General features: G+C 45.4%; 1 protein-coding gene across 3 annotated transcripts; it reads left to right on the top strand.

The window, feature by feature from the left end:
• The first annotated feature begins 35,272 nt into the window (after nucleotides 1-35,272).
• Nucleotides 35,273-132,639, top strand: bean1 (brain expressed, associated with NEDD4, 1). 3 transcript variants are annotated; one of them, XM_059992417.1, is made up of 6 exons: nucleotides 35,273-35,599; nucleotides 44,043-44,117; nucleotides 59,864-59,998; nucleotides 99,574-99,780; nucleotides 104,788-104,929; nucleotides 131,615-132,639. In XM_059992417.1, the coding sequence occupies exons 1-6, from the start codon at nucleotides 35,572-35,574 to the stop codon at nucleotides 131,967-131,969; spliced, it is 942 nt and encodes a 313-aa protein (XP_059848400.1). In that variant the 5' UTR covers nucleotides 35,273-35,571; the 3' UTR covers nucleotides 131,970-132,639. The 3 variants fall into 3 exon arrangements, with proteins under 3 accessions (XP_059848400.1, XP_059848401.1, XP_059848402.1); XM_059992418.1 differs by lacking the exon at nucleotides 44,043-44,117; XM_059992419.1 differs by lacking the exons at nucleotides 35,273-35,599; nucleotides 44,043-44,117 and having other exon boundaries at nucleotides 59,867-60,349.
• Nucleotides 132,640-142,643: the final 10,004 nt, after the last annotated feature.

The following is a 142,643-nucleotide window of genomic DNA, read 5'->3' as shown; positions in this document are numbered from 1 at the left end:
CTCATTCTAGTTTCTTTATCATACCAGGTTTTCATTTTCTCCTGAGCAGATTTTAAACTTCCCCTGGCTAAGCTACAAGCTTTATGTAATCTATCCTTAAATTTTAAAACATAATCCAGCAAATTAGTGTGTACCTCTTGATTAATCGATTGTTCTTTTAATAAGGTCAAAGGTCCTCTAACTCTATGCCCAAATACAAGTTCAAATGGACTAAAACCTAATGATTCCTGTACTGACTCTTGTACTGTAAATAGAAGTAAGTATATGCCCTCAACCCAATCATTTAATTTTTCTACACAATACATCCTAATCATAGTTTTGAGGGTAGAATGAAACCTCTCCAAGGCTCCTTGTGATTCTGGATAGTATGCGGACAAGGTAATCTGCTTAGCTCCCAGTTTATAAGCTATCTGTTGAAACAATCCAGACATAAAATGACTATGATCAGATTGTATTTCTTTAGGCAACCCAAAATAAGTAAAGAGTTTTATAAGTGCCTTTATTACAGTTTTAGCTGTTATATTCTTAAGTGGTACTGTCTCTGGAAACCTAGACTCAGTTCTCATGATGGTCAATAAATATTGATGGCCTGCTTTAGTTTTTGGCAATGGGCCTACACAATCTACAATAAGTTTAGAAAAATGTTCACCAAATGTAGGAATAGGTTGCAGTGGGGCCACTGGAGTAACTTGATTAGGTTTACCCACAATTTGGCAAGTATGACATGTTATACAAAATGTCGCCACATCTTTTCTCAAACAAGACCAGTAAAAATGTTTAAAAACCTTGGTCACAGTTTTCTTCACCTCTTGACATCCACCCAAGGGCACACTTTGAGCTAAAGTTAAATTTTCATTTTGATAAACTTTAGGAACTACTACCTGGTGAACAACTTTCCATTCATCACTTTCAGGAATTGTAGGTGATCTCCACTTCCTCATTAATACTCCTTTCTCAGAATAATATCCTACTGACACCTTATCGATTTCACTATCTGGGAGAGCTTGTTCCTTTAATTTGATAACCTCAGGGTCTCTATTCTGCTCTGCTATCATCTCTTCCCGAGACAGAGACAAATCATGATCAGACTTACTCCAAGAATCTTGATCAAACATGAAGATAAGAACATTTCTGACACATCCTCAAAATTTGAATCCTGAGTTAAACAGTCATGGGTAACAACCTCATCCTGCACATCAAGCCTTTTAGCCATAGCTCGAGTTACAACACAGGAGGAATCTGTGTTAGAATCCATCTGTGGTTCCTCTGACTTTATTGTCAAATGCACTTCAGGAAAAACTTGTCCATCTGCTAAGTCATTCCCTAACAACAGAGAAACGTCATTCACAAGTAAGCTGGGTTGTAGTCCTACTTTAACAAGTCCTGTAACTAACCCTGACCTTAAATTTACTCTAAACAAATGTACAAGCATAAGGGCACTCCCAAAACTTCGTATATAGTTTACCTCACCATTGTCAGACTCATCACTAAAGTTTAATACACTGTCTAGCATTAGTGATTGAGAAGCTCCAGGATCCCTGAGGATTTTTAATGGCACTGGAGTGGATCCCTCTTTCAAGGATACAAATCCTTCGGTTATAAAATGATCGTATCCCCTCTTAACTTGGTCAGACTCTGACAAAGCTTCATTTGTATTTATCAAACCCTGTGGATTTACAGGTGTTTCAATACCTGTAATCTGGGACTGCTTCCTTCGCCTTCTTCTTCAGTCAGAAACAGTTAGTTATTATGTGACCAGATTTCTTACAATAATTACAAATGGGACCAAACTGTCTTTCCTTCACAGGTTTTCCTTCCTCCTTAACTTTCTCACTAACTTCTGATTTAATTTCTAGTTTACCTTGACTCCCTGTGCTACTTTTCCTTTTAAAGGTTCTACCCTGAGGAAATTTACTCTTATGGATTAAAGCATACTCATCAGGTAATTTAGCAGAGTCCCTCTCATTTAAGTATGTCCTTACTTCAATAGGGATGCTCTTTATAAATTTTCCATTAAAATCAACTCTTTTAATTTATTATACTCCCCATTCACATTTTTAGAGGAAACCCATCTCTCAAAACACACAGCTTTATCATAGGCAAATACCGTGTATGTTTTTTCCACGGATTTCTTCAAATTTCTGAATCTTTCTGTATACGCTTCTGGAACCAGTTCATACATTTTCAGTATCTGCTGCTTCACAATATCATAATCAAGTGCTTGCTCAGCAGCTAAAGCTGTATAAACTTGTTGTGCCTTGCCTTTAATTACACTCTGTAACATCACTGGCCATTTCTCTTTTGGCCACTGTGAAATCAGAGCAACAGTTTCAAAATGTTGGAACTATTTATCCACTTGTTTCATTAAATGGAGGAGCTAATATAACTTCTCAACTATCAACAAGCTGTTTCCTAGAACCAGAGGACTGATTCTCAGATCTTAATTTCTCCATCGCTAGCTCGAATTCCCTCTTTCTATTCGCTTCTCTTCCTTCAAATTCCCTTTGTTTATTTGCAGCTTCCAACCGACTTCGTTCCAAGTCCGATTTGCATTGTTCTAACTTCATTTGTTCGATTTGTAACTGCATCTCTAGATTACTTATTGGAAACATAACTAAAACTGCTCCATTAAAATCACCCGACTCTACATAGTGTGTCACGATTTTCCTTTGAATTACAGGCTTTGTTGTAGCCTTCGAAATACCTTTGAGTTCCAACCTGCTGGCAATCTCAGATACATCACTCTTTTTCACCTTCACTAATAACTTCAGGTCTGGCGATGACAGGAAGTCGTCAATATCATTGTTGCCGAATAACACCCAAAAACGAAACAAACAAAAGAATCGGGAATTACCCTTTTCCAAATCAGATCGATAATTAAACAAGCACTTAAGCTCAAAAATGGAACATATCCCATAAAAGCCCCCAATTGTCACGGTACGACTCCAGCAACAATGAATATAGAATTGAGACAGGTTTTTTAATAAACAAATAAACAGTTTATTAAACTCTGCTCAACAAACATGAAAAGTAAACTAACGACCAACTTAACCGAAGGTTAACTGCTAGATGGCAACTCAAACAGTTCTTAAAGCGATAAATGCGAACACAGTTCTTAAATTGGTAAATGTGAAAGTTCAAATGATCTATACAGCCAATTGGGAGAGACTTTCCTGAAGTAATGAATTTCTTGATGTCGTGATGTTACTGCTGATCCCAGCTGAAGTATACCATGCCCGAAGAACTCCCGATGAAGGAAATAAAAACGGCTTAAAGAAAATGACCTTTTCCTTGGCGAATAACACTGCGCCAACCCTTTCTGCTCTTATTGGCAGGGGTTATCTCAGATGCAGGTCACTATTTCCCAAGCGAAGATCCAATAAGGTCGATCCTGTATTAAACCACTGATGACACCAACTTTACTTGATCCTTCGGGTTTCTATACTTCCGATAAATTCTTCACTCTCCAACTGAATTGCAAAGGTAGATCAAACCAAAACTGGCAGCATTTGGCGAAACTGCTGGCAATAACTTTTGAGAATTAAGATAGAAAGTAAAACTCCACTTTAAAACGAAACTGCGTCATGAAACCGAATATGCAGCGTAATGGAGTAACTGACGACTTAAATGATGTCTCAACACAAAAACTCACAGCAGGCTTTCCCCGTTTTATACCTGTTGGAACAGGCCATCACATGACCTCACACTGGCAGGAAAATTTCATCATGTGACCTCACACTGGCGGGAAAATGCATCACCCCACCATCACAAGACCATTACATCATGCTCACCAGATATTCAATTACATCATGGTCATAAGACTGTCACAAGATACCCACGGGGGATGTAACAACACTAACAGCTTCGACATCACTGTGCTGAACTCCCTGCGGACCAAGGGGGGGCAGCCGTTGGAGGTGAGGGACTGTGCGCCGGTGTACGCCCAGCTCAGGAAGAACCGCGACGACATGGGCTCAGTGGTCCAGATGAAGAAGGATGAGGCAGATGGTGACAGGGACGGTTTACCCTACGACACCCTCCACATCTATGGCTACGAGGGCTCAGACTCAGTCGCTGAGTCGCTAAGCTCCCTGGACATCTCCTCCATTGACTCCGAGCAAGACTATGACTTCCTCAATGACTGGGGTCCCAGGTTCCAAATGCTGGCTGAACTCTATGGATGTGACCCAGATGGGGAAAGCCTGGGTTACTGAGGTGGGAGGGGCATGTTGGAAAGGAGAGGGGAAGAGGGATTGTGGAGAAATCGATACAAGAAGCAACTGGATCTTCTGGAGATACACACATTTGGGAGTTCACTCAACCTCAGCCAATCCGATTATTTCAGACTCAATTAGTTTATTGTCATTCAATCATATGCACGTATACTGCCAAATGAAACAACATTCCTCTGGACCAAGGTGCACAACAAGATAAATATAACTCACACAATCAACGCATAAAATATTACCACAACTAGATTAACAGATTCAGTTACAACAAGGGTTAAACAGTGTATCGCTACTGGCACTTCATACGTGATGAGACCCGGGTGGTGGCAGGGAGTTCAGTAGTCTCACGACCTGGGGGAAGAAGCTGTTTCCATCCTAACAGTTCTTATCCCGATGCTACGTTACCTCCTGTCCGACGGTAGAGGGTCAAAGAGATTGTTGGACGGATGGGAAGGATCACTGGCAATGCCAAGGACCCTTGTCAATCCAATGGTGCCACTGTACTATAGTGGCTACCGTGATACTATCACAGGAGTTTGGGTTCAATTCCAGTGTTTTGTTCTTCCTGCGAACGCGTGGGTTTCCTCCTGGTGCTTCGGTTTCTTCCACTGTCCATCGATGTTCCAGTTATTAGGTTCATTGGTCGTTGTAAAATTCTCTGATTAGGCTGGGGTTGCTGGGCAGTGCAACAAGTTGGGCCGAAAAGGGTATCTTCCGGCTTAACAAGCAACACCACCCAGATACTCACTGCGGTGCATCTCTAAATAAATAAAAATTAAAGTTGTTAATTCCCATCCTATCCACCCTCCTTGGCCCCCAACACCCTTAATACACCCCCCAACAATAATATCTTGAAACAAAGTCAGAGGAGGGGTCACCGTCTTTCAAACTTGGATCACAGCTGACCTGAGTCTTATCTCCATCTATCCCTTGCATGGGAGATTTCAACAGCTAGTTTTCAGTCAAAGGCTACCACCTGATCCCTACATGGGAGCCTTAGGAGATTTCAGCACCTGGATCTCGGAACTTATCTCCAACCACAGATGGTGGAAATATCATTGTTATTGTCAGAAAAGTCTCAAATCTCTCATGGAATCATAGCTGGGATTGGAACTAGAATGGGATCAGGTCAAGAGAATTATAAAATCATGCCTTGTACAAGAGCTGAGGAGCAGAATTAGCTTGAAGGTGAAAGATACTGGGGTGGCAAAGAACTGGAAGAACTCATTGGGTCAGCCAGCACCTGTGGAAGGAAAGTTACAATTATATATATATATATATATATAAATATAATTGTAATTTTATATATAATCCTCCGTTGGTTAGGGTCGACCAGGGATGTTGCCTCTCAGTTGTCTACATGTTACCCAAGCCTGGGCAGTACGATATGGAGAACTAGCTGTTGCCCATGCAGCAGGCTCCTTCTTTCCCCACAGCTGATGAATCCAAAGGAACGGCAGAGAACAATGCAGTTCGGCACCAGCATCTTTGCAGGAGTTGCCAATCAGCGTTGAACCTTAGGGTTACAATCAGGATTGTAGAGACCTTAGGGACTCTAGCTCTGGATTATTCCTTGGGATTTACTCCTGAAGCCTTCTCCATGCAATGCAGCGGAGGTTTGAGATCAGAGTTTTCCTCCCACATTCCAAAGATGTCCAGGTTATGTTGGCGCCAGGAACTTGGCGACACTTGCAGGCTGCCCAGCACAATTCTCACCGATGTGATTTCATGTAAACAATACATTTCACTGTATGCTTCGATGTTTTGATCTACATGTGACAAATAAAGCTGATCTTTTAGAAATTATCTTTAATTAACATTCCTACAGGTGTGCACTCTACATGGCCTTTTAAAATTCTGTAACAATGAAACCCCTCAGGTTTAATCATTCCTCGTTGGATTTCAATGTATTTTAATTTTTTAAAAAGTCTTGTGTTTTAGTATTCAAAACAATGTGTTGGAGTAGTAGTGAAAGTTTGGTGTCTTTGTGCAGTACTCTTATCTAACTTTTTTTGATCTGTGGGAGCAAACTCATTGTAATTTCAGTAAAGTCCTGAAGCTTTACACAACAGGATTTTCTCTCTTTCTTTTTCAATCCTTTTATTAAGTTTCCAATTAACAAACATATCAATATTGATACTGATACATAGAGATAAGGAATACATTAATAACAGTTAACATGTAGAAACACATACTCCAAGTAGCAAATGGAGTCTAACCTGCCAATCTCTTAGTAATTAACCATGAAAAAGGTAATTATAAAAAGAAAAAAAAGAGGAAAAAAACCCTAAACTAAAAAAAAACTAAGATTGGGCTGCCATATTTTGTCAGTTAAAATTATAATTTGTCGTTAACTCTGCTCCTCAATACATTAAAAAAATTACTGAAAAAAGGATTCAGAAAGGGTCAACTGACATCATATGAAAATATTGACTAAATGGCTTCCAAGATTCTTCAAATTTAACCGAGGGATCCATAGCACTGCTCCTAATTTTTTCCAAATTTAGACATGCAATCGTTTGGGAAAATGATTGAAATGTGGCAGGTGGGTTGGAATCTTTCCATTTAAATAAATGTTTTTTTTGGTATATTTTATTAACATTTTATATTGAATGGGCTTGATTGCTACCCGGCCAGTGTAGATGTAGAAAAGGGTTTGTTTATAACTGGTAATCCTCAATAAAAAAAGTTGTTGATAACTATTTGTAAATTGCAATAAAATGAATTAAATGTGAAAAAGGATGAACTGAATTTAAATTCAAGAGAGATTCATGATTTTTTAAATATAATTTCCTGTGCACAAGTGTAAAGGAGAATGAAATAATTTTTACTCCGGATCAGATGCAGCACAAAGAACACACATTCAGATAAAGAGCACAGATAATAATAACAACAAATAAGTGTAAATAAATAAGATAGCTTATATACATGGTGATTGTCTGTTGTATCCAGGAGACCTGTGCAGCAGAGTTTTTAAAGTGGAAAAGCCATTGCACTGGGGCAGTTCCTCTCTCTTGACCTCAGAAGCCGGAATGCAGTGGTATGAACAAGCATCACAAACTGGGGTCTGTCTTGGTTACACTGGATGACCATGATGTTCCTGTGCCTTCGCTCTCCATAGAGTGTTACAAACTCGCCTTCCTGGTGGACTTCACTGTTGATCTCATCCACTGGAGATGGACATGTACTAGGACATGTTATCTCACTGGTATATGAGGCCACCAGCTACCCTCACCTGGTTTAGCCCACGTGTCGAAGCTGTGTACTGGGGTGTGGCCACGGTCGCATACAAACAGCTACTTGGAGCCACAGGTGAGAGGTAAGAGTCTGGTGGGGGCCAAAGGTGAGAGAGCTGCCCTGGAATGGCCACGACAAGAACACAATAATAATATATTTTTTAAAAATCAATATTAATACATAGACAGATTACATACGTAGACTGACTGAATGTCCATAAAGTGATGCTAGGCACAGTAGGAGACTCTGACAGAAAAAGGTAAAGTAGTGGAGATTGGGGGTGTGGAGGGGTGGGTTGGTGGGTGGAGGTGTTGATCAGCCTTATTGTTCATACAGATCAGATCATTACCCAGTGCATTGAGGTAGGACAAGGTAAAACAATAACAGAATGCAGAATGAAGTGCGACCGCTACAGAGAGTGCAGTGCAGGTAAACAGTATGGTGCAAGATGATAACAAGGTAGATTATGAGGTGAAGAGTCCATGTTGTCGTGCTAGGGAACCATTTAATACTCTTGTAACAGCAAGGTGGAAGCTGTTACCGTGATGAGATTGAGAAATAGCAGAGATCCTGTCAGTTCTGTGACCAGTATTGATCTCATATTTAATATCAGCACCAGTTCGAAGGTATTGTTGCCATGGTCATACACAGACAGGGTATAAATACCACGGAAATCAGCACAGTATTCTACTAACATAGGACAAACATAAGCTAATATAAAATTAAATTACCACACAACCTGTACATTGTCATATTTCTGTCTGTGGGAACTTGATCTGTGTCAATATCCTACCTTACAACAGATTAAACTTTCCCCCATAACAAAAGTGTCAAGAACTAGAGGACAAACAGGAGAAAACTGCAGATGCTGGAAATCCAAGCAGCACACACAAAATGCTGGAGGAGCTCAGCAGACCGGGCAGCACCTATGGAAAAGAGTACAGTCAACGTGTCAGGCTGAGACCCTTCCTCAGGACTGGAGAGAGAAAGATGAGGAGCTCGGGTTAGAAGGTGGGGGAGGGAGGGAAGGAGGGAGGAACTAGGTGATGGGTGAAACCGGGAAGGGCAGGGGTGAAGTAAGGAGTTGGGAAGTTGATTGGTGAAAGACATACAGGGATGGGGAGAAGGGAGAGTCTGGGAGGAGAGGACGGAAGAAAGAAAAGGGGGAGAGCAGCAGAGGGAGATGATGGGCAAATAAGGAGATAAGGTGAGAGAGGGAAAGGGGAATGGCAAAGGAGGGGGAGGGCATTACTGGAGGTTTGCGAAATCGACATTCATGCCATCAAGATGGAGGCAACCCAGACGGAACATAAATTGTTGTTCCTCCAACCGGTGTGTGGCCTCATCACGACAGAGAGGCGGCCACGGACCGACATGTCGGAATTGGAATGGGAAATGGAATTAAAATGTGTGGCCACTGGGAGATCCCGCTTCTTCTGGCAGACGGAACGTAGGTGCTCAGCGAAACGGTCTCCCAACCCCATGTCGGATCTCACGGATATACAGGAGGCCACACTGGGAGCACCAGATACAGTAGATGACCCCAACAGACTCACAGGTGAAGTGTCACCTCACCTGGAAGGACTGTTTATGGCCCTGAATGGTAGTGAGGGAGGAGGTGCAGCACTTGTACAATATTCCAAGTGTGGTCTAGCCAGAGTTTTATAGAGCTGCAACATTACATCACTCAATCCCCCGACTAATGGGAGCATCCAGGAAAATATGTAAAGCTCTATCCTCATTTTAAATAAATTCCACATCAACAGCCATTCAACGACTTTCACATTCACACCCCAGAACACCACACAAAGTGATAAAGTGTTGGAGGTGAATTAAAAGTTTGTGGCATGGTCCCTGTGTCTGAACTTTCCCACAAAGACAAACAGTTCCTTTCTCTTCAATGAATCCTTTAATCATTAAAAGTTGGAACATGGTCAGCAGGTTGAATTATCACCTTTTATCTTGCAATGTATTAAACTAACTCAGTTCTGACTTGGCATTGGGTTAGGATGAGACTAGATGGATAAATTGATGACTCTTCAGATGGAAAGTACCACAAATTATTTATTGTTTTTTATTCTCAGACTGACTCACGGTAAATTTTATCCCTACAAAACAGGAAATCAGAGGAAGAATGCAACCCTGAATTATCTCAAACAATTAATATTTTAAACATTGCCAACACTTTGATGCCTTAATAGTTTCCGCATCTCTAAGTATACAGGCAATGTGTAACCACTTCAACATCCAAGTAAAACAACGACAATGTTCTGTGGTTTTGTTTCAGCATTAGAGATAAGCAGGGCCTTTCCACTTTCTGTATTACCCAGCTCTCTGAATAACGACAACAACCTTGATTTATGCAGAACCTTAAGCAGAGTAAAAAATATGCCAAGGCAGGTGTTTGGACAGGAAAGGTTTAGAATCAGAATCAGATTTATTATAATCGGCTTAATGACACAAATAATGTTGTTCTGCAGCAGAGTACAGTGCAAGAATATAAAATCACTAGAAGTTACAAAAATAAATAAATATCACAAAAGAAAGGAATTATGAGAAGTGTTTGTGGGTTCATGGACCATTCAGAAATCTGATGGTGGAAGGGAAGAAGCTGTTCACGGATCATTCCCAGGGACATGGGCCAAAGGTGGTGAAACGGGTAAATACAAGAGACTACAAATGCTGAAAGTCCACAGCAACACACACTAAATGCTGGAGGAACTCAGCAGGTCGGGCAGCATCCATGGAGAGGAATTAAGAGTTGACTTTTCAGGCGGAGACCCTTCATCAGGACTGGAAAGGAAGGGGCGGAAGCCAGAATAAGGAGATGAGCAGTGGAAGGAAGACAAGCTGGTGGGTGATAGGTGAGACCAAGTGAGGGGGAAGATGTGATGGTGAGTGAGTTACACAGCAGGAAAACAGGCCCTTCAGTCCAACTTATCCATGCTGACCCAGATGTCTCCCTAGCTGGTCCCATTTGCCTGCATTTTGCCTAAATCCCACTAAAGCCTTCCTAGTTATATACCTATCCAAAGGTATTTGGGGATACAGCATGGTAACAGGCCTACCGGCCCAATGAGCATATGCTGCCCAATTACCCTACCAACCCATATGTCTTGGACTGTGGGAGGAAACTGGTACGGTCTTGGGAAGAGCATACCAACTCCTTACACATAGCGGCAGGAACTGAGCCCTGATATGCGATCTCTGGCGCTGTGAAGTGTTACACAAACAACTACGTTTCTGTGGTGACCCAGGCGGGCGCTCGGCCAAGGAGTCAATGTCTGGCAGCAGCAATCCCCATCATTCAGGCCACGCAGTCACCCTGCAGCTGCCATCAGGCAGAAGATGCAGAAACCTGAAGTGCCACACCACCAGGTTCTGGAACAGCTACTACCCTTCAACCGTTCAGTCCTTGAACCAACCAACTCACTGCTAACCACTGCCACACTTGGACCATGGAGAGCATTCTAACTGGTTACATCACCGTCTGTTATGGGGGGGTGGGGGAGGGTGGTGGCTACTGCACAGAGTCCAAATACACTGCAGAGAGTTGTAAACTTAGTCAGTTCCATCCTGGGCACTAGCCTCTGTATCATCCAAGACACTTTCAAGGAGCCAGCATTCATCATTAAAGACCCATCACCCAGGTCGTGCCCTCTTCTCACTGTTACCATCAGGGAGGAAGTACAGGAGCCTGGAGACACACACTCAATGATTCAGTAACAGCTTCTTCCCCTCTGCCATCTGATTTCTGAACGGACATTGATCCCGTGAACAATACCTCACTACTTTTTTATTTCTATTTTTGCAGTGAATTTCTTATTTAACATAACTATTTAACATATATACTTACTGTGATTCACAGTTGTTTTCTATTATTATGTATCGCATTGTACTGCTGCTGCAAAGACAACAGATTTCATGACAATGCCGGTGATATTAAACCTAATTCTGACTTCAATGGATGTACTTTTTGTCCCAATTGTGTACTTCCTCGCCCAGTTTTGTTCATGCTATGTGCCTGAGATCTTGCGATGTTTCTCATCGTCCCTCTGAAGATGTGTACTTGTTTAAATAAACTCAACTTTGGCTTTGTTAGATGTGATTATTATTGTCACGTTCAGTGACAAGCTTTGTTTTCCATATTACTCATACAGTCCATTTCATCACACCGAAGTATAGATCAGGGTGGCGAGGTGGAGATATGACTCTAACAAAGAAAGGGTAACGTGCTCCTTCCCTGGCTATCCTGCAGGTCACTCTGGGGCAAGGTGTAGCACCTGCTTAGCCCCTCCACCCCGATCAGGGTCACGTGAAGCCATGGTGGCAGGTGGTGGATGGTCGTACGAGCAGCCGGTGCAGATCACAAGTCCTGGTTATGTGGCCACTGACACCAGGCAGACAATCTCTGGAGAGTATTGATAATGGCTGCGATCACCCATCTTGTAAAGACACTGCCCAGAAGATGGTAATGGCAAACCACCTCTGTAGAAAACTTTGCCAAGAACATGGAGAATACATGGAAAGACCAGATCACCCACGTCCTACCACAGGGCACATAATGGATGAACGAAGTGAATAGCGTTAATTCAAGGGAAAAGTAACCGCAGTGTTCTAAATGAAGTGTTACAGGTCCAGAGAAAGTGCAATGCAGGCAGACAATAAGATGCAAGGCCCATGACGAGGTAGATTGGGAGATCAAAAGTTCATCTTTCAGTGTACAAAACGTCTGTTCAATTGTACTGACAGTGGGGTAGAAGCTGACCTTCGGCCCTGTGGGACGTGCTTTCAAGCTTTTGCATCTTCTGTGTGATGGGAGGGACGAGGAGAGAAAATGTCCAGTGTGGGTGGGGTCTTTGAGTATGTTGGCTTATTATGATTGCTTTGACTGTGTAACAAGTTGTTTTGTCACTACGAGAACGTTTGCTGTCTTTACAATATAGCCTGTTCATTCGGAGCCATGGCTCAGGATTGGAAAAAGTTGCAGCAAGGTGCCCAGTCCCATCATGGGCTCTGGCCTCCCAGCAGCGAGGACATTGTCAAAAGGCGATGCCTCAAAAAGACGGCATCCATCATCAAGCAGCTCTATCACCCAGGACATGCCCTCTTCTCGTTGTAACCATCAAGGAGTGCAGGAGCCTGAAGACACACACTCTGTGTTCAGGTACAGCTTCTTCCCCTCCGCCATCAGATTGCTGAAAGGACAATGGACCATAAACACTATCTCACTATTTTTTTCTTTTTTTGCTCTCTTTCTGAACAACTTAATTAATTTTATATTTATATTCTTATTGTAATTGTATTTTTCTATTATTATGTATTGTGATGTACGGCGGCTGCAGAACACAAATTACATGAGGTGTATTGAGATATTAAACTTGATTCTGATTCTGATTAAACCTTTAAGAGCCCAGGCCGTGGAGCATCCAGACTCTGAAGAGTCAGGAAACAGGTGAGGTGTAAGATTGCTCGACAGATTGCCGTGTCTGTTCTTTGTTCCCTCCACCAGGATCAGTCCCTCAACAATGGAGCAAGACAAGAAAATAACAAATCCCTTTTGTTTCACTGATGTCCTTCAGGGAAGGAAGACTGTCATCCTCCCCTCCCCGCCCACCACCACCCCTGCTATGGCCACCAGCTGACTCCACACTCCCCAATCTGGTCAGTTCTGAGCTGTCGCCTTAGCTCAGGGGAAAACTGGAATGGACAATACGTACCGTTCACTTCGCGAAAAACAAACATGCAGTGAAGGGAAACAGCTGAGAAACTGGCAGCATGGTTAACCAGGCACCGTGGTTAGCGCGATACAGCTCGAGGGGTTCAGAGTGCAATTCCAGCACTGTTCTGTAAGGAGTCTCTGTACGTCCTCCCCGTGGACTGAGTGGGTGTCCTCCGGATTCTCTGATTTACTCCCACAATCCAAAGATGTACCTGGTCGGTTAACTGGTCGTTGTAAATTGGCCCATGATGAGGTTAGTGTTAAATTGGCGATTTCAGGGTTTTCTGGGGCAGCACAGCTCAAAGGACCGGAAGGGCCTATTTCATGCTGTATCGCTGAATAAATAAAGGTTCAAAGGTCGAACTTAATGTCAGAGAAATGTATACAATACACATCGTGAGATGCTTTTTCTTCACAAACATCTATGAAAACAGAGAAGTGCCCCAAAGACTGAACGACAGTTAAACGTGAGGACCCCGAAGTCCCCCCCCAGCTCCCCCCCACGCATAACGACAGCAAGCAACGATCCCCCTCCCCCCACCAACAAAAGAAAGCGCATCAGGACCGTCACCAGGCCCAAAGAAATACAAACAGCCGATGAACTCTATCTTGTTATTCTTCGTTTTATACTGATTTACAGAAATTTCAATACTGTTTGCACTCTGCTGATGCTGTAAAACAACCAGTTTTATGTTAGTCCTGACAAAGGGTCTCGGTCCGAAACGTCGACATCACTTCTCCCTATAGATGCTGCCTGGCCTGCTGTGTTCCACCAGCATTTTGTGTGTGTTGTTGTTTGAATTTCCAGCATCTGCAGATTTCCTTATGTTATTTTGTTTGTTTTATTTAGAGATACAGAACAGTAACAGAATACATTCTGCAGAAAGGTCCCATAACATATTCTACACAATCAGCAAAGCTCACTCGGAGGAAACACACAAAGTCACGGGGAGAACTTTACCTCTTCAACCTATCACAGCCCAGCTTCATCTTTCCTCAAACACCCACCTCCCCACTCACCCAGTTTCACCCATCATCTACCTCCCAACACCCACCTCCCCACTCCCCCAGTTTCACCCATCATCTACCTCCCAACACCCACCTCCCCACTCACCCAGTTTCACCTATCATCTACCTCCCAACACCCACCTCCCCACTCACCCAGTTTCACCCATCATCTACCTCCCAACACCCACCTCCCCACTCACCCAGTTTCACCCATCATCTACCTCCCAACACCCACCTCCCCACTCACCCAGCTTCACCCATCATCTACCTCCCAACACCCACCTCCCCACTCCCCCAGTTTCACCCATCATCTACCTCCCAACACCCACCTCCCCACTCACCCAGTTTCACCCATCATCAACCTCCCAACACCCACCTCCCCACTCACCCAGTTTCACCCATCATCTACCTCCCAACACCCACCTCCCCACTCACCCAGTTTCACCTATCATCTACCTCCCAACACCCACCTCCCCACTCACCCATTCACCCATCATCTACCTCCCAACACCCACCTCCCCACTCACCCAGTTTCACCCATCATCTACCTCCCAACACCCACCTCCCCACTCACCCAGTTTCACCTATCATCTACCTCCCAACACCCACCTTCCCACTCACCCAGTTTCACCCATCATCTACCTCCCAACACCCACCTCCCCACTCACCCATTCACCCATCATCTACCTCCCAACACCCACCTCCCCACTCACCCAGTTTCACCTATCATCTACCTCCCAACACCCACCTTCCCACTCACCCAGTTTCACCCATCATCTACCTCCCAACACCCACCTCCCCACTCACCCATTCACCCATCATCTACCTCCCAACACCCACCTCCCCACTCACCCAGTTTCACCCACCATCTACCTCCCAACACCCACCTCCCCACTCACCCAGTTTCACCCATCATCTACCTCCCAACTCCCACCTCCCCACTCACCCAGTTTCACCCATCATCTACCTCCCAACACCCACCTCCCCACTCACCCAGTTTCACCCATCATCTACCTCCCAATACCCACCTCCCCACTCACCCAGTTTCACCCATCAACTACCTCCCAACACCCACCTCCCCACTCACCCAGTTTCACCCATCATCTACCTCCCAACACTCACCTCCCCACTCACCCAGTTTCACCCATCATCTACCTCCCAACACCCACCTCCCCACTCACCCAGCTTCACCCATCATCTACCTCCCAACACCCACCTCCCCACTCCCCCAGTTTCACCCATCATCTACCTCCCAACACCCACCTCCCCACTCACACAGTTTCACCCATCATCAACCTCCCAACACCCACCTCCCCACTCACCCAGTTTCACCCATCATCTACCTCCCAACACCCACCTCCCCACTCCCCCATTCACCCATCATCTACCTCCCAACACCCACCTCCCCACTCACCCAGTTTCACCCATCATCTACCTCCCAACACCCACCTCCCCACTCCCCCAGTTTCACCCATCATCTACCTCCCAACACCCACCTCCGCACTCACCCATTCACCCATCATCTACCTCCCAACACCCACCTCCCCACACACCCAGTTTCACCCATCATCTACCTCCCAACATCCACCTCCGCACTCACCCATTCACCCATCATCTACCTCCCAACACCCACCTCCCCACACACCCAGTTCCACCCATCATCTACCTCCCAACACCCACCTCCCCACTCACCCAGTTTCACCCATCATCTACCTCCCAACACCCACCTCCCCACACACCCAGTTCCACCCATCATCTACCTCCCAACACCCAACTCCCCACTCACCCAGTTTCACCCATCATCTACCTCCCAACACCCACCTCCCCACTCACCCAGTTTCACCTATCATCTACCTCCCAACACCCACCTCCCCACTCACCCAGTTTCACCTATCATCTACCTCCCAATACCCACCTCCCCACTCACCCAGTTTCACCCATCATCTACCTCCCAACACCCACCTCCCCACTCACCCAGTTTCACCCATCATCTACCACCCAACACCCACCTCCCCACTCACCCATTCACCTATCATCTACCTCCCAACACCCACCTCCCCACTCACCCAGTTTCACCTATCATCTACCTCCCAACACCCACCTCCCCACTCACCCAGTTTCACCCATCATCTACCTCCCAACACCCACCTCCCCACTCACCCAGTTTCACCCATCATCTACCTTCCAACACCCACCTCCCCACTCACCCGGTTTCACCTATCATCTACCTCCCAACACCCACCTCCCCACTCCCCCAGTTTCACCCATCATCTACCTCCCAACACCCACCTCCCCACTCATCCAGTTTCACCCATCATCTACCTCCCAACACCCACCTCCCCACTCACCCAGTTTCACCCATCATCTACCTCCCAACACCCACCTCCCCACTCACCCAGTTTCACCCATCATCTACCTCCCAACACCCACCTCCCCACTCACCCAGTTCCACCCATCATCTACCTCCCAACACCCACCTCCCCACTCACCCAGTTTCACCCATCATCTACCTCCCAACACCCACCTCCCCACTCACCCAGTTCCACCCATCATCTACCTCCCAACACCCAGCTCCCCACTCACCCATTCACCCATCATCTACCTCCCAACACCCACCTCCCCACTCACCCAGTTTCACCCATCATCTACCACCCAACACCCACCTCCCCACTCCCCCAGTTTCACCCATCATCTACCTCCCAACACCCACCTCCCCACTCACCCAGTTTCACCCATCATCTACCTCCCAACATCCACCTCCCCACTCACCCATTCACCCATCATCTACCTCCCAACACCCACCTCCCCACTCACCCATTCACCCATCATCTACCTCCCAACACCCACCTCCCCACTCCCCCAGTTTCACCCATCATCTACCTCCCAACACCCACCTCCCCACTCACCCAGTTTCACCCATCATCTAACTCCCAACACCCACCTCCCCACTCCCCCAGTTTCACCCATCATCTACCTCCCAACACCCACCTCCCCACTCACCCATTCACCCATCATCTACCTCCCAACACCCACCTCCCCACTCACCCAGTTTCACCCACCATCTACCTCCCAACACCCACCTCCCCACTCACCCGGTTTCACCCATCATCTACCTCCCAACACCCACCTCCTCACTCACCCAGTTTCACCCATCATCTACCTCCCAACACCCACCTCCCCACTCACCCAGTTTCACCTATCATCTAGCTCCCAATACCCACCTCCCCACTCACCCAGTTTCACCTATCATCTACCTCCCAACACCCACCTCCTCACTCACCCAGTTTCACCCATCATCTACCTCCCAACACCCACCCCACTCACCCAGTTTCACCCATCATCTACCTCCCAACACCCACCTCCCCACTCACCCATTCACCCATCATCTACCTCCCAACACCCACCTCCCCACTCACCCAGTTTCACCCATCATCTACCTCCCAACACCCACCTCCCCACTCACCCATTCACCCATCATCTACCTCCCAACACCCACCTCCCCACTCACCCAGTTTCACCCATCATCTACCTCCCTACACCCACCTCCCCACTCACCCAGTTTCACCCATCATCTACCTCCCAACACCCACCTCCCCACTCACCCATTCACCCATCATCTACCTCCCAATACCCACCTCCCCACTCCCCCAGTTTCACCCATCATCTACCTCCCAACACCCACCTCCCCACTCACCCATTCACCCATCTACCTCCCAACAACCACCTCCCCACTCCCCCAGTTTCACCCATCATCTACCTCCCAACACCCACCTCCCCACTCCCCCAGTTTCACCCATCATCTACCTCCCAACACCCACCTCCCCACTCACCCATTCACCCATCATCTACCTCCCAACACCCACCTCCCCACTCCCCCAGTTTCACCCATCATCTACCTCCCAACACCCACCTTCCCACTCACCCATCACCCATCATCTACCTCCCAACACCCACCTCCCCACTCACCCAGTTTCACCCATCATCTACCTCCCAACATCCACCTCCCCACTCCCCCAGTTTCACCCATAATCTACCTCCCAACACCCACCTCCCCACTCACCCAGTTTCACCCATCATCTACCTCCCAACACCCACCTCCCCACTCACCCAGTTTCACCCATCATCTACCTCCCAACACCCACCTCCCCACTCACCCATTCACCCATCATCTACCTCCCAACACCCACCTCCCCACTCACCCGGTTTCACCCATCATCTACCTCCCAACACCCACCTCCCCACTCCCCCAGTTTCACCCATCATCTACCTCCCAACACCCACCTCCCCACTCACCCAGTTTCACCCACCATCTACCTCCCAACACCCACCTCCCCACTCACCCAGTTTCACCCATCATCTACCTCCCAACACCCACCTCCCCACTCACCCAGTTTCACCTATCATCTACCTCCCAACACCCACCTCCCCACTCACCCAGTTTCACCCATCATCTACCTCCCAACACCCACCTCCCCACTCACCCATTCACCCATCATCTACCTCCCAACACCCACCTCCCCACTCACCCGGTTTCACCCATCATCTACCTCCCAACACCCACCTCCCCACTCACCCATTCACCCATCATCTACCTCCCAACACCCACCTCCCCACTCACCCAGTTTCACCCATCATCTACCTCCCAACACCCACCTCCCCACTCACCCATTCACCCATCATCTACCTCCCAACACCCACCTCCTCACTCACCCAGTTTCACCCATCATCTACCTCCCAACACCCACCTCCCCACTCACCCAGTTTCACCCATCATCTACCTCCCAACACCCACCTCCCCACTCACCCATTCACCCATCATCTACCTCCCAACACCCACCTCCCCACTCACCCATTCACCCATCATCTACCTCCCAACACCCACCTCCCCACTCCCCCAGTTTCACCCATCATCTACCTCCCAACACCCACCTCCCCACTCACCCAGTTTCACCCATCATCTACCTCCCAACACCCACCTCCCCACTCACCCAGTTTCACCTATCATCTACCTCCCAACACCCACCTCCCCACTCACCCAGTTTCACCCATCATCTACCTCCCAACACCCACCTCCCCACTCCCCCAGTTTCACCCACCATCTACCTCCCAACACCCACCTCCCCACTCCCCCAGTTTCACCCATCATCTACCTCCCAACACCCACCTCCCCACTCACCCAGTTTCACCCATCATCTACCTCCCAACACCCACCTCCCCACTCACCCATTCACCCATCATCTACCTCCCAACACCCACCTCCCCACTCACCCATTCACCCATCATCTACCTCCCAACACCCACCTCCCCACTCACCCATTCACCCATCATCTACCTCCCAACACCCACCTCCCCACTCACCCATTCACCCATCATCTACCTCCCAACACCCACCTCCCCACACCCAGTTTCACCCATCATCTACCTCCCAACACCCACCTCCCCACTCACCCAGTTTCACCCACCATCTACCTCCCAACACCCACCTCCCCACTCACCCAGTTTCACCCATCATCTACCTCCCAACACCCACCTCCCCACTCACCCAGTTTCACCCATCATCTACCTCCCAACACCCACCTCCCCACTCACCCAGTTTCACCCATCATCTACCTCCCAACACCCACCCCACTCACCCATTCACCCATCATCTACCTCCCAACACCCACCTCCCCACTCCCCCAGTTTCACCCATCATCTGTTTCCCCCACCTTCTTATTCTGGCTTCTATTCCAGTTCCAGTCTGGGCCAAAACCTTCATTCCCCTCCACTGATGCTGACTGACCTGCTGAGTTCCTCCAGCGTTTTGTGTGTTTTGTTTGGAGCTCTTTCAAGAACTCTTCATCTTATGTTCTCAATAATTATTGCTTATTTGTTTATTATTATTATTATTCTTTCTTTTTGTGCTTACACAGTTTGTTGCCTTTTGCACACGGGTGAAAGCCCAGGATGGGTGGTCTTTCATTGATTCTGTGATGGTTATTATTCTATAGTTTTATTGGGCATGCCCACAAAAGCTGAAATCTCAGGTTATATCTGGTGACATATATGTACTTTCATAATAAATTTACTTAGAACTTTGAATTTGGAGTGCCCTGTTATAATGTAATGCTGCAATCAGTACAGCAGATGGCAGCAGAAACCGTAAGACCATGAGAAATAGGACTAGAGTTAGACCATTCGGCCCATTGAGCCTGTCTGTAATTCCACAATGGCTGACTTACTATCGCATTCAACCCCATTCTCTTACTTTCTCCCCGTAATCTTTGACACTGTTATTAATCAAGAACCAGTCAACTTCCTCTTTAAATATACTTAGTCTCTCGGCCATTTGTGACACTGAATTTCACCAGCTTCTGGCTAAAGAAATTCCTCCATATCTCTGTTCTAAAGGAGACTTCATTTTAATCTGGGGTAATAGTGTTATAGTAACCTCTATGCTATTATGTCATCAATGCCCAGATTTAGCTCCAAGACACACAAGATTGCCACAGATGGCTGTGAAGGTCAAGCCATTGAGTATATTTAAAGTACAGGTTGATAGGTTTCTGATTAGTCAGTGCACCAAAGGTTAGAGGGAGAAAGCAGGGGAATGGGATTGAGAGGGATAAGAAATCAGCCATGAAGGAATAGTAGAGCAGACGATGGGCTGAATGGCCTAATTCTGGTCCTATATCTGATGGTCTTAAATTTACTTACGGTCCGTTATGCCACTGGTTTAGGGCAGCACTGAAGGTTCTCCATATCTGGTGGTGTTCAGGGCTTCCTTCATCGTGCTGTCACTTCCTCTTGGTTTTCACTACTGACGGTCACGCAAATCCCGGGTGGAGACCCAGGAATATCTTTGCATTCAGACGTAGAAGGGCTCTTCATTGCTATTTTGGTAACAATTTTGTTTTAGCATCAGGGTTGTTAGCCCTGAACTGAACCCCCAAACCTGGAGATCTGGTGGACCACTCTTAGTCTGGCCTCTACCCTTTGACCTGTTTGGCATGGGTGACCCTACCAGGAACCAAAGAACAAAGCCCTGACACTGGCCAACATGGCTCTCCGGGTCATTGAGGCACACAAACCTCCAAACCATGGCAAGGTTGTGGTCTTCTTGGAGGTAATGCTCTTATGATATACTGAGTAAAGGAACCAGATCTGAAGGGTCTCCCAGCGCATTGTAGCAGAGTAATCTGAGCCGACATTGGACTCGAACAGAAGCCATAGGAAGACTCGTTACTGTTACTGAAGGCCAAGACTTGCTGTTCAATTGACAGTTGTGGCTCATCTGCCAACCGATGCAAGAGCTGTCACAATGAACTAAAAGCTGCTTGCGGTATCTTTATCTGGATGCGGGCAGGCTAAGGACCCCAGCACCGCACCTGCCAGGAAATGAGAAAGGACCGTGGAAACTCTCCTCTTACAACTCATGTTCTCTGTGTTATTTCTTATTTAACCGTCAGGCTCGCCACAGGTCGTAGCGGATTAGTGTGACGCTATTACAGCTTGGGGCATCAGAGTTTGGAGTTCAATCCCGATGTACTCAATAAGGAAGGATTTCAATCCTTCCCAAGCTCATGTGGATTTCCTCCCACAGTCCAAAGGCGTACCGTTAGTGGGGCAATTGGCCATTGTGAATTGTCCTGTGATTAGACTAGGCGGATTGCTGGGCAAAGCAGCGTGTGATTAAACGAGGGTTAAATAGACGGGTTGTTGGGCAACACAGCTTGGTGGGCTGGCAGGGCCTGTTCCACATCGAAATAAAATTAAAACTCAGGCTTCTGAGTCAGCGTGGATAACTTCACTCACCTCAACTCTGAACTGATTCTACAAACTACAGACTTGCATCTTTGAAGTGCTTTGAAGGAGATGTTATTTCCAATCTGCACTGATTGTGGTCTCCGGCAAGGAAGTCAAACGTCCAGACATCATGACTAAAGGCTGTAAAATCACAATGTAACGAACCCAAGTTTGCTGATGAAACTTGGTGCAAAGTCATCAGGAGGATACAACTGAATTCGCAACAGGAACAGCAACTCAAAGTCAAAGTGATTTTATCATCAGACACAAGTATGTCTTCATGACTCCAATGAAAAACTAACATTTTATTTTTTTTACTGAGAGAATGCAGAATAGGCCCTTCCAGCCCTTCGAGTCGTGCTGGCCAGCAATTCCCAGCTTAATCCAAGCCTAATCACAGAACAATTTACAAAGACCAGTCAGCCTACCACCATATGTCTTTGGACAGTGGGAGGAAACCAGAGCACCCGGAGGAATGGGGAGAATACACAAACTCTTCACAGGCAGTGGCGGGAATTGAACCCAGGTCGCTGGTACTGTTAATCACTATGCTATGGTCCCACCCCAGCAGCAGAATCACAGGCACATAGCGTCAGATAAGCAGCCTTCACAATGAAAACATCAATTAATCATTAAATGCGCAGTTTTTACAAGAAAGATCTCAATTGGAACATTAAAAAATTCCATTTTAAAGAAAAGTGATCAAAGTTTTGCTGAACACCAGTGCTTAGAGCCTTACGTTTTGGTTCAAGTGCCGTATGGTTGTAGGGAAGCAGCTGTTCCTGAACCAGGTGGTGTGGGACTTCAGGCTTTGTACTGCGAGAAGGTGGCATGGTCCAGATGGTGGGAATTTTGGATAATGCCTTCTTGAGGTAGCATTTCGTGCTGATACTGAGAACGGGAGGGAGGAATCTGTGATGTATTGAGCAGAATCCAATACTCCCTGCAGCTTCTCACATTCCTGAACATTCAAATTACTGTAAAGACCGTGTTGCAACCAGTCAGAATACTTCCAACAATAAACCGAATGGGTAGAAAGCTGTAAAACTGTTCAGTGACAAACTGAACCTCCTTAACCTCTGATGGAAGTAGAGAGGCTGGTGTACCTTCTCTACGTGTTGGGCCCAGGACACATCGTCTGATATGTTAACATGGCTCTCTCCACCGCCACTCCCCTAACGAAGACTTTGAGCATGTTCAACCCCTTCCCATTCCTCAAGTCAACAATCAGCTCTTTCATTTTGACTGAGAGGCTGTTCAATCTTAAGTGAAGGATGGGGAACAACATGGGAAAATGTGAGGTTATGCTCTTTGGTAAGAGGACTAGAAAAGCAGATTTATTTTAATCCAGGGCTCAGTACAGTGTGATCTGGATGCCCTGGTTCCTGACACGTAGATTGAACAAAGAACAGAGAACGGACACACTGGATCTCCTGGGGTTTCACACAATAGCCTCTAAAGTTTACAGAGAATGGTGTGAAAAACAAAAAAATCATCAATTGAGCGGCAGTTCTGGGGACAAAATGTTCTTGTTAATGTGAGAGGTCAGAGGAGAACGGCCAGACTGGTCCAAGTTGACTGGAAGATGACAGTAACTCAAATAACCACCCATTACAACAGTGGTGTGCAGAAGAGCATCTCTAAAGGCACAACATCTCAAACCTTAAGTGCAAGGACTACAGCAGCAGAAGACAACAAACATACACTCAGTGATGACTATTAGGTACGGGAGATACCAAATAAAGTGGGCACGGAGTGTATAAATATTGAAAACACTGGTGAGGCTGCACATTATACTTGGTGAATGTTTGTCTCCTCAGGAAAGATTTCTTTGCAAAGTTTCACAACATGAAGCTCAGCCTTGAGAACAGCAAAATCAAAATACTGGGGAATGCCAAGTCTTGGTCACCCTATTATTGGAAAAATGCGGTTAAGCTGGAAAGAGGGCAGAAAAGATTTATGAGGATTTGCCAGGCCGAGAGATCCTGAGTTATAGGGAGTGGTTGGCAGGGCTAGGTTTTGAACGCAGGGGAAAATTACGAGAGGTGTAGATAAAGTGGATGAGTAACAGTCTCTTCCCCAGGGTAAAGGAGCTCAAATCTGGGAGACTCGGGTTTAAGGTGAGAGGCCTGTGACTAGTGGAGTGCTGCAGGGGTCGGCACAGAGCACATTGTTGTTTAATATTTGTATCAACAATCTGGATGATGGTGTGGCAAACTGGATCAGCAAATTTGTAGATGACACCAAGATGAAGATTGTCAAGTCAAGTCACTTTTATTGTCATTTCGACCCTAACTGCTGGTACAGTACACAGTAAAAATGAGACATTTTTCAGGACCATGGTGTTACATGACACAGTACAAAAAACTAGACTGAACTACGTAATAAAAAAAAAACACAGAGAAAGCTACACTAGACGACAGACCTACATAGGACTGCATAAAGTGCACAAAAACAAAAGATAGGATGAGCAAGCCAGGGCTTTTCTTTCTGGAGTGATGAAGAATGAAAGGTGACTTGATAGAGGTGTACAAGATGATGAGAGGCATAAACTGAGTGGACAGCCAAAGACCTTTTCCGAGAGCGGAAATGCAATGGAGAATCGTTTAAAAATCACAACAAGAGAGAATATGCAGTTGGTGGAAATCCGAGTGACACACACAAAATGCTGGAGGAACCAAAACATTTCAACCCGAAACATCAACTGTACTTTTTTCCATAGATGCTTCATGGCCTGTTGAGTTCCTCCAGCATTTTGTGTGTGTTGCTATCACTTCAAGGTGATTGGAGGAGAGGATAGGGAGGGAGGTGTAAAAGGTAAACTTTATACACAGAGAGTGGTATATGCACGGGGTGAGCTACCAGAGGTGGTGGCAGAGGCCAATACATTAAGGATATTTAAGAGACTCTTAGGCACAAGAATGAAAGAAAAACAGAGCGCTATGAGGAGGTGAGGGTCTTCGAGTTGGTTATGTGATTGTCACAGCATCATGGGCCAAAGAGCCTGTGGTCTGCTTGGTGGCCTATGTTTTTTGTTCGCTCCTTATAATCCAGGCAGCACCCTGGTGAAGCTTTTCTGCACCCTCTCCAAAGCCTCCACATCCTTTCTCTAATGGGGCAATCAGAACTGTACACAATATTCCAAATGTGGTCAGACTGAAGCTTTATCCGGACACAACTTGCTAACCGACACCCGAGAAATGTATGTAGAGCAGGTACAAGTTACAGTGTCCTCTCCACTGGAGAGATACTTCATTCTGTGCCAGCACTTCAGGGACACTATGCAAAGGAGATAAGCAGACAGAGGAGATGTGCAATGTGAGATAGATCAGCTGGTCAAGTGGTGTCACAACAACCTTGCATTCAGGATCAGGAAGGCCAAGGAATTGATTGTGGACTTTAGGAAGGGGAAGTTAGGAGGGCACACTCCAGCCCTCATCTCGATTGAGGGATCAGCTGTGAAAAGCGTGAGCAGCTTTCAGTTCTTGGGTGTCAACATCTCTGAAGATCTTTCCTGGGCCCAACACATCGATGCAATCACGATATGAGCATGCAGTTTTATTTCATTAGGAATTGGAGGAGTCACCAAAGACTCTAGTAAATTTCTAAGATGTAATTTGGAGATCATTCTAACTGGTTGCATCACCATTCAGAATGGAGGAGCATGGCACAGGACTGCAAAGAGCTGCAGAGGTTTGTAGACTCAGGCATCTCCATCTGGTCTCCTAACCATTAAAGAGATCTTCAAAAGGCAATGCATCCATCATTAAAGACCCTCAACATCCAGGACAAGTCCTCTTCTCATTACTATTAACAATGAAGAGGTACAGAAGCCTGACGATACACACACTTAACATTTTAGCGACAGCTTCTTCCCCTCAGATTTCTGAATGGTTCATGAACACTCCCTCACTATTTTGATCTCTTTTTGCACTATTTATATTTTATATTTTTATTGTAATTTACAGTAATTTTGATGTATTACACCATACGGTTGCTGTAAAACAAATTTCATGACATACTCCAGTGCTGGCAAAGCTGACTCTGATTCAGACAGATCCTGGATTGTCTTTTCCATGCCCTGAACTCCCCTTCCCGCTGCGAGAAGTGTGGGGCTTTAGCCGCTCACTGGTGATGTGAGGTCCCTGAAGTCTTTCTGCTGCTTTTAGGTATTTCTTCACCAGACGTGAGTAAATCTCCCCATTCACTGTCGTATTAATTAGACGTGGCATACAGAATCTCAGAGGATCTGGTGTTTTGCTGGCTGTTACCAGATGGGACCCTTGCAGAGGGTAGGCAGATATCTCCCAAACTCTAGCCTGCAGATGGGCCCTACTCAGCACCTATTCCCTTAGCGGTGGGGTTGAATCAATGCCCTCAGGCAGCTCACAAGAATTAGAGGCTTAATGGTGGGCAGGCTGCCTGGGATTGGCAGTAGGAACCAGTCGCATTTTTATGGCAACTTTCACGTCCCTTTCAGGACATCCCAAAGAGCATTGCATCCAATGAAAAAGAACAGCAGAGGTGGCTTGATAACAGCTCCAACAGAATCAGAATCACGTTTACCATCACTGACTTACATGTCACAGTCGTGTAGCGATTAGTGTGACACCGATTCAGCGCTAGTGACTGGGTTCAATTCCCATCGCTGTCTGTAGGGAGTTTGTACGTTCCCAGCATCGGAATAGTCAGAATCAGGCTAATATCAGTGGTATATGACGTGAAATCTGTTGTTTTGCAACAGCAGTATATTCCAATGCATCATAATAAAAGCTGTAGGTTACAGTAAGAAGTATATACACTTAAATAAGTAATGCAAAATAAGAGAATAATACTAGTGAGGTAGTGTTCATGGGTTCACTGTTCATTTATTTATTGAACTACAGCACAGAATAGGCCCCTCCAGCCCATCGACCTGCACCGCCCAGCAATCCCCTGAGTTAATCCTAGCCTAATCATGGGATAATTTACAATGCCCAACTAGACTACCAACCGGTTACATCGTTCAGACTGTGGGAGGAACCCGGAGCATCAAGAGGAAACCCACGCAGTCATGGGGAGAACGTCCAAACTCCTTACAGGCACTGGTGGGAATTGAACCCCAGTCTCTGGTACCATAAAGCGTTGTGCTAACCACCAAGCTACCGTGCCACCCCATTTAGAAATCTGATGGCGGCGGAGAAGAAGCTGTTCCTGGCACTTTGAGTGTGTCCTCATAGCTTTCTAGGTGCCCTGACTTCCTCCCGTCTTCCAAGGGTGTACAGGTTAGTAAGTTGTGGGCATGCTACGTTGGCACTGGAAGCACAGCAACTCCTGTGAGCTGCCCCCAGCACCTTCTCGCACTGTGCTGATTGTTGAAGCAACTGATGCATTTCACTATGTGTTTCAATGTACATGTGACATAAAGCTAATATTTATCATCACAAAGCTATAAAATATGACAGCTAAGGCACACGTAGGCCCCGACAAGGTGCCAAAGTGTTTCCAGTGATTTTTTTAAACATGTATTACATGAATTGACTTTATTTCTTACAACCTTCACATACATGAGCAGTAAAAATCTTTATGTTACGTCTCCAGTTAAATGTGCAATGTGCAATCATAGTAATTTATAATAATCTGCGATAAATAGAACATTCAATTCAACATGGAGCTCCCTCAAATCAGTGTGAGTTCATCAGTCTGACGGCCTGGTGGAAGAAGCTGTCCCGGAGCCTGTTGGTCCTGGCTTTTATGCTGCGGTACCGTTTCCCGGCTGGTAGCAGCTGGAATAGATTGTGGCTGGGATGACTCAGGTCTCCAATGATCCTACGGGCCCTTTTTACACACCTGTCTTTGTAAATGTCCTGAATCATGGGAAGTTCACAACTACAGGTGTGCTGAGTTGTCCACACCACTCTCTGCAGAGTCCTGCGATTAAGAGAGGTACAGTTCCCATACCAGACAGTGATGTAGCCAGTCAGGATGCTCTCAATTGTGCCGCTGTAGAAAGTCCTTAGGATCTGGGGGCCCATACTTCAACTATCTGAGGTGAAAGAGGTGCTGTTGTGTTTTCTCACCACACAGCCGGTACGTACAAACCAGGTGAGATCCTCGGTGATCAAAATGCTGAGGAACTTAAAGCTGTACAACCTCTCACCCCCAGATCCATTGACGTCTCCTTTCCTCCTGTAATCCACAACCAGCTCCTTTGTTTTTGTGACATTGAGGGACAGGTTGTTTTCTTGACACCACTGTGTCAGGGTGGTGACTTCTCATTATTATTTGAGATAAGGCCAATCAATGTAGTATCTTCAGCAAATTTAATTAGCACTGAGTGGTGATACCGTCATGGGTGGACAGAGAGTAAAGGAGGGGGCTTAGGACACAGCCCTGAGGGGCTCCTGTGTTGAGAGACAGAGGGGTGGAGGTGAGGGATCCCACTCTTACCACCTGCCGGAGATCTGACAGGAAGTCCAGGATCCAGCTGCACAAGGCAGGGTGAAGGCCGAGGTCTCTGAGCTTCTTGTCGAGCCTGGAGGGAACTGTGGTGTTGAATGCTGAACTGTAGTCCAAGGACGGCCTCAGCAAAATAATGATAAGCATTTAAAGTGACTGGAGGAAAAGGTAGGTCTTTACACAGACAGTGGTGTGTGTGTAGAGGGCGCAGCCAGGGGTGATGGTAGAGACAGATACAGTACGGTCATTTAAGAGAATCTTAAACACATGGGTGACAGGAAAATGAAGGCTTATGGGGGAAGGGAAGGGTTAGATCGATCTTAGAGTAGGTTAAAGGGTCAGCACAATATTGTTGGCTGAAGGGTCTGTATTGTGCTGTACTGTTCTATGTTCTAAATTCTCTGATGTTCTTCACGTTTTTATGTCTACCTGAGAAAGATGATGGTGGCTTAGTTTAACATCTCACCCTGGTACCATCTCTGAGTTTAACACTCCACACTGGATTGTCAGCTCGACTTAACAACCCTTTACTGGCTCTACAAAATGTGCTGGAGGAACTCATTGGGTCAAGCAGCATCTATGGAAGGAAATGGGCAGTCAGTGTTTCAGGTTGACACCCTTTCTGCTGGACTGAAAGAGTAGCGGGGAGATATTCAGTGTAAAGAGCTGGCAGAAGATGTGTGGATCCAGGTGAGGAGGGTGGTGGGCAGATGGAGGAAGGGAGAGAGTGAGGGAATAGTGACAGAGGCTGGGAGATGATGCGTGGATCCAGGTGAGGAGGGTGATGGGCAGATGGAGGAGGAGGAATGGGAATTTGACAGGGGCTGGGAGGTGACGGGTGGATTGTTGATGAAGGTGAAAGGCAGATGGAAGAGGGGGGAATGGGAATTGCATCGGAGGCTGGGAAGTGATCGGACTTTCCCTCTTTTCATTACTACCATCAGGGAGGAGGCACAGGAGTCTGAAGGCACACACTCAACATTTCAGGAACAGTTTCTTCCCTCCATCATCAGATTTCTGAATGGTTCATGAAACTATTGCTCTTTACTTTAATTATTATTTATTTAGAGACACCATGTGGAACAGGTGATCCAGCCCAATGAGTCACCCGGCAACCCATCAAATTAACCCTCACCTAATGGTTTCCACAAGAGGACACAGGTTTAAGGTGCTGGGGAGTAGGTACAGAGGAGGTGTCAGGGGCAAGCTTTTTACTCAGAGAGTGGTGAGTGTGTGGAATGGGCTGCCGGCAATGGTGGTGGATGCGGATATGATAGGGTCTTTTAAGAGACTTTTAGATAGGTACACGGAACTTAGAAAAACAGAGGGCTATAGGTAAGCCTAGTAGTTTCTAAGGTAGGGACATGTTCGGCACAACTTTGTGGGCTGAAGGGCCTGTATTGTGCTGTAGGGTTTCTATGTTTCTATGTTTCTAATCAAGGAACAATTTTTAATGACCAATTAACTAGTATGCCTTTGGACTGTGGGAAGGAAACCTGAGCATCAGGCAGAGACCCGCATTCACACAGGAAGGAACGTACAAATTTTCTTACAAAAACACCGGCACTGAACTCCAAACTCTGGTATTCCAAACTGTAAGAATTCCATACAAACCACAACTGAACCGGAATTGAATTCCAAACCCTGGCATTCCAAGCTGTAAGAATGACGTACAAACTGCTATGCCATTGTGGTACCCCATCTTTTTATTATAACTCAGAGTGGTTTGTTATGCCTGCACTGTACTGCTGCCAAATTGCATGACTTAAGTCAGTGATAATAAACCCAATTCCGATTCGGAACCCTTGACACTGCTCTACCATTCAGTAAACGAGCACCTATGTGCCTGCAATCCCATTTCCACACTCCCACCTCACACAGCCACCTTTCGCCTATCAAAAATCAATCTGCCTCTGACTAAACAGTTTTCAAAGACTACTTCCAATGCCCCTTGAAGAAGAGATCGAAATCCCCTGAGAGAAAAAAAGCCCCCCCCCCCTTAAATGGGCATTGTCTTATTTTAAACAATGATTCCTGTTTGTAGAATCTCCCGCAGGAGGAATCATCCTCTCCACCTCTCAGCATTTAAATGTAAAATACTCTCCTCTCCAGTGATGACCACATGCTGAGAATGATCTTTCTTTTAAACAGACTGTCAGGCGAGTTTCTAAAAACCTTGGTTAAAAGACAGCAACATTTGGACTTGCATATTGGGTGTTTCTACACGTGAAAAATACATTCTGATTTCAGCAAATGTTCAAGGCTCCTGCTCAAGGCTCATTGTAAAATTTGTAATTTTCACATCGTAAGTTTTTATTGAACAGATTTATGGATTTTACAAGAACCAATAAGCAGTAATTTTTAACCAATTGATTGCAACCAGGTCAAAGCCTGCAATCGATGCTGTGGAACAGTGGATACTTCTGCCCAAATATCTCCCTCAGAAGATAACTGGCACCTCAGGTCTTTTGGGCGACACTCCTAAACTGTGCAATTCAATACCAAAGGGATGCAGACTCAGTTGACACTCTCAAACACCAGCTCAAAACCAATTTATTTAACCTTGCTTTTAATTAAAGTTGTTTTGTCTTTTATTTTCATCTTTAATTTTACATTTGTTTTTATTTTTCATACCTGTACTTTCATCCTGTTGCAAGTCACTTTGAACTACATAAACCGTATGAAAAGTGCTCTATAATTAAGGTTATTATTATTAAAAGAAGACAAAAGAGGTTGACTCAACACACACAAAACGCTGGAGGAACTCAGCAGGTCAGGCAGCATCTATGGAAAAGAGTAAACAGTCTCGGCCCGATACGTTGACTGGTCTCTTTATCCATAGATGCTGCCTGGTCTGCTGAGTTCCTCCAGCGTTTTGTGTGTGTCGCTCAGATTTCTAGCATCTGCAGATTTTCTCGTTTGTGAAAAGAAGTTGCCTGTTTATTCCTCTCCACAGATGTTACCTGACCTGCTGAGGTCCTCCAGCTCTTGTGCGTGTTGCTCAGGGTTTCCAGCATCTGCAGAATTTTGTGTGTGATTAAGCTACAGTGAAAATCTTATTTTGTGTTCTGCTCATGTAGTTCAAATCGTTACACAGTGCATCGAAAAAGAAAAGTGTAAAACAGAATGCAGAATAAAGTATAACAATTTTTGAGAGACTCTGAACTGATGCTATGATCTACAGACTCACTTTAAAAAATCTTTACAATTCATCCTCTGCGTATTATTTTTTATTTGCACTGTTTGTCTTTTGCACATTGGCTGTTTGTCAGCCTTTGTTTATGTACAGTTCTTCATTGAATCTTTTGCATTCCTTTATATTTTCTGTAAATGCCTGTGAGAAAATGAATCCCAGGGTAGTATATGGTAACATATACATACTTTGATAATAAATTTACTTTGAACTTTGAAAATGCAGTGAAGACACATAATACATTGCATGGACCATGCTGAGGCAAATTGAGAGATCAAGAGTTCATCTTTAAGTGTGTGAGGTCCATTCAAGAGTGTGATAACAGTGGGGTAGTAGATGTCCTTGTGCCTACTGGTACATGCTCTCTCTTTTATATCTTCTGCCCGAAGGGAGGACAAGAAGAGAGAATGTCCGGGGGCGGTGGGGCCTTTGATTATACCAACTGCTTTTCCAACATAGTGGGATGTGTAGACGGTGTTGGAACCCACTGGTTGATTCTTAGATTATTCTGTTTAATTGTTAATTTCTTTGCAATTTAACAATTAATTATCTGCTTGTATTTTAAGTAGTTCTTATATGCATATAAGAGTTTAATATGCCTCTAGTGGTTATACAAAGTACAATTCTGGAAATGTCTGGAAGCTTCTCTGTCTGCATTACTGGAATAGGTGCTTTCTCATTGGCTAACTTGGTACTGCAATATTTGAATAATAGTTCTCTAATTGGTTAATTCTTATCTAAAATTTGAATGGAATTTGCCTTACCTCTATGGGTATAAGACGGCTAAACACAAAGCACTGCCATCTTAATCTTAGCTTTCCCTTCATTTAGTCAACGTCTATCACTGTCTATTCAACTTTCTTTTGTTCTATTAACGATTAATAAAGTGATCATGAAGCAACAATTTTTGCACGTCTTTCCTGAATTCTAAAAGAACCCTGAATCGAAACTGTCAGAATCCAGCAACACAGTTAATGGACTGGGAATGTCTGGGCCATAATTCCCTGAAACTTGAGTAGAGAGGTGAAGAGTTCCCTACTGGAGTGGCTCTGTAGTAGGGAGAACAACGTGGGCTAGCACTTCGCTAGTCAATAGACAATAGACAATAGATAGACAATAGACAATAGGTGCAGAAGTAGACCATTTGGCCCCTCGAGTCTGCACCGCCATTCTGAGATCATGACTGATCATTCACTATCAATACCCGGTTCCTGCCTTGTCCCCATATCCCTTGATTCCCCTATCCGTCAGATATCTATCCAGCTCCTTCTTGAAAGCATCCAGAGAATTGGCCTCCACCGTCTTCCGAGGCAGTGCATTCCACACCTCCACAACTCTCTGGGAGAAGAAGCTCTTCCTCAACTCTGTTTTAAATAACTGACCTCTTATTCTCAAAGCCAGCACTGTGCCCACGCCCTGCCCTATGTCAAAGCTCCCTGTATTACCTTGGAAAGCATCCTCAACTTGAGAGCCAGACTTCCTCAAGTCAGAATCAGTAAAGCAAAAGATAGTCTGGTCACCACAGTAACACATTCAAAATGCTGGAGGAACTCAGCGGGTCAGGCAGCCTCTGTGGAAAAGAATAAAGAGTCAATGTTTTGGGCCAAAACCCTTCACCAGCTGTATTTATGATCTGCTGATCACTACTGTGTAGTTTTGTGTTGGGGGGGGGGAACAGAGATACATCTCTATCAAGGGTGGTGTAAGGCATTCTTTCCTTCTGCTGGCCTGCAGGTCACTTTTGGGCAAGGTGTAATATCTGCTTATCCTCTCGCTCCAATCAGGGTCACATGAAGTCATGGGAGCAGCTGGCATATATCACAAGCCCTGGTTATGCGATGCCAGGCAGACAATCTCTGAAGAGTATCGATAATGGCTGGGGTCACCCGTCTTGTAAAGGCGCTGTCCAGAAGAAGGAAATTGCAAAGCGCATCTGTAGAAAAATTTGCCATGGTCACCCACATCATGCTACAAGGCACGTAATGAGCAAAGAATGCAGTTGTTTGTGGGATCTTGCTGTGTTTGAATTCCAACAGCGGGGAAGTGGGAAGAATAAAATATAGAACTGTGTAGGTGCCCAGCATCGTCTCAATGGGCCAAAAAGAATGCTACTGTTTGTCTATCACTTCAGAAAATGATTGTCTATGAAGTCCTTTATCCTTTTATAAAACCCTTTAGCTGCTCCATGCGAATAGGGGCCAGATGAGGGCAAATGGGGCTGACTTTGTCAGGCATCTTAGTCAGCACGAATCAGAAGGGCCGAAGGGGCTTTGTTTCTCTATGACTTCAGAAAATTCTTGAGTGGCTATGAAGCCCTTTACCTCTTTAAAAATAGGCAATTAGCCAACACCACGTGGATAGGGAAGTTTTAGATGAGCACGGGTCAGACGTGATCAGACGTGACTAATGCTTGCTCACAATGGACTGGACAGCCAAAGGGCCCGTTTCTCTGCTGTGAGATCCTATGATTCCAACTGCTGTAGAACTGGTTAATGGCTTTGGTTTATCGTTCAATACTTAGTATTTTTGCAAGTAAACGAAAATGCTCGAAGGTTTTCTAAGTTCAAAATAAAATTATTATCGAAGTATATATATGTCACCGTATGCCACCCTGAAATTCATTTTCATGAAGGCATTTACCAGAAAATAAAGAAATACAATAGAATTTCTGAAAAACATTAACAAAGACTGATAAAGCCCATCTCTTCTGGTCACCCACCTACAGGAAAGATGTCAATAAGATTGAAAGAGTACAGAGAAAGTTTACAAGGATAATACCAGGACGAGGACCAGAGCTATAGGAAAAGGTTGAATAGGTTAGGACTTTATTCCCTGGACCAAAGGCTCCAAGCCTTTTGTACGCTATGGACCCCTACCATCAACCAAGAGGTACATGGAGCCCTGGTTGGAAACTCCTGCCCTGCAGCATGGGGGAACGAGGGGAGATTTGATAGAGGCATACAAGATTATGAGGGGTACAGATAGGGTAAATGCAAGCAGGCTTTTCCACTGAGATTGGGTGAGAATAGATCTAGAGGCCATGGATTAAGGGTGAAAGGTGAGAAGTGAGGGTAACTTTTTCACTCGGAGGGTGGTGTCTGTGGAACAAATTGTCAGTAGGAGTGGTGGACTCAACATTGAAAGGGAAGTTTAGATAAGTAATGGATGGGAGGGGTGTGGGGGGGCTAAGATCCAGATGCCATTGGATGGGTCTGGGAAGAATAATATTTGGGCATAGACTAGATGGGCCGATGGGCCTGTCTCCCTGAGCTGTGATTTTAACAGTGCCGACCATGCTTTCTTTGTTTAATGACATTCGTCTAACCTTCAATTTCATTCTTTTAATTAATGCTTTTCCAGTCTTTTAAGCGATTTCAATTCTTGAGCGGGGTAAGGGTGGCCCTTTAAAATCGGGAAGTTAGCAAGTCGATTACATGTCACCGAGCATTCAGATAATAAAGTCACATGGAGATATTTTAAACGTGGCTCCATTAAATCCTGCCAGGGTCCCTTCCGAAGCGCACGTTAGATGAGGGCGAGCAGGACCCACCCCACGCTCGCTCGGATGTGCCGTTATTAGTTTTGCAGAGTGGCGCAGCTGCCTCTTGGAAGTAATTCATTGTTTTTATCTTACGCGAGAGAGAGGGGGGGAGAGGGAGTGGGAGGGGGATGATCAGATAGGGCGTACAGTTGTGTTGGAGATCAAGGATATCCGTGCTCTAGCAGCGGCGGCGGCGGGGAATCTTTTGACAGCGAGACGCACAGAGAGATTGCGATGGCAGTTTGTTCCGGCCGGCTATCGGAGGGCTAGCAGGGCCCTCTCATCTTCAAAGACAAAACTCCCCCCCGATCTCTTGCAACTGAGTCACCCACCATCAGGGAGGAGCTGAGACGAAGGAACATTCATCGAAATAGTTATTTAGCCGGCATATGCTGCTTAATGGATTGAAAACCGGCGCATGGAGATTATCAGTTACCTATACTCAGGTAAGGCACGAAAAAAATAACCCTCTTTTTCGAGATTAATTAGCCAAAAAAAAAATAATCCTCTGCAAACTTCACCCCGCCCTGAGCTCGGAATTCATTCCCAATGTCACAGCAGACCTTTCTTCTCTGTAGGTGTTAACTCGTGAACAGCGATTTCAAAAACAGCCATTATTTGTGGTTTTAATTGTTTTTATTTTGTATTTCTTTGTGAAACGGTTTTATATTTTCCTCCTGGTTTCTCAAATGCGCCTATTTTGAGGTGTTAGATTGTAGTGAATCCGGGTTGTGTTCGGCGACAATTAATGTGCCGGAGGAACTCAGTGGCCTTGGTTGGTGGGTGGGGGGAATTGTTGACGTTTTGGGGGTCCGGATTAATCCCGGCCGCAGAATGCGAGGTGTTCGCATCGTGAATTGTCTCTTCAATCACATTGTCAAATCCCCCTCCCTTCATTATCATTGTTTTTGTCACGGGGGGCTTCTCGGTTTCATTGGGCGCTGAAGTATCGAGGGTCACTCGCCAGCGACCGTCTTTGCTTTTGCGCGGGTTTTAAAGGAATTTATTTCACCCTGACCCAGATCAACTGTTATCATGCCTTGTGCGGCTCGGGTATCGTTAGTTGCTGCTCACGTTATTCCTTCACTGTATTTACAGAATGCTTTTAAAATATAAGCTCTTGCGCTCAAAAATGGTCAAAAGTTCCCAAGTCAACCCAAGAAGTCTCTTTAATAAAATATCAGTTGCCACTTCTCCGAAATAAATCGACGGTGCTTTAAAGGGGCGTGAAGGATGAACTCAGACAGTGAATAGCGTTCAGACATCTCTGGGGGATATTAATCAGAGAATCCACAGAACTGATTTATTTATCCAGGTCCATTATTAAGTCCGTAAGATATAGGAGCAGAATTCCCGGCCATTCGGGCCATCGAGTCTGTTCCGCCATTCCATCATGGCTGATTTATTAACCCTCGCAACCCCATTCTCCTGCCTTCTCCCCGTAACCTTTGACGCTCTGACTAATCGAGAACCTAGCAACCTCCGCTTTAAATATATCCATTACTTGACCTCCGCAGCCGTCTGTGGCAATTAATTCCACAGATTCACATCTTCTGGCTAAAGAAATTCCTCCTCATCTCCGTTCTAAATGGACGTGCCCTCTGGTCCTAGACTCGCCCACTGTAAGAAACATCCTCTCTACATCTACTCTAATATTCGATAGGTTTCATTGAGATGCCCCTCATTCTTCTAAACTACAGCAAGTACAGGCCAAAGCCATCAAATGCTGCTCTTATGTTAACTCTTTCATTCCTGGAACCGTTCTCCTGAACCTCCTCTGGACCCTCTCCAATGCCAGCACATCCTTTCTTAGACAAGGGACCCAAAACTGCTCACAATACTCCAAGTGTGGTCTGACCAATGTCTTATGAAGCCTCAGCATTTGGGTTGAGGTGCCTGTCAGTGCCTGAGATCCCAGGTTCAACCCTGAACCCTGGTAAAGTACTGCCTGTGTGAAGCCCGCAAGTTCTCCCTGTGACTGTGAGGTTTCACTCAAGTGTTTGGTTACCCTCCCACATCCCAAAGATTTGTATTATTTATTTTTCATTTAAAGATGTAACACTGGGTGGCGGGGCGGAGATGTGTCTCAATCAGAGGAAGTGTAAGGCCCTCCTTCCCTCTCCTAGTCTGCAGGTCACCCTTGGCCAAGGTGTAGCTCCTGCTTAGCCCCCGATCAGGGTCACATGAAGCTATGGGAGCAGGTGGTGGATGGTTGTATGAGCAGCTGGTGCAGATCACAAGTCCTGGTTATGTTTCCATTGACGCCAGGCAGGCAATCTCTGGAGAGTATTGATAATGGCTGGGGCCACCCGTCTTGTAAAGACATTGTCTCGAAGAAGACAATGGCCAACAACTTCTGTAGAAAAAGTTTGCCAAGAACAATCATGGTCAAAGCCCATGATCACCCACTAATATGATGCGGCACATAATGATGATGACAGGCCCTTCCAGTCCAATGAGCCTGTGCTGCCCAATTACACACATGTGATGAATTAACCTGCTTTGTAAGTCTTTGGACTGTGGGAGGAAACTGGAGCATCTGGAGGAAACGTACACGGTCACGGGGAGAATGTTCAAACTCCTCACAGAATTGAGGGTTGGTAGGTAAATTGGTGAGTATCAGTTGCTTCCAGATGCAGGTGAATGGTAGAATCTGGGAGGAGGGCACCTCCAAGAATGGTGCATCCATCACTAATGGCCCTCGCCATCCAGGGCGTGCTCTCTTCTCATTACTACCATCAGGGAGGAGGCACGTGACCCTGAAGACACACACTCAACAATTCAGGAGCTGCTTCTTGCCCTTCGCCATTGGCTTTCACCCTCAATTAATAATAATCCCGCTGGGTCCGGATACACACATGTTGTAACCACCCCATATCAACGGGGCACCACGGTAACGTAGCAGTGAGCTTGACATTAGAGTTTGGAATTCAATCCCGGCATCCTCTGCGAGAAGTCCCTGCACGTCTTCCCAAGTGGCCACAAGGGTTTTCTCCAGGCCCCTCACTTCCTCCCACAGTACGAAGACGTACCAGGTAGGTGAATTGGTCATGGTAAATTGACTCAGGATTAGGTTAGGGTTAAATCGGGGTTGTTGGCGGTTGCTGGGTGGTGCGACTGGAAGGGCCTGTTCCACATTCTACCTCCAATGAAGAAATAAATTTCTGAACGGTCCATGAACTCGCGACAATGACCTCATAATTCCTTTTTATTGCATTGTTTATTAATTTTATAATTTTGTTATTTTTATGACTTGGCACTGTACTGCCACTGCAAAATAACAAGTTTCTCATCGTATAAGAAAGTGATAATTAATGTGATTCTGAATGTGTGGGGAGGGTAAAATGGATTGGAGTAAATGGGTGGTTGATGGTTGTACAGACTAAATGGTCTGAAGGGCCTTGTAGAATCATAGCATTGTACTGCATGTAAACAGATCATTCAGCCCAACTTGTGTATAGCCACTGGGTGGCACCCCTCTGTATTAACCCCATAACCCAGATCCTGGTCCATAGCTGTCTCTGCCATGATGATGTGGATGTCTTCATGCTACCAGTAACTCTGCTTCAACAACTTCATCACACAAGTGTTCTGTAGGTACTTCCACTCGGAACCTGCCATTCTCTGGGTGAAGAAGCTCCCATTTCAGAATCCCTCCAAATCTCTTCCTCTTTACTCTAGAACAGGGATTCCCAACCTTTTTTATGCCATGGATCAATACCGTTAAACAAGGGGGAGGCTGGGAACCCCAGCCCCAGAACAACACACACTCATAATGCTAAAGAAACTCAGCAAGTTAGACAGCATCTATGGAGGGGAATTTCCATTTCAAGCCGAGCCCTTCACAGGACTGGAAATTTCCTCTTTCCCTGTGTCTTTTAGTTCCATCTACTTCTGATGCAGGTAACATTTTGAACAGACTCCCCTGTCTGTGCTCCTCACAATTTTATATACTGATGTCCCTCCCCACCAAGTTCAAGAACAGCTATTTGCTTCACACATTTGGTTTTTGAACCAACCAGCACAACGCTAATCATTACTTCAGGCCAGCAACACTCTGAACACTTTGATCACTTGGCACTAAAATGTTTTCTTGCTCTAATTATGTTGTTTCTTTTAAAATTGTGCATAATTTATGTTGATGTTTTTCTTGTGAAAAACATACTCTGTGCCTGTGATGTGCTGTAAGTAAGTTTCTCACTACACCTGTACTTGTCTAGATGACAATAAACTCCATTTTTGTCTTTTTCTGCCGTCTTAACCCCTTCCACTCCAGTAAGAACAGACCAACCTCTCCGCAGAACTCTCCCCTACACAAGCCTGATTGAATTCTTTGAGGAAGTGACAAAACAAATTGACTGATACCAATCCATCACAGGTAAAGCCCTCCCCACTAATGAACACATCTGCATGGGACATTGTCGCAGAAAAGTAGCATCCATTATCAGGGACCCTCACCACCCAGGTCAGGCTCTCTTCTCGCTGCTGTCATCAAGAAGGTGGTTCAGGACCCACACCACCAGGTTCGGGAACAGTTATTACCCCTCAACCATCAGGCTTTTGAACCAAAGGGTAAAATCTCACTCAACTTCACTTGCCCCATCACTAAAATGTTCCCACAACCAATGGTCCCACTTTCAAGGACTCTTCATCTCACGTTCTCAATATTTATTGCTTAGTTATTTATTATTATTGTTTCTTTCTTTTGGTATTTGCACAGTTTGTTGTCTTCTGCACTCTGGTTGGTGCGGTCTTTCATTGATTTTGTTATGGTTATTATTCTATAGATTTATTGAGTTTAGCTGTAAGGAAATGAATGTCAGGGTTGTATATACATCAATAATTTACTCTGACCTTTGATGAAGGTAGAGCAGTGTTTGTGGTGCATATGAATTTTAGTAAGATGGTTGATAAGCTTCTCTATGGTAAGTCATTCAGGAAGTTGGTAGGGACAGGATGCAGGGATACTTGTCTACAGGTGTACCATGGAGAGCATTCTGACTGGCTGCATCACCGTCTAGTATGTGGGGTGGGGGAGGCTACTGCACAGGATCGAAGTAAACTGCAGAAAGTTGTAAAATTAGTCAGCTCCAGGGCATCTTCAGGGAGTGATGCCCCAGAAAGGTGGTGTCCATCATTCAGTCCTCCCGCCACCCAGCACATGCCCTCTTCTCATTGTTACCATCAGAAATGAGGTACTGAAGCCCACAGGTGCCCACTCAACAAGCCAGGAACAGCTTCTGCCCCTCTGATTTCTGAATGAACGTTGAACCAGTGAACACTACCTCACTACTTTTCATTTCTATTTTTTCACTACATACTTAATTTAATTATTTCATATACTGTTATTCACAGTCTTTTTTCTCTATATTATCATTATTGCATTGTACCGCTGGCACAAAGTTAACAAATTTCACTATATATGCTGGTGATATTAAACCCAATTCTAATTGTGTATTCAAAATCTGTTTGCCCACAGAAGGCAGAGGGTGGTAGTAGATGGGCCATTTTCTGCCTGGAGGTTGATTGCCACTGGGATCAATTCTAGGACCCCTACTCTTTGTGATTTTTCTTTTAGTACATAAATGACACAAGAGAAAGTGGAAGGGTGGGTTACTAAATTTGCAGATGATAGAAAGGTTGATGATGCTGTGGATAAGTGTAGAAGATTGTCGTGGGTTATTACAGGACATTGGCACGATGCAGAGCTGGGCTGACAAGTGGCAAATGGAGTTCAATCTGGAGAAGTGTGAAGAGTTTCACTTGGGAAGGTCGAACTTGGAGGCAGAATACAGGGTTAATGACAGGATTCTTAGCGTGGAGGAGTTGTGGGATCCTGGGGTCCAGTCCATTGATCCATCAAAGTTCTTGCACAAGTTGCAAACAAGAGCAAATCTGCAGGTGCTGGAAATCTGAGCAACTCATACAAAATGCTGGAGGAACTCGGCAGGCCAAGCTGCATCTATGGGGGAAGAAAAGTACAGTCGAGATTTTGGGCCGAAACCCTTCAGCAGGTCAGCCTGAAACATCAACTGTACTTTTTCCCACAGATGCTGCCTGGCCTGCTGAGTTCCTCCAGCATTTTGTGTGTGTTGCTTGGATCGATAGTGTTGTTAAGAAGGTGTTGGCCTGCCTTAGTCAGGGAATTGAATTCAGGAACCACAATGAAATACTGCAGCTCTATAAAAGTCAGGTTGGACCATACCTGGGATATTGTGTTAAGGTCTGGTCGCCTCATTATAGGAAGGATGGGGAAGCTTTAGAGAGTTTGCAGATAAAATTTACCAGGATGCTGGGTGATAAGAGACATAGATAGAGTAGACAGTCAGAGACTTTTTCCCAGGGCAGAAATGGCTAATACTAGGGAGCGTAATTTTAAACTGCTGGGAGCAAAGTATGTGGGGTGGGGGGTGGTGCGGAATGTCAGAGGTAGGTTTTTACACAAAGTGGTTGGTGCACAGAATGCACTGCCGGGTGGTGTTAGAGGCAGATACATCGAGGACATTTAAGAGAAGCTGAGATAGGCAGATTAATGAAAGCTATGAGGGTGGGAATGATTAGATTGATCTTAGTGTACATAGAAGGTCCATACAGCATTGTGGACTGAGTGTGTACTGTGCTGTACTTCCATGCTCTTGATGACTTGGATAAATACAGAGCACCTTGTGGTACCAGGTCCCTGGGAGAGGGTGGACTTTCCTTTGGCCTGGTCAACATGTATCCCCACTTGGCATTAGGGTGTGGGGATCTTGCTGAACATCTCTGGCTTACCAAGAATTTCATGTCATAACAATACATCAGGATCACAAAGTACTTCATGGGCTGTGGAGTAGTCTGAGGGAGCTTGAGACTTGGGTCTTTTGTTACGAGTTTAATAAATGCCTACCAATTACAGTAGGAGCCCTTCCAAGCCTTAATTATATGAATGGGATTACATAATGTCTCTCGTCATGAGAAAAGTCGCACACAAGTTGCATTGCTCCTGCAATTACTGCCAAACTCTTTCTGCCAACGCATAGTGGGATGCGGGAGTTTAAAGGTGAAGTCTGTGCTTTCATGTGTTCTGTGGGGATGGAACTTGAATGAGCTTATACAGGAAGCACCAAAGCCCAAGTCTTTCAGAACCAGATTTATTATCACGGAGTTACACAATGTGAAATTTGTGGTTTTGCAGCAGCAGTGCAAAGCAGCGAGATAAAAATTCTATAAATAACTAGATAGTGCAGAATAATGGAATCATGAAACAGTGATGGTTCAGAAATCTGGCAGAGGGGAAGAAGCTGTTTCTGAATCATTGAGTGTGGGGTTTCAGGCTCCTGCACCTCCTCCCTGATGGTAGCTTTGAGAAGAGAGCAAATCCTGGATGGTTAGGGTCCTCAGTGACAGATAAAGCTTTTTTTTGAGGCACTGCCTCTTGAAGATGTCCTCAAAGGTGGGGAGTGTTGTACAAACCTCTGTAACCTCTATTGGGGAGCTAGTGCCCATGATGGAGTTGGCGGAGTCTACAACCTCTTGTAATTGCTGGCATTGGAGCCTCCATCCCAGGCTGTGATACAACCACCAGGATGCTGCCCATCTACAGGAACTTGTAAGGGAGTCTTGTTGACATAATAAATCTCCTCAAACTCCTAATGAAGTAGAGCTGTTGCCATGCCTTCTTCATGTTTACATTGAAGAGTTTTGCCCTGGATGTTAATAGTTGACCATTTACCAATACATCATCCTAACGATTTACACAAGGGCTCCCAACCCTTTTCATGCCATGGACTCTGACTATTAACCGAGGGGGTCCATGGACTCCTGGTTGAGAGCCCTGGTGCACTTCCACATCAAACTTGTCAACAATTTCCCACCCTCAACTCTGTCAACGACACATGTTGTTTATGATTTCCAACACACACAGAATGCTGGAGGAGCAGCAGTAGGATCTCCTGATGGCCACCCATTTCAATTTGGCTTCCCATTCCCATAGAGATATAAGCCTTCTCTATTGCCACAATGAAATCAAACATGGGTTAGAGGAGCAGCAATACCTCATATTCTGTCTGGGTAGCCCCCAACCTGATGGCAAGGACATTGATTTCTTTAACTGCTAGTAATCACTCTCCTCTGCTCACCTCACATCTTCTCTTTTTCCCTATTCTGGTTCCTCTCTCACCCCTTCTCCTCTCCTCACCTGCCCAGCTCCTCGCTCTGGTGCCCCTCCTCCTTTCTTTTCTCCTAAGGCTCAGTGTCCTCTCCTATCAGATTCCTTTTTCAGCCCTTTACCCAGTGCCTTACCTCATCTCTGTCCTCCACCCACCCACCTTCCCCCTCACCTGGTCTCACCTATCACCTCCCAGTGTCTCACTTCATCCCCCCTCTCCCCCACCCACCCACCTTACCCCTCACCTGGTCTCACCTATAACCTCCCAGTGTCTCACTTCATCCCCCCTCTCCTCCACCCACCCACCTTCCCCCTCACCTGTTCTCACCTATAACCTCCCAGTGTCTCACTTCATCCCCCCTCTCCTCCACCCACCCACCTTCCCCCTCACCTGGTCTCACCTATCACCTCCCAGTGTCTCACTTCATCCCCCCTCTCCCCCACCCACCCACCTTCCCCCTCACCTGGTCTCACCTATCACCTGCTAGCTTCTACTCCTGCTTCCCCCATTTTCTTTTTCTGGCTTCCTCCCTCTTCCTTTCTTGTCCTGATGAAGAGTCTCAGCCCAAAACATGCTGAGTTCCTCCGGAATTTTGTGTGCCAAACTCAACGTGCTGCCTTCTCTGCTGAGTGATGCCTCCTCTTGCTGCCCTGGGATTTCCACTGTCGGCAGCACTTCGCTTTGCTATGAGACCTTTCCCTTTGCACGGGTCGTCATTCTTGCTTCTTTTTCAATTTTCTAGCCAGTCTGTTCTGCCTTCCTCTCATCCTCGGGAGTTCTGTTCGGACCGGCCCAGGAGGAAATCAGTCCAACTTCTGTGAGTGACTCTGATCTGAGTAATGCTACTGTTGGGTGGGGGGGGGGGGGGGGGGGGTTGTAGATATTTATCTCGGAGTCCCTGCACAGACTGAGACTGTGCCTACTAGTGTTAGAATGACCTCTGTGGAACTGAATGTGTAGGTGTCCCCTCCCATCGGGCAGGAGGTACTATAACAGTAGAAAGAGAACTGTTAGGAGGGGCAACAGCTTCATCCCTCGGCCGTAAGACTGTTGCATTCCCTGCCACTACATGGGTCTCACCGGTAGGGTTATACTGTTCACTTGTTAACTTGGATGCACCTTATTAGTTTATTTGTGGCAATAGTACTTTGTGTTTTATGTGAGTTATATGCACTGTGTTGTGCACCTTGGTCCAAGGAACATTGTTTCATTTGGCTGTATAGATGTGTATGGTTGAACAAAGAACTTGAACTTGGAATACAAGTTGATACCAAAGTGCATATTCACTCAGTACTGCTGAACAATGGAAAGTGTTTCACTTGTTGCTGGGTTAGAGATGGGGTTCATCGGATATAGGAGATGATTAAGGCCATTCAGCCCATCAAGTCTATTCCACCATTCAGTCATGTTTTTCCAGCTCTTTAATCCAATCTTCTCCCCTTATCTCTCAAGACCCTTGTCAATTAAGAACCTAATAACCTCTGCCTAAGTGTACACAATGACTTTGCCTCCACAGCCGTCTGTGGTAACGAATTCCACAGACTCGCCACTCTCTCTCTGGCTGAAGAAATTCACAAGTACAAGAGATCTTACAGATACTGGAAAACCAGGCAATACACGAAAAATGCTGGGGCAACTCAGCAGGTCAGGCAGCATCTATAGACATGAATAAACAGTCAACATTTTAGGCCGAGACCCTTCATCAGGACTGGAGAGGAAGGGGAAAGATGCCAGAATAAGAAGGTGGAAAAGAGGAAGGAGGACAAGGTGGAATGAGATTGGTGAAGCCAGGTGGATGGGGAAGCAGGATGAAATAAGAAGCTGGGAGGTGATAGGTGGGAAGTGTAACGTGGCTGGAGAAGGAATCTTATCGGAGAGGAGAGTGGACCATGGAGAAGGAAAAGGAGGAGGTGATGGGCAGGTGAGGAGAAGAAGTAAGAGTGGTGCCAGATTGAGAAACTGAAGAAGAGGGAAGGGGGACGAGGAAATAAAATTATCCGAAGTTGGAGAAATTGATGTTCATGGCATCAGGTTGGAGTCTACCTAGACAGAACTTGTGCCATCAGGTTGAAATTCACCCCTGTTCTCCCTGCAGTAATGTGCACTGTCATTTTTCATGGGAAACTATTCCTGAGCTCCTGTAAGTGGGGAAAGTCCTCCCTCCTTGCTCTTTACTAGGTGAACGTGCAGAAACCTAACAGATGGAACCCAACATGGGGAAAAGGTAAGGTCATCATCTCTGCTCAGAAAAAAATTAGCTGCAATAGGTGATAAATCTCCTCTGCACCCTCTCCAGGGGTTCCACATCATTCCTATAATGAGGAAACTCAGTATACCTGAGCTGAGCGTAGTGAGGTCTAACCACAGTCTTATAGAACTACAACATTACCTTGCAGATATTGTACTCAATGCCTTGACTAATGAAGGCCAACATATTAAGCACCTTTTAAACCATCCTATTAACTTGCACAGCAACGATGGACATGACAGATCAGATGTTGCTGGAATGATATCCAGTAGGAAGTAAAAGTGGGAAGATTTGAGATACAGATTACCTCGCTGAGGTCCCATTGCCATATCTCAATGTTGCTCTCCAGTTTCTCACCAGTTGGAAGTCGCTGTTCTCTTCCTTGAAACCTTGTCCTTTGCTTCAATCACTTGCCTGTTTAAACCTGGTTGTTCCCAGCCCAAATGAGTGTGAGCTTGGTGACGCATTACAGCTGACCGGATTAAAACCAGTGTGGTATTTGAGCAAAGAGTCAGCTAATTGATGATTCATCTGCAGTAACCTTGGACCAGTTACTACCTCAAGGCTTCTTTTAACAAGCATCTCTCCTGCTTTATTTGAAGCATAGTGATACAGAGGTATCCTAAGGTTGTTATAGCCAGGGGTGGTAATGGGGATAAGCTCCCACTACCTTTTAAGTAAATCTCAAATAGCCAAGTCCAACGCCTGGCCTCCATGTAGGGCTTAGTTACTAAGCCCAGCAGAACCATTTTAATGATAAAATAGGCAAAGGTGGGTTACTGTTGCATTAGACAGATGGGGCTCATTGGCCGTGGTTGGCAGCTCATCGGGGAGAAGGAAAACTCTGATCTCAAACCTCCGCTGCCTTGAGCTCTACTCGCTCATGGGGAAGGCTTTGGGAGTAAATCCTAAAGGAAGAATCCGGGCCCGGACTCCCTAAGGCAGTCCTACATTAGGTTCAGCACCGACTGGCATCTCCTGTGATGCCTCTGGTGCCAAGCTGTATCGGTTTCTGCCGCTCTGTTGGATTCATCAGATGCATGGAAAAGGGAGCCTGCTACATGGGCAACAGCTTGCTCTCCGCATTGTACTGCCCTGGCTTGGGTATCACATAGACAGTGGAGATGCAACATCCATGGGTGGCCCTGACCAAGACATACAGAGAAATCCACCAGCAGTTGATACCTTTGTGAATCACTCCCACTAATTCAAAGTTACCATGGCTTGATGTTGGATATTTATTCTAATACAGGGATTCCAAAGGGTTCAAATACATTAATTATCTAAGTATGTATACATTATACATCCTTGAGATCCAAGGCAGCCACAGAACAAAGAAACCCAACAAAAACAAAGACCTGATGTGCAGAGAGTAAGAAAAAACAATCATGCAAACAATAAACTCAAGCAAATAGCGTTCTGAGCTGAAGCCCACGTGTTCAGCACGGAGTAGTGAGCTGAACTGGGCCGACCCTCACCTCCGGCCCCGACACCTGACTTTTCTAGTGCAGCCCGGCACACAAACAATCGCCGAAATGTCGGGTTCAGTTCTTCGATACAGTCTGGGGCCTGGACCCCACCACCTCGATTCGGCTTGTGTCCGACCTTTCCGATTCAGCCCGGTGCTTAAATCGATCGAACCTGGGGTCCAGCACGGTCTGGCTGGCGGGCCTGCCACTGTACCACATCAGATTGCCTCCAAGTCCAAAGGGCAGTTGCAGGCTAATGCGTGTGATGATCATTTGCCAGAAACGGAGTAGTTAACAAAGTATTTAGCTTGTTTCAGTTCTGGTCCCCCATTTAGAGGAAGGATGTGGAGCTTTAGAGAGGATTCAGAGGATGCTGCTTGGATTAGAGAGCATGTCTCATGAGGAAAGGTTGAGTGGGCCAGAGATTTCCTCTGTGGAGTGAATGAGGATGAGAGCTGACTTGATAGAAGTGTAGCAGATGATAAGAGGCAGAGATCGAGTGGACAGTCAGAGACGTCTCCCTAGGAATGCAATGGCTAATACGAAGGGACATAAATTGAAAGTGATTGGAGGAACATATGGGGTCAGAGGTAGGTGCTTTTTACACAGTGGTGGGGGTGGGTGTGAACAATGCACTGTCCAGGGTGCTGGTAGATGCAGATCCAACATCGAAGTACCAGTGTTACCATACACTACCTTGAGATTCATTTTCTTGCAGGCATTTGCAGAAAAATAAAGAAATGCAATAAAATTTATTTTAAAACTCTTACATAAAGCCTGACAAACTATAGATGTGCCAAAGGAAACAAATTGTACTAAATAATACTGAGATTCATTAGGGATATTTAAAAGACTCTTAGATAGGCACATGGAAGAAAGAAGAATGGAGGGCTACGGGGTGGGAAGGGTTAAAATGATCTTGGAGTAGATTAACCGGTCAGCAGAAAGTTGTGGGCTGAAGGGCCTGTGCTGTAGTCCAGGGTACATTCAGCTGAAGTGCCAGTCCCACATGTCAGATCTCATATATAAACTATACATCACGAGTACGTAGAAATGATCACTCATTTGATAAAAATCATGGATTTTTTTGAACAGTTGTATTATAACTAAATGCTATTAATATGTATTCTGGCAAATATTAACATGAACCCAACTTTCTGCAGCTCTTTGTCAAAGTACACTCAATACAGAAAGGGTGAGATGATGTGTCAGTAACTGTTCAGTGCTCCTGGTGCAGTCTCCACTGTATTGGAGAGAGCCAACAGAGACTAGGAGACTGCTTTATCAAGCTTTGCTCCATCTGCCAGTCCAGTTAGGATCTCCCAGTCAATAACCACGTTAATTCTGCATCCCATTCCTACACTGACATACCTGTCCACAGCCCCCTCCAGTGCCAGTGAGGCCAGACACAGATGAGGGGGACATCATCTCATATTCTGCCTCCGTAGCCTCCAACTTGATGTCAGCAACAACCATTTCTCTAACTTGCTGTAACCTCTCCCCTCTCTCTCTCATTTTCCCTTATCTCAATTGCCCCACCATCCCTTCTCTTTCTCTCCTCCCCTGCCCTCTTCATCTGTATGTCTGCACATTCCTCCCTCATGTTTCTCCCCCCCCCCCCCAATTCCATGGGCCATTGTCCTGTCCTATCAGTTTCCATCTTCTTCAGTCTTTTGTCACTACCACCTATCGCCACCTCAGCTTCTCCCTCTCGTTCCCTTCACCCACCTATCATATCCCTCTTGACTGGATCCACCTATCAGCAGCCATCTCTTGTTCCATGCCCTCCTCCCACCTTTTCATATGACTACCTCCCTTCTCTTTCAGTCCTGATGACGAGTCCCCATGTGAACCATTGACTGTCCCTCACCTTCTGCAGATGCTGGCTGACCTATTGAGTTCCTCGAGCTTCTATGCATATAGCTGCAGCTTTCCAGCTACGGATATTGCGTTCTAGCTGTCATAAAGCAGATATAAAATCCATGACAGTGCGATATGGAGAGCAAACTGTTGCCCATTCAGCAGGCTCCCCCACTCCACGCTGCAGACGGATCCAAAGGAACTGCAGAGACTGATGCAGTTTGGCACTAGGAGTTGCCGGTCAGCGTTGGAGTCTTCGTAGGACTGCCTTTAGGGACCCCAGCTCTGGATTTTTCCTGGGGGTTTACCCCAGAGCCTTACCCATGAGTGGGTATAGCCCCAAGGTAACAGAGGTTTGAGATCAGAGTTTTCCTTCTCCTGGATGAGTTGCCAACCACAGCTGCAGAGCTCCATCTGCCCAGAGCAACTGGTTTTAAGGCACCAGTGGCCTGCTTTTGCCCCTTTTCCTGTTGGTAGAAACAGTTCACTGGGCTTAGTAACTCAGTCACACGTGAAGGCCAGGAGCTGGACTTGGTTGTCAGAAGCTATTCAAGATGCACCATTGGGAAGATTTAATAGGTAGTGGGAGTAAATCCCCAGCCTCCCTTCTCCCCCCCCCCCCAACACTCTGGGTAGGACATCCTTATGGAGCCTGATATAAAGGTGAGATTAGCTTTGTTTGTCACACGCACTTCAAAGCAGACAGTGAAGTGTGACGTTTACATTAACAACCAACACAAACCAAGGTTGTGCCTGGGGCAGCCTGCAAGTGGCGCAATGCTTCCACTGGAATTGAGGAGATTGAGAGGGGATCTGATTGAAACGTTTAAGATAATTAAAGGATTTGATAGGATTGAGGCAGGAAATATGTTCCAGATGTTGGGAGAGTCCAGTACCAGAGGGCATGGATTGAGAATAAGAGGTCAGTTATTTAAAACAGAGTTGAGGAAGAGCTTCTTCTCCCAGAGAGTTGTGGAGGTGTGGAATGCACTGCCTCGGAAGACGGTGGAGGCCAATTCTCTGGATGCTTTCAAGAAGGAGCTAGATAGATATCTGATGGATAGGGGAATCAAGGGATATGGGGACAAGGCAGGGACTGGGTATTGATAGTGAATGATCAGCCATGATCTCAGAATGGCGGTGCAGACTCGAGGGGCCGAATGGTCTACTTCTGCACCTATTGTCTATTGTCTATTGTGCCCACAACTTACTGACCTGTACATCTTTCGGAATGTGGGAGGAAACCCTTGCTTTGCGGGGAGACCGTACAAACTCCTTCCAGACAACAGCAGGAATTGAACCCCGTCTTTCATTCACCGGTGCTAATTGCTACATTACCATGCTGCCCTATTAAAAAAAGATTTAGCCAGCACATAGTTCTTTCCTTGAGTAGACATGAGATTCTGCAGATGCTGCAAATCCAGAGTCCCACACTCAGAACGCTGGAGGAACTATGAAGAGGGATAAACAGTTGACTTTTCAGCCTGAGACCCTTCATGTGGAGTGAGTACTCATCGTTCTAGGCCATGTAGCTAAGCCGTTGAAGAATGAAGCCGTTGAAGCCGTTTAAATATTCACTTCGATGTTTGCCCAGGCAGCTCCACCCTACCAGCTTGGTTCCTGTAGAACTTCTTGCAGAGAGTCTTTTAAGAGCCTCTTAGATAGGTACATGGAGCTTAGAAAAATAGAGGACTATGCCCTAGGGAAATTCTAGGCAGTCTCTAGAGTAGGTTACACGGTCAGCACAACATTGTGGGCTGAAGGGCCTGTAATGTGCTGCAGATTTCTGTGACTGAGCCACAATTGTGTGTCTCGGCTGCACTGTGGAAAATCAACCAGTATCAGGTGATTGCACAGTAATCCAGGAAAACCATCAGTTGCCACATTGTACTGGATTGTATTGCACCCTCCCATCCACCTTCCAGTTGGGATTTGAAGCTCCAGCATCTAGGAATGCCAGTGTTGTGATCAGAATGAGACAGTAGGAAGTTGCCCTGTCATTTGAGCAGTTTCTCTCACTGTTACAATAAGTGTCCAAAGCACACACCCGACATTCCAGCCACCATGTCCGAGCTGGCGGATAATGGCACCTCCTACTGTGCGACCGGAGAGGGGCTTGAAGGAGGGATGGTCATTTAGCTGCTTGTCACTACTCAGAACCAGGTTTCTTATTGGTGGCACAGTAAGTAGCCAGCTGTAAAATCAGGGTTGTCTGTAAAGAATTTGTACTTTCTCCCTGTGACAGTGTGGGCTTCCTCTTGGTGCTCCAACATTCCTAGATGCTGGAACTTCAAATCCCACATCCCTGAGGTGTATGGTTAGGGTTTCTGAGTTCACATTGGCAACAGAAATGTGGTGACATGCGCACAATCTTCCCTGATTGAGCAGTACTGTGCAAGAGTCTTAGGCACATACGTTTAGCTAGTACTGTATTTGTCAATGTGGAGGGGAGAATGAATTTGTAAAACTAATGGAGCGAAGGATAATGGGAATAGTAAGAGTGTGTTGCCGTGGGAGGGGTGTTGGACAGGTGGCGGAGGAGTGCCAAGGGTGGGGGTGGCATGGGAGCAGACAACGCCAGCCCTGAGACACCAGGTAAAGTCATTTGATTCCAAACAAATGGTTTATTGATCATTACAGAATGTCTCTCTGGTGCTTCCTGCTCTCTCCCCTCTCCCTGCCCCCCTCCCACTCTCCATCCACGATAGAGACCCATATCAGAGTCAGGTTTATCATCACTCACATGTCATGAATTAATATTTGTCGCTTTTGCAGCAGCAGTACAGAGCAATACATAAAGTTACTGCAGTACTGTGCAAAAGTCTTGTGCTCCCTGGCCATTTAGGAACTCTAGCTATATGTCTGCGCCTAAGAGATTTGCACTGTATTGTATTTGACACAATGGCATATTTCACTGTATTTTGCAATGTTTATATGACATCTATCATTGGCTTATATGACATGAAATTTGTTGTTTTGCAGCAGCTGGTCAGTGCAAGGACATAAAATAACTATAAATTTAAAAATAAATAGGGCAAAATAAGGAAAAATAGTGTCCATGGACTTTACCCAATAAAGTGGCCACAGACTGTATGATTTCAAGCTGAAATGATAACTTCCAATTGCTGTTAGGTATAAGAAATGCACTAGATGCTAGGTGTGCAAACGTACACTTTTGCATTTTGAGCAAGGTAAATAAAAGTAAACTTACTGAGCTTTGCCTTCATTTAAAAAAGAAAAAGAAGCTGTTCCTGAATTGTTGACAACTGGTGTGTGATCTCCCAACTTCCCCTTTCCCGAAGCCCGCAATCAGTTCTTTGGTCTTGCTGATATTCAATGTGAGGTTGTTGCTGCGACACCACTCAATTAGCAGATCTACCTCACTGCCTCATTGCCATCTTAAAACCTACTGAAAAAGGTTCATTTCATGTGTCACAAGAACACTGAAATGTACAGTGAAATGTGTCATCTGCATCAACAGCTCATACTGTCTGTGGATGTGCTTGGGGGCAGTCCGTAAGCGTCCTCATGCTTCTGACACCAGCATAGTACGTCCACAACCTACTAAACTTTGGCAGGTGGCCAAGTGGTTAAGGTGTAGGTCCAGTGACCTGAAGGTCGCTAGTTCGAGCCTTGGCTGAGGCTGCATGTGTGTCCTTGAGCAAGGCACTTAACCACACATTGCTCTGCGACGACACCGGTGCCAAGCTGTATGGGTACTAATGCTCTTCCCTTGGACAACATTGGTGGCGTGGAGAGGGGAGACTTGCAACATGGGCAACTGCCAGTCTTCCATACAACCCTGCCCAGGCCTCAGTCATCATCGAAAATCAATGGACAACCGAAGAAGGAGACTAAACCTAAACACAAAAGATGCTGGAAATTCAGAGCAACACACACAAAGTGCTGCAGGAACTCAGCAGATCAGGCAGCATCTGACTCTAACCTTTACGCCTTTGAAATATGGGAGAAAACTGGAGCACCTGGAAGAAACCCAGGCAGTCATGGGGAGAATTTACAAACTCCTTACAAACAGTGGCTGGAATTGAACCCTAATCACTGGTGCTGAATAGCGTTCTACTAGCCACGAGACCACTGTGATGCCCTGATATTTTCTGATCCATTGTGGTGTTAACTGCAAATTTATAGCCATTTCCAATTTCAAACCATGCCTGCATTGATCAAGCACTCTTGTCCATGCGGTAGTGGAAGTGCTTTGCACCTTGGTCCCAGAGGAATTTTGCTTTGCTTCTCTGTATATGTATATGGCTGAATGAGAATGAACTTGAACTTGAGACTGTGGCTCCGTTAGACAAGATTTGGGAATAATATTGCATCAGGCAAAACTCTCTGACATCATCTGATGACATCACTAAGCTTTAAGAGATCTCAGCCATCGGATCAAGAAATCCTGATGAAGAGTCTCTGCCTGAAATGTCGTCTGTTTATCCTCTCCATAGACGCTGCCTGACCTGCCGAGTTCCTCCAGCCCTCTGTGTGTTATGCAAGGATGGGTGATGCTCTTTATAAGGAGAGGCTGGGAATTTATTCTCCTGAAGGAGAGGGGCAACATTATCAAGGTTTATAAAATCATGAGGGGGTCATAGATAAAGTGAATAGACAGATCTCTTTCTCCCCCAGCATAGGGCAGTCCAGAACAAGAGGTCATAGAGAGGGGAGGGATTTAAAAGGGAAACAAGGGGCAACTCTTTCCACACAGTTTTGAGTATGTGGTCGGAGCTGCTAAAGGCAGGTGCAAGTACCTGGATAGGAAATGATTTAAAGGGGTCCGGGCCAAACACAGGCACAGATGGGCAACCTGGTTGGCACGAAGTTGGGTCAAAGGGCTTGTTTCTGTGCTGTATGAGTCAGTGACTCCATGATTTCAGTGTGTCGATTGAAAGATATAGATTACAGACGTCACAGAGAGTGTGTAGACAGACAAGGTTAGGATCAAACCCAGGTCATTGTGGTGGCACTGGCTACCGTGACCCTGCGTTGTTCATTCGCAGTGTGTTTACTTTCCCATAAACCTTTCTGCCAAAGACAAGCCATCGCTTCAGTGCGATGTTGGGGCAGCCAACGTGTGCATTGCAAGAGCCCACAAACACAACATGCTGAAGGAAAGCAGCAGCAATGGAGAGAGACTGGACAGGGAGGGAGAAGATGCCAGAATATGAAGGTAGCGGAGGGGAAGGAGGATAACTAGAAGGTGACGGGTGAAGCCAGGTGGCTGGGAAAGGTAAAGGGCTGGAGAAGAAGGAGAAATCATCGGAGTGGAGAGTGGACCATGGGAGAACGGGAAGGAGGAAGGCCACTGAGGAGGGGATCCTGATGAAAGCCCTCAGCTTGAAACATCCATTGTTTGTTGATTTTCGTTGATGCTGGCTCACCTGCTGAGTTCCTCCTACATCTTGTGTGTGCTACTCTGGATTTCCAGCATCTGCAGGATTGCTCATGTTTAAGAGCCCATAAATGATTTGACTTTGTTTTATCCATTGGAACATTGAACATGCAACAGTACAGCACTGGAAAAGGCCCTTCAGTCCATCATGTCTGAGCTGACCATGGTACTGACCTGAGATGATCTGTGTCCCACCACTCGCTGTTTGATATGTGTCTGAGTATTGGAATTTCGTTTATTATTGTCATGTACCAAGATACAGCGACAAGCTCACCACAGATTGTTCGTACAGATCAGATCACTGCACAGATGCAGAGGAAGGTAAAACAATAACAATGCAGAATAAAGAGTAAATGCTGCTGAAAGAGTTCAATGCAGGTAAATGATAAAGTGTAAGGTCCTATTGGGGTAGATTGTGGTTAAGGGTCTATCTTATTGTACAGAGTCTGATAACAGTGAGAGAGAAGCTGTCCTTGAGTCTGGTGAAATGTGCCTTCAGGCTTTTGTATCTTCTGCCTGATGCGAGAGAGGAGAAGAGAGAATGTTTGAGGTAGGCAGGGTCTTTGATTATGTAGGTTGCTTTACTGCTTTATTGTAGACAGAATTCAAGGAGGGGAGGCTGATTTTTAAATGCCTCTTGAGCACTGCTCTGTTATCTGCCTGCACTATTACTCTAGGCAACCCAAAAGCATGGATCACAAGGCTCATGGACAGCTTCTACCGGCTGTTATAAGTCAGTTGGACAATTCAATAGTAAAATAAGATGGACTCTTGACCTCACAACCTACTTCATTTTGACCTTACACATTATTGTCTGCCTGCACTGTACTTTATTCTTCACTCTTATTGCTGTTTGTACCCCCTCGATGATGTGATCCGTATGGATGCTATGCAAGACTCTGACTGTACCTCAGTGCAAGAGACAATATTACGTTAATTTACTAGCACATTCTCTGTGTTTTTTAAAAAAAAACTCACCCATCTCCTTTAAACTTTTCCCTGTCACTTTAACGCTATGTCTTTTGGTATTTGACACCTCTGCTCTGGCTCTTCCACTGTTGTAAGTTAACAGAAAGCAACAGAAGACTGGATAATACCACACAAAATATTGTCAACCTCAGCACCTTTTAATATTTAATTATGCAAATCTGTATCCAGAGGTGCAGGACTATTGAGCTGGAAAATGTAATTTCCCACTGTATCGTCTGAGATGCTTAAGTTCCACTGATGGAAATGATTTTGACCAAAAGGTCAATAGCTCCCTCATCAGATGCATCAGTTTTGAATTATAAAACCGTCAGCATAGGAGCAGGTGTAGGCCATTTGTCCCATTGAGTCTGTTCCACCATTCCATCATGGCTGATTTATTATCGTTCTCAACCCCATTTTCCTGTCTTCTCCCCGAAACTTTTAATGCTCTGGTTATTTAAAAACTTATCAATCTCTGCTTTAAATATCCCCAATGACTTGGCCTGCACAGCCAGCTGTGACAACACAATCCCACAGATTCACCACACTCTGGCTAAAGAAATTCCTCCTCATCTCTGTTCGACATGGATGTTCCTCTATTCTGAGGCTGTGCCCTCTGGTCCTGGACTCTCCCCCCCCCCCCACTATATGACACATCCTCTCCACATCCACTCTATCTGTGTCCTCTGGTCCTAGACTCCCCCACTATAGGAAACATCCTCTCCACACACACTCTATCTGTGTCCTCTGGTCCTAGACTCCCCCACTATAGGAAGCATCCTCTCCACATCCACTCTATCTGTGTCCTCTGGTCCTAGACTCCCCCACTATAGGAAACATCCTCTCCACATCCACTCTATCTGTGCCCTCTGGTCCTAGACTCCCCCACTATAGGAAGCATCCTCTCCACATCCACTCTATCTGTGTCCTCTGGTCCTAGACTCCCCCACTACAGGAAACATCCTCTCCACATCCACTCTATCTGTGTCCTCTGGTCCTAGACTCCCCCACTATAGGAAACATCCTCTCCACATCCACTCTATCTGTGTCCTCTGGTCCTAGACTCCCCCACTACAGGAAACATCCTCTCCACATCCACTCTATCTGTGCCCTCTGGTCCTAGACTCCCCCACTATAGGAAACATCCTCTCCACATCCACTCTATCTGTGTCCTCTGGTCCTAGACTCCCCCACTACAGGAAACATCCTCTCCACATCCACTCTATCTAGGTCTTTCAATATTCGATAGGCTTTGGTTGGTAAAAAAATTACATACATCAGGGATTGAGCCCTGAGCCAAGCCTTTAGTTCTGATCCTCAAATGTCCGCTTATTCACATTAGACCTATTTTTTTCTGGATTTAAAAAAAACCTATTTGTTTAAAATTGAAATTAAAGTTGAGGATGTCTTCTACCATTATCACAACATCATTGCTGATCAGTGATATAAATCCTTATCCCTATTACCCCCCAAGTACCTTTTAATCAATAATAATTTATAAACTCTGCATTTAAAATGATCAATGAAACAATTGTCCCATCAGGATCACCTTGAGTATGCAGAATCATGTCTGTTGCAGATTTAAAATTTATCATTAAAATATATTCTGGTTTTCCAGCCAATATTTCGATCCCCCGAGTCAGAAGCAAGAGCCGAGAGGGTTCAAGGTGAATTTAGTGAAATTGATCCAGAGGTTCTTCAGAAGTTCAGAACAATGCATAAAACTTGGTGGCTGCAGTCATTTAATGAAAGTGCTACAAGAAGAGCGGGGCACCATGGTGCCTGGTGGTTAGCATGATGTTATGACAGCTCAGGGCTTCAGAGTTCAGCTCCAACAGTATCTGTAAGGAGCCTGAACATCCCTCCCCCTGTGGAATGCGTGGGTTTTCTCCAGGGCCTCTGGTTTCCTCCCACAATCCAAAGATGTATGGGTTAGTGGGTTAATTGGTCATTGTAAATTGCCTTGTGATTAAGCTGCGGTTAAATCGGGACTTACTGGGCGGCACGCTCAAAGGACCAGAAGGGCCTATTCCACTCTGTGTCTCAGGTAAATCAAGGAAAGAAGACAACGATAAGGAAGTTGTGATCATCTCATACTCAGGTTAAAGATTACACCATTCCAGAATTCCAGACCATTGCAGAAAAGTCAAGAAGCTTCTAGAAAAATACAGAATCAATTAGACTACAATTACTAGAAAGTTACTGAACAATTGCATGTATATAGGTGACTGTATAAAAATACAAGCAGGCATAGGAAAGTTAAACTACAAGAAAGTACAAGTAAAATAACAATTCTGTGCTTTAATCCAACAGCTGGAGGGCAGGACCAGGTCACTCAGCACGTCTAGCCTGTGTTGGTGTCCGTGCTCCACACAAATCTCCTGCCAGCAGCAACACCTCACCCCATCTTCCTCCCCTCCTAGACACCTGTCACGGTCACCCAGATCACGAAAGGGTGCTGGAAGCAGGCCCGGCAGCATCTACAGAAAAGAGTAAACAGTCAATGTTTCAGGCCGAGACCTCAATATATGCTTTTTCCGTAGATGCTGTTGCCTGGCCTGCTGAGTTCCTCCAGCATCTTGTGTGTGTTGCTTCGAATTTCCAGTGACTGCCGATTTTCTGTGTTTGAGATCCAGCGGGAATGCTGGAAAGGATTTTGGAGTAATGTTGGTGAAAGGAAGGGATAGGGCAAAGGGAAAGACCAGGAGGTGGGACTAATTGGCTAAGGCCAGCACTATACAATGGGCTGAATGGCCTGATTGCATTCAGTATGATTGATAATTTGTGTTTTGAGTGATGCTGCTCAAGAGGCTAATGCAATGAATTCCAGTTAATTGGGGCACAGTAAATTTCAGCCCAATTAAGCGGCTGCCCCAATTAGCAAAATTTTCATGGAAATAATTAAAAAGGTATTTAAAAAAAAATTACTTGTTACCTGTGTTTGGCCAAAACCCTTCAAGCCCTTTCCATCCATGTACATATTTAAATGATTCTTAAATGTTGCAATTGTACTCACCTGGACCCTTCCTCTGACAGCTCATTCCAGGTACTTGCTGCCCTCTGTGTAAAGTTACCTCTTGGCTCTCTTTTAAATCTCTCCCCTCTTAACTTGTATTTCTACCCTCTAGTTTTGGACTCCCACCCCTGGGGAAAAGACTATGACCGTCTACATACCCCTCATGATGTTATAAACTTCTTTAAGGTCACTTCTCATTTTGCTGTGCTCCAACGTGGCCAACCTCTCCCTGTAACTTGGGCTCTCTAATCCAGGCAACATCTGCGCCCTCTCCAACTTCCCTTTCCTATAACAGGGTGGTCAAAATTGTAACAATAGTCCAGGTATGGCCTCACCAGCAACTGATACAACAGTAATGTCCCTACTTCTAGGCTCCATGTCTTTCGTCACCACCTTCAACTTGGCCACTTTTGGTGAACTGTGCACTTGAATATCCAGGTTTCTGTTCCACAGCTCTCATTAGTGCCCTGTATAGATGCTACCCTGGTTTGAATATCCAAAGCGCATCACCTCACACTTGGCTAAGTTAAAATTTATTTTCCATTCCTCAGCCTATCTCCCTAACTGATCAAGATCTCTTTGTAATTCATTGTAATATTCTTTTCATTTATTGAGATATAACGCAGAATAGACCTCTTCAGTCCTTTGAGCCACACCGCCCAGCACAGGACAGTTTACAATGACCAGTTAACCTACCTACCTACCTACCTCATCTTTGGATTGAGGGAAGAAACTGGAGAACCCACAGTCACAAGGCGAATGTACAAACTCCTTATAGGCAGCATTGGGAATTGAACCTGGGTCGCTGGTATTGCAAAGTTTTGAACTAATCACTGCACTATTGTGCTTCACTTCAAAAATACCCTTTAATTTAGAATAATCAGCAACCTTGCTAATTGTGAAAATATATATTTATATCAAAATTAATTTACCATAAGTAGTGAATAACTGAGGTCCTCACACTCCTACCTGAAGCACCCAACTAGTCACAGTAGGGAACCCAAGGTAGGTGGGGTTGAAATGGGGCATCTCAAAGGGGAGCCATCGGGCTCTTGAGCCAGAGGGGATAACTTCACTCCCCCATTACTGAACTGTTCTCACAACCCATGGACTTGTTTTCAAGGATTCTTCATCTCATGTTGTCAATATTTTTTGCTTATTTATTCCTTATTATTTTCCCTCTTTTGTATTTGGACATTGTCTTTTGCACACTGGTTGTTTGTCCGTCCTGTTGGGTGTGGTCTTTCATTGATTCTATTATGTTTCTTGTATTTATTAAAACAAATCTCAGGGTTGTATATGGTGACTTTTGTGTACTTTGACAATAAACTTGCTTGTTACTTCAAATTGGGGTTCAATGCAAGTAGGGGTTAATGGAAAGGTTTTGATCTCATTGGGAATCTATGTAAAAGGGATAAATAGAATGGGGTGAATTTAATGAGTTTTGTTGCAAAGGGGTAAATGGGAAGGGGTTGATGCCAATGGGTTTCTATGTTAAGGGGGTAAATGAAGATGCCCACGTCTGCCAGGCGGTGTGTTGATGAAGAGCTTTGTGCTTTAGTCTGTAACTGACGCCCACTTCCTTTGGTTTGATCAGATGAACACAGCACACTGCCCTGCAAGAAGGACGAGCGACAATGTGGGAAAGGCTTGTGTCTGCTCAACTGGCTGCGTTGTCACTACAGGAAGGACTGTGGCCGCGAGTACGCCTCCATCAAGTTAATATGCTCAAGTAGGTTCTGCCTTTGAAACTCCTCCACGCCGTGTGCAGCGGCTAAAAACAAAAACACTGAGCCCGGAAAGTTCCATCGACCCCTCTCGCTACCAGGCTTCTGGCAGAGCGCCCTAGCAGTGGGCTTCTCGGTGCGTGCACCCATCTGTAGCTTGGCGCATCGTGGTCCTCGTCTGAGTCCTCTGAGGAGAAGTCATGTGCGGCCTCACCCTGTGGTGAGCTAGCACTGGGGCTGCCCTCCCCCTATGCCCAGTGTCTCGTCGTATGCAGACGCAGCCTCAATGCTGACCTCTAAGTTCCACACAGTGTCAGTGTCTGAGCTGGTGGGCGCGAGTGTGAAATCGAGTGATGGTGAGTCTATCATCCCAGTTGGTATTCGGTTTACTATCACTGATGTGCAGCATGTCATGACACTCGTCGTTTTGCGGCAGCACAAGTTGTGCTCAATGTATTACAATAAGAATATATAGAATATAACAAAAGAGTGCAAAGAGAGAGCAAAATTGTGAGGTAGTGTTCATGGGTTCATGGACTGTTTAGAAATCTGATGGCAGATGGGAAGGTGTGTGTCTTCAAACTCTTGTACCTTGTCTTTGATGGTAGTAATGAGAAGAGGGCATGTCCTGGATAGTGATGGTCCTTAATATGGTGGATAGTACAAAAGGAAGAAATAGAAATCCAATGCAGAGGGGACAACGCTGTTCCTAAAACATTGAGTGAATGTCTACACTGAGGTCTATGGACCTCTTGGTTAATGGTCAGGCTCCATAGCATTTGAAAGGTTGGGAGCCCCTGGCCTACAGGCTCCTGTATCTCTTCCTTGATGACAATAATAAGAGAACGTGGCCTGGATGGTGAGGTTCTTCATAATGGATGCCACTGTCTTGAGGCATCACCTATCGTAGATGTACTCGATGGTGGGGAGGGGTGCGCTCGCGTTGGAGCTGGCTGGGTTCTCTGCCGCTTTTTCCAAGCGTGCAGTAGTGCCTGCATACCAGACAGTGATGCAACCAGTCAGAATGCCTGGAACTTGCCACCTCCTTACTGTTCTACCACTGCCGAAATAAAACAGGGGAGGAGGTTATGTGGTTTTAGGGTTTCACAGGATGACCTGTTGGAAAAATGTTATCTGCAGTGGAAGCTTCTATATTGGTTTTGCAGACTAATTGATACAGGTTTCTTGTTGTCACGTGTACTGAGATACAGTGACGATCTTGCATGTTGTTCATACGAATCAAATCGTTACACAGTGTATTGAGGTAGAGCAAGGTAAGGCAAAAGCAGATTAAAGAGTAACAGTTACAGAGAAATTGCAGTGCAGGCACACAGTGGGGTACAAGACAATGAGGGCAGCATGGTAGCATGGTGGTTAGCACTGGCTTTACAGTACCAGTGACCCAGGTTCAGTTCCCGCTGCTTCCTGTAAGGAGTTTATTCTCCACGTGACCATGTGGGTTTCTTCCAGGCGCTCTGTTTCCTCCTGCAGTCCAAAGACTTACTGGAATTCTTTGCCATGGGCAGCTGTGGAGGCCAAGTCTTTATTGGTTGTGGGTCTGTGTTGAGGCATTGATCATCTGGATAGCCAGAGGCCATTTTCCCAGGGATGAAGTGGCTAACACGAGGGGGCATAGTTTTAAAGTGCTTGGAAGTAGGTACAAAGGGTATGTCAATGGCAAGTTTTTCACACAGCGAGTGGTGGGTGCATGGAATGCATTGCCAGTGACGGTGGTAGAGGCGGATACAATACGGTCTTTTAAGAGACTCTTGAATAGGTACATGGAGCTTAGAAAAATAGAAGTCTACGAAGTAGGGAAATTCTAGGCCATCTCTAGAGTAGGTTACATGGTCGGCACAACATTGTGGGCCGAAGGGCCTGTAATGTGCTGTAGATTTCCATATTTTATCTTCTATATTTAAGACCGAGGTTGCTAGATTCTTGATTGGTCAGAGCATGAAGGGTTGTGGGGAGAAGGCAGGAGATTGGGGCTGAGCGGAAAATTGGATCAGCCATGATAAAATGGTGGAGCGGACTTGATGGGGCAAATGGCCTAATTCTGCTCCTATATCTTATGGTCCGTAGAACCATTGAACATTACAGCACAGTACAGACCCTTCAGCCCTCCATGTTGTGCTGATCCATATAATCCTTAAAAAAAAAGTAGCATGGTGGTTAGTAGAGTAATTGGTCAGTGTAAATTGTCTTGTGATTCAGCTAGGATTAAATCAGGGGATTGCTGGGTGGCAGGACTGGAAGGGCCCATTCTGTGCTGTGTCTCAATTAAATAAAGATCATAACCAGGTAGATTATGATGTTAAGAGTCCCCTTTATTATACTATTGATATTGGAATTGGGTTATTAATGTCATATGTCCCAAGATGTAGTGAAAAACTTCAGACTGTAGGTGAACCAGATAGATGATTCTATTCATAAATGCAATGAGGTAGAAAACTGTAAAAGCAGGATGTGGAGTATTGTGGGAATGTATCTGTGGGAAAGTGTGAAGGTCATTGGAATTGTTTTATTATTGTTACGTGTACAGTGTAAAGCTTACCTTCCATGCTGTTTACACAGATCAAATCATTACACAGTGCACTGAGGTAGAACAAGGTAAAACAATAACAGAATGCAGAATAAAGTGTTAGTTACAGAGAGAGTGCAGTGCAGGTAGACAATGTGCAAGATCATGGCGAGGTAGACTGTGAGGTCAAAAATCCATCTTGTCGTACTTGTCGACCATTCAATAGTCTTACAACAGTGGGATAGAAGGTGTCCTTGATCCTGGTGGTACGTGCTTTCAGGATTTGTACCTTCTGCCCGATGGGAGGGAAGAAAAGAGAGAACGCCCACAGGGAAAAGCAGAATGTAGTGTTACGGTGACAGAGAAAGTGCAAGGGACACGAAGATGTAGACTGAGAGATCGCAAGTTCATCTTTTATCATATGAGGGCCATTCAAGAGTCTGATAACAGTGGGATAGAAGCTGTTCTTGGGCCTGGTGGTTCTAGACCTCAAGCATATGTATTTTCTGCCAGACAGGAGAGAAGAGAAGAGAGAATTGGAGTGAACCTCCATTATGTTTTCCCAAGAGAAGTGTAGGCAGGGCCAATGGAGGGGAGGCTGGGTTGAATGACAGACTGAGCTGTGATTTCTTGTAGTCTTGCGTAGACCAGTGCAGTAACAAGCTGTGTTGCATCTGGTGAAACTTAAATGTATGGAACTTCATTGGTTTTCAATTCTGACCCTTCAGAACTAAATCCTGATATTTGAATCTTTCTGGCTTTTTTAAACTTGTGTGTCTATTCCTGTTAAAAATTGAAACCTTTGTACTTTTTCAAGTGTTGTTGTTGTGAATGGTCATGTCATTTTGAGATGGCCTCTCGTGACTGGCTGAAAAGCTTGTTTTCATGCTGTATGTCTCTACAACTTCTGATGACCTCTTGGTCCGAACCATTTCATATGATGTCCAGTCCTTGACCCTTCATCTCTCTCCATGATGGTTTGAGGCCTAACCAAGCTGACAGTAGGGTGGAGGTGATATCAGTTGAAGTGACACCCTGAGTTTTAATCTTCCACTATAGTCCCTTAAATCCCGCTATTAGAACAAGGCCCACTGTGATCCCAAGGAAGAGTTCCTCATCTTCCACTAGGACATGTTACAACCTTCCAGATTCACTACTGAATTTTCCAACTTTGAATAATTCAAATGTTTATAGATAAGCTTAAAAGATTAGCTTGGTAAAATGCAGATCAAAACACTGAAACATACAATGAAATGTGTTGTTTGTGTCAACGATCAGCACAGTCTGAGGATGTGCTGGGGGCAGCTCAGTTGTGTCATTGTGTTTCTGGTGCCAATATAGTATGCCCACAAAGTACTAGCCCTAACCCATATGAGCTAGAAACGTGAAGGAAGTCGTTGAAGGAGCAACACCTCATTCCATCTGGCTAGCTTCCAACCTGACAGCATGAACATCAATTTCTCATACTGCCAGTAATTTCTCCCCACTCTCCTCTCTTTTTCCATTCCCCATTGTGGCTTCCCTGTTTGCCTTCTCTTGTCCTCACCTGCCCATCCCCTCCCTCTTGTACCCCTCCTCCCCCCTCTCTCCCATGATCCACTCTCCTGTCCAATCAGATTCCTCCTCCAGCCCTTTACCTCTTCCACATATCAACTCCCAGCTTCTCACTTAATCTCCCCTCTCCCACTCACCCACCCACCTTCCTGTCACCTGCCAGCTTGTACTCCTTCCCTGTCGGCCGAAACGTTGACTGATTACACCCCTTCGTAGATGCTGCCTGACCTGCTGAGTTCCTGCAGCATTTTGTATGTCTGTAGCTCTGGATCTACGGCACCTGCAGAATCCCTTGCGTTCCTGAATTAACATCTCACATCTATGATTTCTCTTCAGAACTCAGAATGTTTTCTTAGCATAACCCATTTCAACAATGGGAAATTTCTTTGCAACAGTCTATCCCAAGTGACAGAAGCAACATGTCAAAAACACATCTTACAATTCTGCCAGATCCTGTGATCCCCTTTCTTAAAACATGCGTGTATCCCAAACAACAGGCGGAGGAACTCAGCAGCTCAGGCAGCGTCTATGGAGGGAAGTAAACAGTTGATGTTTTCAGTGCTGACTGGTTCTGTGGTCATGGACTCACTCTCAAAGGCTCTGCAGTTCATGTTCTGTGTGTTACTTGTTTACTTTTTTTGCACATTAGGTGTCTGAAAACCTTTGTGCTGTGGGGTTTATCGTGGATTCTATTGCCTCTCTTTGTTTTGTGGCTGTCTGAAAGTAGATAAATGTAAAGGTTGTGTATGGTATCAGAACTGGGTTTGATATCACGGGCATCTGTCATGAAACTTGTTATTTTGTGGCAGCTGTACGTTGCAATACATGATAATAAAAAAACTATAGATTACAATATGTATGTATAATGTATATGGTAGTGCAAAATGGTGAGGTAGTGCTGATGGGTTCATTGTCCATTCAGAAATCTGATTCTTGGAAGAAAGAAATCTATGGTTGTATTCCATTAGAAAAAATTACTTATAATTTAAGAGATAAATATGAAACATTTTTGAAAATTTGGAGCCCTTATTTACAAAAGATAGGATTAAATATATAGATGCTTTTAAGATGAAACAATTGGTTATTAGGGGGAAGAAATAAATATACATATTAAAATTATTACGAACTCCATGGAGCATGTGGAGATCTTCCAACCACCAGGCATTCTTTCTTTCTTTCTTTCTTTCTTTCTTTCTTTCTTTTTTTTCTAAGGGGCAGTTAGGGGGGAGGGGTTAAGGGGAGGGGGTATGGGTTATATACATTGTTTTTTTCATACTTTGTAATCATTTAAAAATGCAATAAAAAATTATTTAAAAAAAAAAAAAGAAATCTGATGGCCGGGGGGAGTGGGGGAGCTGTTCCTGGATCGTTGAGTGTGTGTCTTCACCTCCTGTACCTCCTCCCTGATGGTAATATTGAGAAGAGGGCCTGTCCTGGGTGATGGGGTCCTTAATGACAGATGCCACCTTTATGAGGCATCGGCTTTCGAATGTGCACAGGATGCTGAGAGGCCAGTGCCCATGATGGAGCTACTGAGTTTACAACTTTGGTAATAAGTATATTTTGGCCAAGACCCTTCATCGGGATGAGAAAAGGAGAGAGCAGAAGCCAGAGTGTTTATTTATTTGTTTAATTATTTATTGAAATAGGCCCTTCCAGCCCTTTAAGCTGTGCCATCCCCTGATTTAACCGTAGCCTAACTGCAGGACAATTTTACACTGTCACTGAGTGGGAGGATGAATACAGGGCCCTCGTGGAGGACTTTGTCAAATGGTGCAAGCTGAATCATCTTCAGCAACATCAGTAAGACAAAGGAGATGGTGATGGACTTTAGGAAGACTATACCTGCACTGCTCCCTGTTACTATTTATGGTGAGGACCTGCAAGTACCTGGGGATGCACCTGGATGACAGACTTGAGTGGAGCACCAACACAGAGGCTATGAACAAGAAGACGAGATTCACCTCTACTTCCTGAGGAGACTGAGGTCCTTTGCAGTATGCAGGCATCTCCTTCACATGATCTACCAGTCTGTTGTTGCCGGTACAATCTTCTATGTGGCAGTGAGCTGGGTCAATGGCATCAACATGGGTGATGCCAATAGGCTTAATAAACTGATTAGAAAGGCTGGCTCTGTTACAGGTTTCAAACTGAACACAGACATACTCTATTGATCCTGAGGGAAATTGGCCACCACTGGAGGCTGTGGTGGAACAAAGGACCCAACAGAAAATCCTGGCAATTCTGGACAATGTTTCTCATCCTCTGCACGCCACCTTGGCTGAACAGAGGAGCACTTTTAGTAATAGACTAAGACAACCGCACTGCTCCGAAGAGCACTATATGAGGTCATTCTTACCCTTGGCCATTAGGCTCTATAATGAGTCAACCTATAGCTGGGAAGTGATGACCCCCTCCTGTCAGACTGTTTGAGGTAACTTTTTTTAAATTCTTTCTACTTTTCTAATATTTGTATCTGTGCACTTTTAATGTCACTGTGACACTGTAATTTCCTTTGGGATCAATAAAGTAGCTATCTATCTATCTATGACCAATTAGCCTACCAACCAGCAAGTCTTTGGACTGTAGGAAAAAACTGAGTACCCAGAGGAAACTCATGCGGTCACGGGGAGAAAGTACAAACACCTTAAGGCAGCTGTGGGAATTGAACCATGGTCACCTCTACCATAAAGCGTAGTGCTACCCACAATGCTACCGTGCCGCACAAACTACCAGGTATCGCTAACTGGATTGCAAGCCCAACAGTAGGAATTACTAACTTAATGGTGGGAAGGAAAATTGCTGAAGTAGCCAGAATGTAGAGACGAGATGTTTAGCTTTGCTCGGACGTTGAGAAGTTACAACAGTGTCACCTGCCAGACCGCTTCCATCTCATTGTTCATGGCACATCACTCCTCTCTACCTCACTGTGCAACTATTAGTGAATCAAATTAATTTTAGATTCTTTATCCTTTTTTGTTCAGTGGGTGCAGCACTGCACATTTAATTAGCCCATTCCCATGGGTATTTGACCCAACGGCACAATAATTCTTCTGGATGTGGAAAGAAAGTGCAGCTGAAAGTGAGTAAAGTCCGCTCTGTGTAGGATTCTCACAGCATTCATTTACAGTAAATGTGCCACCAGCTTTTATACTAATCACAACTGTAAACTACTTATCAGTCGTTCAGTCAAATTTCAGTCCATTTCTGCCTTCTCTTAGAAATAATCTACCCCTTCCTACAGACCTTGCAATTCTTTATATATTTCAAAGATCAATTTTACTCACCATAGAGTGGCCATTCTATACGGAGCCACAGTAGCATAACAGTTAGTGTGACGCTGTTACAACGCGGAGTTCAATTCCGGTAGAGTGTGAGTGTGAGTGTGTCCTCCAGCTGCTCGGGTTTTCTCCCACAGTCCAAAGACAAAACCAGACACTAGGTTAATTGGTCATTGTAAATTGTCCTGTGATTAGGCTGGCGTTAAAATCAGCGGGTCTCTGGGTGGGCCAGAGCCGCCTGATCCATGCGTCATTAAACTAGCTACCTCCTTTATCTAATGCAGGAAGTAAAACCTGAGTGATTTTCATGGTCTCCTGCTGCTATAGTCCTACCACCTCATGGTTCGATGTGTTGCATGTTCAGAGATGCACCTCTGCACACCACTGTTGTAATGTGTGGTTATTTAAGTTACTGTCACCTTCCTGTCAGATTGAACCAGTCTGGCCATTCTCTTCTGATCTCTCTCATTAATGAAGCTTTATCACCTACAGAACTGCTGCTCATTGAATGATTTTTTTGCCCTGTGAACTCCAGAAACTCCTGTGACAATAGACAGTAGACAATAGACAATAGGTGCAGAAGTAGACCATTCGGCCCCTCGAGTCTGCACCGCCATTCTGAGATCATGGCTGATCATTCACTATCAATACCCAGTCCCTGCCTTGTCCTTGTCATTGACAATCCCAGGAGATCAGCAGTTTCTGAGATACTCAAACCACCCTGTCTGGCACCAACAATCATTCCACAGTCAGTCACTTGGATCACATTTCTTCCCCATCCTGATGTTTGATCTCAACAACAAATGAACTTCTGGACCATGCCTGCATGCTTTTGTGCATTGAGTTGCTGCCACATGATTGGCTTATAAGGTTTTGTGTTGATAAGCAGGTGTACCTTACAAAGTGGCCACTTTGTAAATGTCCCGCCATTACGGACATTTACACTACACGCTGCATCCGCAAAGCATTATGAAGGACCCCACGCACCCCTCATTCAATTTCTTCTCCCTCCTGCCGTCTGGGAAAAAGCACTGAAGCATTCGGGCTCTCACGACCAGACTGTGTAAAAGTTTCTTCTCGAAGCTATCAGACTCCTCAATACCCAGAGCCTGGACTGACACCAATTTACGGCCCTCTACTGTGCCTATTCTCTTGTTTATTATTTATTGTAATGCCTGCACTGTTTTGTGCACTTTATGCAGTCCTGGGTAGGTCTGTAGTCTAGTGTAGTTTTTTTCTGTTTTGTTTTTATGTAGCTCAGTGTAGTTTTTGTACTGTTTTATGTAGCACCATGGTCCTGAAAAACAATGCCTTGTAGCGATGTGCTACACACAGTGCTGAAATAATGACACGCAGTCAGTAAGTTGTTTTGAGACTAGTTTATTCAAACTTCATGGCGCTGGCATTTAATCCAGCGCCCGCCCTCTCCGGGCGGAAATGACATCAGAGGTGCATTACCAAAGTCTCCCCCCACGCGCTGGCTATTTGTGAGCCGGTTCGCCTGCGGAGAAAGTGGGTCGCCACATAACCCCCCCCCCCCACCACCACCCAGAACCGGCGATACACCCCCCAATATCCACAATCTGGATCAGCCTCTTTTTGGGAGGTCTGCCTCTGCGCCTCGGTGCCTGAACCTCGACCGGCTGCGCCAAGTCCACATGGGCTGCTTTGAGTCGGTCCACCGTGAAAACCTCCTCTCTCCCCCCAGTGTCCAGAACGAACGTGGACCCGTTGTTGTTGATCACCTTGAACAGCCCCTCATACAGCCGCTGTAGCGGTGCTCGGTGTCCGCTCCTTCGTACAAACACAAACTTACAGTTCTGCAGGTCTTTGGGTACGCAGGTCGGGATCTGTCTGTGCTGTGAAGTCGGTACGGGGGCCAGGTTGCCAAGCCTTTTGTCCAGGACTGCTGAGGGTTCTTCCTCTTGCCCCCTTGGGGCTGGTATGAACTCTCCCGGGATGGCCAGGGGCATGCCATACGACAACTCGGTCGATGAGGCATGCAGATCCTCTTTGGGCGCTGTGCGTTCCAAGCAGGACCCAGGGAAGCTCGTCCACCCAGTTAGGTCCTCTCAGGTGGGCCATGAGAGCCGACTTCAGGTGACGGTGGAAGCGCTCCACTAGTCCGTTCGACTGTGGGTGGTAGGCAGTAGTGTGGTGTAGCTGCGTTCCCAACAGGCTGGCCACAGCCTACCACAGGCTGGAGGTGAACTGGGTGCCTCTGTTGGAGGTAATGTGGGCCGGTAACCTGAAGCTGCTACCCAGGTTGCAATCAGTGCTCGGGCGCAGGAATCGGCAGATGTGTTGGTGAGTGGAGCCGCCTCTGGCCACCTCGTGAACCGGTCTACCATCGTTAGGAGGTACCGCGCTCCTTGGGACACTGGTAGGGGGTCCACGATATCCACATGAATGTGTTCGAACCTTTGGTGGGTGGGTTCGAACTGGCTGTTTGGCACTGCGCGCACGTTCTGGCCCATTCACTGACCTGCTTGTGAAGTCCGTGCCACACGAACTTGCTGGAGACCAGCTGGATGGTTGTCCTGATAGATGGGTGCGCCAAACCGTTTATGGAGTTGAAAACTCACCGCCTCCAGGCTGCTGGGATGATGGGGTGAGGTTGGCCGGTAGCCACATCGCACAGGAGGGTCCTCTCACCTGGGCCTACGAGAAAGTCCTGCAGCTGCAAACCCGAGACTGTGGTCCTGTAGCTGGGCATCTCGTCATCTGCCTGCTGTGCCTCCACCAGTGCTGCATAGTCCACCCCCAGGGAGAGGGCCTGGACAGCTGGTCTGGAGAGTGCATCCGCCATGACGTTGTCCTTTCCCGAGACATGCTGGATGTCCATCATGTACTCGGAGATGTAGGACAGATGTCACTGCTGGCGAGCCGACCAGGGATTGGACACCTTTGTGAACGCGAAGGTCAACAGTTTGTGGTCCGTGAACGCGGCGAATGGCCTGCCTTCTGAGAAGTACCTGAAATGCCGGATTGCCAGATACAGTGCCAACAGCTCCCGGTCAAAAGCACGGTACTTGAGTTCGGGTGGTTGTAGGTGCTTGCTGAAGAGCACCAGGGGTTGCCAGCGCTCCTTGATGAGCTGCTCCAGCACCCCACCGACTGCTGTGTCGGATGCGTCCATCATGAGTGCGGTCGGAACGTCCGTTCTGGGGTGCACCAGCATTGCGGCATCTGCCGAGGCTTCCTTGGCTTTAACGAAAGCGGCCGCGGCCTCCTCGTCCCACGTAATGTCCTTGCCTTTACCCGACATCAGGGTGAACAAAGGGTGCATGATACAGGCTGCTGAGGGGAGGAAACAGTGGTAGAAGTTCACCATACCAACGAACTCCTGCAGGTCTTTGACCGTGTTGGGCCGGGCAAAGTGGTGGATCGCGTCTACCTTGGCGGGCAGAGGTGTTGCCCAGTCTTTAGTAATCCTGTGGCCCAGGAAGTCGATGTTATCAAGACCGAACTGGCATTTGGCCGGGTTGATCGTGAGGCCGAAATCACTCAGGCTGGAGTAGAGCTGGTGGAGGTGGAACAGATGCTCCTGGCGACTACTGCTGGCTATAAGGATGTCGTCCAAATAGATGAACGCAAAGTCCAGGTCGCGTCCCACCGCATCCATTAGCCGCTGGAACGTCTGTGCAGCATTCTTCAGGCCGAACAGCATTCGGAGGAACTCGAACAGGCCGAACGGGGTGATGAGTGCTGTTTTGGGGTTGTCTTCAGGGTGCACTGGGATTTGATGGTATCCCCGGATGAGGTCTACTTTGGAAAATATTCTTGCCCTGTGCAAAGTCCTGTATGTGTGGCACGGGGTAGCGGTCTGGAGTTGTAGCCTCGTTCAGTCTGCGGTAGTCGCCGCATGGTCTCCAACCCCCGGCTGCTTTGGGCACCATCTGCAGGGGGGAGGCCCATGGGCTGTTGGCCCTCCGTACGATCCCCAATTCCTCCAACCTCTTGAACTCCTCCTTTGCCAGGCGAAGCTTTTCCAGGGGGAGCCTTCGTGCGCGGGTGTGGAGGGGTGGTCCCTTGGTCGGGATGTGGTGCTGAACCCCATGTCTGGGCATGGCTGTCGGGAATTGCGGTGCCAGAATCGATGGAAAGTCCGCCAGGATTCTGGTGAATTCGTTGTCTGACAGTGTGATGGAGTCCAGGTGTGGGGCCGGCAACTTGGCTTCACCCAGGGAGAACGTCCGGAAAGTCTCGGCATTTACCAGTCTTTTCCCTTGCAAGTTCCCAGCAGGCTGTGAGCTCACAAGAAGTCCGCCCCCAGGAGTGGTTGGGCCACGGCGGCCAGTGTGAAGTCTCACATGAACTGGCTGGCGCCGAACTGCAGCTGCACTGTGCGGGTGCCGTAGGTCCGAATCGTGCTGCCGTTTGCGGCCCTCAGGGTGGGTCCTGGCTTCCTGCTGCGGATGTCGTACCCCGTTGGGGGCAAGACACTGATTTCCGCTCCGGTGTTGACCAAGAAGCGGCGTCCCGACTGTTTGTCCCAGACGTACAAGAGGCTGTCCTGGTGGCCAGCCGCCATAGTCATTAGCGGCAGCTGGCCCTGGCCCTTGCAGGGCGGGCGACAATGGTGGGCTTTTGTGCCCCACCGCTGGTGATAGAAACACCACTGTTCACTGGCCTCTTCACTCCTGTCTCTGTGTTGTGTGCACCCCCCGCCAGGCCTGGTCTGGTCCGCTGTTGGGCGCGAGGCCTGGTAATCTGACCGATGGACGCCACACTCTCCCTCTTGGCTTTCCACAGCACGTCTGCCCGGGCCGCCACCTTCCGGGGGTCGCTGAAATCTGCGTCAGCCAGCAGCAGATGTATGTCCTCGGGCAGTTGCTCCAGGAATGCTTGCTCGAACATGAGACAGGGTTTGTGTCCGTCAGCCAGGGCCAGCATCTCATTCATCAATTCTGACGGCAGCCTGTCTCCCAAACCATCCAGGTGAAGCAGGCGGGCACCCCACTCACACCATGTGAGGCCAAAGGTCCCAATGAGCAGTGCTTTGAATGCTTCATATTTGCCTTCTTTTGGGGGAAAGTGTATGAAATCCTCAACCTGGGCAGCCGTCTCCTGGTCAAGGGTGCTCACCACGTGGTAGTAACACGTGGAATCAGAGGATATCTGCCGAATCTGGAACTGGGCTTCTGCTTGGCTGAACCACACGCGTGGTCGCAGCGTCCAGAAAGTCGGCAGTTTTAGCGAAACTGCATGAACAGATGAAGAGTCGGCCATCTTTAGTCCAAATCCCGCTTGGACCGTCGGGGTCAGCAATGTAGCGACGTGCTACACACAGCATTGAAATAATGACACGCAGTTGGTAAGCCGTTTCCAGACTAGTTTATTCAAACTTCGCGGCGCTGGCATTTAATCCCTAGCGCCCGCCCTCTCCGGGCAGAAATAACGTCAGAGGTGCATTACCAAAGTCTGCCCCCACGCGCGGGCTATTTGTGAGCCCGTTCGCCTGCGCAGAAAGTGGGTCGCCACAGCCTCGTTTTTACTATGTACTGTACCAGCAGTTTTGGTTGAAATGACAATAAAAAATGACTTGACTTGAGTATACATTTATATATATTTGGAATTTGCTGTGGTGTGATTAAAAAATAAAGTTGGAGATTAAAGTATGGATATGGAATAAAATGTGCATAAATACATAAATACCAGCATCTATTTACAGTGTAAGCAGCATTATTGTAAGTGCTTTGAAGTGTTCACAGTGCAGTAACTTGGCTAATTGAGGGAGGTTAGCTAGAATGGTTGATCAGATTAACACCCTGTTGGTAAAAACTTTAAAGATGGCATGAAGTTTTTGTTTTAATGACCCTATAGCGCCTTATAGATGGGAGTTTTTGGAAAGCGCGGTTGGCTGGGTGGGTGACATCTGCAATGATTTTTACCCACTTCTTTGTCTTGATCCTGTCCTTGCACGTACTGTACTCCAGTTTAGCCGCATTTCGTTGAGTTGCAAATGAGAGTCTATTGCCTGGAGTATGCAACCTGCCTGCTACTTGGGGAATAGTGTGGCTGGGCTTGTATGAAATCAGGGTGCGGTGATCTCCAACTCCTAGAATTTTAATTAAGCTGCTTAATGTAATAAAAAGCTCTGATATACAGTGCCTCGCCCACACACTGGAAGGAGGGAAATTCACAATGGGTATCAGAATCGGAATCAGGTTTATTATCACTGTTATCGTAGTTGCTGTCTGACCTGCTGAGATTCCTCCAGCGTTTGGTGTGTTATTATCACTGACATGTGTCAGGAAGTTTGTTTTACAGCAACAGTATAGAGCAAGTCAGAAAAAATTACTATAAGTTACAAAAATAATTATAAAAAATGGGTAGTGGCAAAATAGTGAGATAGTGTTCTTTAGTTCACAGACCATTCAGAAATCTAATAGCAATCGAGGAGAATCTATTCCTAGAATGTTGACTGTGTGTCTTCAGGCTCCTGTATCACCTCCTTGATAGTAGCGATGAGGAGGGGGAACGTCCTGGATGGTGTGGGTCCTGCATGATGGGTGCTTGTGTTCATAATATTAGTATTGCCTTTCTGTAGTAGATTTCAAAGTTTCCTGAAAGACAAGATCTCGGCAATTAGCGATGTCACAGGTGGATTGTGCAGACACAGATGTTGCTTGAACTCTCTTTCCTCACCACTTTTTCCAATTAGTGAATCTGTCTGTTAGCACTGCTTTGGTTAAGCTATTCGCTTGAATGTTGATCCAAGGAGAGAGTCCAGAAGCCTTTCCTCAGTATGGAGAGGGAAATGACATATTAATGTCACTGTTTCTATCTGCTGTCACTTGATCTCTCTCCCTCCCTTTCCCACACTCCCCCCTCTCTCCCTCACTTTTTTAATTCAACTTTCCACTTTCTGTTGTAAGAAACCCCCAACATCAAAACACTCCACCCTTGTGTGTGTGTGTGTGTGTCTGCTTATATATACATGTTGGGAATAGAGAGAGCCAAAAGGGAAGGAATGGCTTTAGGGAAAGATAATGCCATCTGCAGAGAGTTGTAGGTGTATAAACGTTTCTTTTTTCATAGTAAAGCTATTATCCCTTCCTTGAAGGAGAAATCCATTCTTTTTTTTCTCAATGTGCTCTTGCTTCTGTTATAAGTGAGATCTTTTTGTGGATTTAAAACATAGAACAGCGTAGCACAGTACAGGCCCTTCGGCCCACAATTTTGTGGCAGCTCTTAACCTACTCCAATAACAACCTAACCCTTCCCTCCCACCTATCCCTCCATTTTCCTATCATCCATGTGCCGATCTAAGAGTCCCTTAAGTATCCTTAATCTATCTGCCTCCATCAACCCTGTCAGGGTGTTCCACAAACCCATCACTCTCTATCTTGCCCTGACATCGTCACTATACTCTCCTCCTTATGTGCCTTTGTAGAGCCATTTTGTCCCTGGGGGAAAAAGTTTCTAGCTATCAACTGTGTGATAGCACATATTCATCAATTTGTGCACAGTATCCCTCATAGGGTTTGGTATGTCACCAAAGACTCTAGCAAATTACTACTGATGTACCACGGTGAGCATTTTGACAGGTTGCATCACCGTTTGGTGTGGAGATACTACTGCAGGTAAAAATGACAGAGGGGTTGTAACAACAACACACACAAAATGCTGGTGGAACACAGCAGGCCAGGCAGCAGCTATAGGGAGAAGTGCTGTCAACGTTTTGGGCCGAGACCCTTCGTCAGGACTGACCGAAAGGAAAGATAGTAAGATTTGAAAGTAGTGGGGGGAGGGGGAAATGCAAAATGATAGGAGATGAAGCTGAGAGCTGGAAAGGTGATTGGCGAAAGTGATACAGAGCTGGAGAAGGGAAAGGATCATGGGACGGGAGGCCTCAGGAGAAGGAAAGGGGAGGAGGGGCATTAACGGAAGTTAGAGAAGTCAATGTTCATGCCATCAGGTTGGAGGCTACCCAGCCGGTATATGAGGTGTTGTTCCTCCAACCTGAGTTTGGATTCATTTTGACAATAGAGGAGGCCATGGATAGACAAATCAGAATGGGAATAGGACATGGAATTAAAATGTGTGGCCACTGGGAGATCCTGCTTTTTCTGGTGGACCGAGCGTAGGTGTTCAGCGAAACAGTCTCTCAGTCTGCGTCGGGTCTCACCAATATATAAAAGGCCACAGCGGGAGCACCGGATGCAGTATACCACACCAGCCGACTCACAGGTGAAGTGTTGCCTCACCTGGAAGGACTGTCTGGGGCCCTGAATGGTGGTGAGGGAGGAAGTGTAAGGGTAGGTGTAGCACTTGTTCCGTTTACAAGGATAAGTACCAGGAGGGAGATCAGTGGGAAGGGATGGGGGGGATGAGTGGACAAGGGAGTCGCGTAGGGAGTGATCCCTGCGAAAAGCAGAAAGAGGGGGGAGGGAAAGATGTGTTTGGTAGTGGGATCCCGTTAGAGGTGGTGGAAGTTACGGAGAATTATATGTTGGACCTGGAAGCTGGTGGGGTGGTAGGTAAGGACAAGGGGAACCCTATCCTGAGTGGGGTGGCGGGTGGATGAGGTGAGGGCAGATGTGCGGGAAATGGGAGAGATGCGTTTGAGAGCAGAGTTGATGGTGGATGAAGGGAAGCCTCTTTGTTTAAAAAAGGAAGACATCTCCTTAGTCCTGGAATGAAAAGCCTCATTCTGAGAGCAGATGCGGCGGAGACGGAGGAATTGTGAGAAGGGGATAGCCTTTTTGCAAGAGACAGGGTGGGAAGAGGAACAGTCCAGGTAGCTGTGAGAGTCTGTAGGCTTATAGTAGATATCAGTAGATAGGCCGTCTCCAGAGATGGAGACAGAAAGATCAAGAAAGGGGAGGGAGGTGTCGGAAATGGACCAGGTAAATTTGAGGGCAGGGTGAAAGTTGGAGGCAAAGTTAATGAAGTCGACAAGCTCAGCATGCGTGCAGGAGGCAGTGCCAATGCACTCGTCGATGTAGCGAAGGAAAAGAGGGGGATGGATACCGGTATAGACTTGGAACATGGACTGTTCCACAAAGCCAACAAAAAGGCAGGCATAACTGGAACCCATACGGGTGCCCATGGCTACACCCTTGGTTTGGAAGAAGTGGGAGGAGCCAAAGGAGAAATTATTGAGAGTAAGAACTAATTCCGCTAGACGGAGGAGAGTGGTGGTAGAGGGGAATTGGTTAGGTCTGGAATCCAAAAAAAAGCGAAGAGCTTCGAGACCATCTTGGTGGGGGATGGAGGTATATAGGGACTGGACGTCTATGGTGAAAATAAGACGGTGGGGGCCAGAGAACTTAAAATCATTGAAAAAATTCAAAGCGTGAGAAGTGTCATGAACATAGGTGGGAAGAGATTGATCAACAGGGGATAAGACAGTGTCAATGTATGCAGAAATGAGTTCAGTGGGGCAGGAGCAAGCTGAGACAATAGGTCTACCTGGACAGGCAGGTTTGTGGATCTTGGGTAAGAGGTAGAAACGGGAAGTGCGGGGTGTGGGAACTATGAGGTTGGTGGCAGTGGATGGGAGATCCCCAGAGCTGATAAGGTTGGTGATGGTATAGGAGACAACGGCCTGGTGCTCCTTAGTGGGGTCATAATCAAGGGGTAAATAAGAGTAGGTATCAGAGAGTTGTTGAAGTGCCTCGGCCAGGTAGTGGTCAGTATGCCAGCCAACAACAACTCCCCCCTTATCAGCAGGTTTTATAGTGAGGCTGGGATTGGTGCGGAGGGAGCGGAGAGCAGAGCGTTCGGAAGGAGTGAGGTTGGAATTGGAATAGGGTGTGGTGAAGTCAAGATGGTTGATGTCCCGTTGGCAATTAGCAATAAAGAGATCCAGAGCAGGCAGAAGACCAGAGCGGGGTGTCCATGAAGAGGAGGAGGGTTGAAGATGGGAGAAAGGGTCATCGGTGGGGGTAGGAGAGTCCTTGTCAAAGAAGTAAGCTCGGAGATGGAGCCGGCGGAAGAAGAGTTCAGCATCATGGTGTACGCGGAACTCACTGAGGTGTGGGCGAAGGGGGACAAAGGTGAGGCCCTTAATGAGGACAGAGCGCTCTCCCTCAGAGAGTTGAAGGTCAGAGGGAATGGTAAAGACCTGGTTGTGAACTTGGCTAGCCAGCTCCTTCTGGGCACTATCTTCCCCACCATCAAGGATACCTTCAAAAGGTGATGCCTTAAAAACACTGCATCTAACACTGAGGATGTGCCCTCTCCTCATTATGACCATCAGGCAGGAGGTACAGAAGCTTGAAGGCACACTCAACATTTTATGTATTGTTTTTTTCCATTCTGCCAATCAATTTGTGAATGGTCAATGAATCCATGGGCACTAACTCAGTACTTTTGCTCTCTATTTGGACTAATTTATTTGGGATTAGAGAGAGAGCCAGAAGGAAAGGAGGTTTCAGGGTATGATTACTGTACATCTGTACACAGTAAGAGAGAACAACTCTTAAACTAGTCATGAAAATGGCTGGGATTCCCTTTGTTTATTTGGGACAAAATGCTGCTTAATTGGTGCATGAGACTGTTGCTGAACAGTTTCTAACTAGCGTCAGTCACGGGCACTTGCATTAGACACTACACCATGCTTAGAACTTACAGTTTTTGAACAGCATCAGTTACGTGTGCTTGTGCTCAGAAAGCAGGGTCACTGAGAGTTAGCAAAAAGTAAGCAGTTAGACAATTCAGGACCATTTTGCAGTTTCAGGCGTTCAGGCTTGGAGATGCTGCAAAGGCTGGGAGTGAAAATGAAACAATTTCATTGCTTCAACAAGTTATGAACTGTGAGAAAATTTGAAGGTATTTATAATCAACTTGAATGTTACAATGAAAATGAAGATTTGAAGGATTCAATTGTCAAAAGCATTGTATGAAGGCACAATTATTAGTGTATGTATGCACTAGGTGTCTGTGCTGATTTTGCTAATTTACAGTCAATCTAAAGATCTCGGCAGAGTACACTGGGTGAATTCCTCCATTAATAACTATTAGGAACTACACAGTTTTATAGTACTGTAGTAGCATAGGTAGTGTTCGAATTTATTCTGTTTTTCATTTGAACACATTTTTTTGTACTCAGTTAAATGGTAGTTTTTTTTTATATCTTCTAACCATTTCCATGAAACTTCAGCTAATTGGGGCAGCCACTTAATTTGGTCCTGATATATAACAGTGAACCAGAATCCACTGTGTATATATAATATATAGTGTAATGCGATCACTGAAGTCGAGTATGATGATCTTCGAAGGGGTTGTCAATCGGTGGGTCTTCAGGTGGCTCCAGAGGCCAGTCTGGGATCCACATATCCTGAGGGGCTTCAGACCCTCTCAATCCCTCCCCCTTCGCCACTTGCTGATCACCACAGGATTTAATCCAGAATAGTAAGGTGGATTCTGTAATGGAGAATGCCTGTGTGTGACTTTAACATGGGGAGGCTGATGCACCAGCAGCACCACAGTCCTTGACAGATCAGATATGGAGTGCAAGACAACAGGGGCCCTTCTCTGCTGCAGCCTTCCTCCACCTTCATTACCATTGTGATGTGAAATCATCTTCCATCAGCTCCACCGGTGAGGTCTTCGTGATGCAGCCACAAAACAAATTTACCACAAACTGTATTTTAGTGATAATAAACCTGATTCCTGATTCCTTTTTATGAAAATACCTTGAATCATTATCATCATTATGTGCCATGTCTAAGACATAGGCGATCATGGTCTTTGACCACGATTGTTCTTGGCAAATTTCCTACGGAAGTGTCTTCTTCTGGGCAGTGTCTTTACAAGATGGGTGACCCCAGCCATTATCAACAATCTTCAGGGATTGCCTGCCTGGAGTCAGTGTCACATAACCAGGACTTGTGATGTGCACCAGCTGCTCACACGACCATCCACCACCCACTCCCATGGCTTCATGAGACCCTGATCAGGGTCTAAGCAGACCCCTTTGTTCTACCACAGCCTCCAGTGTGTGCAGAATAAAGAGTAACAGCCACAGAGAAAGTGCAGTGTAGATATATAATAAAGTATATGATCATAACGAGGTAGGTTGTGAAGCCGAAAGTCTATCTTATTGTACTTGGGAACTACGTATTCAAGAGTCTGATAACAGTGGGATAGACGCTGTCCTTGAACCTGGTGATACATGCATTCAGGCATTTGCATCTTCTCCCTGATGGGATGGGAGAGAAGAGATGCATGAATACCCATGGATACAGCCAAACAAAGCACAGTACCGAAAGTCATACACTGCGCATATAAGATAGCAAATAACCATACAGTCACTCAAAAAAATGTATAAATATATATATTATATATGTCCCAAATTCCTAAGTGACATGTCCTCTAAATTGATGGATGTTGTAGACAGGAACAAGCAGTTCTCAGCAATCTGCAGACACATAGACAGAATCCAGCTTGTCATTTCATGAAAGTGAACACTGGAGAGCAACACCAAACCCAGCACAGACACCAAGCCACATCATCTCCGGCATCTCCCCTCCTGGACTGCTGCAACAGGCAAGCCCAAGGCATGAGGCCGAGTCCTCGCCCCAGCCAATGCCACACAGCTGCCCTGCTATCGATCTCGTTAACAAACCGGTGAACCAGACTTCCACTCCAATGGGGTCTTGCAATCGCAAGAAAAATGGCTAAGACAGTCACTCTCAGTTAGACTTCATGCATTGATTCCAATGCCTTTCTGTAGCAGTGGGTGGACTTTTGATAATGTTGCCTGCTTTACTGACTCAAGGACAGCTTCTATCAGATTGCAACAAGCCTATTGAACAGTTTCATAAGAAGTGCACCTCAATATGAGTAAATTAAGATTATAGGTGGCATAGATAGACAAGATAACCTGTGCCTTTTCCTCAGGGTGACAATGGCCAATATGAGAAAGTGAGTGGAGTAATGTTAAGGGGACCTATCAAACATAGTTTGTGGAATAGCGTGTGGAATGCACTGCTGGAAGTGGTGACAAAGGCAGATACTGTACTTTAGGGACTTTTAGGAAGACTCGTGGATTGAGGAAAGAAAAATGGAGGCCCATGTAAGAGGAATGGGTTAATTTGGTCATGGAGAAGGTTGTACTGTGTTGTACTCTTTATGTTTTAAATACAATCTGTGATTTTTGTTTTAGCTGACGTTTTAAGACCATAAGATAGGAGCAGAAGTCGGCCATTCAGCCCATCGAGTCTGCTCTGCCAATTTATCATGAGCTGATCTATTCTCCCATTTAGTCCCACTCCTCCACCTTCTCACCATAACCTTTGATGCCCTGGCTACTCAGATACCTATCAATCTCTGCCTTAAATACACCCAGTGACTTGGCCTCCACTGCCACCCGTGGCAACAAATTCCACAGATTCACCACCCTCTGGCTAAAAAAATTTCTTTGCACCTCTGTTCTGAATGGGCGCCCTTCAATCCTTAAGTCATGCCCTCTTGTACTAGACTCCCCCACCATGGGAAACAACTTTGCCACAACCACTCTGTCCATGCCTTTCAACATTCGAAGTGTTTCTATGAGGTCCCCCCTCATTCTTCTAAACTCCAAGGAGTACAGTCCAAGAGCGGTCAAACGTTCCTCATATGTTAACCCTCTCATTCCCAGAATCGTTCTAGTGAATCTTCTCTGAACCCTCTCCAATGTCAGCACATCCTTTCTTAAATAAGGAGCCCAAAACTGCACACAGTATTCCAAGTGAGGTCTTACCAGTGCCTTATAGAGCCTCAACATCACATCCCTGTACTCTCCTATACTCTATTCCTCTAGAAATGAATGCCAACATTGCATTCGCCTTCTTCACCACCGACTCAACCTGGAGGTTAACCTTAAGGGAATCCTGCACAAGGACTCCCAAGTCTTGTTGCATCTTAGAACTTTGAATTCTCTCCCCATTTAAATAATAGTCTGCCTGTTTATTTCTTCTACCAAAGTGTATGACCATACACTTTCCAACACCTTTTTGAGACCTTTCTGTGTACAAAGCAGCTACCATAGTTGGCTTTTGAGGGCAAGAGAGTGGAACTGCCCCAGTGCCTTCTGAAGCCTCAGCATTGCATCCTTACTTTTATATTCTAGTCCTCTCAAAATAAATGTTAACATTGCATTTGCCTTTCTTACCACAGACTCAATCTGCAAGTTGACCTTTAGGGAATCCTGCACAAGGACTCCCAAGTGGCTTTGCACCTCTGAATTTTGAATTTTTTTCCTGTTTAAAACTGGTGTACACCTTTATTCTTTCTACCAATGTTCATGACCATGTATTTCCCTAAATTATATTCCATCTGCCACTTCTTTGCCCATTTCTCCAATCTGTTTAAGTCGTTCTGCAGACTCCTTGCTTCTTCAACATTACCTGCTACTCTGCTTATCTTTGTATCATCCACAAACATGGTCACAAAGCCATCCATTCCGTCATCCAAATCATTGATATATAATGCAAAAAGAAGTGGTCCCAATACCACCCCTGAGGAGCACCACTTGTCATTGTCAGCCAACCAGAAAATACCCCCTTTATTCCCATTCGGCCAATCTTTCCAGTAATACCATCTTATTAAGTAATTTCATGTGCAGCACTTTGTCAAAGGCCTTCTGAAAATCCAACTAAACAACATCCACTGACTCTCCTTTCTCTATCCTGCCTGTTATTTTCTCAAAGAATTGCAACATATTTGTCTGGCAAGATCCTCCCCTCAAGGAAACAATGCTGACTTTGGCCTGTGTTATCATTGTGCCTCCAAGTACCCCTTGGGATATCTTAAGGTTGTGAGAGCTGAGACTGAGAAGCAGGGCTCTGCTCATTTATAGCAGGAAGACTGGCAGAGGCCACGCTTCGCCTCTGAGCTCCAGGGGATGCGGAGAAATGAGTTTGCAGTAACCCAATTTCTGGAAGTGCACATGCAGGAAATCAGCTGACGTCCTGCTGTATGTCCCATCTGTAATGATGGCAAATCCATTGTCGTCATGACTACACACTTCCTCCCCTGTCACTCCCACCTTCCTAGAAAATTTCTGGAAGTGCACATGCAGGAAATCAGCTGATGTCCTGCTGCATGCCCCATCTGTAATTTTGGCAAATCCATTGTCGTCATGACTACACACTTCCTCCCCTGTCACTCCCACCTTCCTAGAAACCCTCAGATTTCTAGAATAACAACTTGTCTATATAGCACCTTTATCAGACTAAAACACTTCTATGCACTTCTGAGATGTGATATCAGACAAGATCCACTGACCCATTTTTAGAAATTTCGCAGACAGTTGACTGAAAGTCTGTGATGAATGCAGGTTTAAGGAATGTCTAAGAGGACAAAAGAGTGGAGGAGAGATTTGGGGAAGGAAATACTCAAGTTCAAGTTTATTGTCATTCAACCATACATGTGTATACAGCTGAACAAAACATCGTTCCTATGGGGCCAAGGTGCCCAAAGCAGTGGACGTAGTCACACACAGCAGACACACTGTAGTTATGATTCAGTACATAGTAACAAAATACTATCACAGGGTTGAAGGGCTTGTCATACGATGGCTCCGGGCCTGTATTCACTGGAATTCAGAAGAATGAGGGGTGACCTCATTGAAACCTATCGAATGGTTACAGGCCTTGTTGGAGTGGATGTGGCAAGGAAGTTTCCTATGGTGGGAGAGTCTAAGACCAGAGGACACAGCCTCAGAATAGAGGGGCATCGTTTCAGAATGGAGATGGAGATGTGATGAATCTATGGAATTCATTGCCACAGGCAGATGTGGAGGCCACGTCTTTATGTATATTTAAGGCAGAGGGTGATAGATTATTGATTGGTCAGGGCATGAAGGGATACGGGGGAAAGACAGGAGATTGGGGCTGACAGGAAAATTGGATCAGCCATGATAAAATGGTGGAGCAGACTTGATGAGCCAAATGGCCTAATTCTGCCCCTATGTCTTACGGCCTTATGATCTTGCATCTCTGATACATAGTGTAGGCTCTAGGGGGAACTAAAATAATCAAGGATCAGCTTTATTCACCAAATACATTTACATGGATTAGGAATTTGCTGTAATGTGTTGGTCAGGGCATGACATGCAACAAGAAACAACATTCAAAAATGATGAAGAAAAAATATATACAAATAATAGTTAAAGGTTAAAGTAATGAATGTGGAATAGAATGTGCATAAATACAAGCTTATATTTACAATGTTAACAGCATGATAAAAAGTGATATAAAATGTGGTTTAAAGTGTTTACAGTGTAATGATTGAGGTAATAGATAGAAGGGGGTAGTCAGGGCTAATTAGAATGGTGGATCAGATTAATGCCTCGGAGAGGAAAATTTTAAAATAGCAGGAAGTTTTTGTTTTAATATCCCTATTGTGCTTTCCAAATGGAGATTTTGCAAAAAGCATTTTGTTAGGTGTTTAGTGATCACAATGATGGCCATTCAGCCCATCAACTTTGTCAGTTCTTGGAGCAATCTTACTAATTTTCCCTGGAACCTATTCTCCCCACATTCTCATCAATACTCAAAATTGAGTTTAGTATCATGTGTATAAATATATATATGGTGGGTCCCATAAAGTCTGCTATAATACATAATACATCAGGAACCACTCTAGGATGGTGGTGTGGAGATACGTCTCTATTAAAGGAGGTGTGAGGCATTCCTTCCCTCTGCTAGCCTGCAGGTCACCCTTGGGCAAGGTCTAGCACCTGCTTAGTCCCTCAATCAGGGTCACGTGAAGCCATGGGAGCAGGTGGTGGATGGTCGTACGAGCAGCTGCTGCATATCACAAGTCCTGGTTTTGCAACCACTGACACCAGGCAGACAGTCTCTGACAAGTATTAATAATGACTGGGGTCACTTGTCTCGAAAAGACACTGCCCAGAAGAAGGCAATGCCAAACCACTTCTATAGAAAAATTTGCCAAGTACAATCATGCTCATAGAAAGACCATGATCACCCACGTCTTATGACACAGCACATAGTGTTGTATTCATCATTATCATTATCTTGAAAAGGATTGAGAAGAGTCACCTTGGGTTTAGCACAGAGACCAGTAAAGCACAGAAACAGGAACAAGCCCATCAATCCACGATGCTCTGCCAAACCAATTAAATTAGTAATCATATGGCCAACTAAACTAATTCCCTTTGCCTACACAGTGTCCATATCCTTCCATTTTCCTTACATTCACGTGCTTATCTAAACATTTCTTAAATATCCCTGTCTCCACTGCCACCCCAGGCAAAGCATTTCAATTAGCTGAAGATGAGACTACTAGATAAAGGGGAACCACTGGATGTGATATATTTGCAATTGTCAAGGCACTTTGGAGTTTGGGCAATAAGGTTGGAGCTCATGGATTTTGAGGGAGATATATGGACATAGATAGAGAATTGGTTATCAGACAGAAAAGATAAATGGATCATTCACTGATTAATAGCCTGCCTCTGCTAGTGTAGCTCAGGCTTTTGAATTTCACTCCCATATACTCAAAATTTAAATCAATTCCCCATGGCTACTCTTTTCCATTTGACATCCTATTCCCATTCTGACATATTGGTCCATGGCCTCCTCTACTGCCACAATGAGGCCACACTCAGTTGGAGGAGCAAAACCTCATATTCTGTCAGGGTAACCTTCAACCTGATGGCATGAACATCTCAATGAGGTGGCCGTCTGCAGCTCTCGCCCAGTACCTGTTATCCTGTACGCAAATGCCCACAACTATCCTTTTCAAGAACGATGAGTCAGCATACAGAGAGGAGGTGCAGCGGCTAACGGACTGGTGCAGAGCCAACAACCTGTCTCTAAATGTGAACAAAACAAAAAAGATAGTTGTTGACTTCAGGAGGGCATGGAGTGACCACTTTCCGCTGAACATGGACGGCTCCTCGGTAGAGATCGTTAAGAGCACCATATTTCTTGGTGTTCACCTGGCGGAGAATCTCACCCGGTCCCTCAACACCCTTCTGGCCCTGAAGAAGGGTCTCAGCCTGAAACATCAACTGTTCATTTCCCCCAATAAATGTTGCCTGACCTGTAGAGTTCCTCCAGCACATTGTTCAAGATTTCCAGCATCTGCTGAATCTCTTGTGTGAATAATCTACATGTCTATATCAATATTTAGGCTGCATTTCAAAACAAAGGAATCTGTGTAAAGCAAAAGGGAAGTGTAGAGGGGGGGACAGAGATCGAGGAATGAGCATACCAGTGGAAACTGAAACTGTTACTCTGAAGTCAAGTCAAGTCAAGTTGCTTTTTATTGTCATTTCAACCATAACTGCTGGTACTGTACACAATGAAAACGAAACAACGTTCCTCCAGGACCCTGGTGCCACATGAAACAACACAAAACTACACTAGACTATGTGAGACAACTCAAGGCTACACTAGACTACATAAAACAACACAAAAACTACACTAGGCTGCAGACCTACACAGGACTACATAAAGTGCACAAAACAGTGCAGGGCAGTACAATAATTAATAAACAAGACTAGGCACAGTAGAGGACAAATTTCAATATAATAATAAATGATATAGATGTCAGTCTAGGCTCTGGGTATTGAGGAGTCTGATGGTTTGGGGGAAGTAACTGTTACACAGTCTGGTCGTGAGAGCCCGAATGCTTCGGTACCTTTTGCCAGATGGCAGGAGGGAGAAGAGTTTGTATGAGGGGTGTGTGTGGTCCTTCACAATGCTGTTAGCTTTGTGGGTGCAGTGTGTGGTGTAAATGTCTTTAATGGTGGGAAGAGACCCCGATGATCTTCTCAGCTGACCTCACTCTCCGCTGCAGAATCTTGCGATCCGAGATGGTGCAATTTCCGAACCAGGCAGTGATGCAGCTGCTCAGGATGCTGTCAGTACAACCTCTGTAGAATGTGGTGAGGATGGGTGGGGGTTGGGAGATGGACTTTCCTCAGCCTTTGAGAAAGTAGAGATGCTGCTGGGCTTTCTTGGCTATGGAACTGGTGTTGAGGGACCAGGTGAACACCAAGAAATTTGGTGCTCTTAACGATCTCTACCGAGGAGCCGTTGATGTTCAGCGGAGAGTGGTCGCTCTGTGCACTCCTGAAGTCAATAACCATCTCTTCTGTTTTGTTCACATTCAGAGACAGGTTGTTGGCTCTGCACCAGTCCATTAGCCGCTGCACCTCCTCTCTGTATGCTGACTCATCGTTCTTGAAAAGGATAGTTGCGGGCATTTGCATACAGGATAACAGGTACTGGGCAAGAGCTGCAGACGGCAATCTCGTTGAGGTGTTCACAGATTTATATATCGCATAAGAGAAAACTGATCGTGAAGAACAGGCTGCAATCTTCTTGAGGGATTCAGGTGGGAGGGAGGGAGGGAGTTAAAAAGTCACAGACCACGACAGTACACCCAGTCTGTGCCATCCCATCGGCCTGCACCTGGACCATTACCGTCATAACCCTCCCATCCACATTTCTCTTAAATGTTGGAATTAAGCCCCTATCCAGCACTTGCTCTGGCAGTTGACTCCACACTCTCACCAGCCTCTGAGTGAAGATGTTCTCCCTCAGATTCCCCTTAAGCATTTCACCCTTTATCCTTAGCCTGTGACTGAGATGTGGTGTCTCACTGAACCTCAGTGGAAAAAGCCTGCTTGCATTTACCCTATCTATACTCATAATTTTGTATACCTCTATCAAATCTCCCTCATTCTTCTACACTCCAGAGGTCCCAACCTATTGAACCTTTCCCTATAACTCATTCACACCAAGAATAACAGCCCAGGAGTGAGGACCAAGCTGGAAGCTTCTCAAGCAACACACACAAAATGCTGGTGGAACACAGCAGGCCAGGCAGCATCTATAAGGAGAAGAACTAAAGAAGTCCTGACGAAGGGTCTCGGCCCGAGACGTCGACAGTGCTTCTCCCTGTAGATGCTGCCTGGCCTGCTGCGTTCCACCAGCATTTTGTGTGTGTTGCTTGAATTTCCAACATCTGCAGATTTCCTCGTGTAACCTTCTCAAATGGATGACTTTCTCAGGTAAGTGAGTGACTTTTTGAAGGAAGTCTGGGGAGTTCTCCCTGGAGTCCCAGCTCACTGAGGTGTGCTGTGTAGTCAGAATAAAGAAGCAACGCTGAGGCTTCATGAGGCTTTGGTCAGACCACGCTTGGAGTATTCTGAGCAGCTTTGGGCTGTTTATTTTAAAATGATGTGCTAGCGTTGGAGAGGGTCCGGAGGAGATTCACAACAATGACTCCAGGAATGAAAGGGTTCACAGCTGAAGAATGTTTGATGACTCTGGGCCTGTACTCGCTGGAGTTTAGAAGAATAATGGAGCTCTCATTGACACCTATCAAATATTGACGGGTCTAAATAGAGTGGATGTGGAGAGGACGTTTCCGATAGTTGGGGGGGGAGTCCTCGGGCCAAAAGGCAATGCCTCAGAATAGAAGCATGTCCGTTTAGAATGGAGATGAGGAGGAATTTCTTTAGTCAGAGGGTGTAGAATCCATGGAATTCATAGCTATAGATGGCCGTGGAGGCCAAGTCATTGAATATATTTAAAGCGGAGGTGGATGGGTTCTTTGTTAGTCAGGACAGCAAAGGTTACGGGGAGAAGGCAGGAGACTGGGAGTGAAAGGGATAGTAATCATCGATAACGGATGGCAGGGCAGGCTCCTATGTTGTATGGTCTTGTTGCTGTGGGAGCTTGCTGGGTGTAAGTAGGGTGGCTCTTGCGTTTCTCTCGTTACGTCAGTGGGCTCAGTCTGGCTGCATTCCACTGTCCAGGAATGAGATGGGGTTGAAGAAGTGTGTTGGAAATGCAAAGTTACTCATACCTTTGATTTAATGTTACTGTAAAGCAGTGAGAGGGGATTGAATAGAGAAGACTTGCTGGAATACTAAATCAAAATTAGGTCTAATATCACCAGCCCGGCATATGTTGTGAAGTTTGGTGTTTTGGGACAGCAGTACTTTGCAATATGTGGTAACAAAAACTATAAATTACAATAAGTAGTACAAAATGAGAGGAAAAAGATAGTGAGATAGTGTTCATGGGTTCATTGTCCATTCAGAAATCTGATGACAGAGGAGAAGAAGCTGTTTCTGAATTGTTGAGTGTGTGCCTTCAGGCTTCTGTACCTCCTCCTTGACAGTAGCAATGAGAAGAGGACATGACATGGGTAATGGGGTTCTTAATGATGGATGCCGCCTTTTTAAGGCATTGCCTTTCAAGGATTTCCTTGATGCTGGGGAGGCTATTCAACTACACAACATTCACACTGCTTCAAGACTTCCGTTGGGGGAGTATTCTAAAATTGTTTTATTATTGATGTATACATGATGTACAACTCATTGCTTACTGTTCATACAGATCAATTCAAGGATCAATGACCAAATCTATTTGCCATAATGATTTATGTCATTATGACAAAGGGTCTCAGCCCAAAACATCATCTACACACTTTTCCATAGATGCTCCCTGACCTGCTGAGTTCCTCCAGCATCTTGTGTATATTGCTCTGGATTTCTAGCATCTGCAGGGTCTCGTGTATCAGGAATTTGCAATGGTGTGTTGGTTAGGATGTGACATTGAACAAAGAGGTGACATGATAGAGGCTTATAAGATGGTAAGAGGCTTTGATAGAGTGGATAGCCAGCATCTTTTTTCCCAGGGCAAAAGTGTCAAGTACAAGAGGGCATAATTTTAAGGTGGTTGGAGCAAAGTATAGAGGAGATGTCAGAGATGGGGTTTTCTACACAGTGTGGAATGCACTATCAGGTGGTAGAGGTAGGTACATTAGAGACATTAAGGAAACTCTTTGATAGACACTGTTGAAAAGAATGGAGTTTAGAAGGATGGGGGGTGAGTTGGGAGGATCTTATTGAAACCTATCAAATATTGAAAGGCCTATATAGAGTGCATATGGAGAGGATGTTTCCTATAGTGGGGGATCTCAAAGGGCACAACCTTTAGAAATCCCTTTAGATTGGAGATGAGGAGGAATTTCTTTAGCCAGAGGGTAGTGAATCTGTGGAATTCATTGCCACCGATGGTGGTGGAGGGCAGCCATTGGGTATATTTAAAGCAGAGGTTGATGGGTTTTAGGTTAGTAAGGGTGTCAAAGGTTACAGGGAGAAGGCAGGCAAATAGGTTTGAGAAGGAAAATAAATCAGGCACGATCAAATGGCAGAGCAAACTTGATGGGCCAAACGGCCTAATTCTGCTCCTGTGTCTTATGATCTAACAGAAGACATTTCATGTCAGCTCTCTTCATAAGACCTACCTGCTGTCCCCCTGCCCTCAAAGGACTAGATTAGATGAAAGACTTGCTCAGTATGTACCAATTGGGCTGAAGAGCCTGACTCCCTGCTGTATGACTCCGACATTTTGTGCCCTCATGGCGCTGTCAATCTAGTGCTGACCACAGCAGACAGGCTAAAGAGCTTGGATAACGGCCTGGTACTAATGGATCTGTAATTACCACTTGGCTCCCTCTGTGTTTTGGCGACGTCTCTCTGTCCTGCTAATGGTTCGTTACAGTAATTTTTTTGCCTACAGAAGACCTTTTGTTCTTTGCTTCACAATGATGTCAGTTCAATCAAGTTCTATAAGGAATTTTCCTTTGTGCCGTGTTAACACTTGGTTTACCAGACTGCTGCCTCTCAGAGTGCTGTTAGGGCCCTCAGGGTGGTATGGTTACAGAACACACACAAAATGCTGAAGGAACTGTACAACCCAGGCAGCATCTATGGAGGGGATGATTCGGGCCCAAATGAAGGGTCCTGTTGCAAATCAAGCTTTTCGCTGTACAGTACCTTGTGACAATAATAATAAACCATGAAGATTCTCAGACATCCAGGTCATTGTATGTCAAACAGTAATAAATCAAGGCAACTGGACTTGCTGTGTTGCCTAGGAAACACGGAGATGTCTATTCCAGCGTCCTCTGTCAGAAAGTTTCTTCGTTCTTTGTGTGTGTGTGTGTGTGTGTGTGTGTGTGTGTGTGTGTGTGTGTGTGTGTGTGTGTGTTTCCTCCTGGTGCTCTGGTTTTCTCCCACAAGATGTGCTTGATGATGGGGCTAGTGTCCATGATAGAATTGGCTGAATTTACAACCCTCTGTGTCTCCACAACAGTTCACAGTTCCATTCATGCAAAGATAAGACTAATGACCCTCTCATTATCTCTATGATTCTTATCGACCCTCATGTGATTGATATACCTTTAAACAACTCATAGAGTTTATAAGCCAGAAAACTATGCACCATGGATCAGAACTGAAGATGATGGTGAAGTGTCTGCTAGCCCACACAGCAAGTCCAGTAGCTTTGATTTACTACTGTTTGATAAATAATATCTAACTTATTTTCCAATTGGATGGAGGAAATCAGAGGGTCGAGCAGCACCCATGGGACTTTCTCTTTAAGTGAAGCACTTTATTCTGCATCCTGTTATTGTTTTCCCAGGTACTACCTCCATGCGCTGATGTGATAAAATGACCTGTATGGACGGCATGTAAACTGTGTTTCCCTGTCGCTCGGTACATGGGTACCACAATAACAGGACATTATTACAGCTTTGGGCGTCTGAGTCCAGAGTTCAATTCCAGCGTCTTTGGTCAGGTGGAGGAGTGGGTAGTGCTGAGGAAACAGAGGGCCTGCAGAGGGACTTAGATAGTTTAGGGGAATGGGCAAAGAAGTGGCAAATGAAATACAATGTTGGAAAGTGTATGGTCATGCACTTTGGTGGAAGAAATAAATGGACAGACTATTATTTAGACGGGGAGAGAATTCAAAATCAAGGGATGTAAAGGGACTTGGGAGTCCTTGTGCAAGATTCCTAAAGGTTGACCTCCAGGTTGAGTCAGTGGTGAAGAAGGCGAATGCAATGTTGGCATTCATTTCTAGAGGTATAGAATATAAGAGCAGGGTTGTGATGTTGAGGCTCTATAAGGCACTCGTGAGACCACACTTGGAGTAATGTGTGCAGTTCTGGGTTCCTTATTTTAGAAAGGATATACTGACATTAGAGGTGGTTCAGAGAAGATTCATGAGAATGATTCCAGGAATGAAAGGGTTACTGTATGAGGAACTTCTGGCAGCTCTTGGGCTGTATTCCCTGGAGTTCAGGAGAATGAGGGGGATCTCATAGAAGCATTCTAAGTGTTAAAAGGCCGGAACAGATTAGATATGACAAAGTTATTTCCCATGGTAGGGGATTCTAGGACAAGACGGCACAATTTTCAGGATTTAATGATGTCCATTTAGAACTGAGATGCGGAGAAGTTACTTTATTCAGAGAGTGGTAAATCTGTGGAATTTGTTGCTATGAGCAGCTATGGAGGCCAAGTCATTGGATGTATTTAAGGCAGAGATAAGTTCTTGGTAGCCAGGGCATCAAAAGGTATGGGGTGAAGGCAGGAGAGTGGGGATGACTGGATCAGCCCATGATTGAATGGCAGAACAGACCTGATGGGCCAAATGGCCTGCTTCTGCTCCTATATCTTATTATTATTATTTCTTTCTTTTTGCATTTGCACAGTTTGTTGTCTTTTACTACACTGGTTGGTGTGATCTTTCATTGATACTATTATGGATTTCTTGAACATGCCTGCAAGAAGATGAACCTCAGGGTTGTTTATGGTAACGTACATGTATTTCGATAATAAATTTACTTTGAACTTTGAAATGGGACCCAGTTGTGCATACACACACAAACAACATCACATGCGTGTGCTAAAAAACTCCATTACACATGTTCATAGGCAAATCACACCTCGCGCACTCTCAGATGCACGTACACAGGTAAAGAGCATCATTCCCCCCCACACATGCAAGCGCACAACATGCACAAACACAGTCAGTGCAACAATGAAGCACAGACAGCACAGTGCTCACAGTGCGTATACACTCATTTACAAACTGACTCACACGCAGGCAAACCATTAACACCCTCACTCTCGCACTGTGACACGCCACAGAATGATTAATTCTGTTGTGCTTCTCCTGAAGTCCGTGCGGTTGGCGCAGGATGGCGGGGCATGTGCTTAAACAAAAAAGAACAGTCTCCATGCATCTGTGAAGATGTTGAGGAGGGAAAGGGAAAGAGGGAGGGAAAGAGGGATAAGATAGGGGGAGGGAAGGAGGGAGAGATACAGAGTTAAAGGGACAAGAGGGAGTGAGAGAGTCAAAGGAGAGGAGACAGAAAAAAGAGAGGGACTGGAAGAGTCAGACAGAAGGAGTGTGTGTGTGTGTGAGAGCGAGAGAGAGAGAGACAGTGGGACACAGACGGGGGGTGGGGGGGGGGTGGAGAGAGAGAAAGAGAGAGAGAGCCACAGACATTCAGAGAGCTAGAGGAAGAGACATACAGGCAGAAACAGAGAGAGAAGGAGAAAGGGGGAGAGATAGAGAGATAACAGAGGGGGATAGAGAGAACTCAAGGTCACTGAATGAATCTAACAGCCTGAAAATGTTCCTGTGTAAAATTACTATTTTAAGAAGCCCTGCCCTCCACAGCAGGCGCATGGGATTGTGGGATTGTTGGGATCATTACATTAGAGCATTTCCATCATCTCTTTTACAGTGTGTTGTGTTGGTGCAGAGGCTGTTCACCAGCAGCAGTGAGTAGTCATCAGGGTGGTCCCGAGCAAAGCCTCACCCCCTCCCCTATCATCTCCACTCCCTGGACGTTCATAAGCACCACTGGGAACTTCCTCCTGTGTATCCTGTGCTGTGGCTGTTTTCTGATAATCTAATACAGAATGGGATGTTAACTCAGAAAAACAAATCGTATAAACAGCTCGTAAGTTAGAGTAAATTTATTATTAAAGTATGTGTAGTATATCTACATTGTGGGCTGCTCCCAGCACATCTTTGGGTGTGTTGGTTGTTAACACAAATGAGGCATTTTAACTGTTTGTTTCAATGTACTTGGGATAAATAAATCTGAATCTTAAATATCTTGCCATCTACTACTTAAGCAAATCATCCCTACTGTGGCATACAGCAGCTCACCAGAGGCCTCTGGCCTGGGCCAGTCTTCCAAGTTGTAGCAACCGAAGATCCTTCCTCTCCCAGGGGTGAGGTCCCTGGAGCTTCTGTTGGTGTTTCTGTAGCTCTGGGTTTTTACGGGATGAGGTTGATAGCCCCGTGCCCAACCTTGAAAGTGAGCCTGAATGTTGTGGGATCAGTCCAGAATAGTGGTGAGTGAAGTTACCCACACAGGTTGAGGAGTCTGGTGGAGTGAGACATAAAACTCTTGTACCTCCTTCCTGCTGGTAGTAGTGAGGAGAGAACATGGCCTGGATGGTGGGTTTCCTTGATGATGGAGGCTGCTTTGCTGAGGCAGTGTATCCAGCCAAGAGCAGCACCATTGGGTATCGCCCGTTCCAGACCTTGGGTCATTAATCATTTCTCTTCAGGGCCTTTTACAAGGATGTTGACAAAACTAGAGTGCCCTGGAGTTCTAGGGAGAGGTTGGTCAGGCTATATTCCTTGGAAAATAGGAGAATGAGGGGTGACCTGATAGAAATATTTAATATTATGAGGTGGGCAGTAACAATCTTTACCCCAGGGTAGGGGAGTCCAAAACTAGAGGGCACCGGTTTAGGGTGAGAGGGGAATGATTTAAAAGGACCTGAGAGGTAACTTTTCATACAGAGGGTGGTGAGTGAATAGAAGGAGCTGCCGGTGGAAGTGGTGGAGGCAGGTACAACAGTAGAAGCAATTGACTGTATACAATGCCTTGCAAAAGTCTTCGGCACCTGTGTACAACCAGGGTGCCTGAGAGTAACTTTATGTTTTGCACTGTACTTCTGCTGCAAATTCCATGACACACGTGAGTGATGATAAACCTGATTCTGATACGGGCCTCTATCGTGGACTGAGAGTGGGAAAGGCACAGGGAGAGGGGAATCATGGTTGGGAAAAGGGAAAGGGAGAGGGAAGCCCCAAAGAGACATTCTGTAATGGTCAATAAACCAATTGTTTGGAATCAAATGACCTTGCCTGGTGTCTCAGGGCTGGGTGTGTCTGCACCCACGCCAACCCCTGCTCGTGACACTCCTTCTCTGCCACCTGTCCCACACCCCTCCTGCGGCGCTCCACCCTCACCATTCCCAACATCCTTTGCTTCTGCCAGATTTCCAAACTCGCTATCTGCACCAATGCAGTACTGTGCAATAGTCTTAGGCACCCTATCTGTATATATATGTACCTAAGACCTTTGCCAGTATTGTACATAGGGCAGTGGGCTTAGAGGGATATGGGCCAAACATGGGAAGATGGGACTAGCTGGGTGGGCACCACATTGGCATGGACTGGTTTAGCCAAAGGGCCTGTATCCATGAAATGTTCTCAATGACTCTATGACCTGAGACGAGGCCTGACAGAGGTAAATAAAGCTATGTGCGGCATAGGTTAGATGGTCAAAATCTGTTTCCCATGGTGGTGGTGGGAGAGAGAAGGTTTGAAGGAGATCTGAAGGGTAAATTGCGCCTAGTTGGTATGGGGAATGATCTTCCAGAGGAGTTGGTGGAGGCAAGAACAGTAGCAACATTTAAGATGCATTTATATGGGTGCTTGAAGAAGACACACCAGCAGCTCGTCTCTGTTAGGAGCTTGAGGAGATCTGGTACATCACCAGATTTCTACAGGTGACCACGGAGAGCTCTCTGACTGGGTTGCCTCGCTGACTGTATGGAAGCTCCAGTGCACAGGACCGTAACAGGCTGCAGAGGGTTGTAGACTCGGCCACCGTTGAGGACATTTTCAAATGGCGATGCCCCATGAAGGTGGCATCCACCACTATGGACTCTTACCCCCAGGGACATGTTCTTTTCCCATCATGACCATCAGAGAGATAGTACAGGAGCCTGAAGACACACACTCAACATTTTAGGAACAGCTTCTTTCTCTCTGCCATCGGGTTTCTGAATGGTCCAAGAACACTACCTCACTATTCTTCTTATGCATTGTTGATTCATTTACTATGTTGCATTGTAACTTATAGTGATTTTTTATGTTTTGCACTGTACAGCTGCCACAAAGCAACAAATGACACAACATTCATCACTGATAACAAATTTGATTCTCGTTCTGAATGAGCAGGGCAGAGAGGGAGATGGAATTAATGCAAGCAAGTAGAATTACTATAGATGGGCACAATGGTTAGCATCAACACAGTGGGCTGAATGGCCTGTTTCTGAATTGTACACTCCGTGACTATCATCCAGACACAAGGGCTTTTAAGACTCGCTCGAAGCATGTTATTGTCGGATTTCGCAGGCCCACTGTCTCCTTGGGTTATCCCTCGATGTTTCACCAATGTAGTTATTACAAATAGTGAGGTCCAATCATTGGACATTTTAGCTGTTTCCAGCACTTAATTAGAACATAGAACAGTACAGTACAAGCCCTTCAGCCCGCAATATTGTGCCGACCATTTCACCTACTCTAAGATTAATCTAATACTTTCCTCCCTCTTAGCCCTCCTTTTTCCTATCATCCATGTGCCTGTCTGAGAGTCTCCACCACCACTGCTACCCAATGCACTGCCTCTGACTTCCCCTTCTATGCTTTTCTCCGATCACCTTAAAAGTATGTCCTCTCGTGATAGCCATTTCTGCCCTCGGAAAATGTCTCTGGCTGACCACTTTGTCTCTTATCATCTTGTATACCTCTATAAAATCGCCTCTCATCCTCCTTCAATTCCAAAGAGAAAGGCCCTAGTTCACTTAATCTATCCTTCTAAGATACACTCTCTAATTCAGGCAGCATCCTGGCAAACCTCCTCTGCACCTTCTACATCTTCCCTATAATTGTTAGAGCTGCAGTAAGTGTTGGTGTGAGGCAGGACCTGGGTATTCTTGTAACCTGTCACTGAAAGCAGACATGCTGTTATGGCAGGTAGTTCAGAACTCCAGGGCTAGCCCGAAGCTCAACCCAGCACAGCTGGAAAGTGTGCAAGGAGCCAGCCAGAGATGAACCCGAGACCACTTGCCTCAAAGTCCGGTGCCAATGCCACTACACCACCGTTCATGCCTAACCATTAATCTGCCTAGTCCCCATCTAGCCACATCCACGTACCTATCCAAATTCCTCTTAAAGATTGCAATCGACCCCTCGTCCACCACTTACACTGGCAGTTCGTTCCTCATTCTTAATACCCTCTGAATGAAGATTTCCTTCATGCTCCTCTTAAACATTTCACCTTTCATCTTTAACCCATGACCTCTAGTTGATGTCTCAGTAGAAGAAGTCTGCTTGCATTTATCCTATCTATACTCTGATAATGTTGTATACCTTAATCAAATCTCCCATGATTCTCCAACATTCCAGGGAATAAATTCCAAATCTATTTAAAAACATTTGGACAGGTACCTGTGTAGCAAAGACTAAAGAGATATGGGCCAAATGCAGGCAAATAGGGTTAGCTCAGGTCAGCATAGACAAATAGAATTTGTACTCAGCAGCCACTTCATTAGGTACACCTATACACCTTGTTAATCAAAATATCCAAGCAGCCAATCACAAGACAGCAACTCAATGCATAAAAGCATGCAGGCACAGTCAAGAGGTCCAGACCAAACATCAGCCTGGGGAAGAAACGTGATCTAAGTGACTTTGCATGTGGGATGATTGTTGGTGTCTGATGGGGTGGTTGGTGTATCACAGAAACGTACAAGATGATGAGAGGTATTGATCGTGTGGATAGTCAGAGGCTTTTCCCCAGGACTGAAATGGCTAACACAAGGGGGCATAGTTTTAAGGTGCTTGGAAATAGGGATGTCAGAGAGTGGTTGGTGTGTGGAATCCACTTCTAGCGACGGTTGTGGAAGCAGATACAATAGAGTCTCTTAAGAAACTCTTTTTTAGGAACATGGAGCTTAGAAAAATAGAGGATACGTGGTAGGGAAATTCTAGGCTGTCTCCAGAGTAGGTTACATAGTCAGCACAACATTGTGGACAAAGGGCCTGTAATGTGCTGTAGATTTCTATGTTCTATAAACCTCATTCTGCAGCTATTCCCACCTGTAATAATCCTATTTACCTGCAGAAGGTCATTGGCTTTCTGTGCTGGTCCAAATGCTTCTAAAGTCTGTGAGAGTCTTGTCCTCCAGCACACTGTCAATCAGTTTCAGATTTCAATTTGTTTACTTATCACGTGTTATTTGGAACATACGGTAAAATGCACCGTTTGTTTTAACAAACAACACAACCCAAGGATGTGCTGGGGGCAGCCCACAAGTATTGCCGCACATTCCGGCCCCAGCACGCCAGTCCACAGTGTTCAGTAGAAAAACGTACGACAAGAAACGGCAACGACAATATCTGCCGTTGGTGGTGCCAAGCCCATCTGCAAAAGGAGGAAGATCGGGCGTACGGCTGGTAACCCATCCCGTAAAAACCCAGAACCACAGAAACACCAGCAGAAGCTCCAAAGATCTTGGAGGACTCTGGCAAGCTGCAGTCAGTGGCCTGTGTTAATAAGTAACAACGGCAGTGACTCAGAACAGCAGTAAGGTAAGCTCGTTTCTCCCACCCAGACAGGCCTCCCGGCTACCAACCTCCAGTTCTTGCCCCAGACCTGCAGACGTCAGGCCTCTCACTTCCAGGAACACCGACCCAGCGGCCTGTAGAAAAATCCAGAAGCAGCTGAACTGCAATTAGTGGAGAATTCACTGATTTAATTAACCTACACTCAGTGTCCACCTGCTTATTAAAGCAAGTACCTAATCAGCCAATCACCTGGCAGCATCTTAGTGCATGAAAGCATGCAGACATGGTCAAGAGGTTCAGTTGGTGTTCAGACCAAATGTCAGAATGGGGAAGAAACGTGATCTGTGACTTTGACCATGGAATGATTGTTGGTGCCGGACAGAATGTTGTCATTAATCAGTGCATCAAAGGTCATGGGGAGGCGGCGAGAGAATGGTGTTGAGAGGGCTGGCAGAGGATGGACTGAATGCACTAGTTCTATTTCCTGGGTCTTATGGTTTGAGTATCACAGAAACTGCTGATCTCCTGGGATTTTCACCCACAACAGTCTCTAGACGCAGGGGGTCTGCAGGGGGTCCACAGACCCCTCACTTAATGGTATTAGTCCATGGCATTAAAAAAGCAGGTGGGAACCCCTGCTTTAGGGTTTGCAGAGAATGGTGTGACAAATAAAAATCATCCTGTGAGCAGCAGTTCTGAGAAAAAATGCCTTGTTAATGAGAGAGGCCAGAGGAGAATGGCCAGACTGGTTCAGGCTGGCAGGAAGGTGACAGTAACTCAAATAACCACACGTTACAACAGTGCAGAGGAACACCTCTGAACTCACAACATGTCAAACCTTGAAGTGGATGGGCTACAAAGCAGAAGACCATGAGCACACACTCAGTGGCCACTTTATTAGTTACAGGAAGAACCACATGAAGTGGCCACTGAGTGTGTATTGATAATTATATGAAAGTACAAGCAAGTACAAGGGATAGTTAAACTGCTATAAAAATAGTAATTAAGAGACTCTTAGATAGGCGCATGGTTGAAAGAAAAATGGAGGTTTATGTGGGATGGAAGTGTTAGATGGATCTTTGAGTAGGTTAAAAGGTCAGCACAATATTGTGGGCTGAATGGCCTGCACTGTGACCTGCGTAAACACTGACTTCCTTCCAGTTGACCCAGTTTGCTTGGCTCAAGTTGACTAGGTTGGAAAGATGTGCACTGCTCCCCATTCCACCTTCTTCCATTCATCACTCTGGCCTCTTCCCTCTTCTGCTCACCTGCCTCTCACTTCCCCCTCGTGCCCCTCCTCGTACCCTTTCTTGCATGGTCCACACTTCTTTCCTATCAGATTCCCTCTTCTTCAGCCCTTTTCTACTTACCTCCTCCCAGCTTCTTGCTTCAACCCCACCCTCCCCACCAACCTGACTTCACTTATCACCGTCTAACTTTTCCTTCTTCCCCTCCCCCCACCTGCTTATCCTGGCAACTTTCCAGTCCAGAGGAAGGGTCCCAGACCAACATGTCGACTGTTTATTCCTTTCCGTAGATGCTGCCTGATCTGCTGAGTCCCTCCAGCATTTGTTCACATCACTGTGTTTGTTTGTTTCCCCTCAGTCAGTGTCAGAATTTCGAAATAGATCTAAATGCAGATTCACGGAGGCAGTGGGAGGGACGCCGGGGGGGGGGGGGGGTGCTGTGCACTGATGGGTAATGTTTCAACACTGACTGTGAATCTTTTCACACCAGCAAAAGCTCATCGCAAACCTTCTGTGCTCCTGCAGAGCTGCTGTCGAACCAGAGCGGTGGGAGCCACGGGTATCCGCACTACGAGAGCGGCAGTGATGCCAACCTGCTAGTGTCACCCCTGGTCGTGGCGGGCATCGTCATCGGCCTGGTCCTCTTCCTCTCCTGCATGACCATCATCGTCGGCAGCTTTAGGAAGGACAGCCGGCTGAGAAACTCCAACATCAGGGCGGAAGCCAGTTACGGTGAGCCTCTCAAGCGCTCCGATCGACAGCCCACCCCACCATCCCTTGCGTTTCAGGTTCAAAGTCAAGTTTATTGCCGTATGATGGCTTGTATACGCAACCAAACGAAACAGAGTGTCTCTGGACCACAGTGCATCTACAAAACATAAAACAAAATATTACCTCAGTAAGTTAGTAGATATAATTCAAAATGCATGTGGTGCACAGCACAGATAGACTGTAAACAGCTCACTGTCCTAGTGGCGAGTCCTCGGTGGTGGTGGCAGGGTATTCATTAATCTCACAGCCTGAGGGAAGAAGCCGTTACCCATGCGCCTGTACCTCCTTCCTGATAGTAGTGGGTCAAAGAGATTATGGGATGGGTGGTTCCTTCCTTGACCTCACCGGGAGGAGTCACAGGTCAGGCACGAGGGGCAAGTGGTAGTGACGGGGGTCCGGGGGGGGGGGAGGTTGGAGGAGGAGGGACTTCGGGTCCAGCAATGGTTAAATGCCAATGCAACGTTGCCCATTAGCTCAAGAAGACTCCCAGGGTGGACATCAAGTTACTGCAGAGCACAGCTCCTTTCACACCTTAAGGAAGAGGAACAAGTTGGCCATTCAGCCCCTTTAACCTACTGAACAATTCAGTGAGCTTGGGGCTGACCTTTGATGGCCCCTCTTCCCAGAAATCTGTTCCCAGAGTATATAAGGGGGCATTGTAATGTAGCAGCTAGAGTAACTCCATTACAGATTCAGCAATCGGGGTTCAATTCCCGCCACTGTCTGTAAGGAGTTTGTACATTCTCCCTGTGACCACATGAGTTTCCTCCGGGTGCTCTGGTTTCTGCCCACATTACAAAGATGCACAGGATAGGAGCTTAATCGGTCACTAGGTCTAATTGGGCACCACGGCGTCGTTGGGCCAAAGGGACAGTTACTGCGCTGTATCGCTAATTAAAAATAAATAATATATGCCTTTTGTTCTGGGCACCTAACTGGAGGTACCTTGGGCCCATGCATGGTCATCGGAGTTGGTCCATTAATTCACACACTCACTTATGCACAAATTCACACACACACACTCAGGCTAAATAAATCCCTCCTCATTTCTGTTCTAAATGGACATCCCTCTATTCTGATGCTGTGCCCTCTGGTCCGAGACTCCCCCATTACAGGAAACATCCTTTACACATCCAGTCTGCCTCGGTCCTTCAATATTTGATAGGTTTCAGTGAGATTCCACACACCACCCATTCTCCTAAGCTCCAGTGAGTACACACCCAGAGCCATCAAATGTTCCTCATATGTTAACCCTTTCATTCCTCGAATCATTCTGGTTAATCTTCCCTGGACCCTCCTATGCCAGCACATCTTAGATAAAAGAGACAATGATCCTTCACCAAGAAAGGAGAAGGGAGAAAACTAGTCAGTGTTGGCAGCAGAGATTTGTGAGAGTGGGAATGCTATAAATCTGCAGTAACACACAAAGGAACTGGAGGAACACAACAGGTCGGGCAGCATCTATGAGACCACCCCCACCACCTCAGGCACCCACCACAATGTCTATTAAAAATACTGCCCTGCATATCTTCTGTAGAGATTCCTTGGTACCATGGGTGTCATGGTGGTGTCGCGGTTAGCAAAACACTATTACAGCTTTGGTCGTCGGAGTTCAATTCCGCTGACCTCTGCAAGAAGTTTGTACATTCTTCCCGTGTGCACGTGGGTTTCCTCCGGGTGCTCCGGTTTGCTCCCACAATCCAAACACGTATCGATTAGTAGGTTAATCGGTCATTGTAAATTTTCCTGTGATTAGGCTAGGGTTAAATCGGTGGGCTGCTGGGCTGGAAGGGTCTGTTCTGCGCTGTATCTCTAATTAAATTAATCAAATGAAAATAAGATTCATATTCTTTCTCTGTTACTGAAAAGCAAGAGGCTGGTGTGAATCAGGAGAGCGTGAAGCGTGAGACAGTCCATTAGGGAACTGTCAGTCCGTATAATATATCCAGCGTTGACCCTGACTTGTTCTGGCAGACGTTATGTTGGAATAGGCTCCAGCACCTGGGCTGTTGGTTTGCTTGTCACGTCCATGGATCGGTTCAAGGTCATCGGCAAGACAATTCAGAATAGCAAAGTCTCCTGCAAATTTGCCGTCTCCTAATGCAACCTGCACTGCTTAGCCGGTCACCGATCTGAGACACCAGTCTCAGATTTATTTCTGTCGGATTTGCACCAGCAGTCAGCTTCTTAAAAACTGTGCACAGGGACAAGGGAATAATCTTTAGCCTCAAGTCAGGGTCACTGTGTTCAAAGATACCTCTTCCCTTTCATACACTCGCCTGTCTGCCTCAATATCACAACCTTGTATTCCAGTTTTCTGCACAATTCCTTTACCTTTATGATTTCTAATAACTTTATGTATTACCAGTATTGCTGCCACACAGTAACATATTTCTCTACGTACACTCAGTGGCCATTTTATTAGGCACACCTGCTCGTTAATGTAAATATCTAATCAGCTAATCATGTGGCAGCAACTCAATGCATAAAAGCACACAGACGTGGTCAAGAGTTTCAGTTGTTACTCAGACCAAACATCAGAATGGGGAAGAAAAGTGATCTAAGTGACTTTGACCATGGAATGATTCTTGGTGCCAGACAGGGTGGTTTGAGTATCTCAGAAACTGCTGATCTCCTGGGATTTTCATGCACGACAGTCTCTGGAGTTTACAGAGAAAAACAAAAAAACATCCAGTGAGTGTCAATCCTGTGGGAAAAAAATGCCTTGTCAGTGAGAGAGGTCAGATGAGAACAGCCAGACTGGTTCAAGCTGACAGGAAGGTGACATGTTACAACAGTGGTATGCAAATCAGCATTTCTAAATGCACAACACATTGAAGTGGATGGGCTACAGCAACAGAAGACCAGACCAGGTTCCACTCATGTCTCTAATGAAGTGGCAGTAAATCTGATTCTAATTCAGATCAATCCACCTTCTCCATAAACATGCAAATGGTGGTGGAAATTCAATACAGTGAAGAGACGGGGATTTCCTTCTCGTGTTGGAACTGATCCACATCAAAGTCAAAATTAAGTTTAATGTCACATGTACAGAGTCATGGAGTGCTACAGCGCAGAAACAGGCCTTTCAGCCCATCTAGTCCATGCTGAACTGTCATTCTGCTTTGTCCCATTAACCTACACCCAGTCTATATGCCTCCATTCCACTCCTATCCATGTATTTATCCAAACTTCTCTTAAATGTTACAATTGAACCCACATTCGCCATTTCCTCTGGCAGTTCATTCCACACTCACACCACCTTCCAGGTGAAGAAGGTCCCCCTCAGGTAACCCTTAAATATCTCACCTTCCACCCCTTAAACCATAACGTCTAATTCTAGTCGCACTCAACCTGTTTGCATTTGTTTGACCTATAGCTGTCATAATTTTATACCTGTATACCTCCATCAAACACAAAGTGCTGGTGGAACTCAGCAGGTCAGGCTGCATCTGTGAAACTGATTAAATAGTCGATGTTTTGGGCCAAGACCCTTGTTCAGGACTGGAGAGGAAAGGGGAAGGATAAGAAGGAGGGGGTAGCAGAAGAGGACAAGCTAGGAGCTGATAGGTGAAGCCGGATGGGTGGGAAAGGTAAAGGGTTGGAGAAGAAGGGATCTGTTATGTCCGTGGGTGAAAGTAATTGCCCCTGAGTTGGGAAAGCAGAAGAGTTGAGCATAGAGCCATGGAACACTACCGCACAGACACAGGCCCTTTGGCCCATCTAGTCTGTGCCAAACTATTAACCTGCCTAGTACCATCGACCTGCACCTGGACCATAGCCCTCTGTACCACTTTCATCCATGTGCCTGTCCAAACATCTCTTAAATGTTGCAACTGAACCCCATTCACCACTTTTGCTGGCAGCTCGTTCCCTGTTCACACTATCCTCTGAGTGACGAAGTTACCTGTCGTGTTCCCGGGGCAATGAGAAGCTTACTTACAGCAGTCATCACGTTGCATAACTGCAGTGGTCAGGGCTGTGCTGTTAGTTCAGACGCTGAATGGTTGAAGGCAAGTAGCCATTCCTGAACCAGGTGATGTGAGACGTCAGGTTTCTCTACCTGCTGCCCAGTGGTAGCTGCAAGAAGACTTCAAGGCCCAAATGGTGGGAGTCTTTGATGACGGATGGTATCTTCTCGAGGCAGCATCTCCTGTCTATTTGGCAGAGTCCACCACTCTCTGCAGTTTCTTAAGCTCATGTGTTTGTTATTGGAAATGTGTAGGTACTCCGTGTTTAACCCTTTCTGTCCTTGCCCTTGGAGTATGTGATGAGACATCTTTGGAAGAGTACATGGGTGGGAGGGCTATGGTCACCTGTGGTCCAGGTGCAGTTCGATGGGACTAGGCTGAATAACAGTTTGGCATGGACTAGATGGGCCTGTTTCTGTGATTCTTCAGAAAGTAAGTTTTTCATTGCACCTGGGAACCTGAGGGAGAGCTTCTTCACAGAGAGAAATGCAAGGGTGAATGAGCTGCTAGGGGAAGTGGTTTCTGCGAGTTCAACTGCAACGTTTAAGAGAAGTTTGGATAAGTACATAAAGGGTTGGGTTTGCAGATCTATGGTGCAGGTTCCAATAGCCCTGATTCCTCAGCAAGTTTGCTCTAACACAAAGGAGCAGATAGTTTCCCCAGCACAATGAGTGGTTCAGTGTCAGCTATAAAACATGGCAGCAGCAGTACGTTGCAGTACATAATAAAGAATTATAAATTACAATAAGAAGTAAATATGTAGCGCTAAAAGAAAGAATAACCTATGCACTCACTTACAAGAACTCTTCATCTCCTTTTGAAAGTGTCCTTGATGTTGGGGAAACTAGTGCCCAAGGTGGAGCTGACTGAGTTCGCAACTTTCTGCAGCTTTTTCCAATCTCGTACAGATCCCATTCCAGATGATGATGCAGCTAGTGGTTTGAAACGTAGTTAATAGAACGTGGCTTGATTATGTCTTCATGCTTCTGTTCCACAGCCCCAGATGCCTTTTCGTTTGGAGAGTCCATTGGTGAGCTAAGGTCAACTTGTATTGAGGATTATCCACCTGTCTTTGACTTTGATTCCTACACGGAGACACTCTCTCAGGTCAACGTGATGTACCAAGATTCTCCGCCACAGTAAGTATATCCCCAGACCGTTGGCCCTCCTGCAAGGCCAGAGACAGCAGAGTGTGCCATGGAGGCCAGGCTAACATGGTTCTTTCTCTTCCTGACCTCGTCCAGTTTTACATTGGTTACCCCTTCCCTCTGCAGGAAAAGATTCTCATCGTCCAAGTGGATCAGAATCAGAAGCTAGCTTTATCATCACTGATATACAGTATGTTGTGAAGTATATGTCCTAAAGAAAGGTCTCAGCCAAAAACATTGATTCTTTATTCATTTTGATAGATGCTGCCCGACCTGCTGAGTTCCTCCAGCATTCTGTGTGAGTTTTTCTGAAATGTGCTGTTTTACAGTAGCAGTACAGTGCAGTACATAAAAATTACTGTAAATTACAAGTCTATACTAAAAATAAAAGTTGTGCAAAACAAGAGCAAATTAGTGAGGTAATGTTCATAATCCATTCAGCAATCTGATGGCAGAGAGGATGAAGCTGTTCCTAAAACGTTAAGTGTGTGTCTTCAGGCTCCTGCACCTCCTCCCTGATGGTAGCAATGAGAAGAGGGCATGTCCTGGATGATGGAGTCCTTCATGATGGATGCCGCTTCTGAGGCACTGGCTTTTTGAAGATCAAGTTCAAGTTTACGTACACAACACTGGAAGAACTCAGCAGGCCAGGCAGCATCCGTGAGAAAAGAGTAGCCAACGTTTTGGGCCGAGATCCTTCATCAGGAATTCCTGATGCTGCCTGGCCTGCTGAGTTCTTCCAGTGTTGTGTACATATTCTTTGATCCACAACATCTGCAGTTGTATTTTTGTGTTTTAAGTTCAAGTTTATTGTCATTCAGCTGTATACATGTATACTGCCAAGTGAAACAACATTCCTCCAGACCGCAGTGCACAACACTGTACTTATAACTCAAACACGGCACGTAAAGTAATATATCCACAAATAAATTCACAAATAATTAAATATATTCCAGAAGACTGACATTTAGCATAAGGTGTATTCACAAAGTAAACAGTTTAACACTACTGGTGCTACATTCATGATGAGACCTGGGCAGTGGCAGGGAGATCAGCTGTCTCACGGCCTGGGAGAAGGAGCTGCTTCCCATCCTAACAGTTCTTGCCTGAATGCTAGGATACCCCTGTCTGATGGTAGGGGGTCGAAAAGATTGTGGGATGGATGGGAGGGATCATTGACAATGCCAAGGGTTCTGCGCACTTAGTCCTCCTGTTAAGTATCTCCAATGGATGGAAGAGAGACCCCAATAATTCTCTCAGCCGTCTTCATAATTCTTTGTTAGGTCTTGGGCAGATGCCGAGTAATTCCTGTACTGGACAGTGATGCACCACACTGAGTGGGACTCCGGTTAGATTGGGGGGAGGCGGCACTTTGCCTCAGTCTCCTCAGCAAGTGGAGTCGCTGTTGTGGTTTCTTTCTCCAAAGAGGTGGTGTTGAGGGGCCAGGTCATATTGTCCATACGTGCACTCCCAGAAACATGGTGTTCCTAACTCTCTCCACAGAGGGGCCTTTTATGTACAGTCAGCCCTGCACCTTCCTAAAGTCTCTTTAAGTTTTGTCCCCAGTGAGACTCTTTCTGTTCTCGCACCATCTACAAGCCACCCTACCCCCCTCTCTGTACTCTGTCTCGTCGCCGTTGTTGATGAGGCCAACTACTGTCGTGTCATCAGCGAGATTGACGGTTTGGTTTGAACTGGTAGTGGGGAGGGCTGTACTCACTATGGTGCTGCCTGAGCCTATAAGCCTTGCATCTCTTTCCGATCCTGGAATATGGAGCCTTCATACCAGACGGTGATGTAACGCTCTCCATCGCACACCTGTAGAGGCTCAGTGACACATCAAATCCCTGCACACTCACTATGAAAGAAACACTGAAATATTGTATAGGGAAACCTAGATTCCCACTTACTTAATAAAGGCTGAAAAGAAAAGGTTTTGAGGTTAGGTGGTGAAGGAGAGGGACAGACCAGGCTTTTCCTTTAGACAGTCAGCACAGGAAATGTGCATTAATTGAACTCCTGGGTTAATTCCCTGTCCTATTAGATGCCCTCGACATGGCAACACAGGTGGACAAGGTGGTAAAGAAGGCATTTGTCACACATGACTTCATCTGTCAGAGCACTGCGTACAAAAGTCAGGATGTCACGATGGTACAAATTTTGCATATTAAGATTAGATTATTTGCCACATGTTCATCGAAAGGCCAAATATTGAAAGTCTCGATACAGTGGATGTGGAGAGGATGTTTCCTGTAGTTGCAGAGTCTAGGACCGGCGGGCACAGCCTCAGAATAGAGGGTAGTCCATTTGGAACAGAGATGAGGACGAATTTCTTTAACCAGAGGGTGGTGAATCTGTGAAAATCATTACCACAGACTGTTGTGGAGACATATATCATTGGATATATTTAAGGTGGATGTTGATAAGTTTTTGATTAGTCAGGGTATCAAAGATTACGGGGAGACGGAAGGAGAAAGGAGTTCAGAGGGATAATAAATCATCCATCATGAAATGGTGGAGCAGACCCGATGGGCTGAATGGCCTAATTCTGCTCCTTTGTCTTATGAAACATACAGTGAAATGTATAATTTCAGTCAAAGACCAAGACAGTCTGTGGATGTGCTGGGGACAGCCCACAGGTATCACCATGCTTCCAGCACTGACGTAGCATGGCCACAAATTAATAATCCCAATCTGTACCTCCATGGACTGCGGAAGGAAACTGGAGCCTTACTGGTGTTCTATACGCACTAAAAGATATATCATTAAATAAAAATCGTGGTTAATATTCTAAAGATTATATTCCCTTTCTTTAGCCAGAGAGTGGGGAATGAGTGGAATTCGTTGCCACAGGTGGCTGTGGAGGCAAGTCATTGGGTATGTTTAAGGCAGAGGTGGATAGATTCTTGACTGGTCAGGGCATGAAGGGATATGGGGAGAAGGCAGGAGATTGGGGATGAGAAGGAAAATGGATCAGCCATGATGAAATGACAGAACAGACTCGATGGGCCAAATGCCCCAATTCTGCTCCTATACCTTTTGATCTTATAGCCTTAAAATATATTCCCAATACAAGAACGAAATATCAGAATTTACATTTCTCACACAACATAATGGAGGAACTCAGCAAGTCAGGCAGGGGATAAACAGCCCTTCTGCATTGATGCTGCCTGACCTGTTGAGCTCCTCCAGCATTTTGTGCGCTTTGCTCAAGACCTCCAGCCTCTGCAGAACCTCTTGTGTCTAGAATTGCCGTTTCACTTGTAATCGGTGAGGGATGAAAATTTAAAAAATAAGGATATAGTTCCCAGCTTCAGGTGTTCTACAGGAAGGCCCATGTCCTTGTGAAAATCCTCGTGCCCTCCTCCTCTCCCAGCACTTGGTCTGCCAATGACCAACTGCTAAATGAGTAGTTTATTTTTTCTGGTTTAGGTCGTCATGGCAATTGAGCTATCTAATTATTCATCGCAATGTGATGTGACAGGGTGGAGATTTTACACCACCATCTCAGCGTTTTAACTGAGAGATGTACCAATGTTGTTTTCCTTCTTTTCTTCCTTCTTCTTCGTCTTCTCAAGCCCATCACCCCTACCAGGTCATAGTCCAGAAGCGTCTGTCCTGGGCTGAAGGTTGATCGACCTGTGTTCACAACACAACTTCATGACTTTTCTGGGCAAAGATTCTTCCTTTCTCAGGGAATGAGGTCTCCAGAGCTTCTGTTGCTGTTTCTGTAGCTCAGGGTTTTTGCAAGATGGAGTTTGCAAGTCCCATGTCCAATTCTCCTACTTTCGCAGCCGGGCTTGGGACCGTCCTTGGTGGAATTCCTATTTTCTTTGCCATTCCAAAATTCTGGATGTTGTTAACAGGAGTTGGCCCCTTGTTAGTCCTTCACAAGCCCTCTGCCCTCATTCTCCTCCCCATCCTCGCCCTGTAGTGCCAAGGTTATGGTTCCCAGAATAAGCCCCATTTCCACTGGCGATTGGAATAGGTGGATGTAGGAACCATATGCAGTGGGGTGTTTGGTGACTGCTGTACTCAGCCATGAGCTGCAGAGAAGGTGGAAATGAGAAAAAATTACAGTGTGAATGATTCTTTAAACAATCACCTACCTTACTGCAGCACATGATCTGTGTTCAATTCCCGCCACTGTCTGTAAGGAGCACCCCCCTCTCTCAACCATGACCATGTAAGGTTCCTCTGGGTGCTTTGGTTTTCTCCCACGTTCCAAAAACATACGGGTTAGAAGTTTAATTGGACACACGGGTGTAATGGGACAGCACAAGCTCACTGGGCCAGAAGGCTCTATTACCATATTGTATCTCTAAATAGAAAATTTCTAAAATTATTCCTGTTGTAAAGCAACCCTGACAACACTAAACGGAACCATTTCACACAGTCACACTAGCCCGCTACAACTCTTACTGTCATTGCTATAAATGGACAACCAGCCAAAGACCTTGTCTCAGGGTGGGAATGGTTAATACCAGAGGGTGTAATTTTAAACTGATCGGAGGAAAGTATAGGGGGGATGTCAGAGCTGGGTCTTTCACTCAGAGAGTGATGGGTGCATGAATACCTGAATTTCGAGTGATTTAAGGACCAGGCCAAATTGGAAAGGTCGGGCACAGGCTGAATTGAGGCAGCGAGGTCCACGACCCAGACGCGCATCGAATCAACTGAACCTGAGGCGTGGACAACAACTTAAGTGCTGTGTCGAATCAGAAAGGTTGAGTACATGCTGGAATCAAGGCTGCAGGGTAGAGACTGCATGTATGACGAGGCAACTGAACCCAGGATTTGAATGATGATTTCAATGCTGGTCTAGATTGAAAGGGTGTTGGGACCTGAGGTGAGGGACGGGCCATCTCTGCTTGCTGCTCTGCTCTGCACTGAACTAAGGGTCTGTGGCCAGACTCACTTTGTGAACTTTATCTCAGAATGCTATTTGCTTGCATTTATTGTTTGAATAATTTGGTTTTATTTCTCTGTACATTGGGTGTTCAACTTTTCAGTTTTCTGGGTGGTTTCTTTGTTTTGTGGCTGCCTGTAAGGAGACAAATCTCAAGGTTGTATAATGGATGCATACTTTGATAATAAATGAACTTTGAATATCCTGCTAGGAGTGATGGTAAAGGCAGATACATTAGGAACATTTAAGAGAACTTTAGATAGAAAGAAAGATTAACTTTATCGGTTGTATGTGCATGTGATGTTTACATCGAATCAAGCTGGCCAGGATGTGGATGATAGAAACATAGAGGGCTGTGTGGGAGAGGAGGGTTAGATTGAAGCGTCAGCACAACATTGCGGGCCTGCACTGTACTGTTCTATGTTCCAGGTAAACACAGGCTTCTTTCCAATCTGTCCAACCATCAGTTTAACCCAAATCCACCTGTGTTACAGCTGGAAGTTGATTAAAAGGTCAGCACACGATTGTGGGCTGAAGGGCCTGTACTGAGCTGTTCTGTACCCCAGTTTGTTAGGCTTCTGAACTCCCTGCTTTGTCATATTTGAAGTGTCATTGGTTAATCTGTTCCATACCCTGCAATATTTAATATTAATGCACTTTAGTTTGTTAGTTATGTGTGATTCATAGAACCATAAAAAACCTACAGCACAGTACAGGCCCTTCGGCCCACAAAGTTGTGCCAAACATGTCCCTACCTTAGAAATTACTAGGCTTACCCATAGCCCTCCAATTTTACTAAGCTCCATGTACCTATCTAAAAATCTCTTAAAAAACCCTATCGTATCTGCCTCCACCATGATTGCTGGCAGCCCATTCCACGCACTCACCACTCTTTGTGTAAAAAAATCGTACCCCTGACATCTCCTCTGTACCTACTCCCCAGCACCTTAAACCTGTGTCCTCTTGTGGCAACCATTTCAGCCCTGGGAAAAAGCCTCTGACTATCTACACGATCAATGACTCTCATTATCTTGAACACTTCTATCAGGTCACCTCTCATTCTCCGTTGCTCCAAGGAGAAAAGGCCAAGTTCACTCAAACTATTCTCATAAGGCATGCTCCCCAGACCAGGCAACATCCTTGTAAATCTCCTCTGCACCCTTTCTATGGCTTCCATATCCTTCCTGTAGTGAGGCGACTAGAACTGAGCACAGTACTCCAGGTGGGGTCTGACCAGGGTCCTATGTAGCTGCAACATTACCTCTCAGCTCCTAAATTCAATTCCATGATTGATGAAGGCCAATAAACCATACGCCTTCTTAACCACAGAGTCAACCTGCACAGCTGCTTTGAGCATCCTATGGCCTCGGACCCCAAGATCCCTCTGATCCTCCACACTACCAAGAGTCTTATCATTAATACTATATTCTGCCATCATATTTGAACTACCAAAATTAACCACTTCACACTTATCTGGGTTGAACTCCATCTGCCACTTCTCAGCCCAGTTTTGCATTCTATCGATGTCCCACTGTAATCTCTGACAGCCCTCCACACTATCCCCAACGCCCCCAACCTTTGTGTCATCAGCAAACTTACTAACCCATCCCCCCACTTCCTCATCCAGGTCATTTATAAAAATCACGAAGAGTAAGGGTCCCAGAACAGATCTGAGTGAAGAAGTTCCCCATCAAAATCTGCTTAAATATTTCACCTTTCACCCTAAACCCGAGGCCGCTAATTCTAGTCTCACCCAATCTCTCTGGGAAAAACCTGCTTGCTTTAATCCTATCTATACTCATAATTATGAATACTGTATCTCTACTAATCCTGTGCCCAGGGAATAAACTAAACTGTTCATCAAGGTGGGGGGGAGATGTGAGGGGTAAGCATTTTACACAGGGAGTGGTGGGTGCCTGGATTGTGCTGCGTGGGGTGAGGGTAGAGGCAGATACACTGGAGACTTTTAATAGACGTTGAGATAGACACATGAATGTGAGGGAAATGGAAGGATATGGACATTGTGTAGACAGAGGGGATGAGTTTAGTTGGCCATCTGATGACTAATTTAAATGGTTTGGCACAGCACTGTGGGCCGAAAGGTCTGCTCCTGTGCTCTACTGTTCTATATAACGTGAGGGGCCGAAGAGACTCTTTCTGCGTCATCTGACTCTGTAGTTGTACAGCTGCCCAGCTACCATGTGGACAGCAGCGAGAGGAACGTGAAAAGTGAGCAAGCTGGTCCCTGAGCCTGGAGCATTTAACTCCCAAGCATTAATCATCGTTTCCATTGACAACAAACCAGGCCTCTCAGACACTTCCAATCCCAGTTTATCACAATCAGCTGTTCACTTCCATTTACTCTCTCAGATCAGTCTAAAACATAGAATACCAGGGGAGAGAGAGATATTCCTGATCAGAAACAGCACCCTGGGGGCATGCTAGTTCTCTCAGCCGTCTGCTTTAGGAGACCCAGCTACGTAAGCGTTTGATGAAAAGCTTAATTGGGTCCTGATGAAGGGTCTCTGGTCAATACATCGGCTCTTTATTCCTCTCCATAGATGCCGCCTGACCAGCTGAGTTCCTCCAGCATTTTGTGTCAACCTGGATTTCCTGTATCTGCAGAATCACTTGTTTATATCTTTTTATCACACGTAAAGGGAGCTTGCATGTTATATACCAGGGAGAGTGTACACACAGAGACATTCTACATTAAGTTATTCATGGTTCCAATTAAAACTTCAAACCCTGAAGGACAAAACCACCATTTTGGCTCATTCCCCCTCATTCCTCTAAACTCCAGCGGGTCCTGGCCCAGGATCAAACGTTACTCATGTGTTGATCCTTTCATTGCTGGAATAATTCTTGGGAACCTTCTCGGGACCCTCTCCGATGCCAGCACATCCATCCTTAGAAGCGGAGCCTGGACCTGCTCACGAGACTCCGAGTACAGTCTGAACAGTGCCTTATAAATCCTCAGCATTATATCCTTGCTCCTATACTCCAGTCTTCGCAAAATGAATGCTAACATTTCCTGCATTTCACATCCGCACAATAAACTCCTGTTCTGATTGGCTGCTGATCTGCAGATAGGGAGGGAGTCACAGAGCTCACTGCTTTATTAGACCCTCAGACATAGGATCAGAATTAGGCCATTTGGCCCATTGAGTTTGCTTCCCTCTCAATCCCATTCTCCTGCCTTCTCTCCGTAATCTTTTACACCCTGACTAATCAAGAACCTATAAGCCTCCACTTTACATATACCCAATGACCTGGCCTTCACGGTCACCTAGGCAAGGAATTCCACAGATTGACCACCTCTTGGCTAACGAGATCCTGTTCTAAATGGACGTCCCTCTATTCCGAGGATGTACTCTCTGGACCTAGACTCACCCACTATAGGAAACATCCTTTCCACATCCGCTCCGTCTAGGCCTTTTGATATTCATTAGGATTCAATGAGATCTTCCTCATTCTTCTAGACTCCAGTGAATACAGGCCCAGAGCCAACAAACACTCCTTGTACACTAATCTTTTCATTGCCGGGATCATCTCATGAGACTCCTCTGGACCCTCCCCACTGCCAGCCTATCTTTTCTTAGATAAGGGGCCCAAAGCTGCTCACAGTCTGACCAATGCCTCATAAAGCCACTGAATTATATTCTTGCTTTTATATTCTATTTCAAACAAAATGAACACCAACAACATTTCCAATATTTCACAACCCCATACTTACTTTTTGATGTGTAATCATTATTTCATCTTTGGCAAACCCCCTCTGTTACCCTGCAAGCAGAGATTTAGAGACTCACAGTACACAGTCACAGGCTGTTCTGACCCAGCAAGCCCACACCTCTCAATTACACTGATTAACCTTCCAATCCGTACGTCTTTGGAATGTGGGAGGAAACCCACACAGCTACAGGGAGAATGTATAAGCTCCTTACAGGCAGCAGTGGGAATTGAACCAGGGTCACTGGCACTTTACACTAACAGCTACGTTACCGTGCCACCCACCCACAAGTATTTGTAAACCCGTACTGTTTCCAGTGCAACACACTGTACCATTTAGTTTGACTGGGCATGACTGATGCTTGGAGTCAGTTAAGTCTTGTAACTTCAAAACATTAAATTGATTCAAGGAAAACATGGTAGTTCGAAATATGGGGGTAAGTTCGAGTTTACTTTAAGCAAAGTGCATACGTACAAATGGTAGTGTGTTGACATCTGCAATTACTGTATTTCTACATATAACCTGTAATTAATTATTTAAACAAGAATGCTTAATCAACAAAAATGCTTAATATACACAAGATTACTTAAATTTTAATGAAACATTAAATACACAACAGGGTCCATGCGAGCATCCTCCGTCTCATTTCCTCTAATGCCATCTGTACATCCTATTGCTCGTATTCCTGGGCATTTATCCAACGGCTGTTAAAGACAACTATGCTCTTTGCTTCACTTGACATTTTAGAAACTTCCTGGCCTCAGCTCCAGTACATTTTGCTTAATTGCATTATAGGAAGTTAATTGTATTGAGTCATGTTTTATAATTGTAGAAGAAGGCTATTCAGTCTATCCATTTTGTCGGAATATGCATCAGGTTTATTATCACTGACTTACATGACATGAAATATGTTATTTTACAGCAGTAGTGCAGGGCAAAGACATAACGTGATAAATATCAAGAGCTGTGATGTGATGTTGCAGCTCCACAAAACTCTGGTTGGACCATTCTTGGAACATTGTGTTCAGTTCTGGTCACCTCATTATAGGAAGGATGTAGAAGCTTTAAAGGTGGTTCACAGAAGATTTACCAGGATGCATCAGGATGAGACCACATCTTAAGAGGAAAGGTTAAGTGATCTAGGGCTTTTACAACCTCTCATAGTCCTAGAACACATGCCACGCAACTGAGAAAGCTCGCCAATACCTCTTGATCTATTCACATCACTACTCATGACCTTCTACAGGTGCACTGGAGAGAGATGCTGCATCACTGCCTGGTGCAGAAACTGCACTGTGGCAGACAGGAAGGCTCTACAACGGACTGTCCAATGCAACACTGGCACCAGCCTACCCACCACCAATGACATATACAATGACTTCAAAAAGTATTCTGCCCCCATCAATATTTTCACGTTTTACTGTCTAAATTTCTAAGTTTAAATTAGATTGAAGGAGAAATTTTGAGATAATCTATAAAACGTTGTGCATCATGTTAAATCAAAAGAAAAATTCCAAAACCTGTCAACAATCTACTAGAAATTAAAAACCAAAATTGTGAGACTGAAAAAGTATTTATCCCCTTTGTAGTTACTACACTAACTTTTCTCAGGTGCAATATATTACCTCACCACCTCACCCAATTTGTCGACGTAAAAAGTTGGAGGATCACTTCTTGTTTTCAATTAATTCATAAGAATAAATACACCCCTGCCTCCCCCCCATACATCTGCATGGTCCAACAGTACGGTAGATCTTCAACAGACCAAACCAAAATGAAGACAGAAGAGCATTAAAGGCAAGTCAGGAGAAGAACAAAGCTGGGGAAGGATACAAGACTGTCTAAAAGGCACTGAGCATACCCCAGAGTTCAGTGCAGTGCATCCTGAGATCACAGCCACACTGCCTTGGGTCAGGCCAACCCTCCAAGCTTAGTCACCGGAGAAGAGTGGCACTTGGAAGAGGCTTCTGTGACCCAGCAGTCACTCTGAGAGAGCTGTAGAAGTTCATGGCTCACAACCTCTAAGGCTTTGCACAAAAAGGGTACAGTGCTTATGTAAGAGTGGCAAAGACAAAGCCCTGGCTAAAAACAAAAGACTATCCTTGCCCCTAAAGACTTTGATAAGTGTCACTTAGAAGATATTGTAAAGATGTGGAAGAAGGTCTTGTGGTCTGATGAGTCAAAATTGGTATATGTGGCGTAAATCTAATACAATGCATCAGCCAGGTAACACCATCCCCACTGTAAGGTATGGTGGAGGTAGCAGCATGCTGTGGGGATGCTGTACAGTAGCAGGGACTGGAAATCTGGTCAGGATTGATGGGGAGATGAATGCTGCTAAATAGATCCTGGATAAACACCTGCTTGCCTCTGCCAGAAAGCTTAAACTGGGGAGGAAGTTCATCTTTCAGCAGGACAAAGACCTAAAGCACATTGCCAGAGCAACCATGGAGTGGTTTCAAATGAAGAAAATTGATGTCCTTGAGTGACCCAGTCAGATTCCTGACCTTAACCCAATGGAACATCTCTGGCAAGACCTCAAAATTGCTGTTCCCCACAACTCTCCAACTAACCTGGCACTGCTTGAGCAATTTTGCAAGGAGGAATGGGTAAATCTTGCTCCATCACATTGTGGCATATCCAAAAAGACTACTGGGTGTAATAGCTGTGAGAGGTGGTTCAACTAAGTACTGAGCACAGGGGGATGAATACTTTTCAACTGTTGACATTCCAGTTCTTGAATTTTCGGTTTTTCATGCCTTACAATTTTCCCTGGTTTTTGGGCTCTGCTGTGAAAAAAGGAGCATTTGGTTCACAAATAAAAATTCTCAGTTAAATTGATCTAAATACTCATTTTGTAATATTCATTTATGTGACCAAATAGTTGAGTCTAAATACTTTTACAGGGACGTACATACAGAAAGGTGCTGGAAAAGCGGTGGTAATATCATGAAGGATCCTGCTGACCCTGCTCGTGGACTGTTTGTTCCACTCCCGTCAGGGAGGAGGCCGCGTAGCATCCACACCTGGACCACCAGTCTCAAAAACAGTTACTTTCCCCAAACAGTAAATCTGATCAACACCTCCACCCACTAACCCACCACCACTACTTTATCATTTCCTGTCAGTCACCTGTGCCTAGCATCAATTTACAGACATACAATTGATCTATGTATATAAGCTGTCTTTTATATTTACATTTATAATGTTTATTTTATTTTTATGTTCTTCAAGGTTCGGAGTAAATGTTATTATCAACGTCCATATATGTCACCATGTACAACCCTGAGATTCACTCTCTTGCAGGCATGCTCAGCAAATCTAAAGAAGTGTAGCTATAACAGGATCAATAAAAGCTCACCCAGAGTGCAGAAGTCAATAAAATGTGCAAATGCAAATATAAATAGATAGCAATAAAGAATGAGAACATGAGATAATGAGATAAAGAGTCCTTGAAGTGAAATCTTTGGTTGTGGGAATATTTGAATGAAGGGGCAAGTCAGTGTAGTTGTCCCCTTTAAGTCAAGAGCCTGGTGGTTGAGAAGTAGTAACTGTTCTTGAGCCTGGTGGTGCTCGTGTACCTTCTACCCAATGGCAGCAGCGATGAGAGAGCATGGCCTGGGTGGTGTGGATCTCTGATGATGGGTGGTAATTTCCTACGACAGCGCTTCAAGTAGATGCGCTCAGTGGTTGGGAGGGCTTTGCCCGTGAGGTACTGGGCCAAACCTTTTACCTTTTCGTAAGATTTCTGTTCAAAGGCATTTGCGTTTCCATACCAAGCAGGCCATGATGCAGCTGTTCTACACACTCTCCACTACACACCCACAGAAGTTTGACAATATTCCAGATGTCATGCCAAATCTTTGTAGACTCCTAAGGAAGTCAAGGCACTGCCATACTTTCTTCACAATTGTGCTTGTGTGCTGGGTCCGGGGTGGGCCCTCTGAAATAGTGACACCCAGGAATTTAAAGTTGCTAACCCTCTCCACTTCTGGTCCTCCAATGAGGACTGGCTCATGGACCTCTCCTGAAGTCTGTAATTAGTTCCTTGGTCTTGCCAATATTGAGTGAGAGGTTGTTGATGTAACACTACTCAGCCAGATTTTCTATCTCCCTCCTGTATGCTGATTCATCACCAGCTTTCAATTGGCCCACAACAATGGTGTCATCAGCAACCTTGAATATGGTGTACCCACTGTCTTTATGTTATTGTGAATTTTTTGTACTAAATCAGATCTGGAGTAACAATTATATAATCTCCTTTACACTCGTGTACTGGAAGTGACATTAAGCAAACTTGAATCTTGAAATTGTAATCTTCTCTTTGGAGGGGAGGGGAGGATAGGTGACTTGATAGCGCTGTAACCGTATATTCCATTTAGGAAGCCTCCAAACGGATGGCATAAACATCGATTTTTTCCTCTGGTAGGTTTTTTCCCTCTTCTTCTATTCTCCACTTTGGCCTCTTACCTCTTCTCTTCTCCTCCCCCTGGTGTCCCTCTCCTTCTCTCTCTCCCAAGGTCCACTCTCTTCTCCTCCAAGATCCCTTCACCTCCAGCCCTTTACCTGGTTTCACCTATCACCTTCTACCTTCCCCTTTATATTCTGCCATCTTCTCCCTCCCTTTCCAGTGTTGAGGAATGATCTCAGTCCGAAACATTGACTGTTTACTGCTACATGACCCTAATACAACAAATACTCCATTTACAGTGCTGACAAAAATGCTACCTTTGACTACCACCATCAGGCAGGAGGTATCGGAGCCTCAGCACCACACCGCCAGGTTCAGGAACAGTTCCTGCTGCCATCTGTAAGGGCCTTGCACGTACTCCTGGTGACCGTATGGGGTTTCTCCAGGTTCTCCAGTTTCCCCTCTCAGTCTAAAGGTTGGTAGATTAATTGGTCATTGTAAATTGTCCTGTGATCAAACTAGGATTAAATCAGGGGTTGCTGGGCAGTACGGCTCAAGGGACCAGGGGGGCATATTCCACCCTGTATCTCAATAAATAAATAAAATAAATTATTACCCTACAACCATCAGCCTCTTGAACCGGCGTGGATAACTCCACTCACCACAACTCTGAGCTTCTCACTTTCAAGGAGTCTACATTCTCAGTATTTTTTAATCACACTATTTAATTTCTTTTGCACATTGTTTGTCAGTCTTTGTTTATATGAATGCTGGTAAGAAAATGAATCTCAGGGTTGTACATGGTGACATAACTTACTTTGATAATAAATTTACTTTGACTGCACTGCCTGCCAGTGTTTTTAAATGATTCCATATAATTACACATTTTAATGAGTGCAGTTTTCCTTGAGTTCCTCGCACATTAAAACTCAGTGGCCACTTTATTAGATACACCTGTCCACCTGCTCATTAATGCAAATATCTAATCAGCCAATCATGTGTCAGCAACTCGATGCATAAACGCATGGTCAAGAGGTTCAGTTGTTGTTTAGACCAAACATCAGAATGGGGAAGAAAAGTGATCTAAGTGACTTTGACCATGGAATGATTGTTGGAATGATTGGCTCTGACCATGAAATGATTGTTGGAATGAATGGCTGTGACCATGGAATGATTGCCTTTGACCATGGGAATGATTATTGGAATGATTGTCTTTGACCATGGGAATGATTATTGGAATGATTGGCTTTGACCATGAAATGATTGTTGGAATGATTGTCTTTGACCATGGGAATGATTATTGGAATGATTGTCTTTGACTATGGGAATGATTGTAGGAATGATTGTCTTTGACTATGAAATGATTGTTGGAATGATTGACTTTGACCATGGGAATGATTATTGGAATGATTGTCTTTGACCATGGGAATGATTGTTGGAATGATTGATTTTGACCATGGGAATGATTATTGGAATGATTGTCTTTGACCATGAAATGATTGTTGGAATGATTGATTTTGACCATGGGAATGATTATTGGAATGATTGTCTTTGACCATGGAATGATTGTTGGAATGATTGTCTTTGACCACGGGAATGATTGTTGGAATGATTGACTTTGATCATGGGAATAATTATTGGAATGATTGTCTTTGACCATGGAATGATTGTAGGAATGATTGTCTTTGACCATGAAATGATTGTTGGAATGATTGACTTTGATCATGGGAATAATTATTGGAATGATTGTCTTTGACCATGGAATGATTGTAGGAATGATTGTCTTTGACCATGAAATGATTGTTGGAATGATTGACTTTGACCACGGGAATGATTGTTGGAATGATTGTCTTTGACCATGGGAATGATTGTTGGAATGATTGTCTTTGACCATGGAATGATTGTTGGAATGATTGTCTTTGACCACGGGAATGATTGTTGGAATGATTGACTTTGATCATGGGAATAATTATTGGAATGATTGTCTTTGACCATAGAATGATTGTCTTTGACCATGGAATGATTGTCTTTGACCATGGGAATGATTATTGGAATGATTGTCTTTGACCATGGGAATGATTGTTGGAATGATTGTCTTTGACCATGAAATGATTGTTGGAATGATTGACTTTGACCATGGGAATGATTATTGGAATGATTGTCTTTGACCATGAATTGATTGTTGGAATGATTGACTTTGACCATGGGAATGATAGTTGGAATGATTGTCTTTGACCATGGAATGATTGACTTTGACCATGGGAATGATTATTGGAATGATCGTCTTTGACCACGGGAATGATTGTTGGAAAGATTGACTTTGATCATGGGAATGATTATTGGAATGATTGTCTTTGACCATGGAATGATTGTTGGAATGATTGTCTTTGACCATGGAATGATTGACTTTGACCATGGGAATGATTATTGGAATGACTGTCTTTGACCATGGGAATGATTATTGGAATGATTGACTTTGACCATGGAATGATTGTGTTTGACCATGGAATGATTGTTGGAATGATTGGCTTTGACCATGGGAATGATTATTGGAATGATTGTCTTTGACCATGGAATGATTGTTGGAATGATTGACTTTGACCATGGAATGATTGGCTTTGACCATGGGAATGATTGTTGGAATGATTGACTTTGACCATGGGAATGATTGTCTTTGACCATGGGAATGATTGTTGGAATGATTGACTTTGACCATGGGAATGATTGTTGGAATGATTCGCTCTGACCATGAAATGATTGTTGGAATGAATGGCTGTGACCATGGAATGATTGTCTTTGACCATGGGAATGATTATTGGAATGATCGTCTTTGACCACGGGAATGATTGTTGGAATGATTGACTTTGATCATGGGAATGATTGTTGGAATGATTGACTTTGACCATGGAATGATTGTTGGAATGATTGACTTTGTCCATGGAATGATTGTGTTTGACCATGGAATGATTGTTGGAATGATTGGCTTTGACCATGGGAATGATTATTGGAATGATTGTCTTTGAGCATGGAATGATTGTGTTTGACCATGGAATGATTGTTGGAATGATTGTCTTTGACCATGGGAATGATTATTGGAATGATTGTCTTTGACCATGGAATGATTGTTGGAATGATTGACTTTGACCATGGAATGATTGGCTTTGACCATGGGAATGATTGTTGGAATGATTGACTTTGACCATGGAATGATTGTCTTTGACCATGGGAATGATTGTTGGAATGATTGACTTTGACCATGGGAATGATTGTTGGAATGATTGACTTTGACCATGGGAATGATTGTTGGAATGATTGACTTTGACCATGGGAATGATTATTGGAATGATTGTCTTTGACCATGGGAATGATTGTAGGAATGATTGTCTTTGACCATGAAATGATTGTTGGAATGATTGACTTTGACCATGGGAATGATTGTAGGAATGATTGTCTTTGACCACGGGAATGATTATTGGAATGATTGTCTTTGACCATGGGAATGATTGTTGGAATGATTCGCTCTGACCATGAAATGATTGTTGGAATGAATGGCTGTGACCATGGAATGATTGTCTTTGACCATGGGAATGATTATTGGAATGATTGTCTTTGACCATGGGAATGATTATTGGAATGATTGTCTTTGACCATGGGAATGATTGTAGGAATGATTGTCTTTGACCATGAAATGATTGTTGGAATGATTGACTTTGACCATGGGAATGATTGACTTTGACCATGGGAATGATTATTGGAATGATTGTCTTTGACCATGGGAATGATTGTAGGAATGATTGTCTTTGACCATGAAATGATTGTTGGAATGATTGACTTTGACCATGGGAATGATTGACTTTGACCATGGGAATGATTATTGGAATGATTGTCTTTGACCATGGGAATGATTGTTGGAATGATTGTCTTTGACCATGGGAATGATTATTGGAATGATTGTCTTTGACCATGGGAATGATTATTGGAATGATTGTATTTGACCATGGGAATGATTATTGGGATGATTGTCTTTGACCATGAAATGATTGTCTTTGACCATGGGAATGATTGTAGGAATGATTGTCTTTGACCACGGGAATGATTATTGGAATGATTGTCTTTGACCATGAAATGATTGTTGGAATGATTGACTTTGACCATGGGAATGATTGACTTTGACCATGGGAATGATTATTGGAATGATTGTCTTTGACCATGGGAATGATTGTTGGAATGATTGTCTTTGACCATGGGAATGATTATTGGAATGATTGTCTTTGACCATGGGAATGATTATTGGAATGATTGTATTTGACCATGGGAATGATTATTGGGATGATTGTCTTTGACCATGAAATGATTGTCTTTGACCATGGGAATGATTGTAGGAATGATTGTCTTTGACCACGGGAATGATTATTGGAATGATTGTCTTTGACCATGAAATGATCATTGGAATGATTGTCTTTGACCATGGGAATGATTATTGGAATGATTATCTTTGACCATGGGAATGATTATTGGAATGATTGTCTTTGACCATGAATTGATTGTTGGAATGATTGACTTTGACCATGGAATGATTGTTGGAATGATTGTCTTTGACCATGGAATGATTGACTTTGACCATGGGAATGATTATTGGAATGATTGTCTTTGACCACGGGAATGATTGTTGGAAAGATTGACTTTGATCATGGGAATGATTATTGGAATGATTGTCTTTGACCATGGGAATGATTGTTGGAATGATTGTCTTTGAGCATGGAATGATTGTGTTTGACCATGGAATGATTGTTGGAATGATTGGCTTTGACCATGGGAATGATTATTGGAATGATTGTCTTTGACCATGGAATGATTGTTGGAATGATTGACTTTGACCATGGAATGATTGGCTTTGACCATGGAATGATTGTCTTTGACCATGGGAATGATTGTTGGAATGATTGTCTTTGACCATGGGAATGATTGTTGGAATGATTGACTTTGACCATGGAATGATTGTCTTTGACCATGGGAATGATTGTTGGAATGATTGACTTTGACCATGGGAATGATTGTTGGAATGATTGACTTTGACCATGGAATGATTGTCTTTGACCATGGGAATGATTGTTGGAATGATTGACTTTGACCATGGAAGGATTGTCTTTGACCATGGGAATGATTGTTGGAATGATTGACTTTGACCATGGGAATGATTGTCTTTGACCATGGAATGATTGTGTTTGACCATGGAATGATTGTTGGAATGATTGACTTTGACCATGGAATGATTGACTTTGACCATGGAATGATTGTCTTTGACCATGGGAATGATGGTTGGAATGATTTACTTTGACCATGGGAATGATTGTTGGAATGATTGACTTTGACCATGGAATGATTGTCTTTGACCATGGAATGATTGTGTTTGACCATGGAATGATTGTTGGAATGATTGACTTTGACCATGGAATGATTGACTTTGACCATGGAATGATTGTCTTTGACCATGGGAATGATTGTTGGAATGATTGACTTTGACCATGGGAATGATTGTCTTTGACCATGGGAATGATTGTTGGAATGATTGACTTTGACCATGGAATGATTGACTTTGACCATGGAATGATTGTCTTTGACCATGGGAATGATTGTTGGAATGATTGACTTTGACCATGAAATGATTGTTGGAATGATTGGCTTTGACCATGGGAATGACTGTTGGAATGATTGACTTTGACCATGGAATGATTGTCTTTGACCATGGGAATGATTGTTGGAATGATTGACTTTGACCATGGAATGATTGTCTTTGACCATAGAAAGATTGACTTTGACCATGGAATGATTGTTGACCATGGAAGGAGTATCTCAGAAACTGATGATATCCTGGGATTTTCACACAATACAGTCTGTAGAGTTTACAGAGAATGGTGTGAGAAAAAAACAAAGGATATCCAGTGAGTAGCAGTTCTGTTGGTGAAAACGCTTTGTTAGTGAGAGAGGTCAGAGGAGAATGGTCAGACTGATTCAAGTTCAAACAAGAGAAAATCTGCAGATGCTGGATCCAAGCAACACACACAAAATGCTGGAGGAACTCAACAGGCTGGGCGGCAACTATGGAAAAGAGTACAGTCGACGTTTTGGGCTGAGACCCTTCAACAGGGCTGGAGAAAAAAAGATGATTAGATTTAAAAGGTGGGGGAGAGGAGAGAGAAACACAAGGTGAAACTGGGAGTTGGGGCTGAAGTAAAGAGCTGGGAAGTTGATTGGTGAAAGAGATACAGGGCTGGAGAAGGGGAGTCTGATAGGAGAGAGCAGAAGGCCATGGAAGAAAGAAAAGGGGGGAGGGGTACCAGTGGGAGGTGATGGGAAGGCACGGTGATAAGGTGAGAGAGGGAAAAAGGGATGGGGAGGGAAGTGCATTACCAGAAGTCTGAGAAATCGATGTTCATGCCATCAAGTTGGAGACTACTTAGATGGAATATAAGGTGTTCCTCCACCTGTGTGTGGCCTCAGCACAACTGTAGAGGTGGCCGTGGATGGACATACCAGAATGGGAATGGGAAGTGGAACTAAAATGGATTGTCACTGGGCGATCCTGCTTCTTCCAGCAGACGGAGCACAGGCTCTTGGTGATGTGGTCTCCCAAGCTGCATTGGGTCTCACCGATACACAGGAGGCCACACCAGGAGCACACCCCAACAGATTCACAAGGGAGGTGTCACCTCATCTGGAAGCTGACGGGAAGGTGACGGTAACTCAGATGACCACGCGTTACAACAGTGGTGTGCAGAAAAGCATCTCTAAACACAAGACGTTGAACCAGCAGCAGAAGAGCATACACTAAGTGACCAGTTTATTAGGTGCATCATTATGTTGTATGACATAGCCAATCAAAGCAAATCAATAAAACCCAGGATTTCGGCCTGAAACGTCGTCACTACCTCCTCCCATAGATGCTGTCTGGCCTGCTGAGTTCTGCCAGCATTTTGTGTTTTTATTTATTTCCAGCATCTGCAGATTCACTCACTTTGCCGAAGCAAATCAATTTTAGTTATCATTCAAACCATACATAGATACAGCTGAACGAGACAGCTTTCCTCTGGGGCCAGATGCAAACATTCAAAAATAGCAAGTACCATTATTCAAAATACCGAGCAAAGAAACATATTCACTCAAAAGAAAACATATATAGTCCAAGACCCTGAGTGACAGTGGCCAGCAATCGATGGTACAGACACATGCAATCCATCGTCTTCCCACGACCATGATTGTTCTTGGCAAATGTTCCTACAGAAGTGGTTTGCCATTGCCTTCTGCTGGGCAATGTCTTTACAAGACGGGTGACCCCTGCCATTATTAATACTCTTCAGAGATTGTCTGCCTGGTGTCAGTGGTCACATGACCAGGACTTGTGATAAGCGCCAGCTGCTCATAAGACCATCCATCACCTGCTCCCAGGCTTCATGTGACCCTGATCGGGGTGGAGGGGCTAAACAGGTGCTATGCCTTGCTCAGGGGTGCCTGCAGGCTAGTTGAGGGAAGGAGTGCCTGACACCTCCTTTGGTAGAGACAAATCTCCACCCCATCACCCATATTAAGTACAGGAGGTGTCTAATAAAGTGGCCACTGAGTGTATGCATACTTAGATAATAAATTTACTTTTATCTGCAATCTGCAATTGCAATTTTGTCTGCAATCTCTTGCCTGTGTTTGTAAAAGATTTAGATTATTATTTTAATGAGTGAAGTTTATCCCTGGATTCCTAGCCCATTCAAAGTTCTAAGTAAGTTTATTATCAAAGTGCATATGTATCATCATATACAAACCTGAGAATCATTTTCAGAATCAGAATCAGGTTTAATATCAGCGGCATGTGTTATGCAATTTGTTAACCTTGGGCAGCCGTGCAATGCAATACATGATAATATAGAAAAAAAACCTGAATTATAGTATGTATATATAATAAATAAGTAGTGCAGAAACAGAAATTTTAAAAAGTAGAGGTGTAATGCTCATGGGTTCAATGTTCATTCATAAATCAGATGGCAGAGGGGAAGAAGCTGTTCCTGAATCGCTGAGTATGTGCATTCAGGCATCTGTACCTTCTCTCTGATGGTAGCAATGAGAAGGTGCATATCCTGGGTGATTGGGGTCCTTAACGATGGACGCTGCCTTTCTGAGACACCACTCCTTGAAGATGTCTTGGATACTATGGAGACTGGTACCCATGATGGAGCTGACTAATTTTACAACTTTCTGCAGCTTACTTCGATCCTGTGCGGTAGCCTCCCCACCGCCCCCATACCAGACGGTGATGCAGCCTGTCAGAATGCTCTCCATGGTACTTACATAGAAATTTTTGAGTGTTTTAGGTGACAAACCGAATCTTCTCAATCCCCTAATGAAATTAGCTGCTGCCTTGCCTTCATTACAGCTTCATCCATATGTCAAGTCCAGGTTAGGGCCCTCAGAGATGTTAACACCCAAGGAATTGAAATTGCTCACTCTCTCCTCTTCTGATCCCTGTATGACGACTGATATGTGTTTCCTCGTCTTACCCTTTCTGAAGTCCACAATCAGCTCTTTGGTCTGACTGACAATGAGTGTAAGGTTACTGCAATCACTGTAAGTACAGGAAATGCAACAGAAACAATGAATTCCTCAGCAGAGTGGGGTAAAAGTGAAACCTGCGACCTGGTCTTTGATGGGAGCTGGCTGGGAATAGAAGTCATTGGCTTGTTTTCTCCTTAGCGACAGTTACTCGTGCTACAATGAGGTCGTGAAGTTTGCAATATTAATGTAAATCAACTGCAAACCAGCCCTAGCTAAAAGCTGCAACACGTCAAAACAAACGCTAAACAGAAACCACATGAGGATGCGGGAGTTGCTTCTGCTGGGAGCGGGGGTTAGTAAACAGTGACACTTATTCATTGCAAGTCGCAAGAGGGCAGATCTATTTTTAAACATGGTGCATTAGAGTGAGCTGGAACATGATTCCCAAAAGGGCAGTGGAAACAGGTTGCAAGGTCTTTGGAAAGGGAGTAAAAGATGAAGTAACGGGAATTCTCCGAGTTAAATTTGTAAAGCTGTTTTATTATTGTCACATACACTGAGGTACAGTGGAAAACTTGTGTTTTGCACGCTGTCTAAGCAGATCATCTCATTACTACAGTGCATGAGGTAGTACAAAGGAAGGTGACAAGAGTGCAGAAAAAAATGTCTGGTGACTCGCTTTGTAAAGTCAGAATTGAAGACAGAATACAGGCTGAAGTAAATTTATTATCAAAATATGTGTATGTCACCATTTACTAGCTTGAGATTCATTTTTCAAAGTTTCTAAGTGCATTTATTATCAAAGTTTGCATATGGTGTACAACGCTGAGATTCGCCGGCAGCCACAAAACAAAGAAACGCCATGGAACGTGTTGAAAGAGAACATCAAACACCCAACATGTGAAGAAAGGAACAAATCGCACAAGCAGCAAAAATATGTGCAAGTAACACACAGAGTATTGAAGGTCAAAGCGCAGAATCTCTGCAACGGTCCAGGCGCCACAGCCACTGAGTCAGTCCAGTTTAGTGAGGTGTTGATGACTGCAGGCCTCAGCCGCAGAGCCAGTTCCATGCAGAAATGGTTCAATCACATCACGCAAGTAGCAAAAACGAAGAGCAACCAGAAACACACGGGACGCAAACCACGAAGTCCCTCCAAAAACTGCGGAGCGCGTTCAGCACTGAGAATGTTAAACATCAAACTGCAGAGACCCCCCCCCCAAAAAAAAAGTCCTGCAGCCGCGAGTCGTGCCGAGGCATTGAACCTGCATCTTCCTCCGGCAGCAGTGAGATAGAAACCGTTCAAACCCAGTGAGCACTTCCGCTCTGACCCTCGTCAATTTCCATCTAGCTCAACGTCCTAACCAAGGGTTCACCGTCCACCATTAGGAAACTCTGCTCTCAACCTCGCCGACTTCCCCAGGAGACAGCAACAGCACTAGGTCGCTCAGTCAGCCCAAAAATACATTGTCAAAATGGAAATTACAGACTGCGATCAATTGCATACCTAAAAAAGAAACAGAAGTAGTTTCGTCAGCTGTCTGCAGGATCGGCACTGGCTCCATTTTATCCATGAAATAATTTTTTTAAACTGGCACTCACAGGAGAGTAAAGAAATACAACAGAGTTTGTGAAAGCCATACAAGATTCAAAAATTAAAAATCATTTGTTATCAAAGAATGTATTCATTCCTCATTTGTAAGGCCAGTGATGTTGTGGGGGTGGAACTGGACTCTCTGACGGTGGTGTCTGAAAAGAGGGTGCTGTCCAAGTTGCATGCCATCTTGGACAATGACTCCCATCCACTCCATAATGTACTGGTTAGGCACAGGAGTACATTCAGCCAGGGACTCATTCCACTGAGATGTAACACTGAGTGTCATAGGAAATCATTCTTACCTGTGGCCATCAAACTTTACAACTCCTCCCTCGGAGTGTCAGACACCCTGAGCCGATAGGCTGGTCCTGGACTTATTTCCACTTGGCATGATTAACTTATTATTATTTAATTATTTATGGTTTTATATTGCAATATTTCTTCACTATTCTTGGTTTGTGTGGCTGTAACAAAACCCAGTTTCCCTCGGGATCAATAAAGTATGTTTGTCTGTCTATCTGTATGTATAAGTTATACAACCTTGAGATCTGCTTGCTCACAGGTAGCCACAAAGCAAGAAACCCGAAAGAATCCAATTAAAGAAATAAAAGTATAAAAATAATGATAGACCAAGACTCAGTGCACAAGAGAAATAAACAAATTTAAGTGAACAACAACAGCATTCCAAACCAAAGTTGAGTCCTCAGATCTGAACCCTGCAGTAGGCCCAAAACCTCATTTATCAGTTTGTCATATTATGGAGCATGGAACACAGCAGCCAGGGCAGTATTCATTGCCTTAGCATGATGAAGAATCAAATGATTCTTGAAAGAACTGAGAATGAAACAGTGGAACAGCGAAAGGCTCCACGCCCCGGAGAGAGGAGCAAAGATCGCGGAAAGTGAGTGAAATCGGCTCTCGCCTCCAATCTGGGCCAGCACTTAAACAGTCGAAAGAGAAAATCATACCTCACACTAGAACCCAGCTGCAGCGAAGGACTCAGATTCTGTCATCCAGCCCGCAGCCACCCTCAAGCTCTTCACACTAGCGAAGACTGACAAACAGCCAATTTGCAAAAGAAGACATATTGTGCAAGTAGAAAAAGTAAATAAATAATTCTGAGAACATGAGTTGCAGAGTCCTTGAAAGTGAGTCTGTAGGTTATAGGGTCAGTTCAGGATTGTGGTGAGTGAAGTTACCCTCACTGGTTCCGAAGCCTGATGGTTGAGGGATAATAACTGTTCCTGAACCTGCTGATGTGGACATAAAGCTCCTGTACCTCTTGCCCAATGGTAATAGTGAGAAGAGAGCATGGCCTGGATGGTGGGGGTCTATGATAATGGACGCTGCTTTCTCTGCAGTGTGGCAGGATTTTTAGAAGCATGGAGGAACAAAGGGGTCTAGGGGTCTATGTCCTGAAGGATGATAAAGTTGTTAACAAGGTATATGATGTTTTAGCCCTCATTAGTCACAGAATTAAGTTCGAGAACTGTGAGGTATTGTTACAGCTTGATAAAAACCCTGGTGAAAACACACTTGGAATATTGCATTTAGATCTAGTCACTTCATTATAGGAAGGATATGGAAGCTTTAAAGAAGGTGCAGAGAAGAATTATGCTGCCTGGATTAGAGAGCACGTTTTACAAGGAAAGGTAAAGTGAGCTAGGGCTGTTTGCTGTGGAGTGAAGGAGGATGAGAGGTGACTTGATAGAAGTTTATACAATGGTAAGAGGCATAGATAGAGTGGACAGCCAGGGACATTTTCCCAGGGTGGAAGTGGCTAGTACAAAGGGACATAACTTTAAGGTGATTGGAGGGGAGCTCTGAGGAGATGTCAGACGTAGGTTTCTTACGGAGTCGTGGGTGCATGGAACACGCTGCAGGAATGGTGGCAGAGGGAGATACATTGGGTTTCATTTAAGAAACTCTTAGATAGGCACATGGATGATAGCAAATGGAGGGCCATGTGGAAGGGGGGAGAAGATTGATTTTGGAGTAGGTTAAAAGTTCAGCACAACATTGTGGGCTGAAGGGCCTGTACTGTGCCATAGTTGTATAAATTCTATCAGATCACCCTTCACCCTCTTCGCACTCCAGCAAAAGCAACCCAATGTTGTCCAACCTGTCCTTATGGCTGATCCAGGCAGCATCCTGACCTTCTGCACCTGTCCAAAGCCTCCTCATCCTTCCTGTAGTGGAACTGAAACTCTGAGTGAGTTTCAGGAGTGTTTGCACCTTCCTGGATACCTTCACTGCACCTCCTCCGTAGCTGTTACACTTTATTCAGCACCCCCTTGTCCTAACTCGATCCGCCGTGTAATGGTCTGATCGGTGTGCAAGACAGGTTTTTCACTGTCGTGTGACAATAATAATATTAATAGTAATAATAACTTATTTATAAGGAACATTTCATAAAATGATGTCATTCAAAGTGCTTTACAATGGCATAAAGTGCAACCATAAAAGTAAAAGACAAAAAAGATGTTAGTTAAAAGCAAGGTTAAATCGGTTTTGAGCTGATGTTTAGAAATGTCAGCTGAGTCTGTGTCCCCTTGGTATTGAATTCCAATTTAGGAGCTTAGCTCTCAAAAAGGCTGAGCTGCCAGTCATCTTTCAAGGGAAATTGTTCAACTTTAAGAGAACAGCGGAAAAAGATCAGAGAGCTCGAGCAGGATTATAAAACAAAAATGACTCTGCGATGCGCTCTGCTCCCAGCCATAAAGAGCTTTAGAAACAAGAGAACTTAAAGATCAATTCTAAAAGATACAGGAAGCCAATGCAGAGTAGCTAGTACAGGAGGGATATGTCCCATCATCCTGGTGTTAGTTAGAAGTCTAGCAGTGGTGTTCTGAATGAGTTGAAGTTAGACAATAGACAATAGAAGTTTGGCCAGTAAAAAGGGCATTGCAGTCATCTCATCTGCTCGATATAAAGATTTTTCAGAATCAGATTTACTATCCCTGAGGTTTGTTATGAATTACGTTGTTTTGTGGCAGCAGTACAGTGTAACACATAAAATATACCAAGTGCATTTATTATCAAAGTATGTATACTGTACACAACCTTGAGATTTGTCTCTTTACAGGCAGCCACAAAACAAAGAAACATAATAGAATCCATTAAAAACAGATTGTAGAAGAAATACGATAAATTATAATCAATACTTACAAATTAAGTTAGTACAAAAAATGCAAAAAAAAATTGTGAGGTAGTATTAAAAACACAAAATGCTGGCAGAACTCAGCAGGCCAGACAGCCTCTATGGGAGGAGGTAGTGAGGACGTTCCAGGTTGAAACCCTTCACCGGGAGTCATGAGGTAGTAGTAATGTGTTCATGGTCCATTCAGAAATCTAAAATCAATAAAACACTTCTAATTTCAATAAATAGCTGAAAGGTGGCTTCCTGATTTTGCACCCCTGTCAGGTGCCCCCTCGGCCTGTTTGTCTAATGTCTCACATCTAAACTGCTGTCCTTCTCTCTCCAGCTATGAAGACTGTGTCCGTGACACGGGGCCAGGAATGTACCTCCCAGAGGATGACCCTCCGCCGTACTCCTTGACCGACCCCTGGCAAAGACGTGATCCGACCCCCCGACTCCCCTCCGAGCAGGAACCCTCCGTCCTGGAGAGCGGAGGCTGCACGGACGGTCCGGCAACGGCCCCGGAGAGCCAGCAGGAAGCCGTCTCGTCCGTCTCCACCGCCTCGTTGCCATCGGATCAGGCCCCGCCTTACGAGCGAGTGGCTCGGCGCGGGCGTGACGTGGCACTCCCGATGATCCCACAGGCCGAACTGAAGGAGACAGCCGGGGAGGGCAGATCCCTCGCCCGCACGATCGTGTGATGGGGAGCCTCGGGCGCGGCTTGGGGGCAGAGGCAGCACGACCTGTCGCCCACACCCTTCTTATAAAAAATGCCTAGCCTCCTCGCCCTCAGCCAGCCCTTGACCCTCACTCCCATTGGCACAGGGAGCATAGAGGAGCCTCGTGTGTGTGTGTATGTGTGTGTGTGTGTGAGTGTGACCGGAGGGTCAGGAAATTGTGTCTACCCTGTCTGCTTACACTGAGGGAGGAACCCTGCACCTTGCACCTGGAGGTGATGGCAAGTTCATGGGTTCAAGTCCTGCCCCAGGGACCTGAGGGAAATAATCTGTCCTGGGCAGGAAGAAGGGAGAAGCATTAAACGAGCCCCCACCCCCCCTTCCTCGGCACTGCGTAAGGAAGAGCAGGGAAACCCTGCCCTGTGCCCTGATTAATATTTCCCATTAAAACTAATTATTTGCTATGAGATGTACTTTATTTATCTGAGATGTACTATTCTGAAGTTGGCGGGATACTATAGAGACGGGTCCTTTAATGACGTGCTTAAAGTATACTCTTCTGTCTGACATTGATGTTTTGTGACAGTTCCCTTCTTATGACAACCCCGGTATGGCAGAAGAGAGCAGTTATAAATGGACTTGGATATCGCATTGTGTTATGTGCAGTATATAGGACAGAATAAAGATACGATTTGTGCAAGTGCCTGTGTGTATCTTTGGACAAAGTGTGTCAGCGTGGACTGGAGATTGGCACCTGCACAGAAATTTCAAGTTTAAGTGTTTAATTGTCCTTCGACCGTGCATGATTACCCATGAATACAGCAAACAAAATAACGTTCCTTCAGGGCCAAGTGTGAAATACAATGTCAACAGTCAAACACAGCACCAAACACATATAGCACATATTTTTAATGTCTTCGATATACACATACAACAAACCACACCACCCAACAGGCCCTCTGGTCCAATGAGTCACACCACCCAGCAATCCCCCTGTTTAACCCAGCCTAATCACAGGACAATTTACAATGACCAATCAACCTCCTGGCTGGTTTGTCTTTGGACTGCGAGAGGAGATCGGAGCACCCCAAGGTCACAGGGAAAATGTACAAACTCCTTTTATGTGGTACCGGAACTGAACTCTGAACTCTGGGATGCCCCCAGCTGTAAAAGAATCTCACTAACCGTTATGCTACCGTGCTGCCCTTCAGCATCCGTGAGTTCCTCCGGTACCCTGTGCGTAACGCACAATGTTCCCAGCAAGTCCTGCCGAAGGGTCTCGGCCCGAAACATCTGCTGTACTCTTTTCCATAGATGCTGCCTGGCCTGCTGAGTTCCTCCAGCATTTTGTGTGTGTTGCTCTGGGTTTCCAGCATCTGTGGAATCTCTTGCCTTTATGAGAATGTTGCCATGACTCAAAGGCCTGACGTTTTGGAAGAGGTTGGGCAGTCTCAGGTTTTATCTCTCAGAGCGTAGTAGAATGAGTGGTGTCTTTATAGCAAGTCCAGGCACATAGTTGGAATGATTGCACTCGGTAGTTAACAACACTTAAAAGACACTTGGACAAGTACAAGAACACAAGGGATTCTGTGGATGCTGGAAATCCAGAGCAACACACAAGATGCTGGAGGAACTCAGCAGGTCAGGCAGCATCTATGGAAAGGAATAAACAGTCAACGTTTCAGGCCAAGACCCTTCATCAGTACTGGAGAGGAAGGGGAAGAAGACAGAAGCTTCTTGTGTTATAATTGTATGTTTTTATTCAGGCAGTAGGGACCCAGGATTTATGTGTGAAAGTTAAATTTTGTTAATAACTAGTCTCAGTAACAGTGAACTGGAAGACAGTCAGACTGTTGTAAATTAATCTGGAGAGGGTACAAGAAAGTTTTAGGAAGCGTACACACAAAATGCTGGAGATCAGGCAGCAGCTGTGGAAATGAATAAACAGTCGACGATTTGGGCCAAGACCCTTCTTCAGGACTGGAAAAGGAAAGAGGAGGGGCACCAGGGGTATGTGATAGGCAGGTGAGGAGAAGAAGTAAGAGGGCGGAGTGGAGAATAGAAGAAGAGGGAAGGATGAGGGAAAAATTACCATTACCAGCCCTGATAAACAGTCTTGGCCTGAACTGTTGACTGTTGATTCATTTCCATAGGTGCTGCCTGACCTGATGAACTTGTATGGATAGGAAAGGTTTGGAGCAGGGTTCCCAGTCTTTTTTATACCATGGACCCCTACCATTAACGGAGCGGTCCGTTGGTTCCTGGTTTAGAGAGATATGGACCAATCACAGGCAAGTGGGACTACCTTATATAGACATCTACATCTACATCCAGAGCAACACACAAGATGCTGCAGGAACTCAGCAGGTCAGGCAGCATCTGTGGAGGGAATAGGACGGTGAATGTCTTGGATTGAGAACCTCCACCTGGACTGAAAGGCAGAGCGTTGTAAAAATGTGGAGGGAAAGAGCGAAGCAAGGGAAAATAGGTAATGGGTGGATCCAGGCGAGGAGGGGTGACAGGTAGATGGTGGAGGGGAGAGTGGGAATAGTGTCAGAGACTGGGAGATGATGGGTGGATCCAGGTGAGGAGGGGTGACAGGTAGATGGTGGAGGGGAGAGTGGGAATAGTGTCAGAGACTGGGAGATGATGGGTGGATCCAGGTGAGGAGGGGTGACAGGTAGATGGTGGAGGGGAGAGTGGGAATAGTGTCAGAGACTGGGAGATGATGGGTGGATCCAGGTGAGGAGGGGTGACAGGTAGATGGTGGAGGGGAGAGTGGGAATAGTGTCAGAGACTGGGAGATGATGGGTGGATCCAGGTGAGGAGGGGTGACAGGTAGATGGTGGAGGGGAGAGTGGGAATAGTGTCAGAGACTGGGAGATGATGGGTGGATCCAGGTGAGGAGGGGTGACAGGTAGATGGTGGAGGGGAGAGTGGGAATAGTGTCAGAGACTGGGAGATGATGTTGTGGATCCAGGTGAGGAGGGGTGACAGGTAGATGGTGGAGGGGAGAGTGGGAATAGTGTCAGAGACTGGGAGATGATGGGTGGATCCAGGTGAGGAGGGGTGACAGGTAGATGGTGGAGGGGAGAGTGGGAATAGTGACAGAGACTGGGAGATGATGGGTGGATCCAGGTGAGGAGGGGTGACAGGTAGATGGTGGAGGGGAGAGTGGGAATAGTGTCAGAGACTGGGAGATGATGGGTGGATCCAGGTGAGGAGGGGTGACAGGTAGATGGTGGAGGGGAGAGTGGGAATAGTGTCAGAGACTAGGAGATGATGGGTGGATCCAGGTGAGGAGGGGTGACAGGTAGATGGTGGAGGGGAGAGTGGGAATAGTGTCAGAGACTGGGAGATGATGTTGTGGATCCAGGTGAGGAGGGGTGACAGGTAGATGGTGGAGGGGAGAGTGGGAATAGTGTCAGAGACTGGGAGATGATGGGTGGATCCAGGTGAGGAGGGGTGACAGGTAGATGGTGGAGGGGAGAGTGGGAATAGTGACAGAGACTGGGAGATGATGGGTGGATCCAGGTGAGGAGGGGTGACAGGTAGATGGTGGAGGGGAGAGTGGGAATAGTGTCAGAGACTGGGAGATGATGGGTGGATCCAGGTGAGGAGGGGTGACAGGTAGATGGTGGAGGGGAGAGTGGGAATAGTGTCAGAGACTGGGAGATGATGGGTGGATCCAGGTGAGGAGGGGTGACAGGTAGATGGTGGAAGGGAGAGTGGGAATAGTGACAGAGACTGGGAGATGATGGGTGGATCCAGGTGAGGAGGGGTGACAGGTAGATGGTGGAGGGGAGAGTGGGAATAGTGACAGAGACTGGGAGGTGGAGGTGACAAAGGAGTGGAGACAGTGGGATCTGATAAGAGAGGGAGTTGGAGCATGGAACCAAGTGAGGGAGATGGGGAGGACAGATGGAACAGTGTGGGGGGGGGGTCCCAGTGGACAGGGTGTGTGGATGAAGGGCCAATGGTGTAGTTGGGAGGGGAAGAAATTGGGTGATGGGAAAGTGAAAAGTTGGTCAGGTAGGGAGAGAGAAGGGACAGAGGGGTGACAGTGACCAGAGGTTGGAGAATCCAACACTTGTGTCATCAGGTCACAGACAACAGTGGCAAAAAGTGAGCTGCAGCCTCCCTGGTTTGCAGTTAGCCTCATGCTGGAAGTAGAGGAGGTTGCAGGCACACTGTACAGCAGGTGTGTGTGGAAATGGGGAGGGGGGACGGGAACCGAAAGCGACCGGCAAACTCGGACCATCCGACGGCCACAGTGGACAAAGCAATTGATTTAATAACCATTAGTCTGCCTCGTGTTCAGTGCCAAATTCAGCAAAAAGAAATTCCGCTATAAAATTATTACCCCCTGTCCTGTAATGGTGTCTCTTCAGTCGAAGTTCTCCCACAAGTGAAAAACAGACGTTTGGATTGGAACATAAAACACAGTGCTGCCCTTTGGCCCATGAAGTTGTGCTGACCTTTTACTGCAGGATCAATCTAACCCACCTCTCTTACATACCCTCCAATTTTCTATCATCTGTGTGCCTGTCTTTCTTAAATTTAGGAGTAAAGAGGTCTTTCTGCAGCTGTACAGGGCCCTGGTGAGACCCCACCTGGAGTATTGTGTGCAGTTTTGGTCTCCAAATTTGAGGAAGCACATTCTTGCTATTGAGGGAGTGCAGCATAGGTTCACGAGGTTAATTCCCGGAATGGCGGGACTGTCATATGTTGAAAGATTGGAGAGACTGGGCTTGTATACACTGGAATTTAGAAGGATGAGAGGGGATCTGATTGAGACATATAAGATGATTAAGGGATTGGACACACTGGAGGCAGGAAGCATGTTCCCGCTGATGGGTGAGTCCACAGTTTAAGAATAAGGGGAAGGCCATTTAGAACAGAGATGCGGAAAAACTTTTTCACCCAGAGAGTAGTGGATATGTGGAATGCTCTGCCCCAGAAGGCAGTGGAGGCCAAGTCTCTGGATGCATTCAAGACAGAGTTAGATAGAGCTCTTATAGATAATGGGGAGAGAGCAGGAATGGGGTACTGATTGTGTATGATCAGCCATGATCACAGTGAATGGTGGTGCTGGCTAGAAGGGCCAAATGGCCTACACCTGCACCTACTGTCTATTGTCCCAGATGTATCTGCTTCGGCCACCACCCGTGGCAGGGCGTTCCATACACCTACCATTCTAAACAGAAACCTACCTCTGACATCCCCCCCTATATTTTCCCCCAATCACCTTAAAATTATACCCCTTCATATCAGTCATTTCCATCTGGGGAGAAAGTCTCTCACTATCCACTTAAACTACTCCTCTTACCATCTTGTATACTTTTATCAAGTGACCTCTCATCTTCCTCCACTCCAAGGAGAAAAGCCCAAGTTCGCTCAGCCTATCCTTGCAAGAGATGCTCTCGAATCCAGGTAGCATCCTGGTAAATCTCCTCTGCACTCTCACCAAAGCTTCCAAATCCTTCCTAAAATCGTGTGACCAAAACTTAGCTCAATATTCCAAGTGTAGTCTAACCAGGAATAGAGTCATAAAGAAGTATTGTACAGAAACAGGCCATTCAGCCCATCTAGTCCTCGCCAAATCCATTTAATTTGCCTACTCCCATCGACCTGCACCTGGACCATAACCCTCCATATCCGTACTATCCATGTACCTATCCAAACTTCCTTTAAATGTTGAATTTGAGCTTGCATGGACCACTTACGCTGGCAGCTCATTCCACAATCTCATTACCCTCCGAGTGAAGAAATTTCCCTTGATGTTCCTCTTAAACTTCTCACCTTTCACCCGACCTCAATGGAAAAAGCCAGCTTGTATTTATCCTACCTATACCCCTCATGGTTTTTGTATACCTCTATCTTCAATGAATGAAGAATGAAGTCCTAATCTTTTCAATCTTTCCTTATTAACTCAGGTCCTCCAGACCTGGCAAAATACTTGTTAATTTTCTCTGCACTCTTTCAAACTTGTTTATGTCTTTTCTGTAGGTAGGTGTCCAAAAACTGCACACAATACTCCAAATTAGACCTCAGCAATGTCTTGTACAACTTCAACATAACATCCGATCTCCTGCACTCAGTACATTGATTTGTGAAGACCAATGTGCCAAAAGTTTCTTTATGACCCTCTCTACCTGTGATGCCACTTTAAACGAGCTAAACACCTGTTTTCCCAGGTCCTTTTGTGCTCCTCGGTGCCTTACTGTGTAATACCTACTCTGGTTGGTCTGACTGAAGTGCAAAACCTCACACTTGTCTTCATTACATTCCATCTGTCATTTTTCAGCCCATTTTTCCAGCTGATGCAGATGCATGATAGCCTTCCTCAATGTCCACTACTCTCCCAATCTTGGTGTCACCCGCAAATCTGCTGATTCAATTATCATCCAGATAATTGATATAGATGACAAACAACAAAGGACTCAGCACTGATCCCTGCGACACTTCACTAGTCACTGGCCTCCACTCAGAGCGGCAACCATCTACTACCACTCTCTGGCTTCTCGCACAAAGCCACTGTCCAATCCAATTTACTATCTCACCTTGAATGCCGAGAGACTGACCCTTCTTGTCCAGCCTTCCATGAGGGACCTTGTCAAGTGCCTTACTAAAGTCCATGTAGACAACATCCACTGCCTTTCCCTCATCCATTTTCCTGGTAACTTCCTCGGCAAACTCTATAAAATTGGTTAGGTATGACCCACCATGCACAAAGCCATGCTGACTATCCTTAATCAGTCCATGTTTATCAAAATACTTATACATCTAGACCCGTAGAACACCTTCCAATAACTGTCTCCCAATTGACGTCAGGTTCACCAGCCCATCATTTCCTGGTTTCTGTTTAGAGCCTTTCTCATACAGCCAGACAACATTAGCTATCCTTTAATCCTGTACCTCACATGTCGCTGAAGATGTTTTAAAACTGTTTTAAAAATCCAGCCTGATTTGCCTCAATATAGCAAAAACATCCTCTGTAGTCTGTACAGGGTCCATGAAGTTGATGCCACTTTGCCACACGTCTGCGCCCATCTCCTGGATAAATACAGATGCAAAGAATTCATTTAAGATCTTCCCCAGCTATTTTGGCTCCACACGTGGATTATCATTCTGGTCTTCCAAAGGACCAATTTCATCCTTTGCAATCCTTTTGCTCTTAACATATCTGTAGAATTCCTTAAGATTCACCTTCACCTTGTCTGCCAGAGAAACTTCATACCTCCTTTTAGCCCTCCTGATTTCTTTCTTAGAGTATGTTCCTGCATTTCTTATACTCCATAAGCACCTCATTTGTTCCTACTTGTCTCTGCCTGCTGTGCGCCTCATTTTTCTCTTAACCAGAGCCTTGATATCTCTTGAAAACCACGGTTCCCTACACTTGTTACCTTTACCTTTTATTCTGACAAATACGTACAAGCTTTGTACTTTCAAAATTTCCTTTTTGAAGGCCTCCCACTTTCCAAGTGCACCTTTGCCAGAAAGCAGCGTGTCCCAATCAATGCTTGCCAGATCATCAAAACTGGCCTTTCTCCGATTTAGAATCTCAACCCATGGACCAGACCTATTTCCTTTTGCATATTTACTTTGGATGCAAAGTGTCCCCCTACGCAAACTTCTGTCACCTGTCCTGTCTCATTCCCCAATCCAGTATCACATGCTCTCTATTTGGGACTTCTACATACCGATTAAGGGAACTTCCCTGAACACATTTGACAAACTCTTTCCCATCAAGTCCTTTTACAGTTTGGCATTCCCAGTCAATTTGTAGGAAGTTAAAATCACTTACTATAACAACCTCATGTTTCTTGAAACAGTCTGTGATCTCTTTACAAATTGGTTCCTCTAAATCCCTCGGACTGTTGGGTTGTCTGTAATTATAGCCGCATTAACGTGATCATATCTTTCTTATTTCTTAATTGCACCTGTAATGCCTCACCAGTCGAGTTCTTCAGTCTGTCCTGACTGAGGACTGCCACCCCTCCTCCTCTAACCCCTTCCACTCTGTTACGTCTAAAACAACAGAAGCCCAGAATATTGAGCTGCCAGTGCTGCTCTCCTGCAGCCAAGTCTCACTAATGGCCTTAACGTCATAATTCACGTGTTGATCCATGCTCTGAGCCCATCGACCTTTCCTACGATACTTCTTGCATTGAAATATATGCAGCTCAGGATACTAGTTGCACCATACTAAACCATTTGATTCCTGACTTTTTCTGAGTGCTTATCAACATCTGCCTCCAGAACCTATCCACCAACTCTGGTTCCCATCCCTCTGCAACTCTAGTTGAAACCCCACTATGAAGCATTAACAAACCTTCCTGCTAGGATATAAGCCCCCCTCCAGTTCAGGTGCTTTGCAGAACCTTGTCACTCATCCTCCTCATGTCATTGGTACCTGCATGGATCACGACCTCTGGCTGTTCACCCTCCCACTTAAGAATGTTGAAGACCCAGTCCGATATGTCCTGGGCCTTGGCACCTGGGAGGCAACATACCATCCAGGAATCTTGTTCTCGCCCACAGAAACTCCTGTCCATTCCCCTAATTCAAATCCCCTAACAGCACAGTGTACATCTTCTCCCTCCTTCCCTTCTGAGTCGCAGAGACATCCTAGTGCCAGAGAACTGACCACTGTGACTTTTCTCTGCTGTCAACCCCAACCACCACCCTCACAGTATCCAAAGTGATATATCTGTTAATGAGGGAATGGCCACAGGGGTACTCTGCACTGGTCTTTAACCCCTTTCCCCTTCCTGACTGTCACCCATTTTTCTGTATCCTGCACCTTGGGTGTAACTACCTCTCTCTATGTCCCATCTATCACCCCTCAGCCTTCCAAATGATTCCGGTGTTCATCCAGTTCCAGCTCCAACTTCTTAATGTGGATAGAGCTGCAACATTTCCTCATGGCTCTTAAACTCAATCCTCCAACTAATGCCTCCAAGAAGACCACAAGTTGCGTGTCTCACTGTCCCTGAGAGCTATGTTGGCTGGAGTCAGGGCTTTATGCTTTGGCTCATGGTAGGGTCACCCTTGCCAAACAGGTCAAAGGGTAGAGGACAGATTAAGAGTGGTCCACAAGTCCTCCAGGTTCGGGGCCAACAACCCAGACTGGTAGAACAAAATTGTCAGGGAAACAGCAAAGAAGAACCCTTCTACATTGGAGTGTGGCAGTATCCTTGAGTCTCCACCAGGGACTTGCGTGGCTGACAGTGAAGCTACTGAAAGAAACGCGGTTTTTGTCTGTCTGTATCTTGCTGGCAAAAGCAGTCTCTGGTAAATAAAACTGACAATCTCACAGCAAGGGTACGGTACCAGAGGAACATTAGGACCACTTATGTCTTTTGTTTCACGGGATCTTGGTTAACCCCTTCCATTTCAAACACAGCGGTTCAGATTGATGAGTTCACAAGACCGCTCAGTCTTTTAAAGCCAAGGGTGGGGGAGGTTGGTTCATGATCAGTTCTTCATGGTGTACAAACATGGTGGTGCTGTCCCAGTCCTGTTCCGCCAGACCTGGAACACCTTGCAGTCAAGTGCTGGTCACTGTGGGAGATTTTGCTGGTGGTGTACATTCTACCTCAGGCCAATGTCAAACAGGCTGTAGACAAGCTGAGTGATGTAATCAACAGGTGTGGAACAGCACATCCTGATACCTTCCCCATCATTTTGAGGGGTTTTAACCAGGCCAGCTTGATAAGTAATTATTATCAACAAGTCTTGAGGTAGTACCAGGAGAAACAACACACTGGACCACTGTTACACCACCCTCAAAAATGCTCACCGTGATCTTCCACGCCCTCACTTCGGGAAGTCTGATCACCTGGCTGTACTTCTACTCCCTGAGTACAGGCAGAGACTGAAGACTGCAGCACCAGACGTGAGGACCAAGATGAGTACAGTCCAGTCTGCCAATGCAAAGCAATCCTGTAAGTGAACTGTACTCAGGGATTCATCTTTAAGTCTGAATGAGCTGTCACCTGTCACTGACTTCATTAAAACCTGTGTGCCCACAGAAACTTACTGTACATTCCCAAATCAAAAGCTGTGGATGAACCAGAAGTTTTGAATCTGCTGATGCTAGAGCTGAGGCATTCAAGCCCGGTGACCCAGATCTGTACAAGAAAACCAGGGATAACTTGTGGAGGACTACTTCAAGAGCGAAGAAACAATCCCGAGTGAGGCTGGAGGCGAAACTGAATGCATGTCAACTCTGGCAGGGTTTGCATTTCTGGCATTTCTTCCTACAAAGCGAAACCTCACGTCGTGAATGGCTGTGATGCTTCACTCCCAGATGAGCTCAGTGCCTTTTATGCTCACTCTGAAAGGGAGAATGAAACAACAGCTATGAGAATCCCTGCAGCACCCAGTGACCCCACCATCTCTGTTTCAGAGGCCAACATCAGGCTGCCTTTCAAGAGGGTGAACCTACACAAAGCGACAGGCCCCAATGGAATACCTGGTAAAGCTCTGAAAACCTATGCCAACTATCTGGCGGGTGTATTGAAAGACATTTTTAACCTCTCACTGCTACGGTCAGAAGTTCTCAACTAATTCAAAAAGGTCAACAATTATACCAATGCCAAGAAGAAGTGAGCTGCCTTAATGACTACCATCCAATAGCATCACATCTATGGTGATTAAGTGCTTTGAGAGGTTGGTCATGGCTAGAATCAA

The sequence above is a fragment of the Hypanus sabinus genome, chromosome 17 (assembly GCF_030144855.1).
Source record: "Hypanus sabinus isolate sHypSab1 chromosome 17, sHypSab1.hap1, whole genome shotgun sequence".
In the NCBI taxonomy this organism is placed as follows: Eukaryota; Metazoa; Chordata; class Chondrichthyes; order Myliobatiformes; family Dasyatidae; genus Hypanus; species Hypanus sabinus.
This window is presented reverse-complemented; position numbering and strand designations above follow the sequence as displayed.

What these genes read in the sequence shown, in the direction of transcription:
- bean1 (XM_059992417.1), top strand. Translation starts at nt 35,572, where the DNA reads ATGGAGATTATCAGTTACCTATACTCAG. An exon ending in CAGGGCGGAAGCCAGTTACG is followed by an intron (nt 99,781 to 104,787) that starts GTGAGCCTCTCA and finishes TCTGTTCCACAG; the next exon opens with CCCCAGATGCCTTTTCGTTT. An exon ending in TACCAAGATTCTCCGCCACA is followed by an intron (nt 104,930 to 131,614) that starts GTAAGTATATCC and finishes TTCTCTCTCCAG; the next exon opens with CTATGAAGACTGTGTCCGTG.